This window comes from Heloderma suspectum, chromosome 3 (genome assembly GCF_057233095.1).
Source record: "Heloderma suspectum isolate Gila_16-S chromosome 3, 16-S_ref, whole genome shotgun sequence".
Lineage (NCBI taxonomy): Eukaryota > Metazoa > Chordata > Lepidosauria > Squamata > Helodermatidae > Heloderma > Heloderma suspectum.
The window spans coordinates 26,604,349-26,748,527 of record NC_139460.1 but is presented as its reverse complement, the minus strand read 5'-3'; the positions used below and the strand labels follow the sequence as shown (position 1 = coordinate 26,748,527).

The 144,179-nt window shown below is 43.8% G+C and overlaps 5 protein-coding genes across 6 annotated transcripts; 3 read left to right on the top strand and 2 right to left on the bottom strand.

Annotated features, from left to right (window-relative positions):
* The first annotated feature begins 27,335 nt into the window (after nt 1-27,335).
* Nucleotides 27,336-36,088, top strand: LOC146349454 (stromelysin-1-like). Its single transcript, XM_084842691.1, has 10 exons — nt 27,336-27,507; nt 28,087-28,322; nt 29,291-29,439; nt 29,529-29,648; nt 31,524-31,685; nt 32,245-32,395; nt 32,580-32,713; nt 34,150-34,309; nt 34,919-35,022; nt 35,734-36,088. The coding sequence occupies exons 1-10, from the start codon at nt 27,400-27,402 to the stop codon at nt 35,835-35,837; spliced, it is 1,428 nt and encodes a 475-aa protein (XP_084698817.1). The 5' UTR covers nt 27,336-27,399; the 3' UTR covers nt 35,838-36,088.
* Nucleotides 36,089-43,427: 7,339 nt separating this feature from the next.
* Nucleotides 43,428-48,148, bottom strand: LOC146349453 (stromelysin-1-like). The gene is made up of 6 exons (XM_084841628.1): nt 48,009-48,148; nt 47,111-47,266; nt 46,191-46,318; nt 45,493-45,652; nt 44,254-44,357; nt 43,428-43,771 (listed from the first exon to the last, which is right to left on the bottom strand). Exons 1-6 carry the CDS (start codon nt 48,080-48,082, stop codon nt 43,668-43,670), a joined length of 726 nt encoding a protein of 241 aa, XP_084697754.1. The 5' UTR covers nt 48,083-48,148; the 3' UTR covers nt 43,428-43,667.
* A 6,538-nt stretch (nt 48,149-54,686) lies between these two features.
* On the top strand, nt 54,687-66,932 carry LOC146349452 (stromelysin-1-like). 2 transcript variants are annotated; one of them, XM_084841626.1, is made up of 10 exons: nt 54,687-54,794; nt 56,543-56,787; nt 60,360-60,508; nt 60,597-60,716; nt 61,357-61,518; nt 62,077-62,233; nt 62,334-62,467; nt 65,079-65,238; nt 65,854-65,957; nt 66,479-66,932. In XM_084841626.1, exons 1-10 carry the CDS (start codon nt 54,687-54,689, stop codon nt 66,580-66,582), a joined length of 1,443 nt encoding a protein of 480 aa, XP_084697752.1. In that variant the 3' UTR covers nt 66,583-66,932. The 2 variants fall into 2 exon arrangements, with proteins under 2 accessions (XP_084697752.1, XP_084697753.1); XM_084841627.1 differs by having other exon boundaries at nt 54,705-54,794; nt 62,098-62,233.
* Nucleotides 66,933-74,338: 7,406 nt separating this feature from the next.
* Nucleotides 74,339-83,002, bottom strand: LOC146349451 (stromelysin-2-like). Its single transcript, XM_084841625.1, has 6 exons — nt 82,929-83,002; nt 82,079-82,180; nt 78,598-78,725; nt 76,970-77,129; nt 75,516-75,619; nt 74,339-74,997 (listed from the first exon to the last, which is right to left on the bottom strand). Exons 1-6 carry the CDS (start codon nt 83,000-83,002, stop codon nt 74,894-74,896), a joined length of 672 nt encoding a protein of 223 aa, XP_084697751.1. The 3' UTR covers nt 74,339-74,893.
* Nucleotides 83,003-116,074: 33,072 nt separating this feature from the next.
* On the top strand, nt 116,075-134,620 carry LOC146349450 (stromelysin-1-like). The gene is made up of 10 exons (XM_084841624.1): nt 116,075-116,164; nt 118,145-118,386; nt 118,551-118,699; nt 119,050-119,175; nt 122,369-122,530; nt 124,263-124,419; nt 125,865-125,998; nt 129,595-129,754; nt 132,995-133,095; nt 134,520-134,620. The coding sequence occupies exons 1-10, from the start codon at nt 116,075-116,077 to the stop codon at nt 134,618-134,620; spliced, it is 1,422 nt and encodes a 473-aa protein (XP_084697750.1).
* The last annotated feature ends 9,559 nt before the right edge of the window (nt 134,621-144,179 follow it).

Sequence of the window (144,179 nt, the reverse complement as noted above, 5' to 3'; positions counted from 1 at the left end):
AGTTTTAGCTATGTTCATTATGCAGAACTTCAGTTATCAGCAAAAGAAAAGAAATCCAACTGTTTTGGAATTGACCTCCTCTGATTTGATATTTCAAAAGTCATCCAGTTTCTACATTTATGCTACCCAAGTATGACTGTAAAGTAGGGGTTGGATCCAAATTTAGTCATCATATCCCTTATGAATATAAAGTGGAGGTGATGAATAGATTAGGGATGTACGAAAGTTCCGCCACGGATCTCGGGGAGGCCGAATGCCAGCGCATTCAGCCCCCCAAAATCAGTGGTGGAACGGCCCGCCACCCCCCCGGGACGGGACTTACCTGGGGTGGATCTTCCTGGTGGCGGCGGCTCCGGCGGTGGCTCCGGTGGCGGCTCGGCGGCGGCGGCCAGTCTTCCGACCAGCTGCCGCCACCGCCATTTCCAGGTTTAAAAAAAAAGAAAAAGTGATAGGCTACGTAAAGATTTACGTAGCCTATCACGGCTAGATTTTTAAAAAAACACCATGATAGGCTACGTAAATGTTTACGTAGCCTATCACGACTGACTTAAAAAAAAACCCAAAAAACACATGTACGCAAATGGCGGCGCCCATGGGCGCCGCCATTTGCGTTCCTTATTTTGGCACGTCTTAGTCTACGTAAACATTTACGTAGACTAAGACGGTGAAAATAAGGTGAACGCAAATAGCGTAGACGCTACGCTATTTGCGTTCCCCTTATTTTCGCCGTCTTAGCCTACGTAAATGTTTACGTAGACTACGACTTGCCAAAATAAGGAACGTAAATGGCGGCACCCATGGGCGCCGCCATTTGCGTACGCACGTTTGTTTTTTTTAATCAGCTGTGATAGGCTACATAAACATTTACGTAGCCTATCATGGCTGACTGCAGGGATGCAAACGGCGGCGGCTACGTATATGTATAGGACTACATTGTAAATGTATAACCAAGACTAGATACTGTGAATATGTTCTTGTATATTAGTAGTAGGTGGGGATGGAGGAAAAATTCATTTGCTTTATATTTTAATGCAAATAGATCTTATTTTGCACTTTCAATGCAATATGAGAACCAAAACTCAGCTATCCTTAAAAATTCACATTTCTCCATATTTTGCAATGGAGTTATCCAATCAAAAAACTGCACACAACAAACTGAATATACTAGTGAAACAGAATTCAAAAAATCTTTAGATTAGGGGAAATTGCTTGCAAAAATGTGTATATTAGGCAAAACTGAATCCAAAATTCATGTGTTAGGAGAAATGTACACAAAAATGCATACTAATTTTCATGCAAACTTAAAACAATAATAATCTCAAATTCATGTGGAAATGGGATGGATCGAACTTAGAGAAAACAAAATTGATTAATTCATCAGGGATAGCACGGTGGTGTCCAAGAATTCAGTCCAAGAATCTGGCAGACATGCTCCTGCCCGCATCCCCAAGCCCCACTCACTGAGCCCCTGCCCCTGCTTGCCCCCTGTCTGCACTCGGGAAATGGCCTGCTTCACTCACCCTGGCAGCCTTGTCAAGCTTCACAGTCACCATTTTCTGAGAAATAAAATGGTGATCACAAAAATGCGCAAATATGTGCACATGTGAAAATGTGCATTTTTGCAAATGTGCATATTCACATATGAAAAAATGTGCATTTTGTGAATGCTCATATTTGCATATGTACAAAAATGAGTATTTTACCAAAAATGCATATTTTTGTAGACACACTAATGTGTGCCTTCACAGAAATGTACATTTCACACATGAAAATATGCACATTCGCAAAAACGCGCATTTCAGCACATACAAAAACATGCATTTTTGAGATAGTCTTTTTTAAAAAAAGAAATGGTGACCACAGAGCTTGACAAGGCTGCTGGGGTGAGTGCGGGCTGCTCGCCGAGAGTGGGAGGGGCTCAAGCACAGTCCGAGGACTAGCAAGCGGGGGCAGGGGCTGGGCAGGAGTCCAGAGAACCCAGATGGGGGTGAGTTCGCACATCCCTAGAATTCATCCATCCCTAGTAGGAGGGATAAATTCCCCCAAAGCCAAGATTTTTTGCATGGAATATGTACATCTGAAGCCTTCCAAAGAAGGATCATTTTCAGAAATGAAATATCTGCCTTTCCCTGATGATCTAACTTGCTGATTCAGCAACTGCATTTGAGTTAAGCCTGTCCCTAGCTAGGTTGTGCAACCAGGCAGGAAACTGAGCAATGGATATTTAACAGAGCGTGAAAGTCCCTTTTGGGCAGCTTGTTTAAAAATTACTATGCAAAACAGGCACTGAAATGACTGTAATTTAGCTTTGTTTATTGGAACTTTTGACCAAGCTCGGGTATGTGCTACATTCGGTACAATTCATGGCCAGTGAGAAGACAAGGACTGAGCTGAAAGGCTACCCTCTGTGGGCACTGTCTGCAAGGGAAATGGCAGACACAAGTGGCCAACATCTGTGCTCTGTGAGATTCTTTGTCTGAAGTAGTGACCCTGGAGTTAAATCATAGAGTTAAGCACTCTTGTATCACTGATTTCAGTGGGGTTTCAGCTGCAGTCCTATTCACACTTACTAGGAAATATAGAAATGTAAAAGCCCCCCCCCCGCCCCCACCCACATCAGTCTCCAATGAATTGCTCATCCTGGTGTAGAAGATGTTTGTGTAATTCCTGTAAGGTAACAACAACAAAAAACCCTCAGACAATCTACCTAACCTACAGAACTTAAGAGATCCACTGAGGCATTACTAATTAAACAGGTCTTTGTCATAAACGTCTGAGTAACATGTCAAGGACGTTTTGGAAGAATTGCCAGCTGAGGCCTTTCCAAAATCCTTCCCTAAACAGGCTTCTGGTTTTTGGAGCTGGTCTTGGGGAACCCAGAAGAAGTAAGGAAACAATCATTAAAACAACTCCATGCCTTCTGTTTAGAATGTGGAAATACTCACATATCTCAGATATTGATATGTGTTCTTGTTTCATTCATTCATTCATTCATTCATTCATTCAACTTTTAGTAGCAATGCCCGAGGTTGCTTACTAGATAACAATAGCTAATTTAAACCAAATAACTCATCATCATCATCTTGCCATCCCTCAACAGAGCTTAATCTTCTGTGGTAATTATATGAAAGAAAATAAATACCGGCCACATACATATTTTCAAACACTGTTTAGAAGACTGCAGGGAGGTAGAAGTGTGGATGTTGGGAAGCAGTGAGTTCCCCCCCAAAAAGGGCACTTAGAGACAAAGGACAGAGATGTGAAACAGATAGGGATGGCGGAGAATTCCGCCACGGATTTCAGTGAGGCCGAATGCACTGGCATTTGGCCCCCCGAAATCCATGGCAGAACGGCCTGCCCCCCCCACCCCCCCTGCAGATCCCCCCCAGGACAAGACTTACCTGGGGCAGATGTTCCGGATGGCAGCAGCTCCAGCGGCGGCTTCGGCGGCAGCAGCGGCGGCTGGTCTTCTGACTGGCTGCTGCCGTCTTTTGGAGTCTGCCCTTTCTTTTTTCTTTTTTTTTCTACATAGACGAGATAGGCTACATAAAGACTTACGTAGCCTATCATGTCTGGGTTAAAAAAAAAAAAAAGCGTACGCAAATGGCGGCAGCTACGACGGCCGCCATTTGCATTCCTTATTTTTCACCGTCTTAGTCTACGTAAATATTTATGTAGACTATTACAGCGAAAATAAGGGGGAACGCAAATAGCGTAGTGGGCACTATTTGCGTTCCTTTTTGATTCGCCGTTTTAGCCTACGGAAATATTTACATAGGCTAAAACGGCTAATCAAAAAGGAACGCAAATAGCGTCCACTGCGCTATTTGCGTTCCCCTTTATTTTTGCCATAATAGTCTACGTAAATATTTACGTAGACTAAGACGGCGAAAAATAAGGAACGCAAATGGCGGCCACCGTAGCCACCGCCATTTGCGTACGTGTTTTTGTTTTTTGTTTTAACCCAGATGTGATAGGCTACGTAAGTCTTTATTTGAGATACAGGGACACAAACGGCGGCAGATACGGCAGCCGCCATTTGCATCCCTGCTACCCAGAGGCCGGATGTCCAGCTGCTGGCGGAGCTGGCCGGCGGCTCCGCAGAATCCCCGGGGAGTGGAGCCAGCCGGGCAGGACTCCAAGGGGAGGGATGGAGCACCTCCCCCCTGTCGAGGATTCCAGGGGGAGGGACAGAGCACCTCCCTCCCCACCACGAAGCAGATCCGCGAAACAGTAAGTAACTTTCATACATCCCTAGAAACAGAAGGTTATCTGAAGGATCTCCTCCTCCCATATGTGCCTGCCTGGACCTTAATATCATCCTCAGTGACCCTCCTCTATGAGCCCCTGCCAAAGGAAGTGAGGCGGGGGCTACTAGGAGGAGGGCCTTTTCTGCTGTGGCACCCCGGCTGTGGAATGACCTCCCTAGTGAGGTTCGCCTGGCACCTACATTGTATTCCTTCCGGCACCAAGTGAACACCTTTTTATTTTCCCAGTCATTTTAGCATTTTAGCTTTTTAGACTTTTAGCTTTGTTGTTTTAAATCTGTATTTTAAATCTCTGCATTGCTGCTAGGTTTTACTCTGGTTTTATTCTGGATGTATTGTTATATTGTGGTTTTAATGTTTTTATATTTTATATTGTTTTACTGTGTGCTTTTTGGTTTTAATTTTTGTGAACCACCCAGAGAGCTTCGGCTATTGGGTGGTATAGAAATAAATGAATGAATGAATGAATGAATGAATGAATGATGTAATATGAGGTCTAGCCAACAGGAAAGTACCGGCAGAGCAAAGATGGTGACGAGGCAAATGAAAAGAAAGAAGAGAAGAAGGATAAGACCTGGGCAAAGAGTGAAGAGTTTTAGGGTGCAATCCTGTGAAGTCCTACAACTTCCAGCATTCTCCAGCAAAAGTTGTAGGACATTTTTCTGTCTAAACATGCACAGGAGTGCACCCTTAAAAACCAAAATCAGTAACTTAAACTGGAGCCAATAAAAAAATGGAAACCAATGAAGAGTGTGTAACAGTGGAGAAAGATGGGCAAAACAAGAAATATTAAAGGGCAAAACATAACTATAGATAACAATATGTCAAAGCTGTCAATTACGTTTTAATGTAAAGCACTAGCAGCCGATACAACTAGAAATCTATGAAAGCCTTGTGAGGGCTGGTTCACACGTGTATGTGCAGCATTTGATTGCTCTTCACTTGATAATGGGCAACTGAATGTGGGAATGGACTCCATCGAACAGCATTCCATTCAAGGTGATGGGGAGCAGAATGAAAGTTGTATCTCATATGTAAGGTCGTTGATGACCCATTCACAAGTGCAATTCATGATCTGATATGACATCCACTGAGAGATGAACATGCATGTGTGAAAGCCAAGTCTTAGCAAAAGTGCATTGGATGAAACGAGCTCCAGGCCATAAAAGTTCATGCTGCAATGTTTTCGATAGTCTTTAAAACCAAGGTTCTCAAAATTGTAGAGCAGGTGGATCATGGGACATCTTGAGTGGGAGGGGGCAAAGTTCCAGGGAGAAATGGACTACATTTATATCCTGCCTTTCCTCGAAGGAGCTCAAGGCAACATACGTGATTCCTCCCCTTCCATTTTATCCTCCCAATCAACCTGTGAGGTAGGTTAGCCTGAGAGACAGTGAGTGGCTGGCCCATGACCACCCAGTGAGCTTTGTAACTGAATGGGGATTTGAACTTGAATCTGCCCAGTGCTGCCAAGACATGCTAACCAGTACACCACACTGGCTTAAACTGGAATTGTCCGATTGTCTATAAAGGGTATTTCCTGAGAGCAAGGCAGGTGGGATGGGGCAAGAGGAGTAAAGGTAAAAATGAAAAAGGTGAAATCATAGCAGTGAGAAGAAAAGACAGCGTGCATTCCACTGAAGGATAATGTTTCTAATTTATTAGCATATCTCGCCCGGAAACATTTGACTATGGTGTCAAGTGTGTGCTTGAGTTAATAATTATCTGTGACAGTCAAAAACACAAAGAAATTGAATGGCAAAAATGTTATTTGATGCAGAATTAAGGTACTGTCAGGACAAGTTCAACCCTGAAAAGCGAATTTGCTTCCAGGAATAATTCAACGTGTTGGTGATTACCTTCAAAGCCCTAAACGGCTTGGGTCTAGGCTAACTGAGGGATCACCTCCTCCCATACCTTCCTGCCAGATCCATAAGATCAGAAGGAGAGGCCCTTATCGTTGTTCCACCAAGGGTGTAGGTATGATTGATGGCAATAACAGTGCCTACACCAATATTGTAGAGCCCCTTGCCTCATGAAGCAAGGACAGCCCCTCTCTTTGGCTTTCTTTTGCTGGATGGTAAAAGACAGTTATTCCATCAAGCGTTTGCTTACGAACTATCTGCTGTTTTATGTAAAGGTTATGTTTTATTTGCAGCCTTCCCAGCCCTACAATATCCTTTCTGAGGTGCAGTGACCAGAATTGTACACAGTATTCCAAATGTGGCTCTATCACAGATGTTTACAAGTATTATGGTATTGGCAATTTAATTCCTAATGATCTCCAACATGACACAACATTTCTTTTTCTCACAGCAGCCACACACACTGGGCCAACATTTTCATTGAGCTATTCACCACAACCCCAAGATCCCTTTTGTGGACAGCCACTACCAGCTCAGCCTCCATCAGGTTATGCAAGCTTTTGAGTTTTTATCTCAACGTGCATCACTTTACACTTGGTACACTGAACTGCATTTGCTGAGTCAGTGCAAGTTCACCCAGTTTTTGGAGCTCTTCAAAATCCATTTTTGTTTTCACTACCCCGAACAATTTGCTGTTGTCAGCAAATCTGGCCACTGCACTGCTCACTCCTAATAGAGATGGGTGCAAATTTTCATTATGTTTTTTTTTATAAGAACTTACAAAAATCTGCAAATGTATTTATAAACAGGATGGAAGGAACTTGAGATTTTAAAAAATTGAATGTCGGAGAAAGCAAAATGGACAGATTTGTCCATGCAGGTAGAGGGCTTTGAGTGCTTAGCATTTAACAGTCTCAGTATGAGTCCCTGTGTATTCAATCATGTTTGTAGGATAGGGATGGATGGATGAATCCCCCTTTTCCCGGTTCTCCGGGCACCTACCCAACTGCTGCCCCCAGTTGCATGCCCCTAGACCCGCTTGTATGCCCCTTCCCGTGCTCGCCGAGCTGCCTACACCTACCCTGAGTCATTTGTGAGCACCAGTCATTCCCGCGGTCATCATTTTGTGAAAAAACATGGCTCAGGAACTTCCATAAGTTTAACATTGTGCACATAGCAGCTGTAAAGGACCCATCTACAAAATATTACAGGCGTAAGTGGCCCATTCCTATTGTAGGGTACCTCTTTTTTCTGATAGGCTCCTTATCTTTAGCTACATGGCAGGCAGGTACTCTTTCCATGCTGAAAATAGCTGTACCTCTTGAATTTGGTTGATCCAGAGGGTGGGTGAGAGTTTTGCTTGGTTCTTTGGTAAAAATTTGCCAAAATTTTGAAATGTCTTCATAAACTGGCTGGGAAGAACTTGAGATTAAAAACATTTGAAGGTGGGAAAAAGTGAACCTGACAGATCTGTCCATCCCTAACCCCTAACTCCAGGTCATTTATGAACAAGTTGGAAGGCATTGGTCCTATTAATGATCGTGTGCGTGCGTGTGTGCGTGTGTGCGTGTGTAAATGTTGAGCTCTGCACTAAATTAACCATTAAACTAATAGATTGTCCTCCATCAGATAACAGACATTCCTTGCTGAAACATGATCCTGTTTTTATCCAAAGATCAGTGACCCAGGCAAAGGATAGACGCATGAACAACCTGACAGCAGAAGCAAAATGAGAAAAAGCAGATCACCAGTGTTACTACAGAATGCAAATACACGATAGCACTTCCGCTTCATATTCTTTCCCCTGCAGATAATGTATTGCTGCTGACATATGTGGTGCTGTTCTAAAACACAGAGTGATAGACAATCCTCATAGGAGCATTTCTACTCTAATAATTGGATCCAAAATTATGAGCCCCATTGAGCAACCCCTGGAGTTCCACTTTGTTCTCTTTGATAAGTTTCAGTGTCCTTTGGGTATCCAAGCTCCAATCACATTGAGAAAACACCAACAGTTCGGCCAAAACCGACATTATTTTAAATCCTTATCTAGCATCCATGGTCCCCCCCCCATTTTTACTCTAGATTAGGCATGGGGCTCTTGATCCAGATTGGGACCCCAGTGTCGGGGGTCAGGTTTTTCTTTAGAAAGATCTAGATTGGGCCCCTGGATCTTATTCATTCTTGAGTAAAAATGGATGGGGGAAAGACATAGCTGCCAGATACAGATTTAAGGTTTTGTCTCTTTTGGCCAACCAAATTAATGTATTTGGTTGTATTTCATAGGCAACTCACTTTAACTTGGGAGCTCATGCCATATAACACCAAAACCACAATCCAAAACAACCCTCAGAAAAAACAAAACATTTATTGAAATACTAAAGTATGATGTTAGAAGAAAATCCTGCTTATCCCAGTCCAGACCATTAACATCCAAACCAATAAGAAAGTCCCGTTTCAGACTCTGGTGAGTCTCCACGGGGAGAGAATTTGGCAGTTGTGGGAAAGCCATTTGTATCATTCCAGTGGCAATGTGTGGCAACATATGGGGAGATCTTTTTTGCTCTGCTCTTTATTATTTATTTATTTCATTTCTATACCACCCAATAGCCAAAGCTCTCTGGGTGGTTCACAAAAATTATAACCACAAAGTACAACAAAAAACCAATATAAAATATGAAAGATTAAAACTGCAATATAAAAGTTACAGGAAGCCAGATTCCAGCTGAACATCAGGAAAAACTTCCTTATTGTTAAGGCAATATGACAATGGAACCAATTACCTAGGGAGGTGGTGGGCTCTCCCACGCTGGAGGCATTCAAGATGAGGCTGGACAGCCATCTGTCAGGGATATTCTGACTTGGATTCCTGCACTGAGCAGGGGGTTGGACTCGATGGTCTTATAGACCCCTTCCAACCCTACTATTCTATGATTCTATGAAAGTGTAACCAGAATAAAACCAAGCAGCAATGCAGAAAATTAAAATACAGATTGAAAACAACAGAGGTAAAAGACTAGATCTAGTGCTGAAATGCTGGGAAAATAAGGTCTTCATCTGGTGCCAAAAGGAGTACAACATAGGAACCAGGTGAAGCTCTCTGGGGAGCTCATTCCACAGCCGGGGTGCCACAGCAGAAAAGGCCCTCTTCCTGGTAGCCACTCACCTGGACCCATGAAGATGATTTTACTAATTCCATCCATGATTCCATGATTTTAACACTTTCCCATCAGATCAGAGAAAAAGCAGGCATGGATCCTATATACACTATAAACTTACATCAGTTTGGTACTACTCATGCAGCAGAATGAAATGGTGGAAATCTAAGGAGGCAGAGTGCTAGTCTGTACCATTCAGCCTGCAGGTGGACACGTGCCATTTTTAAATATTATATTCCTCATATTAAATGCAAAAAAAAAAAAAAAATCCCCAACCTGCAAGCGCAAAAGAAGAATCATAGCACATGAGGATTAAAGGTTTTAACAAAGTCCCTTCACTGCTGTGCAACTTTTCTGCTTGCAGAAAGGGTTTTGTTGCTGCTTTTTTTAACTCAGGAGAGCCCTCCAAACACTGCTTCCCTCTCCAGCAGTCAGAGGTAGTACAGGCAATCTTCTGCCTCAGGATCAGGGCTGGCCTGCAATATTTTGCTAGCTCAGGTGGATCTGCAAATGGAGGATGGCCACTTAGGCACAGCCAAAAAGGGGGAAACGCATCACCAAAAAAGAGGACAACAATTTGGATAAAATTTGTATATGCTAATTTATATGTATGAATGCAAATTTATTTATTTGATATTTTGTTGTTTTTCAGTGAATATATTAAGTGTTAAATTTCCTCTTCCTCCCCCATTCCTTCTCATTCTACCCAAAGCAAATAATGAATTGACCCAACCAGAGGAGGCTGGTGGCTCCTATTTCAGTGGGGCAGTGAATGTGCTCTGGATTTCAGTCAGAACTCTAAAGCAACTATCCACAGTGATGAACCCTATCCCCAAAATGGGTTCAGCACCTTGGATAGTGTATTGCCCCTGCAGTAGGCTTCAAACTCTTAATTTAAAGGTGCCAAGATAGAGATGGAATGTATCACAAGGCTAAAAGAGATGACGCCGGAAGATGAGCCCCTCAGGTCGGAAGGTGTCCAATATACTACTGGGGAAGAGCAGAGGGAATTTCCAAGTAGCGCCAGAAAGAGTGAAGTGGCTGGGCCAAAGCCGAAAGGACACTCAGCTGTGGATGTGTCTGGTGGTGAAAAGAAAATCTGATGCTATAAAGAACAATATTGTTTAGGAACCTGGAATGTAATAGCAAACACTCTTTTCCAACAGCACAAGAGGCGACTCTACACATGGACATCACCAGATGGTCAATATCGAAATCAGATTATGTCCTTTGCAGCCAAAGATGGAGAAGCTCTATACAGTCAGTAAAAACAAGACATGGAGCTGACTGTGGCTCAGATCATGAGCTTCTTGTTGCAAAATTTCAGCTTAAATTGAAGAACGTAAGGAAAACCACTAAACCATTCAAGTATGACCTAAATCAAATCCCTTATGAATATACAGTGGAGGTGAGGAATAGATTTAAGGGATTAGACCTGATAGACAGAGTGCCTGAGGAACTATGGACGGAGGTCTGAAACTTTGTTCAGGAGGCAGCCACTCAATCCATCCTCAAGAAAAAGAAATGCAAGAAAGCCAAGTGGCTGTCTGATGAGGCTTTACAAGTAGCTGAGGAAAGAAGGGAAGCAAAAAGCAAGGGAGAAAGGCAAAGATATATCCAACTGAATGCAGAGTTCCAGACAATAGCAAGGAGAGACAAGAAGGCCTTCTTAAATGAACAATGCAAAGAAATCAAAGAAAACAACAGAATGGGAAAGACAGACTAGAGATCTCTTCAAGAAAATCGGAGATCTCAAGGGAACATTTTGTGCAAAGACAGGCATGATAAAGGACAAAGAAGGCAGGGACCTAACAGAAGCAGATGAGATTAAGAAGAGGTGGCAAGAATACACAGAAGAGCTATACAGGAAAGATCTGAATGTCCCTGATAGCCATGATAGTGCGGTCACTGAACTTGAGCCAGACATCCTCGAGAGTGAAGTCAAGTGGGCCTTAGGAAGCATGACTAACAACAAAGTTAGCGGAGATGACAGTATTCGAGCTGAGCTATTTAAAATCCTAAAAGATGATGCTGTTCAAGTGCTGCACTCAATATGCCAACACATTTGGAACACTCAACAGTGGCCACAAGACTGGAAAAGGTCAGTTTACATTCCAATTCCAAAGAAGGGCAACACCAAAGAGTGTTCAAACTACCGCACAATTGCGCTGATTTCACATGCCAGCAAGGTGATGCTCAAAATCCTACAAGCTAGGCTTCAGCAGTATGTGAACCGAGAACTACCGGAAGTACAAGCTGGGTTTCGAAGAGGCAGAGGAACTAGAGATCAAATCGCCAACATTCGCTGGATCATGGAGAAAGCAAGAGAATTCCAGAAAAACATCTATTTCTGCTTCATTGACTACACTAAAGCCTTTGATTGTGTGGACCACAACAAACTCTGGCAAATTCTTAAAGAGATGGGAGTACCAGACCACCTTACCTGTCTCCTGAGAAACCTGTACGAGGGTCAAGAAGCAACAGTAAGAACCAGACATGGAACAACCGATTGATCCAAAATTGGGAAAGGAGTACGACAAGGCTGCATATTGTCGCCCTGCTTATTTAACTTATATGCAGAGTACATCATGAGAAATGCCGGGTTGGATAAATCACAGGTCAGAATTAAGAGTGCCAGGAGAATTATCAACAACCTCAGATACGCAGATGATACCACCCTAATGGCAGAAAGCGAAGAGGATCTAAAGAGCCTCTTGTTGAGGGTGAAAGAGGAGAGTGCAAAAGCTGGTTTGAAACTCAACATTAAAAAATGAAGATCATGGCATCTGGCCCCATCACTTCCTGGCATATAGAAGGGGAAGAAATGGAAGCAGTGACAGATTTTATTTTCTTGGGCTCCAAGATCACCGCAGATGGTGACTGTAGCCATGAAATTAAAAGATGCTTGCTCCTTGGGAGGAAAGCTATGGCACACCTAGACAGCATAGTAAGAAGCAGAGACATCAGCTTGCCAACAAAGATCCGCATAATCAAAGCTATGGTTTTCCCAGTAGTAATGTATGGCTGTGAGAGCCGGAATATAAGGAAGGCTGAGCACTGAAGAATTGATGCTTTCGAACGTGGTGCTGGAGAAGACTCTTATGAGTCCCCTGGACTGCAAGGAGGTCAAATCAGTCAATCCTAAAGGAAATCAACCCTGTGTGCTCATTGGAAGGACAGATACTGAAGCTGAAGCTCAAATATTTTGGCCACCTAATGCGAAGAGAAAACTCTCTGGAAAAGACCCTGATGCTGGGAAAGACTGAAGGCAAAAGGAGAAGTGGACGGTAGAGGATGAGATGGCTAGATAGCATCACCAATGCAATGAATATGGACTTGAGCATGCTCCAGGAGACAGCACAGGACAGGACAGCCTGGCGTGCTATGGTCCATGGGGTCACGAAAAGTTGGACATGACTTAACGACTGAACAACAACAACAACAAGATAGAGATAAATCAGACCCAGGTTTACTTACGAGGAGATACTTTATTGAGTACAAACAGTGCACAGGCATACCCAATGGTTGGATCAAACAGTTTCTCTGAACCCAGAGCCATGGGGTACAATGGGTTTTATACTATAAATGTCAGCAGTGAGGCAGCATGACAACAGCAAGCATTAATTAGCATACATTCCCAGCACAGACTAACAGTGATTGTTTTCAGAAGGAAAACAATCAGAGCTTTCTCAGCACAGACTTCTGCATCTTGGCATAAAAATAGCCTCACTTCCCAGGCACATACTAGGCCCTGAGAAGATACTAGCCTTCGTTAGCATGGAATGTGCTGAGGCTGCTACTATTGACCTTTGACTCATCTCACATGATCAGAGGCCCACTAGCAAGGAAATTGTGCCAATAATGAACTTAAGCAAAGCATTATGGATCTCTAGGCCCCTCTAGAACTACGGGTGACTTGGTTACAGGCCTGGGGCCAATACACATAGCTCCTTTAGAGTTCTGACTGGTTCTGACTGAACCCCAGGGTGGATTCACTGCCCCACTGAAATAGGATCCATGAGCTTCCACTGGTACTAACTGTCAGAAACTTCATTACATTGAACTAAATACACCAATTATAGGAAAGATAAAGAAATAATATATATATATATATATATATATATATATATATATATATATAGTATACATATTGCTTGCAGTGGGGGAGACGGGGCAGCCTGTGCCAATATGCTGCCTCGTTCATGACAACCCACATATGTGTTGTCATGACATGCAAACCAGGCCTTAGAGCAGACCCATCAAATCAATGGGACTTAAGTTAATCATGACTAACTTAATTCCCATTGCTTTCAGTGGGTCTACTCTAAGTATGACTAAGTCTGGTTTCAACACAATGTATATTTTAAAAGGTGGGGGGCAACTACAGAAGGAGTAAAGGAAAGGGAGAGTCAAGAGGAGGAAAGGGGATAGATGTAAGGGCTCAGAAGGCAGAAGATGCTAGGTAAGTGGCCACCAGAAGGCTTTGAGATTGATTTCCCAATTTGGGGAGAAATTCTGACAAGTAGAAGTCTTGGTGCCTACTCATGGAATTTCCAGCATGCCTTCATTTCATTAAATTTCCTTTTCATGTGTCATAAGTGCCCAAATAACACTGAAGCCAATTACTGCGCATTTGTTTTGATTGAAGAGAAAGTCACCAACCCTTTACTTAAGCAAAAAATGAAAAATAAAAAAATCCCCCCTTCCGCTGTTGTACTTAGCTGCTTTCTTCAGATAACTCTTAGGGTGGAACTACACCAGTCCCATATTTCCCCCCAAAGTACTTTGTCAGGATAATCAGGCAGGAAGAGCTAAAATCTTCCCCAGTCACCCCCTGCAAAGGCTGCAACTTTAAACTGTCTCTCCCTCCCCACCCCACCACTACAGCCAGACTCAGAAAATGGAAGTAAGCTTGGCTGAGAAAATATGACCGGCAGTGGGAAGGGGCAGGATTAAAATGGGAGACATGGGAGTTGTTAAGCAAAGCACCTTGGATAGGTCCTTCAGAGTTCTGACTGGCTCTAACTGAAACCTGGAGCAGATTCACTGCCCCACTGACATCGGAGCCACCAGCCTCCACTGCTGGGAGCTTCTGCTCTGTAGATGTATCCTGCGGAAGTAGCCTGTGTATCCCTCTTAGATTACACATCATTTTCTTCTAGTTTAATATGAATCCGGGTTTATCGCTACACATTTGACCCTGTCCTTGTTGAGTTATTCTTTCCGTCTCTTCGAAATTGCTAACTTTTTTGTTTTTTTTTTGCTAGCTACGTTTTTGGCAGGAATTCCAAATGCATCAAATGGGGAAATCACAAAGTTCCTGGCTGGACATGTTTTTTTTTCTCATCAGTGGAGTCATTTTAAGTGACTTCACTGCCTTTGAAGAAGGTTTGGAAACTCCAGCTTGTGCAGAATGCGGCCGCCCGAGTATTGGTGGGGGCGAGGCGATTTGATCATATAATGCCTATACTGCGCCAGCTGCACTGGTTACCAGTGCAGTTACCGGTGCATTTCCAAGCCCAGTTCAAAGTGCTGGTTTTGACCTTTAAAAGCCTTAAACGGTTTGGGACCAAGTTACTTGAAGGACTACCTACACCCATATCAGACCGCACTTTAAGATCAGAAAGAGAGGCCCTTCTCATTTGCCCCCATGAGAGCAGTCAGGTGGGTGAACACACGTGAGAGGGCCTTCTCTGCAGTGGCCCCACACCTTTGGAACAAGCGGCCATCAGAGGTCCACCATTGCAGACTTTTAAGAAGGCCTTGAAAACATATTATTTTACCTTGGCCTTCTATTGATATGACTGAAACTGCCACTGCTGTTAACATCATTGTTGGTTTTTATTGTTCGTTTTTATTGTTGGCTTTTATTGTTTTTATGTTTTTAGCATTTTTAATATTTTAACTTTTTTAATGGATTTTATTGTTGTAAGCTGCCTTGGGAGGGCTTCTGCCCCAAAAGGCGGCCAAGAAATATTTTAAATAAAATAAATAAATAAGTGCTCAAATGATATATGAATTGGACTAGGAATCTGATTACAGGTAGGGATGGGTAATCTAATCAATTTCGGGTTTGCTTAGTTTGCATTTTCCCAATTGTTACAGTTGGTTTCACATCAGTTTGTGAATTGGCATTTTCACAAGCATTACTCTAAAGTTTCCTACTGTGCTCACTTTCTGCCAGTGATTTCTTCCCAGTATAGTTTGTTTTTGTATGTCCTTTCCCCTAATATACACTTTATTATGTGCATGTTTCATTAATATACACATGTTTGTGAAGTTAAACCAAATGAATTTCCCCTCCATCCTTAATTACAGATACAGCAATATAGCTATTTCATGAAAGCAAAGCTTCTACCCTGCTCTTTTGTGTGTGGATTATTGTGCTATTGTCTTTGCACTGAGATTTGCAGGTCTTTTATGCAAGCTAAAATGCAGTTATGGCATGAATTAATTGAACTAGTGGAGGCTGGTGGCTCTGATTTTGGTGGGGCTGTAAATCTATTCTGGGTTTCAGTCAGAAGCAAACAGAACTCCAAAGGAGCTATGCAAGGTGCTGAACCATATCCCCAAAATAGGTTGAGTACCTTGGATAGCTCCTTTAGAGTTCTGTCTGGTTCTGACTGAAACCCAGAATGGATTCACAGCCCTACCGAAATCAGAGCCACCAACCTCCACTGAACTGAACCTCTAGAGAAGCCCTGTATCCATCATTTGGGCTAGATGTCCATAGGATTGCACTTTTAGGGTGCAATCCTATGCATATTCAGAATAAAAAGTCCTACAACTCCCAGCATTCCTGAGCCAGTATGGAGAATGGCTAAGGAATGCTGGGAGTTGTAGGAATTTTTTCTGTCTTAACATGCATAGCATTGCACCCTTAGTCTACTAAAAGATATCCTCATAACATGCTGTGATGACCATGCTGGTCTATTCTGCAAAGTGAAGAGAGTATAATTTCTTTGGAGTTTTGTACAGTTGGAAAATCAAAGGTGCTTGCTTTGTGGCTACTGATGCACCAAGAACCTTTGGTGCAGGCCTTACCCTTCTGTCAGGGTGGGCGTTAAAAGCAGCATGGGGTGTGTCTATGGGAATGGTGGGGGTGGGGGATGAAAGAAATGGCTTTGGAGTTGTTGATCAGACTACAGAAACGGTTTGCCTGAAAGAATGATAAACAGCTATAGGGAGCTATAGGCACAGCGCTTTGTGAGAGAATGATTCTGCATTAAGAATTAAGGCTAGATCTACACTTCCGCTTTTTATTGATATTGAAGCACACGGATAACTTTCGGGGCACATTACGCATTCTGTATACTGCTTTTCTAGAGTTATTTCCCTCTTTTTATTCCGTATTATCCAAAACACTGCTACAGATGCTGTCATGTGTCCTACGAGGCATAAATATGCAAGGGGGATATAGCATCACCCTGATGGGATCGTATCAATATGACATGAGGTTTACATCTGGCCAAACTCACATACATTCATACAAACTTTTATAAAGGTAGAATTTGACACCACAGAAGCTTAATAAAATATGCCAGGTCATCACCTACAGACTCTGGAAATGCGCAGTTCCAAATGCTGGCCTGTACTACGTCTGGAACTGCTGCTCTGTCATTCAAAGTTACTGATCCCAAGTAGTCAGATAATTTTAATGGGGCAAAGAATTGGATTTAATCCTTCAATGCTACTTCTACATTATTGTTAAAGACGGATTGATAACTTGGCAGGCTTTGAAGGTCGTTTTAAATCTGTTGATTGCAGCAAAAATGATACTTCCTTGCATCTGGAAGTCTGTTTTTGGTGCCAACAATGAAAGAGTGGTTATTAAAACCTGTTGAAGTGGCTTGGATAGAATGATGGAGCTGATTAATGACAGAAATGGCCAAATATGATTTAGGGCTGCAATCCTTTGGCTGTAAGCCCTGTTAAATACAGCAGACTAACTTCTGAGTAAACACGCACAGAATTGCACTGTTCATAATTATTTTCAAAAATGGTTTCCATGTGTATCTTTTGGGAACTGCAGTGATAGTTTGGAGAGAATGGATTATGTAATTAAATTTATGTAAATATGTTTTTTTAATATGTTATTTTTTTGTATCAAAAAAGAAGAGCACGGTTTGTCTCTTTGCCTCCTTGCCAGGGCTGGCGCCAACACCTGGAACCTTTGGGCAACTGCCAGGGCCCAGGGCACTGATAGGGCCCACTGCTGATGTCTGCCATGCCCTCCACCTCTTTTTTTCTGACCCAGCGATCCAAGTAGTGTCAGGTGGCCTGATCTAGCAATCCTTTACATTGCCCATAATTCCCCCAATTTAATGTTGCTCTAGGGCATTTTGGGAAATTAAAAGGGTGGATAGAGTGTCAGTTGTTCAGAGTGCTGCCACTGCAGCCAGGTAAATGCACCAGGGACCACTGACAGAGAAGGGATGCCACCAGAGGACAATTTGCCCAGGGCCCCCTCAAATCAGGAGCTGTCCATGCTCTTTGCTCTCTTGTGGGTCAATACATGGCTCTATTAGACAAGTGGGCATTTAACGCATGGATGCAGTGGGCACCAAAACAGGCCTTGCCAGAGGATCGGAGTGAGTTCCTGCATAGTGGGAGCCCCCCCCCCATTAAATTATGCAGGAAAACCTTGCTATTGTTTTGAAAAATGCCCCCAACTCTTCCAAAACTGGGAGAGGCCAAAGGGGGGCTGCCCTTATTCTGCCCCTGGGCATTGGCAGTACAGAGTGGCTTAGAGCTGAGGTTAACGAGGGCTGCTAAAAGCAACAAAAAGGCTTTCTTCAGATATGTGCATAGTAAAAGACAGAGGAAAGAAATGGTGGTTCAGCTATTAAATAAGGATGGCAAAACGATAACAGATGACAAGGAAAAGGGAGAAGTGCTCAATTCTTACTTTGGGTCAGTCTTCTCCCCAAAGAGGGTCTCTGACCCCCCTGGTAAAGGCTGAAGGGGCAGGATTGCAGCTTGAGATCAATAGGCATATGGTCAAGGAACACTGAATTACTTTGAATGAGTTCAAATCTCCAGGTCCAGATGAGCTGCACCCTAGAGTAATAAAGGAACTGGCAGAAGAACTCTCAGAACCACTGTCTGTTATCTTTGAGAAATAATGGAGGACGGGGGAAGTGCCAGATGATTGGACAAGGGCTAATGTTGCCCCTGTCTTCAAAAAGGACAAAAAGGAGGAATCTGGGAACTACAGACCAGTCAGTCTGACAGCAATCCCTGGGAAAATTCTGGAGCAGATGATAAAGCAATCCATCTGTAAGCACCTTGAAAACAATGCAGTGATCACTCAAAGCCAACATGACGAATCTGATCTCATTTTTTGATCAGGTAACCTCCCTTGTGGACTGTGGGAATGCTGAGGACATAATATACCTTAACTTCAGCAAAGCTTTCGACAGTAGGCTAGATGAAAGTGGGCTAGATGAAACAGCAATCAGGTGGATCCACAGTTGGCTACAGAATTGGACAAAAAGAGTGCTTATCAATGGGATCTTCTCAAACTGGGGAGAGGTAACGAGTGAGGTACCGCAGGGCTCAGTCCTGGGCCCATTGCTCTTCAATATTTTTATTAATGACTTGGAGGAGGAGGTGCAGTGAATGCTGATCAGATTTGCAGGTGACACAAAATTGGGTGGGATAGCTAATACCCTGGAAGACAGAAACAGAATTCAAAGTGATCTTGATAGACTGGAGCGCTGGGCAGAAAACAACAGAATGACATTTAATAGGGATAAATGCCAAGTTCTGCACCTAGGAAAAAGAAACCAAATGCACAGTTACAAGATGGGGGATACGTGGCTCAACAACACTCCAAGTGAGAAGGATCTTGGAATTGTTGTCCATCACAAGCTGAATATGAGCCAACAATGTGATGTGGCTGCAAAAAAGGCCAATGCTATTTTGGGCTGCATTAATAGAAGCATAGCTTCATAGGGATGTATGAAAGTCACTTACCTGGTCCGGCAGCTTGCTGGGGGGGAGGCACTTCAGTTCTCCCCCCAAAGTTCAGGCTGGGGGGGGAGGCGCCCCGCCTCACCCCGCCGAAATTCAGGCCGGGGGGGAGGCACCCCGCCTCGCCTGGCCGAAATTCAGGCCGGGAAGAAGTGCCCCGTCTCCCCGGCCACGAAATACAAAGTGAAAAAAAACAAAAAAAACACCCGTGATAGGCTACGTAACAATTTACGCAGCCTATCATGGCTAGATTTCCAAAGTCAGCCATGATAGGCTACGTAAATCGTTACGTAGCCTATCACAGGTGACTTTGGGGGGGGAAAAAGCACATATGCAAATGGCGTCGCCCATGGGCACCGCCATTTGCATTCCTTATTTGGTCCCGGGTAGTCTACGTAAAGATTTACGTAGACTACGGCGAAAATAAGGGCAACGCTATTTGCCAACGCTATTTACCACTTTTTAACGCTATTTACCAACGCTATTTACTGGGACCAAATAAGGAACGCAAATGGCGGCGCCCATGGGCTCCGCCATTTGCGTACGTGCTTTTTTTCTTTTCTTTTCAAAGTGACCCGTGATAGGCTACGTAACGATTAACGTAGTCTATCATGGCTGTCTTTGGAAATCTAGCCGTGATAGGCTACGTTAATCGTTACATAGCCTATCACGGGTGGTTGGTTTTTTTTTTTTTACTTTATTTTGTAATGGCGGCGGTGGCAGCCGGTCGGAAGACCGGCTGCCGCCCCCGCCCCCACCGAAACGCCGCCGAAACGCCGCCGGGACCCGCCGCCAGGAGGGACATTTGCAGGAAGTATGTCCCATCTCGGGGGGGGCGGGGGCGGAGAATTTCACCAACAATTTAGGGGGGCCGAATGCGTCGGCTTTCGGCCTTCTGGAGATTCGGGGAGAAATTCTCCACCATCCCTACCAAATCCCGGGAAGTACTAGTTCCCCTCTACTCAGCATTGGTTAGGCCTCATCTGGAGTACTGTGTCCAGTTTTGGGCACCGCACTTTAAGAAGGATGCAGACAAACTGGAGAGGGTTCAGAGGAGGGCAACAAAGATGATCAGGGGACTGGAAACAAAGCCCTATGAAGAGAGACTGAAAGAACTGGGCATGTTTAGCCTTGAGAAGAGAAGACTGAGGGGAGATATGATAGCACTCTTCAAGTACTTGAAAGGTTGCCACAGAGAGGAAGACCAGCATCTCTTCTTGATCATCCCAGAGTGCAGGACACGGAATAATGGGCTCAAGTTACAGGAAGCCAGATTCCAGCTGAACATCAGGAAAAACATCCTGACTGTTAGAGGAATACAACAATGGAACCAACTCCCTAGGGAGGTAGTGGGCTCTCCCACACTGGAGGCATTCAAGACGAGGCTGGACAGCCACCTGTTGGGGATACTCTGACTTGGATTCCTGCATTGAGCAGGGGGTTGGACTAGATGGCCTTGTAGACCCCTTCCAACCCTACTGTTCTATAATTCTATGATTTAAGCTGAAGGGAAGCAGACCTTGGGGTCTAAATGGGAAGGGAGCTGGACTCAGAGAATGAGTTCTTTCATGAGCTTCTGCCACACATTGAAAACTTGGTTGTTCAGGCAGGCATTTGGGGTGGGTTAGGGTATTTTTAGAAAATGATGTTTTAATGTTTAATTTTACTGTTTTAGACTGTTTGTACGGCTGTACATCGCCCAGAGTGGCTGGGTGACCAGCCAGATGGGCAATTAAGAAATTTAATAAATACATAAATAAAAAATGTCACTTCTCTGTGTAAAGGACATCAGGGGGAGGAACTGGTCTTGGATGCTCCTCTGAATGCATAAGCAACAGAAAGCAATGAAATGGGAATAGACAGCACCCACAGTCAGGTGTGCCATGCACATAAGGACGCACATGTGATTTATGCCCTCTTTTGTGTGCGCTTTCCTTTTTTTACATGTGCTTCCTAAAAAAAAGAAAAAAGCTTTCCTCCATGTATTTTCAGAGTTTAACCTTTTAACATTTAAAGGCACAAACTTTGTTATCATCCATTTTAATTGATAAAAAGCAAAAAAAGTTATTTTTATTATTATTAATAAAGAAAATGAATATCTAATAGAGCAATCATATGGCTTCTAGACATTGTCTGGGAAGTTATAGGATATTGGGGATTTCCCCATCCAAGGCCATAGGCAGAACTATGACCTTGAGGTGGGGGGGTCCCCACTCAGATTTCCCGCCCCCTACCACCTCTCCAATCCCAGGCACCACTGATAGCCCTCTGATAGCTCCCTCCCCCAAGACTGGTGTCACAACCTCAGGAGGGGAAGAAATGGGCATTTGGGGGGAAGAACTGTGGGTAGGGAGGGGAGCGGATGCAACAGCTCTTGGCCTCTGTCTCTGTCCCACGTGTGTTAGCTAGATGGTCTGTCCAGTAGAAACGGAAGGAAAGGAAGATGGAGTGGACAAAAAGCCTCAGACGCTCTTGTCACTTTTCCCACCCTGTACAGGCCAGGGGTGGGCAGGAGGTAGATCTCCAGGTGTTTTGGACTTCAACTCCCAGCATTCCAGACTATTGGCCATGCTGGCAGGGGCTTTTAGGAGCTGAAGTCCAAAATATCTGGAGATCTACCTTCTGCCCTCCCCTGGAATAGATGAGGACCCCAAGATCAGAGTCCTCCATCTATTGAGTGTTAATCCATTAGGATTGCGCTCCAAATGAATAAATGAGTAAATGAATATAAGTTCTTACTCTTTAGCTTTCCTAAAACATAGGGGAACATAGGGAGAGGGGAAGAGCTAAAGGAGCTGTCTTCTTCCCCCTCTTGCAAAAAGTTTTTCTTTTTAACAGATCACGCACAAAAATGCAAACAAAAATTATAGGATCACAATACACACACCTGGAAACCTTCCTTGGACTTTTGTATCCCGCAGTTCCTGGGAATCAGAAAAAAAGATCTTATTTCCATTAATCAAGGCTTATCTCATATAGTTCTTACATTTACGAGATACAGATAAAAGGCTGCCAGCTTGGGGTGTGTGAGAGAGGGAGCGACAAGGCTCTGCTTTTCAGTTCTGCATTCATTGCAGCTGCTCGGAAATGGCTCACCTGCTCCCTCCTTCCCAGCACAGGTGTGCCAGGCAGAGGAGGTGGCAGATTTTCACCCTCAGCCCCATCCCAGCAGACGGAGCAGTCAGAGAGAGCTTTCTTTGAGTCAGTTCCTGCAGGAACAGGCCTGTGTTTACATGCTGCCATATGTGGAATGTTGCATAAAGCCACAGCTATGCCCACAGTAAACAACAAGGCTTGTATATATGTATTTGAATGTGTCTTATCATGCATCTGATTAAACATTACGTTGCATGAATGTTTGAAATGAATGGATAGGATGAGCTGGAAATGTGTAATCTATTGACAGGCAGGTATTGCTGGAGTCCTCTTGATTGCTATTCAAAGACTATGTTATATCATTCATTTATTTGCTACCTTATCTTTGTGCCTAAAAAATGGCACTCCAGGTGGTACAATAAAATCTTAATTAAAACATAGCATAAAACAAATACATTAAAAACACAGAGAAAACAAGAATAAAAGAAATGAACAGCACCAACCAATTAAAAACCCTGTCAGCAACAGACCAGCTAATATGCCAAAAGCTTGCCTGAATAAAAACTTCTTTTCCTGCTGGCAGAAGGACAACAGAAAGGGGGCCATCATAACCTCCTTTGATAGGGAGTTCCAGAGCCTGGGGGCAGCCACTGAGAAGGCCCTCCCTCGTGTCCCCCCCCCAAACATGCCTCTGATGGTGGAAGTACTGAGAGAAGAAGTTCTTCACACATAGTTTAACTATGGAATTCGCTACCACAAGATGTAGTGATGACCACCAATTTGGATGGTGGTTAGACAAGGGGGTTAAACAAATACCTGGTGGAGAAGGCTAGCAAATGGCTACTAGTTTTGGTGGCTATTTGCTACCCCCAGTATCAGAGGCAGTATGACTATGTACACCAGTTGCTGTGGAACACAACCAGGAGGTGCTATTCCACTCATAAGAAGAGCCATGCTGGATCAGACCAAGGGTCCATCTAGTCCAGCATTCTGTTCACACAGTGGCCAACCAACTGTTGACCAGGAACCCATAAGCAAGACACAAGTGCAACAGCACCCTCCCACCCATGTTCCCCAGCAACTGGTGTACATAGACATACCGCCTCTGATACTGGAGGTAGCACATAGCCATAAGGACTAGAAGATATTGATAGCCTTCTCCTCCAGGAATTTATCTAACCCCCTTTTAAAGCTACCCAAATTGGTGGCCATCACTACATGTTGTGGTAGCAAATGCCATAGTTTTAACTTCCTTTTATCTGTCCTGAATCTCCTCAGCTTCATGGAATGACCCTGGGTTCTAGTATTATGACAGATGGAGAAAAAAGTCTCCCCATCCACATTCTCCACACCATGCATAATGTTATACACTTCGATCATGCCTCTCCTTACCCTCCTTTTTCCCAGGGTAAACAATCTTAGCTGTTGTAACCTTCCCTCACACAGGGGAGATGCTGCAGCCCCTTGATCATTTTAGTTGCCCTTTTCTGCACTTTTTCCAGCTCTACAATATCTTTTCTTGGGTGTGGTGACCAGAACTGTACACAGTATTCCAAGTGGGGTCACGCTATAGATTTGTATAAAGGCAGTATGATATTGGCAATTTTATTCTAAATTCCTTTTCTAATTATGTCTACCATGAAGTTTGCCTTTTTTACAGTGACCACACACTGAGTGGACATTTTCATCGAGCTCTCCACCACAACCCCATGATCTCTTTCTTGGTTGGTCACCTCTAGCTCAGATCCCATCAGGCTATACTTGAAGTTGGGATTTTTTGCCCCAACATGCATCAGTTTACACTTGCTTACACTGAACTGGATTTGCCATTTAGATGCCCGTTCTCCCAGTTTGGAGAGATCTTTTTGGAGCTCTTCACAATCTCTTTATGTTTTAACCACCCTAAATAATTTGGTGTCATCCACAAACTTGGCCACTTCACGGCTCGCTCCTAATTCCAGATCATTTATGAACAGGTTGAAAAGCATTGGTCTCAATACAGATCCCTTTGGGACCCCGATATTTACTTCGCTCCATTGGGAGAATTTACCATTTATTCCTACTCTCTGCTTTCTGTTCTTTAACCAGTTACTGATCCATAAGAGGACCTGTCCCCTTATTCCTTGACTGCTAAGCTTGCTCAGGAGTCTTTAGTGAGGGACTTTGTCAAAAGCCTATATGCTACCTCCAGTATCAGAGGCAGTATGCCTATGTACACTAGTTGCTGGGGAACATGGGTGGGAGGGTGCTGTCACACTCATGTCCTGCTTGTGGGTTTCCGTTGGCAGCTGCTCAGCCACCATGTAAACAGAATGCTGGACTAGATGGGCCTTTGGTCTGATCCAACAGGGCTTTTTTAGGTTCTGAAGGACCTCTCCCAAAGGCAGTGTGGCATTGGTGGGGCAAGTGGATCCCAAAAGGGGCCACAGGGGCCATATATTGCCCACCTCTGTTCTGTTTGAAGGACTGTCCAGTCTGTGTTTTATCCACCTTTGCACTGTTTATCCAAAGATAAAGCATCATAAAATAAGGGGGATCAGGACCCTCAAAGTTGCCCATTCTTAGTTAGCACCTGGACAGCAGACTGAGGAGGCACAAAGGTCACCTGGTCACAGTCTTCCCCACTATGGTGAGATGCACTGTATTTCTATTAAGATTAGAGCAATTATTTCTGATTTTGCATCTACAAACATGAATTAGCATGCACATTTTTTTAGGCTAATCAGTGTCTTCTTTTGGATATAATCTCCCCTCTCTACACTACTGCTGTAGCGTAGAAGGCCGGATTCGGTGAGACTGCACATGTGTGTAGCCCAGCACAGCACAGCCCAGAACCCAAGCCAAGGGGCTACATACTGTCATACCCCAGGCCATCGTTCAGCTATCGCCATGCCTCTGGACCACTGTAGGTTGGTTGAGTGTGGACAAAGTAAAAGATAACAAACAAATGCTGTAGCATAAATTGCTGGAGAGACCGGGAAGGAAAACCCCTCTTATCAACAGGCCTGAACAAATTGTGATCCACCAAGCTGAACTCAGCTCTTCAGTCATCTGCTGCAGCCTGGGCAAACCTAAAAAAAATCCCAAAGGCACACCCTTCAACTTTTCAAAGGTGAAAATAGGGGAATGCTTCTACAGCCCTACTCTCATGCGAAGGATCTGTTTGTGTTCCCCCTCGTCGTTCAGCACCTTCGCTTTTATTTTATCTGTGACTGAAAGCTCATTTCTACTTCCTCTGTACGCAGGGGGCCGCATCAAAGGTTGGCATCGTCAGACACCTGCTGAGGGCCCACAGTGAGAAGGGAGCCCACTGACAAGAGCCCCCTGGAGCTGCCCTTCAGCACAGCAACCTGCTTGTTCACCCCCCTCTGACTCTGGCGCAGACAACATTAGTGATGTGAAGGAGGAGCAATAGATGCCACTGCCTGCTTGCTCATGGGCTGTCTGCTTGGCAGCGCTGGCATCAAGGGTAGGCATGGTCAGGCACTTGCTGAGGGCCCACAGCCCAGTAGGGGCCCCCTGACAAGAGCCCCCTGGACTTGCTTCTTCTCTTCACCATCGCGACCTCTTGTTCACCTGCCTCTCACTCTGGCCTAGGCAATGGTGGTGGTAAAAAGAAGAGCAGGAAATGCTGCTGCCTACTTTCTCACTGGCTCTCTGCCTGCCAAGCAAGCAAGGGGTAGTGATGATGAGGAAGAGGATGAAGAGCAACAGCAGCTCGTGACAATGGTGATGAGAAGGTAGACCCACTGAGAGACGGGGGCCATCAAGGGTATCTTGCCCAGGGGTCCTCAAAAACCTGGAGCAGACACTGCTCCCAGGCAAGCAAGCAGGTGGTAGCAATAATGAGAAAGAGGAAGAGGCTCAGCAACAGCCGGCAATGATCCTGATGAGAAGCTAGACTCACTGAGGGAGAGGAGCCCATTGACGGAGTCTTGCCCAGGGGCTTCCAAAACATGGAGCCAGCACTGTCTTCACAGTAGGCATTTGTTCTGCAATGGCCTGTCCTGCATTGATTGAAAAGACAAGGCAGTAACAGCTCTTTTTGGCTCGTGATTGTTGAACCACAGCTCTCAATATTCCTGACCTTTGCCCATGTTGCCTGGGGTTGATGGGAGCTGCAGTCCAAAACATCTAGAGGGCAACCAGGTTGGGGAAGACTGATCTAACATCTACAGTTTGAGGTATTTCTCCAGCCTCTGACATTTAATGCTAAAAGATGGCAATGAAGGAGGAATTCTGAATTGGCTCATTTACTTAAGGGGCCTGGTATTTCTTGACTTGTGCTCGGGAACTGAGAGGCTTATTTTGGAGATTTATAACTGGGATGTCATTGCGTATCAGCAAATGGTAAACAGGAGTAATTGGTTGGCCTCTGAGATTTATTGATAAGTGTCAATACATTATAACAATTTCTGCTGGCCTTCTAATAAAATTATCCATATTTTAGCTTAATAGAAGAATCATTAAAGCTAGCCCTGCTTTGACATATATAGAATTTATTTTTAAATAGTTTATGTTTACATATTAATGTTTCATTCAGATGTTGGTTCAATTCCTATTATGATTCATAACTTATATAGATATTTTCTTTATTTAAGAAAAACCTCAGTCAATCAGTTAACATAAGCCTGTCAAATAAAAACACATTCAATGGCAAACACCCTACAAAAAGGCAAAACTATGTCAGCAGGTAGAAAGAACTGTTTGTTTAGGAGAAAGGGTTATTCCCATACTTTTCAAAAAATTTCTTTGGTGAAAAAGTCCTACTTGATGAATCCCAGCCACCTTATTAGTAATTTTGAAATCAAGGCTTTTAAACTTAGCAGCCAGTATTGCGTGTCACTCTGCTAAAAGGAGCATTTTCTGTGTTTGGCAAGTCAGCGGATGTTATAATGTTGTGAGTCATGATTCTGTTGATTTTATAGAACAAACATGAAGTATATATAGAGGGACACTGGAAGCACAGAGACAGACCCATTGGCAGAGAGGACAGTGTTGTGGAACTCCAAGACGGATACAGAAGCGAAAGCCAAAATGAAAAGCTTCCTACTGATGATCACGCTCTGTGGAGCACTTATTTCTGCTTTGCCTATAGTCCAGGAAACTGAGCAAGTTGTAGAAAAAGACATGGTGCTTGCCAAGGTAATGGCTGAAGGCAGCACATAGATGAAGAAGAGAAGTAGATTGCTGCTAACCAGTGGAGGCTGGTGGCTTCAATTTCAGTGTGGCTGTTAATCCATTCCAAGTTTCAGTCAGAACTCCAAAGGAGCTATTGAAAGTGCTGAACCCATTTTGAGGATAGAGTTCGGCATTTTGAATAGCTTATTTAGAGTTCTGGTTGATTTTGACTGATTCTGGAATGGATTTACAGCCCCAGTGAAACTGGAGCCACCAGCCTTCACTGCTGCTAACAGATTGACAAAAAATAGATAGCCAGCCACTAAGTGCATTGCATAATGTGACACCCGGTGTGATCCTGTGTGTTATTATGGGCTGGGAAAATTTAGATTCAAGCCTCTCCTTCTCGGCAGAACTGCTGCTTGCGGTTGGGTAAGTTGAGGCCCTGTTGGCTTCAGTTCCTGTATCTGTAAAATCGGTGCAATAGATGGATGACCTTCCTCACTGAGAACAAAGGCAGGCAATAGACAGGCCCATTTCGAAATGTGAAAACTGCATGTAAAAATTCTGTAAGCAATCTAACATGTCTGTTCTTCTCATCAGAAATACATGGAAAGCTACTATCCTGAATCAGACTCAACACCTGTCGTAAGAAGCAAAATTATCACTGCTGAAAAGCTACAACAAATGCAGAAATTCTTCGGGCTGGAAGTGACAGGCAAACTAGATTCAAACACTTTGGATGCAATGAAGAAGCCCAGGTGTGGGGTTCCTGACGCAGGGGAATTCAACACCTTTCCCAACTCTCCAAAATGGGGGAAGAATGACCTGACATATAGGTAAGGTTTCAATACACTTCCTTGAGTTTAAGATGCCACTTGAAGATGGTTGTTACTGCAGCCCTCCCTGGCTCCTAGCAGGAACAGGATCCTATAGTAGTAAGTGTGAAGCAAAGATAAAGTGTGAAGCAAAGTGTGAAGCAAGGATTTTCCTCTGCAATGCAGAGCTGCTAGGGTATGCTGTGTGCATTTTAGGGTGCATTCTGAGTTCGTATGAAGCCCAGTGAGCTTGGTCACTGTACTTAGAAGCCTATGTATGAGTATATTATGTGTGTGTGTGGGGGGGAGAACAGTAATCAAAAATTTGCTTTAAGTATAATATTTGCAATCTGAGATATTTACAGCCACTTCATCTATATTAGTAGGCAAAGCAATTGTCCATTGCGAGGGTAGAACATTACCTCAGTAGGTTTATTCCCATGGAGGCTGGTGATTTCAGTTTCAGTGGGACCGTGAATCCATTTTGAGTTTCAGTCAGAACCAGCCAGAACTGTAAAGGAGCTATCAAAGGTGCTGAACCCTATCCCCCAAATAGGTTCAGCACCGTGGAGAGCTCCTTTAGAGTTCTGGCTGGTTCTGACTGAAGCCCAGAATCGATTCACAGCCCCACTGAAACTGGAGCTACCAGTCTCCACTGGTTTATTCAGACTGTGCGTTAGAGATTTGCCACTAACTTATTTTACTGGTTGAGTGTCAAGAAAAATATTTTTCCTTGTGAGTAAAGGAAATATTATGGGAAGCTTTAAATTAAATACAACATGAACAATGATAGCAAAAAGAAGAGGAAGAAGAAGCGTTTGTAGACATGTCTACAAATGCACCTAGAAACACAATGGTCAAGGATTTTGTACAGAGCTCCCATGGCAGTCTAACAGACATAAAATGACACATAGTCTCATGTGGGGAGTAAGCTGTGGGATGTCTTTTATTTCAAACATTCATTTCATCTTCTACTGTGTATTCCACAGTATTCAAAACTACACACCAGACATGCAACGGGCTGATGTAGATGATGCCATTGAGAGAGCTTGGAGAGTGTGGAGTGATGTGACCCCACTGACCTTCACCCGGGTTCATGGGGTCTCTGCAGATATAGAGATCTCTTTTGCTGCTGGATGTAAGTAAATCACGTAAAAATTTACCCCAGGTAGATTTGCCCAAGGTCCTGGCTGGGATATTTATATCTGTGTTCTTTGACTTTTTAAGACCATGGTGACTATATTCCCTTTGACGGACAAGGTGGACAGCTGGCTCATGCCTTTTCTCCTGCCTTCGGTGGAAATGCTCATTTTGATGAGGATGAAAGCTGGGCAAGAGATCTGAGAGGTATTTTCCCCCTTAATACATTCTACTGTGCATGTGTTTGTCATGGCTGTTAAATGGTTCTTAACTACATTTACTGCAATTTTTTGAGAGATAAGGACCACTCAAGTCTCATAGTGTAAAACGCGTTTTTTGTTTTGCTGTTTGTTTTACTTAAACAAAACAGCCCTGAAATTGAGTTCTTGGTCTTAAGGTCCATTGGTGTATCATAGCATAAAGTAATTGCAGGGTCTTCAGTCATTGCGCCAATAAAATCAGTGCTATTGATTATGGGTGCCAAGCTGGAAAACTTATGACCTGCCATGCTGAATGCAGCTCGCCAGCAATGTATTGTGGCATGCTGAGAGCTTGGCAAATCCCCCCCCACACACACACACACACATTTTGTAACCCTTACTGAGGTCTGAGTGGCCTGCCATAACTGCGAGTTGTGGAGGTCTGTGTTCAGCTTGGTGGGTCACAAACACTAGGCTATCCACACAGCTAGAATAAAGCCTTCCTTCCAAATCTAGCTTTTAGCCATTTCAAATTCATAACTTGAATATTTTCATAAAGAAAATAAAAGTTCTGAAAGACACCTTTTCATTGGTGCAAAACCCTAGTATGTGTTGGCACTTCCTACAGACTGTACCGTGAAGTATATTTCATAAGTCTGCCCGTGGCTTGTGTATCAGTTCGATTTGTGTATCATTCCTCATAGTATGACTTATTTGTAAGACTACATGACCATGTTCCTGGCAAAAAAGGAGTGTGCTCTTTTGGGAATAGGATGAGGTGGAGATTCAGGGCCAGCTTATCCATCATCCTGGTGGAGTAGCTGCTTTGAGGCAGCTGAACTGAGTGGGTCACCAGCCATGCAGCCAGCTGTTTTTAAGGAGGCCTGCCATTGTAGCTTGGGGTGATGCGTAATCAGGAGGTTGCTTGATGCAGTTACTCTGGGCCTAACCCATGTGAAAATGGGTCCTTAACATGAACTGCTAAGCATTATGCTGATTGCCCACATAATTTATTTCCTGGCAAGAACCAGGCCACTGGGATGGGTCCTCCAAGACATCTCCCTAGAGTTCGGCAGGGAATCAAGTGTGACAAATATAATGCACTGTAGTTCCCAATACCTGTTCTCTTGAACATGGCTGCCCAATTCTTGTGGGGCTTTATGAAGGAAAATAACTGAGCTTCAGGAATTGAGAGCTAGTTATATACTTTTATGCATTAGATGTATAATTCTGATGGCTGGAAGCAGAATAAGCATATTCCACAGCCTTACAGTAACCATGTCCAATAACAGCTTTTTTTATACAGTAGCCTAATATGTAAGGACAAACAAATAAGTCTGTTTCTAGTTGGAGTCGCTTTCACATTGCTTCATTCATAATGATGTTCTATCCTGTTTTTGTCATTAATCTTCTATTCAAACAAATACACACAAAAATTTGCATTTCAATATGCAGTAAATATGTATTTTCTCTCAAAATTTGCATCTCTGAATATATTCTGTCTCAAAATACACATTTTGAATTGCATTTTGATATGGTTTAGGGTTGGGGGTTTTTTAGGTAACAACATTAGGACAATTTCCAGAGGGTAGCCATGTTATTCTATTGCAGAAAAACTTAAAGGGTCTTGCGGGATCTTAAAGACTAACCAACATAAAATTGGTTCATCTTTAAGGAGCCATAATATTTGAGTAAGCACAAAATATGATGGACAGTGATATTCTGATCTGCACATTAGTTCAGGGGTTGCAGACTGGGTCACTTCATTGGAATTCGTAAAGATATAATTCCGTAAGCATTCAAACCAGCATGTGATTTCTCACTATCTTAAGCATGCAAAAGTAATTTCATAAGTGCTCATGTTCTCTTGGTTTCTTTCTAGGAACCAACCTTTTTCTTGTTGCTGCCCACGAGTTTGGCCACTCTCTGGGTCTTGGGCATTCCAATGTTTGGGGGGCTCTGATGTTTCCAGTCTACCAACCTTGGGACCCCCAAAATTTCAGGCTTCATACAGATGACATTGATGGCATCCAGTACCTTTATGGTAAGTGCAGAATCCCAGCTGAATATGTGGATTGACTCCATGTAAAAGCATTGGGTTGGATCCAGATTTAGTCATATACAACTGAGCTGGTAGAAGCAGATTTTTCCATCCCCTTTCACAGAAGGTGACTTTGCCTGATTTTCATGGATCCTACCCCCTCCAAAAGCAGCCTACTCCATTCAGCAGGGAACCCTAATCTTCTGTGTAGCATTGGAGGTGCGGCAGGATAAACTCATTGCTAAGTAAGAAAGTTTTTGAAAACAGAAGTTGCCAACCCTAGGAATGTGTCTACTCATTTCATTCTACGATTTAGTGTTTGAGCTGTGGGTTTCTTGCCTATTCATAATGTGGGTTCAGGGTCCTCCTAGACCAGGGCAAATGTTTATTAACTGTATGAGGGTGGGTTTTTTTAAGCATAATGCTGCATTAGGCAGAGCTTCATTGAGTTTGTTGCGTATCTCACTTCACCACCTTAGAACAAAGTCTCTCACAATGTCTCTGATCTGCATCTTTCCAAATGCTGGTTGTCATTCAGCTCTTCTCTTTACCTCTTTTCAAGGACCCCCTGAAGATGATGAAGGTTCATCAGGAAACCCCACACCACCACCACATATTCCAACAGAAGCACCATCAACAGATTTATGTGACCCTCATCTGGCTTTTGATGCTGTCACTACTCTCCGAAGGGAAACTGTATTCTTTAAAGACAGGTAAATTAGGCCCAAACCACTGAACCCATTCACTTGTACCCAACCCTGTACCTGCAGTTGAACTTGGGATCTTCCACTGACCAAAAGTCCTTTCTCAGAGCAAACATGGGCTCTATCACTGACCAACTGTGTCTTTTATCAGTGAATATTCAAGTTGTCCCTCTCCTCCTCTCCTTCCCTCCAGCTTCTTCTGGCGAAAGAATCCCTTGAGAAGAGAGATTGAAAAAACTCCTATTTCTGCTTTCTGGCCAGCTTTGAGCAGTGGCGTAGATGCTGCCTATGAAGCTGAAGCTGATGATACAGTATTTCTTTTTAAAGGTAAATATTCTGAGTGTCATATATTCCAGTTTAATGTGAATGAGCTGGAAGTTATGAATCTAAGGAGGCTGTAAAGAATGGAAAATGTCCTGTTATTAAAAACAGAATGGGCCATAGGCAGGGGTTATGAAATATTACTCAACAAAGCCTAGCGGTTCAATTTCAGTACATAGAACCATTACAGAAGAGCAAATATCTCTTCTTGGCTGCTCTTAGTGGCTCTCCTACACACATCTAGGAAAATCAATTTCACAAATGGAAAATGAGAAGGATACAAGAAATATCATTGTACTGTGCAAAATATAGATAAAACTGGGTAAACAGGGGCTCAATATTATTAGGGATGGACAAATCTCTCCATTTTGGTTTTGCCCAGTGCCTCATTTTTCTGACCTTACATTTGTTCTGAACCATTTTTCTTTTCTGTAAAGTCCACATGCAATTGCATCCACAGTTTAGTGTGTATTTCTGCATTTTTATTGGAAAACTGCATCGTAAAATTCAGAAAAATGCAACTGTAAATATAACTGTTTTGATTTGCATAATGGTTTAGGAAGTGCAAGTTAGGTACATTTGCAGTAAAATGCGAACCATACCAATTTCTTCCCCATCCATAAATATCACGCCTGGGAATTCTCTTCTGGGCCCCATCATAACCCCAAACTTAAAGCCCCCTTTAATATGTGCATTACCAGCTTCCTTCTGCACAAGCTGACTGACAAAAGGCCCTTTTTGTTTAGTGCGAACATCAACTGCGCAGTAAGCTTCCCCCTTATTGTGTGGTTCTGCTCCTCAATCGAAAAGACAGACAATGGCATGTTTAACCTCCTTCTTCCCAGTGTTATCAACAACAGAGGCCCTGGTCAGATCTCTCTCCTTATACACCTCAATGTCTTTCATTAGCAATGAAATACACAAGTAGAAAGAAGCAGCTAAGGTGCCTTAAGGTAGAAATTCACACTGGCAAGCGTGAGGGTAGGGAAAGGGTTAAAGAGCCCTTTGCTGGTGCTAAAGCTTGTGCAGAAGTGACTCAGTGTTGCTAGGCCTTCAGTTGTTGCTCAGCTCAAAATATGCCCCAGCTAAAAACCAGCTGAGACCAGAGACATCAATTTTTATTTAGTATATTCCACCTTTCTTTCATCATAGAATTCAAGACTTCGCATGTGGGGTTCCCAGTTAGTCTCCCATCCAGGCAATGACCAGCCCCAGACCTGTTTAGCTTCACAAAAGTGGTGACATCATGTGCTTTCAATGTGCGACCTGTCCAATGCCTAATTTCCCATTGCCTTACCAGAAACAGGTTCCTCCTTTTGCAGGAACTCATGCCCGCTTTCCATAATGCTCTCTGTAGGGAATGTAGAATATGGAGAACTCACTGTATCTAATTAGCATTTGGTTCATCTTCATGCAAGACTTTTCTATCTTTGCTTTAACAGGACATAAATATTGGGCTACCAAGGGAAATGTTATACAACCCGGTTTCCCAAAGAACATCCACCACTTGGGCTTCCCAAAAACGGTTAAGAAGGTTGATGCAGCTGCTTATGACAAAAGCTCAAAGAAAACATACTTCTTTTCAGGCAACAAGTACTGGAGGTAAGGGGAAATGATCTAGCTCACAGTGGAAAATCCTGAAAGCAGATTGGTCAAGTCTTTTAATCCTTGCAACCAAAATATAAAGAACGTATCACATCCTTCTTGCTCGGTTACCATCCATCCCCAAATGGGTTTTGTCATAAACTATGGGATTTGTCTTGATCACACCTATTTTTCATTGTCCTCAGTCTCCAGAAACCTGTGTTTCTCCCCCTGTTTACATCCAGTAGTATAACTGCCACTGAGAAAAGCCCTGTTGTATCACTTTCAGCTCAGACCTTTGCCCTGAGTTTCATGCTGCAGTCCTGTACAAAGTGCCTTTGGAGCAAGCCCCACTGACCACTCAAAAGGCCTTATTTCAGAGCGAACACATTTAGAATTAGGCTGTGGGTAAAAAAGAAACCCCATCCCCTTTACACAACACCAGTACGACTTAGTTGCCTATACGTGTCAGAAGTCATGATTTTCTATGCATAGCACTCCCTACACACATTTCACCTGTAAAAGGATAAGATGGAGTTATTTCTGGGGGTGCAAACAGCAATGGTTCCCATGCCAGTCAATACAGCTCTTCAGCTGCATAAATTCTCAACTCATTACTTCCTTTAGATATGATGAAACCAAGAATTCCATGGAGAAAGGCTATCCAAGAAAGATAACAGCTGACTTCCATGAAATTGGCCCCAAAGTGGATGCTGCTTTTCTGCATAATGGTAAGCAGAAGATCTTAATAGTATTGGCATTCATATTTCATCAGTATGGTTGTAATTGTTCGGTAGATGAAGAATTTGACAACATCTAGAAAAGATATGTGATTCATTAACATCGGCATCTCAGGATTATGTCCATGTGAGGATTTAGAAAGAATTAAAAATTATGCATGAAATCCAGTCTGTGAGATGGGAGAAGATGTTACAAGTTCAAGGACGATGCTGTATGTAGAGTTTTGGAAGCCTTGATAAGTTGCCCTGAATCTGATAAGCTAGCTGGGGGGAAACAGATTCCTGCAAGCCTAGTTTCAGTGTCCTTCATTATCAGGGGGAGAAGTTGTTCTGTATCCAAAGCAGTTTGCATGTCCCAAGTTCCCAGATAACTCTATCTCTGCATCATTTGTTGAAACCCAGGCGTACAAACAATCTCCAAGAACCATTCTGGTATTTAATTGCTCCTTTTAATTGACCTGTGTGTCTATTTATAAATTTTACCCAAAGTGCACCAGTTCCATTCATTTCACTGGTTTTGCAGCAGGGCATCACAATTAATATATTTTATAAATTTCCTGTTTTAAATATAATGTGCCTGCATGATACAGGCAAGGTTATATTAAAAATGAAAAGAAGAAAGATGAAAACTTCATTACAGGATTTGAGAATTACCTGCACTTGTTAGATTCACAATCTTTACACTTCTCATTATTCTTTTAGGACGTTTCTCGCTGTTCAGTGGCTCACAGCAATATGAGTTTGACAGCAAAACCAAAAGATTTCTGGGCATAAAGAAGAGCAATAGCTGGTTTGGCTGCCAGTGATATGGAACTAAGAAAGAGCGAAGTAGCCAAGGACAACAGAATCCCTGCAACAAGCACCAACTATTGAGTTAGTTGCTGGCATTACTTGGTCTATCCTGTGTTTTTGAGCCACAGAAAATACTGCAATTATTGATCATTCTTTGTAAGAGGAAAAGTTCAGATTTGAATATATATTTAATATAAATTATTGCATTAAACTATTTGTTAATATGTATGTTGCTCAGCAATAAAGTGACTTATCTTTCTATATAAGGTGGTATTGGTTTATTTCTTTGTATGCAAGCATAGGCTTTTATTGCATGCTTATGATTGGTCACTCACAGACGTTTGAAGGTCCATGTTGTCAACCTCCAATGCATCTCCCACACTTTCTGATTTTTATCCTGCTTTTTAAAAGATCGGAGATAACCCAATATGGGACATTAATCCGATATATCGGCTGCGTGTAATGTAGGGATGTCAGAGAATTCCGCCATGAATCTTGGGGAGGCCGAATGCCAGCGCATTCAGCCCCCCGAAATCGGTGGCAGAACGGTCTGCCCCCCCTGCCTCCCCGGGATGGGACTTACCTTGGGCGGATCTTCCTGGCGGCAGCGGCTCCGGCAGCGGTCCGGCTTCTGACCGGCTGCCGCCGCCGCCATTTCCAGTTAAAAAAAACACACACACAAAAACATGATAGGCTACGTAAAGATTTACGTAGCCTATCACGGCTAGATTTTAAAAAAACACCGTTCCCCTTATTTTCGCTGTCTTAGTCTACGTAAATGTTTACGTAGACTAAGACGTGCCAAAATAAGGAACGCCGCCATTTGCGTATGCACGTTTTTTTTCTTTTAAATCAGCCGTGATAGGCTACGTAAACATTTACATAGCCTATCACGGCTGACTGCAGGGACGCAAACGGTGGTGGCTATGGCCGCCGCCATTTGTGGAGCTGGCCGGCCAGGATTCGGGGGGGGAATGGAGCGCCTCCCCCCCCAGCCAGAATTTCAGGGAGGGGGGATGGAGCACCTCCCCCCCCGGCCAGAATTTCAGGGGGGGGAGGGACGGAGCGCCTCCCCCTCCAGCCAGAATTTCGGGGGGAGGGACGGAGCGCTTCCCCCCCCACGAATGTCACCCTTCGAAAAGGTAAGTGACTTTCGTACATCCCTAGTCTTGCACTGTAACCACAGCACCATCTAGTGGCTGTAAAATGAAACATGTAGAATTTGCCAAGAAAGGGAATCCTCAATTCAGACCACATGTCTGCCCATATAAAGAAACCAATCTTAATCCCGCAAAGAATCCGGAAGCAAAAAGCCCCAGTAAGGATGTGGGATTTCAGCCTTCTGTGATGAACCCCATAAACTCACAGCATCCTACAGGAGAAAAGAGAAAAAGACTAGCTAGTCAAGTCCCAAAAAGCCACATCCCCCTCAATATCACACTGGTCAGCCTAAGCCAGTAATTATTAATCTGTCCTCCATACCACATCATGAGAACTTGCTCTTCAAAATCCCTGTAATCCAGCATTCTGTTTTATTTTATTTAGTTATTAAAAATATTTTTATATTTTTATACCGGCTTTCACCCAACAGGCCCGCAGTGTGCAATACAAAACTATAAAAACAATTTTAAATGTCTTTTAAAAAAGAAGAACAGAAAAATACAGAGAGTGGGACCAGGTGTTAGTTCCCCATTAACAACCATTAAATGCTAAGCAAAATAAATACGTTCTCACTGTCCATCGAAAAGCAAGCAATGAAGTGGCGAGTCTAAGTTTCCAGTGGTAAACTGCCTCTGTCCATGCAAGTTTCATTAATCTATTATGGCTTATCAGACCTGTCCTCCACAGAGTAGACCTTTTCCAACCTTGGGTCCACAGATATTATTGCACTACAACTCCCACCATCTATGACCATTGGCTACATAGGCTGGAGATGATGGGGATTATAGTCCAACAGCATTTGGCAACCCTAAGTTGGTAAAGCTGGACTCCAACCCTTTTAAATGGCATCCACACTAGTGGGCATGACTATATCTTGTAGTTGTGAATTCTACAAGTGAATCGCTCATCTTATTTGTCGGCTCTTCTGAGCCTACTATCAAGATATTTCATTCAATGAACCTGAATTCTAGTTTTATGGGGGAAGGGATATTCTCCTCTCTATGCAATTTATAATGTACCAGTTGGTTACCCATGAACACAGTTTGTGGAGAAAAATCAAATCTAACGAAAGGTTTAACTTAACTAACGCCGTGTTTATGGAAACATTCAAAGTGTTACATCTTTTATCTTCACAAAACTTCCTTAAATACAAAGTTCTTGGCGTAAACTCCAGGGTGGCTACTGTAATGACCTTGTTCTAGTACACTGACAACTTGAATATTGAGGTTTGCCAATGAGCGCATAGGACTCATGGCAACATAGATCCCTTCATGATTTGTTTACAGACCGTATGTTACTGGCATATCATTGTACTTTGGCCTGCACCTGTGTTTATAAAGGTGTACAGAGCCTTTTTTGTGTTCATATTTCATCTTGCTCCAATTTGCAATTAATTGTGTTAGTTTAATTGTACTTAACATTTTTGATATTAAAAATAAAACTTTATATTACATTGTTACAGAAGATAGCCTAAGTGTTATGGACATCAATAAACTCCCAACTTTGACTTATAGTGAAAACTGTTGTATTGGTGGAGTCTGCGTGTCGAGAGCTTTCCAATGAAGTGTGTTTCATGAGAATTGGTCAACGGGAAGGCAGTCAAAAAGGGATGACCAACTAACTCCCGACTTTGAATTATGTGTATAAGGGACTTTCTCCTACAATAGTCCCCTTCCGCCACACTCTAAATCAAAAGGCCATCTCTGATTGTACCCATGTTGTATAACACATAGTATGTTCTGGCACGTGCACATAAACTAATAATGAACAATGTGGGCCAGTGTGATGTACTGTTGAGACGATCACAATATCAGACTGGGACTGATGAGACCCAGGTTCAAATCTGTGCTCATCTAGGAAGATCACTGGATCATCTTGGACCAATTGTCACATATCAGAGCATAACCCACCTCACAGGATTGTTGTCAGGATAAAAGGGGGAACCATATATGCCACTCTGAACTCTTTGAGGAAGGGCAAGATAAAAGCGGAAGAAATGTGACGCGCGCTTGTGTGTGCATGTGTGTGTGGGAGGCAGGGCAGCTGCCGCAAAATAATGTGGAGAATATTTGGAGAAAATTCTGCAAAATGGCTTTCTTGGCTGGGGAAGGGGTGATTTGTGAGAGAAAGAAAAATCTCAGAATCTATTTTTGTTTCTTTACTAGTCACCTGCGATCAACCAACCAGAGCCAGGTGCAAAATCGTGGCTCAGGAAGAGGGAACGTTTTCTTTGAATAAAGGAGCAAGAGTGCCTCTGAGCACATGCTGAGCTCTGGAATTTGTTTTTAATGCCAGAGTACTCTGTTTTCTGGGGTGGCTGCCTCCAGTTTACATTGGGCAGGAGATTTAATAATAGGCCTTTACTCCCGTGTCCTTTCTGTGACGAGTGAGAGACCAGCAGAGACTTCCAGCGGTGCAATTCTTTATGTGTGAAGAACTGTGATTTCCTTGGAATATACAGTCAGGGCCAGAAATATTGGAACAAGGATAACTGTTTTGGCAGTTGGCCTCTGTACACCACCACATTGAAGTTGAAAGGAAACACACCCAGATGGGAGCGAAGTCAGGACTTTCAGCTGTAATTCAAGGGGTTTGACAAAAGTGGGGCAGTAACCATTCAGGAAGTACAGCCAGTGGCATACACACACACCCATCGTTGGTGGCTTGTAAGTAATGGAACAAACCAACATCATTTCAAACTTAAGGATCGCCTTTAATACCTGGATGAAAATCCTTTGCAGTCAATGACTGCCTGAAGTCTGGAACCCGTGGACATGACCCAATGCTGAGCTTCCTCCCTCAAGATGCTTTGCCAGGCCTTTACTGCAGGCAGCTGCCTTCAGCTGCTGCTTGTTTGTGGGTCTTTCTGCCTTCAGTCTTGTCTTCAGTAGTGAAAAGCATGCTCTATTGGGTTGAGATCAGGTGACTGACTTGGCTATTGAAGAACATCCCACTTCTTTGCCTTGAGAAACTCTTCGGTAGCTTTTGGTATATGTTTTGGGTCATTATCCATCTGCAATATGAAGTGGCATCCTATCAATTTGGCAGCATTTGGCTGAATCTGAGCAGAAAGTATAGCCCTATACACTTCAGAATTCATCCTGCTGCTTTTATCAGCAGTCAGGTCATCAAGAAACACCAGTGATCTGGTTCCATTGGCAGCCATACATGCCCATGCCATAACACTGCCTCCACCATGTTTGACAGATGATGTGGTATGCTTTGGATCATGAGCTGTTTCTTTCCTTCTCCATACTTTTCTCTTCCCATCATTCTGGTACAAGTTCATCTTGGTTTTATCAGTCTGAAGAATCTTATTCCAGAACTGGGCAGGCTTTTTTAGGTGTTTGCTGGCAAAGGCTAATCTGGCCTTTCGGTTCTTGAGCGTTACCAGTGGTTTGCACCTTGTTGTGAAGCCTCTGTATTTACATTCATAAAGCCATCTCTTGTCTGTAGATGTTGACAATGACATGCCTACCTCCGCAAGAGCTTTTTGACCTGGCTAGATGTTGTGAAAGGGTTCCTTTTCACTATCAGCAGAATTCTGCGGTCATCCACTTTAGTTGTCTTCCATGGTCTTCCAGGCCTTTTGCTGTTGCTGAGCTTGCCAGTTCATTCCTTCTTTTTCAGAATGTTCCAAACTGTTGTATTGGCCACTCCCACTGTTTTTGCTATCCCTTTGATGGGTTTATGTTGTTTCCTCAGCCTAATGATGGCCTCCTTCTCTGGCATGGACACCTCTTTGGACCTCATGTTGGGAGTTCCAGTGAACAGCTACCAAATGCAAATGGAAAACTCAGAACCACCTCCAGGCCTTTTATCTGCTTGACTGGTCATAGGGCACCCAGGAAACAGGCCACACCTGGCCATGCAGCTGCTTGTCAGCCATTCATTCCATTACTTATGAGCCACCAACGATGGTGTGTGTGTATGCCACTGGCTGTAGTTCCTGAATGGTTAGTGCCCCATTTTTGTCAAGCCCCTTGAATTACAGCTGAAAGTCCTGACTTTGCTCCCATCTGGGTGTGTTTCCTTTCACCTTCAATGTGGTGGTATACAGAGGCCAACTGCCAAAACAATTATCCTTGTTCCAATATTTCTGGCCCTGACTGTAACTAAGTTTGGACACTATTGCTGAAAATATTACTGGCCCAGCCATCCAAGATGGCTGTAGAACTATTTGACAAGAGTATGAAATAATTGGAATGTTCTAGAATTGAGAGGGGAAATTCTTGCTTAGGTAGGGGAGGAAAGATACTTGGGAGAGTGGCAGTTGTAATATCTGATGATTTGGGGAGGCTGGTAAACATCTCCCACCCCCCATCCCATGTCTCTTGCAACTGTCTCCAGCACCCAGAATGTGTAAGAGACGTCTCTGGCAATCTGAGTGAAGATGTTTTTGCCTCATGAAGGACTCTACTGCTTTGACAACCATTGTTAGGGCAGAGGTATTTCCCCTGAGGCCTGCTATGGCCCAGAGCAGAAATACAAATATTTGAGGAATGAGGGGAGGCTTCCCCTTTCCCTCCCTGCCTTCTTGCTAGTGTTTGCTGATGAGCGCAAAGGCTGCCAAGAGACATGTTTGGCAGCCGGAGTGAGGCAGCCCCACACCATCACAGGACCCCAACTGTTCCCAGGGTCAATTCTTCTTTTCTGGTCCCAGTAAATCCTGGGAATGAGTGGTTCCATGATCTCTTTATTGCATTTTTCAGTTCTTCTAGCACTGTATTAACCCTTCTTCATCAGTACATTGAGCCCTGTTTACATGAGGGACATCCTTGCTGCTGCCTCAGTGGTTGCCGTTACAACTTTCTGTGGAGTGTATGAAAACATCTGCTCACGTACTTGGCCTTTCCTGCATATTTATATGGCTTTGTGTTTGTGTGTGTGTGAGTGAGTGTGTGTGAGTGTGTGTGCACGCACGCGCGCAGCAGTGCAGGCGGAAATTGTGAGGAGAGAAAAGGAATGAGATTGTGAAGAAAAGTTCTGAGGAAACTATAAAGAGGGATAGACAGAGACAGCTTCGAAACTTCAAAGATCATGCCTGAATTAGGGGGAAAAAATTGCAGAGAAGCCCTGATTCTGTGAGGATAACGCCTTAATTTTTTTAAAAAAAAACAGGAACGGGGGATAGGAGGGGGGAAAACTTAATTTCATTTGAAGGGATAGAATAACCCCCTGCTCAGTGCAGGAAGCCTGATTCCCAGGCAGTCTCCCATCCAACTACTTGACCGGGGCCAACCTCGCTTAGCTTCCAAGATCAGACAAGTGTGTGCACATCCAGCCCTTTGCTTGTTGCTGAGGAAATGGGGGCTGCTGAGGAAACTATGCAATCAGTAGCCAGAAGAAGACATGGGGCCATCGAGAGCTGTGATTGGACAGGAGGGAAATACAAACTCTGCCGCATATGGACAGGCAGAGGAGGGGACTACGACCGGATATGGTCGCGAAGGCGGAAAATCAGAGCACGTTAAGGGGAAATACCGGGATATCAGGGTATTGAAAGTGGGAGCACGGAAGTGGGAAATTCCGGTTCCAATTCGAGGCGGGTACTGCGTAGTGTGAAAAGCAGGCGGTGAAATCTCATTGGAAGCAAAACAAGGCGGTAAGTGTAGATCCAGCCCAGGAAAGAGAGCAGCAGCAACAGCAGCATTTTGTCCTCCCCCGCAAGATAATTTAAGTAGATGGTTGACAAACAAGTATCAATAACTGAGGTCTGCAGTTACTTCTGAGTCGGACTGCACAGCTAGAGAGAGGTTTTAAGAAATAACCTGCCATATATCTATTGGCCCCCCTTCTTCCATTGTTTAGAGACTTACTTTAAAGTATTTATTCATTTGAACAGGTGTTTGCTGCCCCCCCCCCTTTTCCACTTCCTTGTTAAATACATCTTAGTTCTTGTTTCATAAGTTGCTCCCTGGTTTTTCATCCACCCCTTTTCAGGCAACAGGGTTCCTGGAGGGCCGAAGGCACTGCACGGTAGTTTGGGTTCAGCATCTTTCCCCCTTACCAAGTCCCATGGTTTCCAACACACCACTGGGTTACTTGTAGGGAAAGTGGGGCTATGTATATATGAAATACACACAAACACACACACTGAGGATAATGCTTCATGCATTTGAAGGAGTGGGCTCTGCTCCATGACAGTTTATGCCACAATAAATTTTGTTAGCCTTTTAAGTGCCATAGGACTCTTTGTGATTTTTCATAGCAAACTTTATGTGCAAAGATTTGCTGAGGGCCATGTTTCAAGGCATAAAAATAGACATTTCCAGTGTATGATAGGGATATTTTCCTGGTAAAGTGACCAGTATGCTAATAAGTTGTACCACTGGAAGTTTGTGCCTCCTTCTGAAGCACCTAGGAAACAATGTCATAGTCACTGAAACAACAGCAGAATACAAATGTGTGTTGTTGTTTTTAACTTTTTAACTTTTTGTTTTGTACACAGGAAAATTGACATTTCAGATCCAAAAGAAAAACAACTTCGAATTCAGAAGGTTGCATATAATTTATGAATTATCATAAATGAATAATAACCCATAGAAGGCCATTTCTCTTATGGCTCAAGAACACAGCTGGGAAACAGTAATGCTGACAGAGAACAAGGCAGCCAATGCTTGATACATGGTGGAGCAGAGATTCTGTTGCTCTTGACTATTTCACTCTTTGACCACTTCAGATCAGATGCAGCCAAACCAGCTGTTGTTCTTCATTTTCTTAGTAACTCTCTTATGCTTGATATCAAACTCATAACTCTCTGAGCCACTAAAAAAGTAAACTTTTCCTGAAAGAATAAAGACAAAATGGCTGAAGATCTTTGCATCTAATAATGGATTATTCATCAACAGAGTACTTCCCCAAAGACCAGCCTTCCTGAACCAGCCCTCTAGATGTTTGGGACTACAACTCCCAGGATTCCTGACTATTGGTCATGCTGACCTGGGCTGATGGCCGTTGAGGACCAAAACATCTGGAGGCACCAGGTTTGGGAAGGCTGGTCTTTTATCAAGTGATGTTTGATTGCTTACACTCTCTCATCTCATCCCACAGACTGGGTCCTAATACAATGTTCAGTGCTGTCCCATGTCCCAACATGGGCTCAGGCCCCGACTGTAGGACCCTCAAATTGCAAAGCCCCATGTCCCAAGCAATACTGTTTAATGTTTTATCTCCCTGGCTCTTGTGTCTGGATAGGCAGCACTACAAAATAAAGTCATTATAAACTATCTTTTAATATTCTACAGTGGAAGATCATCTTCTGCTTACCTAAATCCTGAACAGCAGCATCCAACTGAGACCCAATTCCAGGGAAGTCAGCCTGTATCTGTTTCGGATAACCCTTCTCCATTGATTTCTTAGCTTCATCATATCTGAAGAAGGAGATGGGTGGAAGATTAAACTAAATTGCAAGGATGTTTTTGCTGGCATGGTACATGCAGATGAAAGCACCAGCAGAAATCAATACTTCTGCCCCATTCACATTCAGCTGTGTGAATTCACCCATTCACCTGTGTGGTGGAGAGCATCATCCACTGAAAAAAATATTGTTGCATCCAGTGAGTAATGTAACTCCCAACATCAAACTTGGATTGGACAGCCCTTCAAACAGATGCAGTCCTTCCAACAGAGGATTGTCTTCTGTAAAGTAGGACCCTGCCTCCTCTAGTCCTTACAGTGGGAAGAGGTTGGGATAGGAACCTAGGAAGCTGCCTTATACTGAGTGAGACCGCTGGTCCATGTAGCCCAGTACAGTCAACACTGACTGGCTCTCCAGGGTTTCAGGCACCGTTTTTTCCTGCCCTACCTTGAGATGCCAGGGATCAAACCTGGAACCTTCTGCATGCAAAGCAGTGATCTACCACTGAGCCACGGCCCCTCCCCTATAGCCACACCTCTCCACATTTACAACATTGTACATTTTTACATAGTGCTTTGGTGATATCTTGTGCCTTAGCAACGTTGGCACTGGCATTGTGTGCATGTCCTGACTTTTTTAGACTGTCTTTTTTGGAACTGTGCGTCTTCCTGATACAGATCAGATCAACCTTATCTTGCAACAGATAAGCACGCACTTAAAAAGAGAGAGGGAAATTTCTGTTTCCACTGTCGCGCATGCAGCTCTAAGCAGCCTCCTCTTCAAAGTGCAGAAAATGGAAATCTAATGGAGTCTGGGATGCGTAGCAAAACCATGATACATTTCACTCTGTTACAGGAGAGGAGCAGTAGATGCCACTGCCTACTTGCTCACTGGCACCTCTGCCTTTCAAAGAAGCACTTGCTAGGAAAGATGAGAAAGAGGATATGGAGCAACAGCAGCTGGTAGTAATAGCAATGACAAGGTAGACTCACTGAGGGAGGGGGCCCAGTGAGGGGTCTTGCCCAAGAGCTCTCAAAAACATGGTGCTGTTGCTGCTACCGGGTCATATATATGTCTCGGTTTTAGCTGGAAAGGATTAAAGGGACTTATCAATGGACACTCAGGATTGTCTGACAATTTCCTCTTACCTCCAGTATTTGTTGCCTGAAAAGAAGTATATTTTCTCTGAGTTTTCATCATAAACAGCGGCATCAATTTTTTTAATGTCTTCTGGGAAGCCCAAGCTGTGGATGCTTTGGGGGTAACCTGGCTCCTCAACATTGGCATAGAACGCCCAGTACTGCTCTCCTGTTGAGCAAAATGAGAGAGGTAAGACCTGCATGGTGGCCATAAAAGGACCTTTCATTACAAGTGCTGGGACCTCCCAGTTCCACACTCCCCTGTATACAGAATATATGAGGGTGGACCTGTGTAAAAGGCCCTCCTTCCCTTTAAGAACTATGGAAATTTGGGGGAGAAATCAGGACTAATGACTGTTCTATAAGATGTTGCTTCTTAATTAAAGAAATGAAGTTTGTGTCTCCTTTACATTGGAATTCTTAAGGCATTTTCACGCACAAGGCATAAAGAAATTCCTGTGTAATTCAGGTGTGTGAAACCTCTATTGGCAAGGATGTTCATACAGATTACAAATGCCTCTCTTCTCTACTATGTTTGTGCATAAAAATTCCCTTAGCAGTGTTTCTTGAACCCTCACCTTTCTTTTCCATACTCATCTTCCATACCTTAAGATATGCAGAGAAAAACCACTAGTGGAAAGTTCTTCCTTCTATTTGTCCAAATTTGTTCAGGATAAAAAGACATGTATAGGAACTTGAATTCTTACCTTTAATAAAATATACGAGGTCTCCAACTTCGTAAGCGGCATCTATTCCAGACCGCAAAGCTGGCCAAAAGGTGGAAATAGGCACATTTCGAATTTCACTGGTAAAAGGAGCCTTCCGCAGGTACAAGCTGAGGGGAAGAATGAAATTACAGTTTGTTTGTGTACAGCTGGGATTCAATGACTTGGTATCCTACACACACTGAGGCTGGGCCACAAAATCTTCACACAGTGCTGTTAGTACTACTAAGTGCCTGATGTTGTGAGTATATGGTGCTAATGGGGTCACCATGGAAGCTGTGGGTGAATCTGTCAGAGTTGCTATGATCTCACCGCTGTTTCTTTAGCTGTTATTTAGCTTTCCACTTTGCAATTGCCACTACATACATACCTTCAATGTACGCAGCTTCATACATCCTTCAGGAAGCATGGGCACTCAACCTTGTGGTTACTGAGTAATACCAACGTGGGTGAATTTTCTGAGAATTTTCAGAGGAGATACAGCAGACAGGATGACATACTGGGCCCACTTTGATTCTTCCATCTTTCTCCCACAAGCTCTCCCCCTGGCTATTTTGACCTCTTATTTCCCATCACTAGGCTCCCACACTGGAAATATGCCCAATGTGTGCATGGAAGAATATTTGGGGAAAGGGATGCATGGAGAAAAGCAGTGGGGGCAGGAAGAGTTAAGTAGGAAGGCAGGAAAAGTTAATTCCTTCCCCTGCCACGTTCACTTTATTCAAGAAGTACAGTATAGAGAATCCCTGTGCGCTCAGGGATACTCCACAGGATTACATCACAGGGATTCTGCACAAGATTGCATCAATGGAAAGAATTTATGTGGAGAAAACAAATGCAGCACACTACAGTGAGAAGAACTGGTTCTCACTTCTCACACTTCTCTCAAAGAACGAATTTACCTGTCTTTAAAGAAGAATTTTTCCCCTCGGAGACTGGTGACAGCATCAAAGGTCAAGTGAGCATTACACAGTTCTTTTGATGGCTTCTCTGGTGGGACGTCTGGTGGTGACAGGGGAGTTGATGATTCATCATCATCATACTCATCACCATAATCTCTGGAATTAGTATTTAAAATAAAAAGAAATACAACTTGAGGTAGAGCCGTAACAGGTTTCTAATCTGGAATCTCTAGCCAATCCACTACCCTCAATTTTCATGTTATTATTCATTGGATAAGATGGCCTTTCCCAAGAAAATCCCATGTGTTTGTATTGAGGGGTGCACTGACAGAGGTTTAAAAGTCAAAGAATGACATCTTGGAACCATAATTGACACTGTATACAAATCCTGAAAATGGGAAGTCCCTTAAAAGCCTCTTACAGTCTCGTAAAATGAGAGGATTATCCACTCATGTGGAAAGGTTCCAACAAGCACTGGTCACTATTACAAACATACTTTACAATCCATTCCCACTTTTGCACAGCGTGCTTACATTAGGCAGCTACTTATACAGATCCCCAAAATTTTGTTCTGCAGTTGCCAGTGCCTGCAGGTTCTGATCTTCCTTCTTGCATCCGTAAGCTATAAAGGAGTCCTCAGCTGTGACTTCCTGTGCACATTTAAATCGGAGAAAGTCCCATTGAAATAAGGGCTTACTTCTGAGTAAATGTACAGTCAGGGAGCAGAGCAATAATTACAGCAGTAATTTTTGTGAACCACCCAGAGAGCTTCGGCTATTGGGCGATATAGAAATGAAATAATTATTATTATTATTATTATTAATAATAATAATAATAATAGCAGTGAAATTGAGTGGAATCTTAAATTCTAGAGAAACCCCCTCCAGTAAAACCTTACCTGTCTCTCAGAACGTTCAACAGTGCACATGGAAATGCTCCATAGAGCAGGAACATGACAAGGAAGCTCTTCATTTTTCGCTTCGCTTTGGTGCTGCAACGTTATAGTCACAGAACTCCTCAGTCTCTCTCAATGGATCTGTCTGTGGCCTTGGATCGTGCTGGTATATATATGGTCCTTCTCGGTTGCAAAGAATTGACAGGGGCCTGACTCACACAACTTGCAACATCCTCAGGTTTGTTTATTTATTTATTACAATAATTCATATCCTGCCTTCCAGGATATAAATCCTTATAAGGGGGTTCATAAGTGACACCAACAATTGTTAATCAAATCACAATATACAAAGTTTTTAAAAATACCTGTTTAGATGTGGGGTGGTATAGAAATGCTGAAAATAAAATAAAATAAAATAAAATAAAAATGTGCAATCCTATTGATTGCACCCTTGATGGTCACAAGCCTCTGAACTTGCCTCCCGCTCTGCATTTTAGCAAGATGGGCTTTTTCTCCCATCTAGCTGGGGTGCTGTGGAGGGGGAGTGAAGGAGGCTGGAGAGGCCTGGGATACAGCATAATCCAGCCCTCCCCTCACTGACCATAGAAACGCCCCCTTGACCCCCCTCTCCAAAGTCACATCTGAGACTTTGGAGAGGCGGCTGGCATGGTTTTTGTGGTGCCAGCTGCAAGGAGGAGAGGGAAGGGGCTGAAAGCAAGGATTCCCAGCCCCAAGGTAGGAGTGCTGTCTCTGATCTCAGATCCAGTAATCAGAAATATTCTAGATGCTGTCTGGGGCCATGCTCCCCCCGTGGCTTGGATTTGCCAAGCAGTTTACTGAAAATGCCCCTTTCAGTGGAAAGAATGGCACACAACACAGGTAGCTAAGTGATGAATTTGTGGGGGTTTCATTAATCCAGTAAGATTTGGTTTCTATTTTTCTACATGGAAAGCACAACCACACACACACACACACACACACACACACACGCTAAGTCATATCATATATTTTTATTGTCCCCTGAATTACAAAAGTGGTTCACTATCTGGCCCTATGGCATGTGAGATAGTCCACCACTTTTGAAGTCAAGGCATAGATAGTTGTTGTCTAAGAAATACAAGTCTGCAGTGTGCAGAATTAGGCACAGCCCTTTGGATCTCAGCTTCAGTATGTAGAAAACAAAACACCCATAGAGTTAAGGGGGGGAAACAGACCATTAAAATGTTTCATTCTTTTGAGTGCTAACCTGCACCTCAGCATGTTTTGCCTATTCATCCCTGTAAGTAAATGCACAATATTTGGTTTACTGTCACCAGGCAAAAACGTGTGGGGATGACTCCCACCTTGAAAACTAAAATAATGTGAGGTATATACTAGCAAATCTTTCTGTCCCTAGACATTATTTGGCCTTTCAATAAGCATTTGGTCATTTTACTAAAAAAAGAAAAAAAAAGTTTAAATGAATGAAAAGAACAATGTAAATGATAAATAACCATGTTTGTTTATTTATTTATATGCTGCCTTTCTGGGCAAAAGCCTCTTAAGGCAGTTTACAAATATAATTTAAAACAATAAATATTAAACAAAGATACATACAACACAGTCCAATTTCAAAAGTCAAAACAGCAGCCATCTAACAACACAGCACTTTTTAGTAAAATGGAGGCTGGCATACACAAAACAGGTTTTTAGGCTTCAATAATATACATACTTACTTGAGTAGTAAGTATGTTACTGAACACAGTGGTGCTTACTTCTGAGTAAACATGCACGGGATTGCACTGTTAGACAATTATCAATAGAAAAAATATCTGAATAATATATGATTAATTAACCAAAAGTAGGTATTGAAGGCATTCAGAACAGTACAATTGTGTGTATACTTATGGTTAATGGTACAAATGTAGTGAATGGCTTAATTACCAGTACTAATTTGTAACATTTTTGGAGGCTAATGGGAATGTCAGAAAAATCCTCATATTTACCAGTAAGTCTCAAGGCCAACTAAGTGCTCTTATCATAGGATCATAATTCATCCTCACTGACCATTTACTGACAAAGTTCAACCTTTACCATGGCTGTATTGCAACTGTCCCAGTTAAATATCTGATGTTTATTATGCAGTCTGGAACCAGATCCATTCCATATGCATTTAGTAAATATCCAGTTTCTCCTTCATTTCTATTATTTACTGGTAAGTGTCAGCATTTACTGGGAAATGTCCAGAATAAAGAATTATGTTCTTTCCCAGACCTATTTTCTTTAAAAGCAATAAAGAATTAGTGACTGACTGTAGCGTAATGTGAGCAGTTATTTGTCTGAAATAGGCTGATGGTAGTAATAGCCTGATTTCAAGTCCATTTACACTTGTTGGTTTAAGCAGATTTTACTTCCATATCAGTTGCTCAGGATTGCAGCCTACAGAGCTTGCTGATATGTAGAAACTGAAGCTGGAGGCACATCGATGAGCTCAGTTCAAGATTTCATGAATAAGAAGGATATATTTGGTTAAAATGAGTTTTCTGCCCAATCTGGGTAACAACAAACAATCTGAAAGTTTCCATGATCTTACCATCAATGATGGATGCAAATGATGTCACACAGCTCATCATAGCCTTATAGTTCCTCTATTGAAGCTCTGGGAACAAAACATAACAGGAAGCACTGATATCACTAAGATGTGCAGACTTAGACTGTGTAAGACAACTGAGAAGAGGGACAAACCATAGGGAAGGAAATGGCTGGAGCAATCAATATAGAGCCATAGGTGTCTGAAAATAATTATTGAACATAGAATCATAGAATAGTAGGGTTGGAAGGGGCCTATAAGACCACTGAGTCCAACCCCCTGCTCAATGCGGGAATCCAAGTCAGAGCATCCCTGACAGATGGCTGTCCAGCCTCATCTTGAAGGCCTCCAGTGTGAGAGAGCCCCCCACCTCCCTAGGTCACTGGTTCCATTGTTGTATTGCTCTAACAGTCAGGAAGTTTTTTCTGATGTAACATCTGCGTGCACCTCCTCACCTGGGGAGGTTGTACAGCTGTTCCGATTTGGGGGGGTTTAAGTCACCTGGGTGGGTAAATTAGCAATTCATAACTTATCAAGGAATTCCAGTGGAAGAGCAGGATGGAAGAAACCTTCATTTCAATATTTTCATGTTAAGCACTAACATGTAATGGGAAAGATATGTCAGAATGGGCTCAGTGACTTGAAAATATTTAAACAACAGACAATATTTAAACAACAATATTCAGCCTTTTTAAGGTTTGTAAACTGCTGTATAGCTGTAGTTGGGCAGTAGCATATTTACCCCAAAACAATAGGTTGCAGCAAAGAAATGAGTTCATGCATGAAGAAAGGAGTTCAGGCCATATTTCATGCCTCGAAAGAAGATTTTTTTCCCTTGAGTTTGCAATTTTTTAAACAAAATACCCCACTGACAAATATAAAGTCCACCATTAGTCTACCCACAGTATAGCACAGGCTTCCCCAACCTTATGGCCTCCAAATGTGTTGGACTACAACTCCCATCATCCCTTGCATGACCATGCTGGCTGGGGATGTTGGGAACTGTAGTGCAGCACACCCAGTGGGCACCAGGTTGGGGGAGGCAGATGTAGGGGATGTGTGCTGGGGCTGAAAAACTATGGATTATGTCAGCCTCAGCCCAGTATTGTTATAGCCATATTCTGGGGAGGGGAGGGCTGAGAGAAAGCAGTGTATGACATCCCTACCGTGCAGCCCAGTGCCCTGTTGCTTTGTTGCTGGTGGGGGTTGTTTTGTTGCAGGAGGGGGGATGCAGTCGGGTGGGCATGTAGAGCTGATAGGAGCAGCAGCACTAGGGTGGTGTGGGAGGAAAGAGGTGTTTCGTTGATGTCACACCCATACCGGCCAAATAAGAGGGCCATGAGGGGTGATTTTGATTGCAGAAACAGCCGAAAGGGAAAGTGGCAGTCATCCCCCCGGGTGCTGCTTCTTCAGTCAACCCTGCAGCCCTGCAAACTGCATTTCCTTAAGACAAAAGCAAAACATTCCCCACCCCTGAAACAGCCACGTGCAGGTTGGAGCCTCGGTGTTGCTAGGTGGTGCCTCAAAACGCTGCACTAGATGTTGTTATGCTATTTCTGTCACAGAGCATTAGGCATGTGACAGGTGAAGTTGTAGAAACTGCACACAGTCTTCAAGTCTACATCGGACCTTTGCTGCACACATACCACCTTCTACCTTCCTGGGGGTAAATGTGAACGGTACTTTTAAAATTAAATCACCTCTGCTTAACCCCTAGCCTCAAGTCCTAAAGCAAAGTCCTTTGCCTTTCCATGAGGGTCTTCCATTGGAGTCGGAAGAAGCGAGGCTTCCTTTCTGGAGCCTGCACTGCGTCTTCTGCGTAGAGATCTCGGAGACATCCCCTGTTGTGTCTCCAAATTAGTTCATGCTTTCAGATCCCTGAGGTAAGGTTACAGTTGCCAGCCCCACACATTCCACCTCCCTCAAATCCCATCCTCCCACACCTCATGGTAATCCCTAGCCTGCTCTTTTCCTCCTAATCCCAGGCAGGGCTGCCCCAAACCATTTTGCTGTCTGAGGCAGAGAGGCAAAGCCCCCTGCCTGCCCCCTCCTCAAAGTCAAGGTGCAAAGTACTCAAGGCTAGGTCAAGTGAATTAGGAACATGAGTGCAGAAAGTCTCACAAGTGCCTCTTGCCTTCCTGATAGTGGAAATACAATAACACTAAATTAAATAGCTAAGAAATTGCTGGCCTTTCATGATGACATTTAAAATCAGCAGCCTCACTCTGCCTAACGACAGAGCCAGCTCTGATCTGAGATCTTGCTCCCAACACCCACGTGCAGCTCCTAACACCCAACTCTGAAGTACAAGGAAGAAAGTTTGTTCTAAAAGGGTTGGTGAAAGTTTGCATAATGTTTACTAACAGCACAATCCTATGCGTTTATTCAGTAATCTACACAGATGTCATATAGGATTGCTGACAAACACTGGGGCTAGGAGTAAGTTACCTAGGAGTAAGCTCTATGGAAATCATGGGACTTATTGCACAGACATGTAAAGATTGTGCTGTTATTTTTGGTTTTTGGTTCACAGTGGCATTTATAGCAGTATTGGCGTCAAGCTTTTAAAAAGTGTTAACACTGGCAAAAAGAAAGAAAGAAGGAAGAAAGAAAGGAAGAAAATGTACAGAGAGGAATGTAGTCATGAATTTCCATGCATAGGAAAGGGAGGGACAAATTATGAAGGGTACTACAATCTTTGCCTAACAAACTATACATGCTGAAATCTCTCCTCTATACAATCAGGGTCAAGTCTGTCCTCTTTTGCACCTCACCATCGTAACTGAGGGTTACTTTGGAATGGGAAATCAGCAAGGTGGTTTCCCTACCCACAACATGATTTGCCTAATATGCAAATTAGGCCACCTGGATTTGGGGGAGTGAAATATGGCAATACGAACCTTTTAACAATACATCTGCCTCTGGACCATTCCTAGGCAGGTGGGATGAGGATGAGATGATGATATTATCCATTCAGTTGTGTCCGACTTTGAGATACCATACCCCATAGTTCTAAAATTTACAATTATGAAATATAGCTTTGAAATTTGCCCAGCTTTAACAGAGGCCAGATCTGCACCTCATGTCATATCAGTATGATCCCATCATGGGGACACTATATCCCTCTTGCACATTTATACCTCATAGGACACACAATGACATCGATTGCCATATTTTGGATAATGCAGAATAAAAAGTGGGACATAATGCTAGAAAAGTGGTATATGGAATGTGTAATGTGACCCAACAGTTATCAATGCACTTCAATACTGATAAAAAGCACTAATGTAAACCTAGCCAGAAAATGGTATTTCTTTACAAATATTTTCATCTATTAATTTGTCAATCAGATACTGTTAGATTCGGCTCCAGATATAGCCATGGTTAGAGTAGACCCATTGAAATCAATGGTACAAGTTGGTCATGAATGACATAAGTCCCATTAATTTCAATAGGTCTATGCTAAGGGTGACTAAGGATGACGAAGGCTGGATCTAACCCACAGTCTGTTCTTTTAAAATGGTCAGTGTATAAATTAACATAAGCAAGTCAAATTATAAAAAATGTAATGAACAGATCTCTACTGGAGGCCAAAACAATGTCTGGGGGTTAATTCACACTGTCTAATTGGGAGGAAGGGTCATATGTTTGTCAGGGAAGAATTTTATTCTCTTTTGTGAAATATTCCCATTTAGTGAATCCGCATTTGGTGAATCCCAGCCATACTGAGTCAGGGAAATGCCACAGTTCAAAGGTACCGCACACCAAATGTCCCAGGTTCAATCCCAGGTGTCTCCAGATAAGACAGGACAGATTCACATCTGAAATTCTGGTGAGCCCCTGCCAGTCACTGTAAATACCCGTGAGCTAGATGGAACAAAGGTCTGACTCCATAGAAGGCAGTTTCCTATGTTCTTCCTGTTAAATGGGGATTTTTCAGAAAATGTCATGGGAAAGTGAGTATGTGTTTTGAGTCAGGGTTCTGTTGGTGTTATAGAACAAAGCTGCACTATATATATAGAGGGACTTGAGACACATGGACAGATCCATTGGCAGAGGCCCAGACAGAGTTCTGGGGACTCCACGACTGGGACACAGAAGGAAAAGCCAAAATGAAGAGGTTCCTACTGATGGTTGTGCTCTGTGGAGCACTTTCCTGTGCTTTGCCCATAGTTCAAGAAACGGAACACATTGCAGAAGAGGACATGGAGTTTGCCAAGGTAATGATTGAAGGTAGTGCAAGGGAGAAATAGAATGCAGCCAGCAAATTGACCCAATAGCCAATAACTCAACACACTGGGGAAACTGACACCCAGAGTGACCCTCTGTGTGGTCATGGGGTAGAGAAATTTAAGTCCAAGCCCAGGGATGGATGAGTCTGAATTTCATGTTCTCCCAGATTCAACTTTTTTTTAAATCTCAGGGTTTTTTCTATCCTGTTTATGAAGAAATTGTCCAATTTTGGCATGTTCTTATAAAAAAAGAAAAGAACAAAATTCTCATTCACCCTATTTAATTCTCAGATCGACCACAGGGTTGCTGGTTGGCTTAGGACAACTTTCCCCAAGCTGGTGCCCTCCAGATATGTTGGACTACAACTCCTATCATCCCTAACTAACACTGATATAATGGGAGTTGCACCAGGTGGGGGAAGTCTTGCTTAGGGTGAGTTCATAGAATCATAGAATAGTAGGGTTGGAAGGGGCCTACAAGGCCATCGAGTCCAACCCCCTGCGCAATGCAGGAATCCAAGTCAGGGCATCCCTGACAGATGGCTGACCAGCCTCATCTTGAATGCCTCCAGTGTGGGAGAGCCCACCACCTCCCTAGGTCATTGGTTCCATTGTTGTATTGCTCTAACAGTCAGGAAGTTTTTCCTGATGTTCAGCCGGAATCTGGCTTCCTGTAACTTGAGCCCATTATTCCGTGTCCTGCACTCTGGGATGATGGAGAAGAGCTCTTGGCCTTCCTCTCTGTGACAACCTTTCAAGTACTTGAAGAATGCTATCGTATCTCCCCTCAGGCTTCTCTTCTGAAGGCTAAACATGCCCAGTTCTTTCAGTCTCTCTTCATAGGGCTTTGTTTCCAGTCCCCTGATCATCTTTGTTGCCCTCCTCTAAACCCTCTCCAGTTTGTCTGCATCCTTCTTCAAGTGTGGTGCCCAGAACTGGACACAGTACTCCAGATGAGGCCTAACCAGTGCTGAGTAGAGGGGAACTAGTACTTCCCGGGATTTGGAAGCTATGCTTCTGTTAATGCAGCCCAAAATGGCATAGGCCTTTTTTGTAGCCACATCACATTGTTGGCTCATATTCAGCTTGTGATCGACAACAATTCCAAGATCCTTCTCGCTTGTAGTGTTGCTGAACCACGTATCCCCCATCTTATAACTGTGCATTTGGTTTCTTTTCCTAGGTGCAAAACTTGGCATTTATCCCTATTAAATGTCATTCTGTTGTTGTCTGCCCAGCGCTCCAGTCTATCCAGATCACTTTGAATTTTGTTTCTGTCTCCCAAAGTATTAGCTATCCTGCCCAATTTTGTGTCATCTGCAAATTTGATCAGCATTCCCTGCACCTCCTCCTCCAAGTCATTAATAAAAATGTTGAAGAGCACTGGGCCCAGGACTGAGCCCTGCGGTACCCCACTCGTTACCTCTCCCCAGTTTGAGAAGGTCCCATTGATAAGCCTCTTTGAGTCCGATTCTGTAGCCAACTGTGGATCCACCGGATCGAGTTAATAGGTAGAATTGGAGCCTGTCCCTCCTGAAGGAGTTGTATTGATTACTGATGTTACTGTTGGCTACTGTGGTTTTTATAATAGTGCTGTATGATATTGCTTGTCTTTGTATAATGAGCCAGCTTGAATGTACCTTATGGGCCACAGAAATATTTTAAATAAATATTTTCAAATGTGAAGACTGCACGTAAAATTAATTCTAATCTAATGTGTCTGATCTTCTCATTAGAAATACATGGAAAAATATTATCCCGCATCAGAGTCAACACCCGCCGTAAGAAGTAGAGGCAGAAATAGTGACCCTAGTGACAAACTACGACAAATGCAAGAATTCTTTGGGCTGAAAGTAACGGGCAAAGTAGATCCAAGCACTTTGGATGTAATGAAGAAATCCAGGTGTGGGGTTCCTGATATAGGGGAATTTAGCACTTTTCCCAGGTCTCCTAAATGGGGAAAGAAAGACCTAACATACAGGTAAGATTTCAATACAGTCTCTTGAATTTAAGATTTCATTTGGATATTTATTACTACAACTCCCCTGGCTCCAAACAAGAGCAGGATATTCGGCTGGCCTTCCCTAACCCGATACTCGCCTCCAGACATTTTGGACTACAATTCCCAGCATTCCTGACCATTGACTGGGGGTGTCATGGATGCCCACCTGAGTCTGGGAGTCTGTCAGGCCACCCCTGCCCTGCCTGCAACCCCCAGACCGTGCTTGCTGAGCCCCTGCCTTCACTCACCCCTGCTCGCGCCCTCTCGGACGCACCCCGACCCATCTGGTGAGCGCCCGCCATTTCGCCATTTTTTTTTACGAAAAAAGGAGCTAAAAATGTGCATATTTTAATACATGCAGTTTGGGCTGGGAAAACTGAATATGCACAATATTAGAAGCGTAATGCCTCTAATGCTGCACATATTAAGCTTTCCCTGCTCCATACTGTGCATATTTAAATATATGCATTTTTAAGCTCCCTTTTTTTATAAAACAAAAAAAAAGGCAGCAAAATGGCAGGCGCTCACTGGATGTGCCTGGGGTGAGTGCGGGTAACTCGCCAAGCTCATGGGGGCTCGAGCACGGGTCCAGGGATGCAGCGGGGGTGGCACTTCAGCAGGCACCTCCTGGACAACCTGGGCTGGGGTGGGTTTGCACATCCCTACCATTGGCCATGTTGTCTGGCACTGATGGGAGCTGAAGTCCAAAACATCTGGAGGGGACAAGGTTGAGGAAGGTTGCTATAGCAGAAACTCCCTCCCCCCCACACACATGAAAAAAGGAGGAAAGAAATAGGGATGTCAGAGAATTTCGCCACGAATCTCGGGGAGGCTGAATGCCAGTGCATTCCGCCCCCCGAAATCGGTGGTGAAACTGTCTGCCCCCCCACGCCCCCCCCGGGACGGGACTTACCTTGGGCGAATCTCCCTGGCGGCGGCGGGGTGGCGGCGGCGGCCAGTCTTCCGACCGGCTGCCGCTGCCACCATTCCCAGTAAAAAAAATAATAAAAAATACAGTGATAGGCTACGTAAATGTTTACATAGCCTATCACGGCTGAGTAAAACAAAAACAAAAAAACCCGCGTACGCAAATGGCCGCGCCCATGGGCGCGGCCATTTGCGTTCCTCATTTTGGCACATCTAGTCTACGTAAACATTTACGTAGACTACGGCGAAAATAAGGGGAACACAAATAGCGTAGCGTCTACGCTATTTGCGTTCCCCTTATTTTCGCTGTAGTCTACGTAAATGTTTACGTAGACTAGACATGCCAAAATAAGGAACGCAAATGGCAGCGCCCATGGGTGCCGCCATTTGCGTACATGCGGTTGTTGTTGTTTTTTTTACTTAGCCGTGATAGGCTACGTAAACATTTACGTAGCCTATCACGGCTGACTGCAGGGACACAAACGGCGGCGGCTATGGCCGCCGCCATTTGCAGACCCGGCTGGCCAGGATTCGAGGCGGGAGGGACGGGGTGCCTCCCCCCCACCTCGAATCACATTTCGTCAAAAGGTAAGTGACTTTCGTACATCCCTAGAAAGAAAGGAGAAGCAGGGGAACAGATGAACCCCACTGTGGTATACCCAGAACTTGGATCAGGCAGCAGCTAGGGATGGCGGAGAATTCCACCACGAATTTCAGTGAGGCCGAATGCACTGGCATTCGCCCCCCCAAAATCCGTGGCGGAATGGCCCGCCCCCCGCCCCCCCCCACAGATTCCCCCCGGGATGAGGCTTACCTGGGGCGGATGTTCCGGATGGTGGCGGCTCCAGCGGCAGCGGCGGCGGTGGCGGTGCCTGGTCTTTCGACTGGCTGCTGCGGCCGCCATTTGCATTCTGGTCTTTGCCATGATAGGCTACGTAAGTATTTATGTAGCCTATCACAGCAAGCCAAGAAAAAAAAAAGGCGTACGCAAATGGTGGCAGCTACGGCAGCTGCCATTTGCGTTCCCTATTTTTTGCCGTTTTATCCTACGTAAATAGTTATGTAGGCTTTTACGGTGAAAAAAAGAAAGAAACACAAATAGCGCCCACTACACTCTTTGCGGTTCCCTTTTTCCCCCGCCATAATTGCCTACGTAAATATTTACGTAGGATGAAACTGCGAAAAATAGGGAATGCAAATGGCGGCCGCCGTAGCCGCCGCCATTTGCGTACGCCGTTTGTTTGTTTTTTGTTTTGGGGGGGCATGCCGTGATAGGCTACGTAAATACTTATGTAGCCTATTACAGCAGCCTGGAAGGACATAAATGGCGGCCACTACAGTGGCCGCCATTTGCGTCCGCAGCAGTCGGTCCGTGGCCGGAAGTCCAGCTGCAGCTGCTCCGCGGAGCCACCATGGAGCAGAGCCAGCTGGGCAGGATTCTGGGGGGGAGGACCAGATCACCTCCCCCCCATCGAGGATTCCGGGGAGAGGGATGGAGCGCCTCCCCCCCCCCAGCGGATGCCCCGACCAGAACCAGGTAAGGGATTCGTACTTCCCTAGCAGCAACCCCCTTTTTTCATTTCATAAAAGTGCTAGAAGAAGTGTTAAGAAACTTGGGTATTCTTGTGCACGCATCATGGGAAGGGGAAGTTGCAGTAAAAACGTTCACATTCAGGCCAATGCAAACTGTGGATCGAAGATCTATCATGTTTGGGAGTCACTGGAGAGTAGCAGCTGGGTTTCTAATAGGGTGGCATTTCTTAGTTCACATGTGCATACCCTAAAGGAAGGGAGGGCCCAAAATACAAAAGACATACCAAGCCCTGAGCATCCTGGACATTGTTTCTTGGGCCCTTTCTGAACTGCTTTGGAAGCTCTTCCTTTTTCATAGAGCTCATCATCTTGAGCAAGAGGTCTTAAGTACATCTTGAACTATCTCAAGAGACTGTAGCTGAAGCCAAGGCTTATCGCACTTTCTCCCAAACCTGAAAATTGGCAAACATCTGACATCTGCCTTCACAGATTCAAAATATGGAATTTGCTTCTGCCGTTTATGTGCATAGTTGAACTGCACCCGAAAATGCTGTGCCCCCAAATCAATATTCAGGAGTTTGGGAGGTTGGCACCATAGCATCAGGTTTTCCTAGTATATAATTTCAATTTTGGCTCTAGAATGTCACGCTTTGACACCAAAACTTTAGTTTTAGTACTATTGAATCTAAAACTAGGGCATTGCTGGGCAAAACCAAGTCTCCAAAACAATAATACTAATATCTAAGTTAGTGGCTTTTACTTATAGCCACATTTGACCTTGACTATTCTTCCAAGCAGCTCAAGACAACACACATAAGATTTCACCCCTCATACCCTCATGATAATGCTAAGAGGTAGCTTAGGCCAAGCAATAGTGGCTTGTCAAAGACCACCAGTGAGCTTCATGACTGAGCAGGATCTAATCACATATCTTCCTGGATGAAGGCCAACACTTTATCCAATAACTGCAGTGCTTAAAAGTTTACCTGTGGATAACAAGTTGGGCATCTGTTCCTGTTTTATCCAAACCTGCATGTTAATCTTTACTTGAAACATTGATTTCATTTTATTTATGACTGTATCTTCCTCAGTATTCAGAACTACACACCAGACATGTATCGTTCTGATGTAGATGATGCAATTGAGAGAGCTTGGAAAGTGTGGAGTGACGTGACCCCGCTGACCTTCACCAGAGTCTATGGGGTCTATGCAGATATAGAGATTTCTTTTGCTGCTGGAAGTAAGTACATCACATAAAATTAAGCCTAGGTAGATTCACCCAAGGTCCTGGCTGGGAGATTGATATCTATGTTCTTTGACTTTTTAAGGTCATGGTGATGGTATTCCATTTGACGGCCCTGGGCAACAGCTGGCTCATGCCTTTTCTCCTGCCTATGGTGGAAATGCCCATTTTGATGAGGCTGAATTTTGGACAACAGATTTGAAAGGTATTTCTTCCTTAATACATTCATCTTTGCATGTATTTGTTATGGCTGCTAAATGATTCTTAACTACATTTACTGCAACTTATTGAGACACAAGGACCATTCAGGTCCCATAGTATACTTTTTTTCTTTTTGCTTCGACAATAGCAACCCTGAAATTAATTTCTTGGTGTTATGGCCCATTTGGGTATCATAACATAAAGTAATTGCAAGGACTTCAGTCATTGCTCCAATAAAATCAGTGATATTGATAATGGATGCCAGGCTGGACAACATATGACCTGCCATGCTGAATGTAACTCACCCTTCATCCAGGGACAGCCCATCCCTCACTACAGTGGGGTGGCTGCTACCAGGCAGCTGAACTGAATGGGTGACTGAGTGGGCAAACACAACAAAGAGTTTTGTGTCATCTTAAAGTCTAGTTCATACAAACATGGGTTTGTCTTTAAGGTGATACAATATTCAGAGAAGTGCAAAATCTGCTGGACAGCAATGTTGCAATCTGCACATTAGTTCAGGAGGTGTGGGTTGGGTCAGTTCCTATCAGAATTCCTCAAGCATCCCTACTGATATGTGCTTTCTCACTATATTACAGCAAAAGTAATTTCAAAGGGCTCATGTTCTCTCGGTTTCCTTTTAGGAATCAACCTTTTCCTTGTTGCTGCCCACGAATTTGGCCATTCACTGGGTCTTGGGCATTCCAATGTTTGGGGGGCTCTGATGTTTGCAGTGTACCACCCTTGGGACCCCAAAGACTTCAGGCTTCATAAGGATGACATTGAAGGCATCCAGTACCTTTATGGTAAGTGCAGATGCTCAGCTGAATGTGTGGATTGGTTCCATGGAAAAGCATTGGGTTGAATCCAGGGTTAAGCATATGCAAGTTGGCTGGCGAAAACAGATATCCCACACCCTCTTCCCCATGGCAAATCTGTCCGCACTATCACTCTTCTGCCTGATTTTTAGGGTTCTCCCATTCCCCCACACCACAGACTACCCCATTCTGCAGGGAACCCCAATCCTCTGTGTAGCATTGAGGGGCAGGATGAACTCATTGCTAAGTAAGAGATTTCTTGAAAACAGAAGTTGCCAACCATAGGAATTTGTCTACTTATTTGATTCTATGAGGTCAAGTTATTTTCGTGTATGCGGAGGAACTTAGTAAATCTAATGTTTGACCATAGGGATGTCCGCTGTGGGACTGTTTATTAACTGTATGAGGTTTAAAGTTGTATAATGTCAGGCAGAGCTTCATTGAGTATCTTGCTGTACCTCACTTCACCACCTTAGAACAAAGTCTCTTGCAATGTCTCTGACCTCCATCTTTTCAAATGCTGATTGTCCTTTACCTCTTCTCAAGGACCCCCTGAAGACAACAAAGGTCCATCAGGAAACCCTGCACCACCACTACCACCAAATATCCCAACAGAAGCACCAACCACAGACCTGTGTGACCCTCATCTGGCTTTTGATGCTGTCACTACTCTCCGAGGGGAAACCTTGTTCTTTAAAGACAGGTAAATTAGGCCCAGGCCCTTGAACCTGTTCACTTCCAGCCACCCCCTACCTGCAGTTGAACCTGGGATCATCTCCCTCTCATCTTCTCCTTGCCCCCAGGTATTTCTGGAGAAAAGCTTCCTCAAGAAGAGAGCCTGAAAAACCCCCAATTTCTGCTTTCTGGCCTGCTTTAAGCAGTGGCGTAGATGCTGCCTATGAAGCTGAAGGTGATGACACACTATTTCTTTTCAAAGGTAAATATTCTGAATCTCATATATTCCTGTTTAATGTGAGCAAACTAAATATTATGAATCTACAGAGGCTGGAAAGAAGGGAGGATGTCCTGTTATTGAACAGAATGGGTCATTGGCAGGGGTTATGAATTATTACTCAACAAAGCCTAGCCATTTAACTTCAGTACATAGTGCTGCTACACTGGAGCAAATTTCTGGGCTACTTTTAGTGGCTGCCCTATACACATTTTAAGAAATCATTTTCAGAAGAGGAGTATCAGAAGCATTTCTAAGTATCATAATATTGTGCAAATATATACATAAAATTGGCTAAATAGGGGCTCAGTATCCTAGGCATGGATGAATCTGTCAATCTTGGTTTCATTCAGTTTCTCATTTCTCAAATCCTGTGTTCATTTTGTCCTGTTTCTGCATCAGTTTGCAAGTTTCTTAGAAGTCCACACAAAAATATGTACACAGCTTAGTGCTAATTTCTCCTAATACATGCCTTTTTGTACATATGTCTCCTTAATGCACAGATTCTACCAAGCAATTTACCCTAATATAATGCATTTTTGTATGTTATTTTCACTAAAGTAGGCATTGGATGCCATTTTCTCTAATATACACATTTTTGTCTGCATTTTTAAAATTGAAGAACTGCATCTCAAAATTCAGAGAAGTGTGGATTAGGAAGTATAACTGTGTTTTGATTTGCATATTAGTTTGGAAAATGTGAATTGTGTACATTTGTATTAAAATGAGGACTGAACATATTTCTTCCCCATCCATAAATATCACCCCTGGGGCTTCTCAGGATAGAGGTGTAAAAATTATGCATGGTGTGTGGAGAATGTGGATAGGGAGACATTTTTCTCCCTCTCTCAAAATACTAGAACCCAGTGGGGTCATCCCATGAAGTTGAGTGGTGGGAGATTCAGGATAGATAAAAGGCAGGACTGCTTCACACAGCACATAGTTAAACTACGGAATTTTCTACCTCAAGGTAGCCACCAATATGGATGGCTTTAAAAAGGGGTTAGACTTCAATAAATCCCTGGAGGAGAAGGCTATCAATGGCTACTAGTCCTGATGGCTATGTGCTACCTCCAGTACCAGAGGTAGTGAGCCTATGTACACCAGTTGCTGGGGAACATGGGTGGGAGGATGCTGTTACACTCATGTCCTGCTTGTGGGTTCCTGGTCGACAGCTGGTTGGTTGGCCACTGTGTGAACAGAATGCTGGACTAGATGGTTCCTTGGTCTTATCCAGCATGGCTCTTCTTATGTTTTTATGTTCTCTTCTGGCCCTCAGCATAGCCCCAAATTCCCTCTTAATATGTGCATTACCACCTTTCTTCTGCACAAGCTGACTGACAAACGGCTCTTTTACTTCAGTGTGGACATCAATTGCACAATTGTCAGGGTGGAAACTGAGCCGATAGAACCCCAGAGCAGTTCTGATTCTGAGGAGGATCAGCAATCTGTGGGAGAGGAGCAGGCACAGCAGCTGGCAGAGATTCCTCCTGCTGGCATTCCTGAGATAGATAGTGATCCTAGCAGTGAGAAAATGTGGGAGGAGGGCTTGCTAGACGCTCGACACAGACTCAGGGAGCGATGAGCAATGGAGGGCGGGGAAAGGAGGCATAGCGCCTGCTTGGCGTGCAAGCAATGGCCACATCCCATGGACCCAAGGGAAAGAGAGAGGATCTCTCCCTAGCCCAAAAGTTCAGGGTCTTCAAGTGATTCTCCTTCAAACGGGGATCAACTGCCTACCCGGAGCATAGGCTTCTCTGCTGTTCATTGCTTAGTCGCTGGTGATTAGCATCTGAAAGAGTCATTAAGTTGTAAAAGGATTAAAGCCTTGAAAAGAATCCTTTCATCTGTGTCTTGAGTTGGCTATTGGAGTCTACTGAAAGAGGCTGCTAGGGCGCTCCTGACAACAATAAGCTCTCGCCTTATTGTATGGTTCTGACCCTCAGTCCAAAAGACAGACAATGACATGTTTAACCCCCTTCTCAGTGGAATCAGCAATAGAGGCCCTGGTCAGATCCCTCTCCTTATGACTTAGGTCAGCCAAGAAAAGACAAGCGGAAAGAAGCAGCTATGGTGCATTATGGTAGAAATTCACACTGGCAAGCGTGAGGGTGGGGAAAGGGTTAAAGAGCCCTTTGCTGGTGGTAAGGCTTGTGAAGAAGTGACTCAGTGCTCCTAAGTTGACAGTTGTTTTTCAGTTCAAAATATGCTCCAGCTAAAAGCCAGTTGAGACCGGAGACATCAGTTTTTATTTATTACATTCATATTTCACCTTTCTTTCATCATGACTTTGTATATGGGGTTCCCAGTTAGTCTTCCATCCAGGCAATGACCAGACCCAGACCTGCTTAGCTTCGCCAAAGTGGTGGGAGCATGTGCTTTCAATGTGCATCATTGTATACACAATGTGCAACCTGATAACATCTCCAAGTTCCTATTGCCTTAACATAAGCATGATCTGCCTTTTTCAGGAACTCACACCTGCTTTCTGTAATGCTCTCTGTAGGGAATGTAGATATGGAGAACCCAGTGTATCTAATTAGCATTTGGTTTATCTCCATGCAAGGCTCAGCCTTTTCTATCTTTGCTTTAACAGGACGTAAGTATTGGGCTACCAAGGGAAATATTATACAGCCTGGTTTCCCGAAGAGCATCGACCACTTGGGCTTCCCAAGAAAAGTGAACAAAGTTGATGCAGCCGCTTATGACGGATACTCAAAGAAAACATACTTCTTTTCCGGCAACAAATACTGGAGGTAAGGGGAAATGATCTAGCTCACAGTGGAAAATCCAGAAAGCAGATTGGTCTATTCTTTTAATCCCTTGCAACTGAAATATAAAGAATGTACCACATTCTTCTTGCTGGCTGACTGTGCATCTCCAAATCAACTACGGGATTTATCCTGATCACATCTAATTTTCATTGTGCTTCTCCCCCTTGAAATGAAGGCCTGTTTATATCCATTGGTAAAGTGCTGCTCATAACTGCTGGTGAGCTGAGATAATCAGCCCTACCAAAACCCTTATCATATCATTTTCATCTCAGACCTTTGCCCTGAGCTTCTTGCTGCAGTTCTGTACAAACTGCCTTTATAGTAAGCCCCACTGAACACTCAAGAGGACTTACTTGAGAGCAAACATGTTTAGGATTAGGCTGCAGGTGAACAAGAAACCCCACCACCTTTACACAGCGGCAGTATGACCTGGAGTTGCCTATTCATGATTTTGTATGCATAGCACTTCCCACACACATGTTTCACATGTAAACGGATTAGATGCAGTTATTTCTGGGGGTACAAACAGCAACAGTTCCCATGCCAGCCCATACAGCCTTTCAGACGCATACATTTTCAACCCATTAATTTCTTTAGATACGATGAAGCCAAGAATTCCATGGAGAAAGGCTATCCAAGGAAGATAACTGCTGACTTTCATGAAATTGGCCCCAAAGTGGATGCTGCTTTTCTAGATTATGGTAAGGAGAAGGTCTTAATAGTACTGGCATTCCTATTTCATCAGTATGGCTGCATGATTGTAATTGCTGGGTAAATGAAGTATTTGACAACATCCATGGAAGGTATGTGGCTCATTAACCTGGGCGTCAGGTAGAGAAAAAGCTATTGCAGCGGCTTGCATGCCCCAAACTCCTAGATAACTGTCTGTACCATTTGCTGAACCTTGGGCTTTGCAGATGTACAACAAATCACCAAGAACCATTGAGATATTTGATGGCTCCTTTTAACAAACCGCTGTGTCAATTTTATACAAGCTATTGCCCTAGTGCAAGTTCCATTCATTTCACTGGTTTTGCAGTAGTGTATCACTTGAGAAGAATGGCCAGTTAGTATATTTTATACATTTCCGTTTTTAATTATGATGTGCCCTGGAGATACAGGCAAGGCTACAAGAGAGAAAGATGAAAACTTTATAACAGAGTCTGAGAGTTTCTTGCACCTGTTAGATTCACAATGTTTACTATTCTCATTATTCTTTTAGGTCGTTTCTATCTGTTCAGTGGCTCAAATCAGTATGAGTTTGACTACAGAACCAAAAGATTTCTTTTAGTGAAGAAGACCAACAGCTGGTTTGGCTGCCAGTGATATGGAAGTAAGAAAGAGTGAAGTGGCAAGAATGACAGAATCCCTGCTTCGCTATGCATCAAGCACCAACAATTGTACTGATTATTGGTATTACTCCATCTATCCTATGTTTTTGAGCCACAGACAATACTGCAGTCATTTATCATTGTTAGTAAGAGGGAAAGTTCAAATTTGGATATAATTAATAATATTAATATAAATTAGTGCATTAAATTATTTGTTAATATGTAAGTTGTTAAGCAATATTGGATAGTGATTGTTTTAGCCTAATTTATTTTTGCATTTTAATTTTATTAGCGTAAACTGGTATCAAAATATTTGTAAATAAATAAATAAATATTTATCTTTCCATATAAGGTGGTCGTGGTTTATTTCTTTGTATGCAAGCATACACTCACAGCACCCTATAGAAGAAAGAAAAAGACCATATATATAGTCAATTCCTTGTCCAAAAGCTACATTTCCCTCATTACCATACTGGACAACCTAAGCCAGTAATTCTTAATCTGTGGTCCATGTGTCTCTCTGAGAACTTGCTGCATGGACCACAGGCTTGTCCTACAAGCTCCCTGTACTCCAGCATTCTGTTTGGAATACTGGCTGTGTCCATGGAGTTTCCTTTTAGCTACCATAGCTAATCACCATTGATAGACCTTCTCCCCAAGAATTTGGGCAGAATCCAATTGTATCCTTGCATGGACAGCCAGGTCCACCAGCCCTGGTGCATGTGCATGCCCGGCCCCTACCTCTGGCTGCCGACATGTAGCATGTCCAGAGGCAAGCCCCAAAATGAGCAGAAATGCTCTTTTCTAAAAGGGACAGATTGCACCACTTCCAGAAATGAGCGTTTCTACTTGTTTGGGGGCTTGCTCCCGGAAGCGCTACATTGCAGCCACCAATAGTAGGGGCCGCGCACATGCCAGGGCCAGCACAGCAGAGCCTGCCACACGTACACCAGGATGATTGGCCCGAAGTCTCTAATCCCTTAAAAAAATCATCTAAGCTAGTGGCGGCCGCCACTGGATCCCATAGCAGTATACTCTATCGGTGAACTACATGTTGCATTTGTCAGCAGTTCTGAACCTAGTACCAATAATTTCATTGAGTTCTAGTTTTATAAGAGCGGGAGACAAATTTTCTTCTCTCCTTCGTTTTCATAGTTTTATAAACCTGTTATCATGTCCCCATATAGTTGCTTTCCACCTCACCACTAAATCAAAAAGCCTGATATGCTTAAGCTAACTTCCCACCGTCAGGTTGTTTTCATTACCTTTTTTTTTTTTTATGCTCCCTAGTGCTATTATATTTTTTCTGAGATGGTCAGGTTGAATCATATAAGCCTTCCAGTTGTGGGGTGGATGAGCTTGCAAGGTGGCCTCAAGACTCTGTCAAAATGAATAGAGCCCATACCAGAGGGTCTTCCCAGAGCAACTGGTGGTGAATAGGCCATGAGACAAACCAACCGTCAGGGCTAAAGGGCAAACCAGGAGCCAGAGTCAAAAAGCAAACTGGAAATCAGAACCAAAGAATAACCAACGATATAGGAACACACCAGAGCTCAAATAGATCTTCTTGCTCAAGCACAACTTCACTTGAACAGGAAGCCCTTTATATTCCTTCCTGCCCAGAAAGATGCAATGGCCAGGGGTGGGCAGAGTCCAGTCAGGGCTTGAAAGAACTTTGTAGTTCAGTCCAGGGCCTCCTGTCACCTGCCCTTCAGTGGTTCAGCAGACACACAAATCCAGTGGCTCCTGACACATTGAGGTCACTCAAAAAGGGAGTTTACATACCTGCTGAACATAAAGTATGCCATCAGGACCCAAGACACCACAGGGATATGACATTATGTTTAACAACACCCACAACCAGAAGAATCTCTGGTTGTCAGTGAATGTAAACACTGGGGCTACTCGGTGTAAATCATTTCATGCTGCCAATTCTCTTTCTCAAGTTCTGCTTTGTGCATTTATGCATCATCATAGGCTAGATCTACACTAAAAAGGTAAAGGTGTCCCCAACCAGTCGTGTCCGACTCTAGGGTGCGGTGCTTATTCCCGTTTCTAAGCCGAAGAGCCAGCGCTGTCCGAAGACGCTTCCGTGGTCATGTGGCCAGCATGACTGAACACCGAGGTGCACGGAACGCTGTTACCTTTCCCGCCGAAGCGGTACCTATTTATCTACTTGCAATTTCTTGCTTTCGAACTGCTAGGTTAGCAGGAGCTGGGACTGAAGACGGGAGCTCACTCCGTCACGCAGCACTCGGATCTCGAACTGCTGACCTGTCGACCTTCCAGTCTGCAGTTCAGCATCTTAACCACTAAGCCACCGCGGCCCTTAAGATCTACACTAGTGTATTTTATTGGTATTGAAGTGGGCTGATAACTGTTGGGCACATTACGCATTCTGTATACCACTTTTCCAGTCTTATTTCCTGCTTTTTATTACGTGTCATCCAAAATACTGCACAGAGGCCACAGTGTGAGCTACGGGGTATAAATGAACAAGAGTGATATAGCATGATGGGATTGTATTGATATGACATGAGGTGTAGATCTGGCCATAAATGCTTCATAACTTTCCAGGCCAATCATCTCTCTCGCTTTTTGTAAATCAAGTTACTAGCTTACGGCACAATCCTATGCATATTTAGGCAGAAAAATGTGCTACAACTCCCAGTGCCCCAGCCCCCAGCCTGCCCTGCTGGTTGGGGGATGCTGAGAGTTGTAGGACTTTTTTTCTGTCCAGATATGCATAGGATTGCACTCTTAGTGGATTGTGCAAATGCTGTGTGTGCAATTTATCTGGATTTCAGGAAAGCAAAGTTCCCTCACGATGTTTCGGTGAGCAAAATGGTTAAACACTGGCTAGATGATAATACTGTCTGAAGGATTCACAGCTAGTTGGAAAACTCAAAGAAGTGATATCAATGTTTCATAGAATCATAGAATAGTAGGGTTGGAAGGGGCCCACAAGGCCATCAAGTCCAACCCCCTGCTCAATGCAGGAATCCAAATCAGGGCATCCCTGACAGATGGCTGTCCAGCCTCGTCTTGAATGCCTCCAGTGTGGGAGAGCCCATTACCTCCCTAGGTCATTGGTTCCATTGTCGTATTGCTCTAACAGTCAGGAAGTTTTTCCTGACATTCAGCCGGAATCTGGCTTCCTGTCACTTGAGCCCATTATTCCATGTCTTGCATTCCAGGATGATCGAGAAGTGATCCTGGCCTTCCTCTCTGTGACAACCTTTCAAGTACTTGAAGAGTGCTATCATATCTCTCCTCAGTCTTCTCTTCTCAAGGCTAAACATGCCCAGTTCTTTCAGTCTCTCTTCATAGGGCTTTGTTTCCAGTCCCCTGATCATCTTTGTTGCCGTCCTCTGAACCCTCTCCAGTTTGTCTGCATCCTTCTTCAAGTGTGGTGCCCAAAACTGGACACAGTACTCCAGATGAGGCCTAACCAGTGCTGAGTAGAGGGGAACTAGTACTTCCCAGGATTTGGAAGCTATGCTTCTGTTAATGCAGCCCAAAAGAGCATTGGCCTTGTTTGCAGCCACATCACATTGTTGGCTCATATTCAGCTTGTGATCGACAACAATTCCAAGATCTTTCTCGCTTGTAGTGTTGTTGAGCCACGTATCCCCCATCTTGTAACTGTGCATTTGGTTTCTTTTTCCTGGGTGCAGAACTTGGCATTTATCCCTATTAAATGTCATTCTGTTGTTTTCTGCCCAGCGCTCCAGTCTATCCAGATCACTTTGAATTTTGTTTCTGTCTTCCAAAGTATTAGCTATCCCGCCCAATTTTGTGTCATCTGCAAATCTGATCAGCACTCCCTGCACCTCCTCCTCCAAGTCGTTAATAAAAATGTTGAAGAGCACTGGGCCCAGGGCTGCCCAGTATGTTCCAACATTTTTATCAGTGGCTTAGAACAGGGATGGGGACCATGTGATGAGGGATGATAGGAGCTGCAGTCCAACAACATCTGGAGAGCCACATGTTCTCCATCTCTGGCTTAGATGAATGAAACCTTATCACATTTGCAGATGACTAGACACAGGGAGAGACTGCTAGCAGCTCAGAAAACAGGAATAACATTGAAACGTCCTTGATAGAATGGAAAGTTGGTCTGAAACTAACAAAATGGAATTCAGTGGGGGGAAATGCAAAGTTCTGCATTTAGGCAATAAAATAAAATGTGCAGGTATAGCTAGCTTGGCAGCAAGTACCGGTGAAAAGGATTTGGGGACTGCAGTTGATCATAAAATGACCGTCAATCAGCACTGTGACACTGCTGCAGAAAAGACCAAGGGGTTTTCCTGCACAGAGCCCTTCTTCTGCAGTTACGCAGTATCTGTACCGGGTTTTGTTGCCTGCAGTTTTGCATCCCACGATCCACACCGAGTCCCTTTTTCTTGGTGGGCGTAGTGGGAGGGGCATGACAGCATGTGCCCAGGTGTCGTTTACCCCTTGGCCCTCCCACTATTCTGTACCCCTCCCACAGTACCTTTCCTCCATTCTGGGCATGCATGTTGGTGAACATAACTTGCCTGCACCTGCTGCTTTTCTAAATAAAATAAAAGAATAAAAGAAATGAAAAATTTCCTGGAAGTGCGGCATTTCAGAATTCCTTAATTTGGAACGGGGAGAGCAATCTGGCGGCCCTAAGACAGCATCTGGGGGCCATAGAATAGTTTGGATTCCTGGATCCAAAGTTGGAGTCAGTGCTCCTTGGACCCAGCAGTCCGAGCTCTTTGCCCCCTCCCCCTTGCGGCCAGCGTGGAGAGAACTGCTCCGGCTGCCTCTCTGAGGTCGCAAAAGCAACCTTGGAGAGGAGGGAAAGGGGGAGGTCCTGTAGGTAGGGAGGGGAGGGGATTGGGGAGACCGGCTTATGAGGAATCCTCCAGCCTGCTCAGCCTTCTTCTTTCCCGTGCCACAAAACCCCAGCTAGATGGGCAAAAAAGCCCATCTAGCCAAAATGCAGAGTGGGAGGAACATGGGGGCAAAGATCGCCTCCGCTGCTTCTCCCACTCAGCATTGGATGGCCGTAAGCTTTCAGGTTCAGGGGCTTATGGTTATCCCCATAGGACTGAGCCTTTAGTTCCTTCATAAGCTCTCCTGCATCTGCTAACTTCTCACAACAAACATGGCTGCTAGAAATGGGGTCTATTGGCAGGCAGCTGAGAGCAGACTGAGCCGATTCCCCTCTCCCTGCACTGTAAAAAGAAAGCCTCCGTGCTCCCGCCTCCACCCTATCCCCACCACCACCACAAAATTGTTTCATACAATCTCAGTGGAAGCTGGTGGCTCTGATGTCAGTGGGGCTGTGAATCCACTCTGGGTTTCTGTCAGAACCAGCCAGAACTCCAAAGGAGCTATCCAAGGTGCTGAACCCAGGGCTGACCCCTATCCCCAAAATAGGTGCAGCAGCTTGGATAACCCCCTTAGAGTTCTGACTGAAACCCAGAGTGGAGTCACAGCTCCACTGACATTGGAACCACCAGCCTCCACTGCACAATCTTAAATTTATTTTTGTTTGTAGTTATTGCTCAAGTCTGTTCTGGAATACTGATAATCTGTCTGTCTGTCTGTCTGTCTGTCTGTCTATCATCTATGTATGTATGTATGTATGTATGTATGTATCTATCTATCTATCTATCTTCTATCTCACTGCTATAACATTAAGCAGGTGATCTCAGTACTGCATTCCAGCTGTAAAGCAGCAAAGGAAACAAATCATTAAGTGGCTGTTAATACTGTTTTGAAGAGCTCAAAGGAGATCACACCAGTTTCCTTTTTAATGGACTGAACAGATTCTCCCCCACCCTCCTCTGGCTTGGCAGCACATCGCTGCTTTGTAAAAAGAAAGCCTCCCCACCCCACCCATGCACACACTCGATCACCACCATCGCAAAGCTGTCTCACACAATGTAAATGCTTTTTATTTATTGGCCTTGCACAAGTCTGTTCTTCTGGGATACATCTAACATAAGTTTTAAAAAGGAAGACGCACCAAAGCAACCTACAAAGTAAAGCAGGCGATTCTCTGTAGCGGTGCTAAACACACTGCATTCTGGGAGTAAAGCAGTGAAAGAAGGAATTTTGAAGAGCTGAAAGGAGCCACAGGACATGGTTCTACTACAGGAAATACACGGCAGGAAATCAGCAAAGGAGGGGCAACTAGTTAAGCTTGCTCAGTACTGTTTAAACTGACTAACAGCAGCTCTCCCGGGTTTCAGTCAGGATTCTTTCCAAGCCCTACGTGGAGATGCCAGAAATTGGACCCGGCAACTTCGGCATGCAAAACACTGAACTGTGTCCTCCAGTCCTGGGCACCACATTTTAGGATGGGTATAAACCAGCAACACGTGGCCTTCAGGCTGCATGAAGTCCCCATCCCCACTGCCACTGCTGCCACACCACCGAAATTCATGGTGGTGGTGAAAAAACAGCCGTTTGCCACCAAATGTTGGGGCCAAACCACTACGGAAGGCTAAAACAGCCAAATTTACCATTTTTTCAAGCTCCCTTGGCCATTTTAGCTTTCTGTAGCAGTTTGTTGCCAAAAAATCAGCAGCAAATCCCTGGTGGGTTTGTTTGTTTTTTGCTGCCACCAAATTCAGGTGGTGACAGCGTCAGGAGGGCAGGGGGATGGGGGGTTGAAAATGGTCCCCAAACCCCCCTTCCAATTGCCCACCCCTAAGACAAATTGGAAGAAGTTCAGAGGAGGGCAACAAAGATGGTCAGGGGTATGGAGAATGAGTCTAATGAGGAAAGGTTGACGGAGCAGAGTGTGCTTAGCCTGGAGAAGAGAAGAGTGGGAGACATAGTAGTACTCTTCAAATAGTTGACGCGCTGTCATATAGAAAGGGCAAATACTTGTTCTCTGCTGCCCCAAAGGGCAGAACTAAATCTAATGGATTTAGGTTACAGGAGGGTAGATTTTGATTCAGATTCTGGAAAAAACTCATAATGATACGAGCAGTTCAACAATTAAACTAATTATCGGGGGGGGGGCTCTCCCTGTCTGGCAGCCATTTGTTGGGGATGCTTTAGTTCTGGATTTCCTGCATCGAGTACAATATTGGGTCAGATGGCCTAAATGGCCCCCTGCACCTCTTTGATTCTGTGAGTCATTGACAAAGGCCCTCTTTATATGTACCTGGTGTGATGGAATTGCTACTGCTTCAGCAGTGGCTCCTACAGAATAGCTAGGAGAATGATGTGAGCTCTGGCACAAGAAAGTTTATGCCATTACAGATTTGTTAATCTTTAATGTGTCTCCTTGAGATGTTTTTAAAATATGAAAGATCATGAGCTAGGCATCTGGCAAAGCAATCAAACCAAAGGTAAGGTACACACCCAAGTCAACATCAAGTATATCTTTGGTACCAACCAACTCATAGGAATGTGGCTGAAGTGTTTAATGAAAAGCAGCCTCGAAGATTTCTGATTTACTTAAAGTCAATAGTACCCTTGGACTACTGAGATCATGTTGTGTTATGCCAACTTCCTCTTATTTTGCAATTGCTCTGTGGTTGCACCCGTGTCTCTGTTTACTTGGGGTAAAGACTGAAGGGTCACACTTCAAGGCATAGAGTAGTCATTTTCTCATGTAAGATCAGGATGTCATCCTGGTAAAGGGCACAGCACACTAATGAGTTGTGCTACTGGGAGTTTATGCCTCTGAGTTTATGCCTCTGAGGTTTATGCCTCTGAGGCACCTATGCTTGGCGCAGTAAAAAAATGAATCAGCATTCAGGAGGTTGGATGTAATTTATGAACAATTTAATCATACTCTAACAGCCATAAAGAAGAGATAATGTCAAAGGACACCACAATTAAGTAGGTCAATAAATGGCAAAGGGTTGCCGAAGGTTGCCGAAGGTTGCATAACATCAGAGTCATTCCCCCCCCCAAAGGAATTCCACTTTGCATGGTCCAGCCAATTTCCCCGAGAGCTTAATGTGATGCTCAAGTTACAAGCTGCTGTGTTTGGATGTCTTTCAGTTTTCTGGTGCTGGAAAACGACGGAGCAGAACACAGCACTAAGCAAAGAAATAACACACTGCTAATAAATGCTGGAGAAAATGTAAAGGCCTGTATTAAAATGTGTTACGTGTGTGTGTGTGTGTGTGTGTGTGTGGCTATGTGTGACTGTGTTTACTTTGAACATTCCTATTATTAAAGTGTATTAATGACTGCAGCCATTAAACCCAAATGGCCACAAGGACAAGAATATGGCTACTGTTTAGTGCACATTGAGGCAGAAATTCTGTCATTCCTGACTATTTCATTCTTTTCCTCCTCTGACATCACTGGCAGCCAAGCCAGCTGTTGTTCTTCATTTTCTTAGTAACCGTTTTGCGTATGATGTCAAACTCATACTGTTCCTGGCCACTAAAAAAATAGAACTTTCCTGAAAGAATAAGAAGATGGGTAATGATTTTCATGTAAAACAGCCTTTTAATCGGCATAGTACATTCTCAACATTATAACATTTCCACATTTTTTTTCCTGCAGTCCACACACTGAAATATTTCTCACATAATATGGCTTGAAGAGACTTTTACAGCCAACAACCCAGAGAGCTTCAACTGTTGGATGGTATAGAAATCTAATAAGTAAGTAAGTAAATAAACCAACCAACCAGCTATCTTAGCACAGACACTCAATAACCTACATAATTCTCAAGGACTGTATAGGTAGCATTCTCTTAGACCTTGTTTTGCCCCATCTCACGAACTGGATCCCTGGTGTAATTTTTAACATCCACCTATGTTCTAGCATGGGTTGTGGCGATGGTACCAGCTGTAGGACTTACTGATCCCCATGGTCTGCAAGGATATTAACTAATACTTTATCCACCTGGCTGTTATTATGACCCGATAGCCATCTTCCTTCAATTCACTGCACCTGAAGATCAATTCTGCTTACCATTATGCTGAAGGGCAGCATCTACTTTAGGGCCAATTCCAGGGAAATCTGCTGCTATCTTCCTTGGATAGCCCTTCTCCATGGAACTTTTGGTTTCATCGTACCTAAAGAAAAAAACATATTGAAGATTAATTCTTCTGCCATCTTATCTATGATCTTACAGAGGGAATTACTCCCTCTAACCCTTCCACACGTGTACATGTGTGTTGGAGAGCATCATGCATGGGGTGGGGGTGGAAGAAGGATTTTTCTCCATCCATTGTATATGAATCCACCATTGAGCTGGTTTCTATGAAAAAATAGTGGCTTAGTGTGGCTGTAGATGAGGCTTCAAAGAGAGTACAGTGAATCTGTTCTTCTATGTGTTCTTGGCAGAGATGACTCACTGTTCTCAAGAGTAGCCTTCCTCAACCCGATGCCCTCCAGATATGTTGGACTGCAATTCCCATCATTCCCAGCCAACACAGTCAATGACCATGCTGGCTGGGAAGTACTTGCACGTTGCAAAGGACTTGCATGTTCCTGTTGAGCAGCCTTTCCTAACCTGGTGCCCTCCAGGTGTGTTGGACTACAACCCCCATCATTCCCAGACACCATGGTCATTGGCACCAGGTTGGGGAAAGCGGATCAACAGGAACATGAAAGTCCTTGCCATACTGAGGAAGAGGTTGGAATAGCCTTCCTGAAAGTGTCAGTGATTCTGTGACATCATTCCATTGCCACAACACCCTTTTGAGGTTAGTCCATCTCTTTTGGAACACTGCTATGACTTCTCACTGCTCTAACGACTCATAGACTCAGAATCATAGGGTTGGAAGGGGCCTACAAGGCCATCCAGTCCAACCCCCTGCTCAATGCAGGAAGCCTGATTCCCAGGTGGTCTCCCATCCAAATACTAACCAGGGCTGAGGGAGAACATTATTAAAGGAGGAGGAGGTGCAGTTTGAATTCAACTCGGGTTCTCTGGCCACTGATCTGGGCTACTAATAATAGATCAAGGAGGTTTCTGGTCTGGGCAATTTCCTCAGCTCCAGTTTCAGACAATTATTAGCAATGCAGCACTAGCAGCTAATGGTGGACATTTGATGTGGGGCTGTGCAGCAAAAAAAGAATGAAAGAAAAGTAATTCACTTTAGCAGATGAATGAAATACAATGATTAAAAAGGATTCCATGATGGGGGGGGGAGGATTCCATGAAAGAGGCAGGGGGGGAGAGAGAGAGAGAGAGAGAGAGAGAAAGAGAGAGGCAGGTGAAAAAGACATAATGGAGACTAGACTCTCTCCTTCCCTACCAGGAACTGCCCTGTGGTTTTTAAAGAATATATACATTGATGTTACTTGTAAGCTACCTTTGTATCCTGAAAGGTGGAATATACATAATAGTAATAAATAAGTAACTAATTAATAAGCTTTCAGTAACTGTCAAAAATAATAATCCCCCCGCCCCGCATTACCTCCAATACTTGTTGCCTGAAAAGAAGTATGTTTTCATGGTGTTTCTGTCATGAAGTGCAGCATCAATTTTCTTCACTTTTTTAGGGAAACCCAAGCTGTGAATATCCTTTGGGAAACCCGGCTGATCAATACTTGCACTGAAAGCCCAGTATTGCTTTTCTGTTAAGCAAAGTGAGAGAGAAAATGCTGAGTGGCTTCTTTGCGGGAAATAAACTGTCATTGCTTAAAAGCTAACGCCTGTTGTAGAATACCTCACAGGTGAACGTTCAGGAACACAGGAAGCTGCCTTATACTGACTCAGACCCTTGGTCCATCTAGGCCAGTATTGTCAACGCTGTTGGGCAGTGGCCTTCTGGGGTTTCAGGCAGGAGTTTTTCCTGCTCTACCTGGAGAGGTCGGGTATTGAACCCAGGACCTTTGGCATGTAACGCATGTGCTCTACCACTGAGCTATGGACCCTTAAGCCTGAGATGTGAAAATATCTTGACAGTGCAATGCTCACTGAGTTCAATAAGACTTACTCTCACGTAAGTGTGTACAGGAGTGCAGCCTTAGAAGTGTTTCTGCCCTCATTCTTTTCCATATCCATCTTCAACCTGCTCATATGTAAAGATCTTCTATGGAGGCCCTATTCTGGGTTCTTCCTGCCACTAGGTGGCAACAAGACAGGTCTTCTTAGCGGTGGTGTCATGGCTATGGAATGCTCTCCCCAGGGAAGTTTGCCTGGACCTTACTTTGCTATCTTTTCAGCACCAGGCAACCCCCTTTTTATTTTCCCAGGACTTTAACAATTTTGGTTAAATTGGTTTCCTGCAGCTTTTAAAATTATTTTTGATATTGGTGTACTTTAATTGATTTTTTTTTATGTGTAGTAAGACCACATTCGAATAATCTTTTGGAAGGGTGAGACATAAGTCCTTCTAATTAGGGAAGTAAATAAAGTGAAATGTGCATAGGAATGTTCCTCCTTTCATTTCTTTTCATTTGTTCAAACTAAAAATAAATGTATTGGTTCCTGACACACCAATCTGATGGTCATCGGGCGGGTGTCCCAGGGGGCCTAGGATGTTTCAGAACTCCCCCTCTGAGGATGGAGGGAGAGGTCTGACTTCATAATCACCCTCCCAGCCACTGTGAAAACTTCAGTAGCTCTTGCCTCTCTGGCAGAGGTCTGATGTCAGTAGAGACAAAAGGGGGGGCATTCCATAGGTGCATTGGAGGAGGATTGGGGCAAGGCTTGCAACTGCAAGAGTGCCATAATTTTTTTTTGGCAGAAAGTATGGCTATAATTAATTAATTAATTTAATTAAGCCAATGAAAGTAAACAAATGAAATAAATAAAGGAGTAATTTTCCCTGACACATCCCTGGAACTGGCAAAAATGTATATCAGCCCTGGAGTTGTCACACGTCATTTCCTTCCACAACAACCAATTGTGTGTGTTTGGGGTGGGGGGAGGAATTGTACAAGAAATGGACCCCCTCCCCACAAAAAAGAGATAAGAAAACAACAACAACAACAACAACAACAACAACTATTCTGTTCCTTTTGCCCTGCTGGATAAGGTGGTTCCTCCGTCTTCAGTTCTCCCCCGACCCACTGGCATGATTGCTCCATGAAAAATTACCTTTAATAAAAAATACTAGGTTTCCAACTTCATAAGCAGCATTGATCTGGTACCTCACAGTTGGCCAAAATGCAGAAATGGAAATATTCATAATTTCTGGATTGCTAAGATTCCTCCGAATGAACCATCTGAGGGAGGGAAATAAAGAAAAGAGTTCATATTCACCTCATTGCAGCATTTATTCTAAGAACAACAACACAGAAAAGGCCAAGAAAGCGATCCTCAATTTTTTGTCAGGCAGTGCGTGTGTGTGTGTGTGTGTGTGTGTGTGTGTGTACAGTTTGGATGCTTTGGCACCCTGCACAGATCAAGACTGACCCACAGAACAACACACAGTCTTCAGCACACCATTAGGACTAAATATAACTACATCCCAGGGTATGTATGTAACGATACATATTTATTTATTATTTTATTTTATTGTTTACAATATTTATATACTGCTCCTCATCAGAAGATTTCGGAGCGGTGAACAACATAAGAATAAAACAATGGTTAAAAGAGTTAAAAAAGTTAAAACATTTTTAAAAAGACAAATCCCAACCAAGTGGAATTCAACAACCCACGGCTGGTTATGCAAGGAAGGCCTCTTGAAAGACAACGTCTTCAGGAGGCGCCAAAAAGAACACAATGTTGGCGCTTGCCTGACCTCTAAAGGCAGGGAATTCCATAGGAAGGGGGCCACCACACTGAAGGCTCTTCTCCTGGTGGACTCCAACCGGGCCATAGGTCCATGTGGAACCACCAGGAAAATGTCCTCTGATGACCTCAGTGACCAGGCAGGTTGGTAGGGAAGGAGGAGCTCTCTCAGGTATCCTGGTCCCAAGTTGTTTAGGGCTTTGTACACTAGTACTAATACCTTAAACCTGACCCGGCAGTGAATAGGCAGCCAGTGCAGTTCCCTCAGCAAAGGAGTTACACGCTGAAAAGGGGCAGCTCCCGACAACAGCCAAGCTGCTGCATTCTGCACTAGCTCCAGCTTCCGGACCAGCCTTATGGGCAGCCCCACATACAGCGCATTGCAGTAATCCAGTCTTGAGGTTACTAATGCCTGTACCACCGTGGTCAAGCTATCCCTGTCCAGGAGAGGCCATAGCTGGCGAACCAGCTAAGCTAGTAAAAGGCACTCCAAGCTGCCGCGACCACTTGGGCCTCCAGCGACAATGATGGATCTAGGAGTACCCCCAGACTACGGACCTGATCTTTCAGAGGGAGTGCAACCCCATCCAGAACAGGCAATGAGCCTACCTCCTGGACCCAGGAACCACTCACCCACAGGGCTTCCGTCTTGCCAGGATTCACCTTCAGTTTATTGGCCCTCATCCAGCCCATCACTGAGTCTAGGCACTGATTCAGGACTTGCAGAGCCTCTCCTGATTCAGATGTCACAGGGAGACAGAGCTGTATGTCATCAGCATACTGATGGCATTTAGCTCCAAATCCCCTAATGACCGGTCCCAGCGGCTTCATATAGATGTTAAACAACACTGGGGACAGGATGGTACCCTGCGGCACCCTATAGCTCAATTGTCAAGGGGCCGAGGAATAGTCACCCAATGTTACTTTCTGAAATCGGCCCCGTAGGTAGGACCGGAACCACTGTAGCAGAGTGCCTCCAATACCCATCCCACAGAGTCAATCCAGGATGATATCATGGTCAATGGTATCAAAAGCCGATGGGAGATGGAGCAGAATTAACAGGGTTGCACTCCCCCTGTCCCTCTCTCGATGAAGGTCATCCATCAGGGTGACCAAGGCTGATTCAGCCCCATAACCAGAACGAAAAGCAGACTGAAATGGGTCTAGATAATCAGTATCCTCCAAGAGTGCCTGCAATTGGTTCACCACAACCCTCTCAAGTACCTTCCTAGAAAAGGGGTATTTGCGACTGGGCGGTAGTTGTCTAATACCGTCAAAAATATGTCATGTTCATTTAATACGTATTAAATCTAACATTGTTGATGTCTCATGTCTGGTGGGGAAATTAACAGATTGATCTTAACCACAATTTACACATGCTTTGTGAGACGAGATTGTACTTTGGTGCTGAGCGTGCACAGGACCTCAATTACATTATCCTGGCATTTGTTCTGGCATAGTGCCCATCAAGAAGAGCAGTAGGATTCAGTCAACCCCTCTGTGAATGCCTTGTAGCTACACTGCACTTCCAGATCATGCTAACTCATTTAGAGAGAGTTCACACCGTCATTGTTACCCCTAGTAGTACATGGGTAGAGTCAGATGTGATTCTCATGATCAGAGCTGCACTTTTGGGTGTTGCCAATGCTAGGGCAGAGATATTCATTTCTTCAGCAGGTGTAGCATCTCAGTGGTAGTTGGGTAATGGTACCAAATGCTTCTCTTGCCTGCCACTTTTGTCCTGAAACCTTGCCAGGGGTTTCTCCCAGCCAGACCCAGAGGGCTGGATCCAGGAATCTTCCCACCTGCACCACAGCTTGCCCCATTCAGCAGGGTTCCCTGATCTGCTGTGTGGGGCTGGGAAGAGGGGTGCCATGGGAAGGAGTGGGGAGGGAAGTCCCCTTCTGTCACTGCAGTTACATGGATAAATCTGGATACAGCCCCAAGAATGGGGAAAAGGCTACTTGGGGTGAGGAAGGCCCTAGAGAAAAAGTTTCAGGAGGAAAACCAGCGGCTGAGAGAAAGATAACACATACTCCATCTTCCTCACCACCACTGCTTCTCCCTTGAAAATTCCTTCTGTCCCATTATTAGGGGTGTCAATTTGCCCTGTCTGAGTTTTGTGGATTGCCACCAGGCGACTTTTGTTCCACTGTGCTCATTGATGGAACTGGATGGGGGCGGGGGAATGTACAAGAATTTCATTCTGCTTGTGCTAATATGCATTAACACTAATTCACACTTGAGCTAATGTGCATCAACAAAAGTGCAGATTAGCAGTAATGCACATTAGCCCAAGTGCAAATTCACATAAATCCCTTCCCCCCAAGTAAAAAAATAACAACACCACTCCACAAGTGTGAGGAATCTATGCGACTCGGAAAAAGCTGGTTTGCTACAGAATCCATAAGGTCAGATTAATAGAAATACAAACTTATTTGAATCATTTGAGGATTTGCCCAACATCTCTACCTGATATTCATGATTTAGTAAGCACTTAATTGGGAACAACTGTCTTAGTCTGAAGGCACATGAAGCAGCCACCTTGCTGAAGCTAAGCAGGTCTGGGTCTGGTCCGTGCTGGGAGGGGAGACCACCTGGGAGCCACATGCAGCCACCTTGAGTTCCATGATGGAAGAAAGGTGGGGTATAAATGTAATGAATAAATAAAATAAATAAATAAAACGGTTTGCTGAAGTGACGCCAAGAGCCACCCTATGCTTATCCATGTAATACTGGCTTCATACAACAAGTTTCTCCATGGACAGTTTGTGTAGAGAAACAAAGGCAGCACCCTACTGTGAGACCTGGTCCTTCATGTTCTCTCCAAGAACTCATTTACCTGTCTTTAAAGAACAGGATTTCACCTCGGAGGCTGGTGACAGAATCAAAAGTCAGGCGAGCAGCACACAATTCTCTTGACGGTGCATCGGTATCAGCATCTCTGAAATGAATATTTGACGTAAAAAGGAACACAGCTTGAGAGAGAGACAGAACAGATTTCCAACCTCGAATCACCAGACAGTCCACTAGTCCTGATCTTCATTTTTGTTCATTGGACAGATGACCTTTTCCAACAAAAGCCTATCTGGTTGATGGTTGCTGTTGTTTTATTAAGGGGTGTTAAGGTTTTGGATTCAAAACGTCATATTTTGGATCCTCAGTTGAAATTGTGAGCAGATCTTGGAGTTATGTAGCCAAATTGTTTGGAGTTCATGCATTTCTCCTGTTAACTTTTAACACCGGCACTAAATTCTATAATTCGAATCTCTGAAAACAGTTATCAGATTTCAGAGAATGTATGGTTTTGCCCTAGTATCAGTCTCTTGCCCTCCCAGGAAAAGAGAAGCTTCATGTTTGGAATGGCTCCAAGAAACACTAGTCACTGTTATGAATCTATATGACCAAGCACTCCTCTTTTACCCAAAATGCTTACTATAGGCAGCTACTTTATACAGCCCACACAAAAATTGTTAGGCAGGTGACAATGCCTGCAGGTTGGAAGCAAATTCCTCTGTTCATCCCTCTTCCATCACAAATATAAGGTGATGCATCCCTATGTACACCAACCTACTTGGGAGAAAGCTCCCTCTGAATTAGTGGGAATTGTTTTTCTCAGTAAACAGGCAGCTGGGTAGCAAAAAAGCAATAATAAGGAAAGGTGTAAATTAATTAAATAAATAAAACCTTACCTATCTTGCAGAATGTTCAACAGTGCACACGGAACGGCTCCACAGAGCACGATCATGAGGAGGAGTGTCTTCATCTTTGCCTTTGCTTCAGTGCTGCAGCGTTCGAGTTGTTGAACTCCTCAGTCGCTCTCAATGGATCTGTCCATGCACTTGGTTTGTGCTTGTATATATATGGTGCTTCTCAGTTCCAAAGTATGGACAGGAGCTTGACCCACAACTTGTAACATCCTCTGATTTGCCAAGCAATTTAGGGGGGGGGGATGTCCCTTTCAATGGAAAGAGTGGCATACAACACAGGTAGCTGAGTGTAAAAGTTATGAGGGTTGCATTCATCCAGTGAGATTTTGTTTCTGTGGGCTTTTCTTTGTATGCCAGAGGAATGGACATTGCTGGTGGAATGTATGATCTCCCCTCTCCCATGCAGCAAGTATTATGTCTGATTCGGTTTTTGTATAAGAAAGAACTTACCAAAACTCGCAAATTTCTTCAGAAATGGGATGGAAAGAACTGGAGATTTAAAAGCAGCAAATTTAAGAGAAAGCAAAACTGACAAATTTGTCCATCCAGGTAGAAGGCCCTGAGTGCTCAGCTCTTAAAAGTTTAGGCTTGAATCCCTGTGTGTTCAACCATGTTTGTGGAGCTGAATTAGGATTGCTACCTCTTTTTTTGGAGAGACTCCCGCTACGTGGCAGGAAGGTATGATGTGAGCCTTTCCATGCTGAGAATAGCTGTACATATTGAATTTGGCTGCTGCAGATAGGTGAGAATGTTGTTTGCTTCTTTCTTTAAAATAAGGACTTGGCAAAAATCACAAATTACTTCAGAAACAGGATGGAATGAGCTTGAGATTTTGTTTTGTTTTTTTAAAACTGAATGTGGGAGAAAGTGAAACGGCCGCATTTCTCTACCCTTCTTGCAGCTCCCTCCAGCCCCCTCCCCCAATCAGCTCCAGTGGGTTGAGGGAACGGGAGGATTTCTGCTTGTGCAATGTTGGATGAAGCCCTATTTTTCTTGGTGAAAAGTGGATCCACATCTCAAGGCCATCCTACAAGCTCATTTTCAAAAATAGTTTACTATGTGGCATGAGGGTTTCTGTTCAACAAACAAGAAACCCATCTTGGATGTTCAGAACTAGATGCTCCAAAAGAACAGGATTTGGGATTAGTGGATATTTCCATATGCTACTGTCAATCATATTTTTTGGTTCAACTGGTTTCTGGGGGCAGTAATGTTCAATGGCGACAGAGGGAACAACTTTTTTTTAGCATTTTAATTTATGTGTTATGTATGGTCTAAGGAGAATAATAAGAAATTTGAACAAGAAACTAACATTCCAGTCAGTGACTTATTAAAGAATCAGTTTAGGCATGCTCTTAGCCCATATAGATCTCCCCCCTGCTGAGGTTTTATTTATGAAAGTTTTGAGTCATGAGTTCTTTGGGGCAACATTGATAATTGGATAAAGCTAACTCGGTTCCAGTTTCGGTGGGGCTATGACTCCATTCTGGGTTTCAGTCAGAACCACCCAGAACTTTAAAGGAGCTATCCAAGGTGCTGGACCCATGTTGGGTCTAGGGTTCAGCACCTTGGATAGTCCCTTTAAAGTTCTGGCTGGTTCTGACTGAAACCCAGAATGGAGTCACAGCCCCACCAAAATCAGAACCACCAGCTTCCACTGCTCTATAAAATGCAAGGGAGTACCTTAAAGATTATCAAGTGATTCCAGAGAAAAAAACAGAGTCAAAAATTACCTCTGTTTCAGTATTTTCAAGTTAGGCGCTATGGGTTGTATCCAATGGGTTCTATCAAATGTTAGTCTTACTTAACTCCCATTCATTGCAATTGATCTATTCTAACTAAGACCAATATTAGATACAACCCAATATTAGATCCATCAGAAAGGCTGCCTATATTTAAACAAAAGGTCTGGTTTAATAGGGAACATATTGAGGATATATAGAACAATAGTGAATTTTAATGGTTAAGGAAATTAATTCTATCAAACTGTGGGAAGAAGACATAGGTAATGTTGAAGAGCATTTATGGCAATATGTATGGAAGCCAGAAGTTACGTTTTACATATGTTTAACACTAAGTGAACACCTACTGATAAAGTGATGTCTAGGTGATGGGCTGGATCCAGAGTTACACCACAATCCTACAGCCAGCACACTACCTTGGAGTAAGCTCCATTAACACTACGGGACTTACTACTGAGTAAACATACACAGGACTGTGCTGTACTGTAACTTGGTTCCCACTGCAACCAATGACTAACTTATCCCATTGATTTCTATCAAGTGGGTTCAACAAGCAGGGTCTGGATCCAAACCAGTATCTCACACCATGCAGTCTGAAAGAAGTTACAGGAACTGGCACATGTTAGAAAGGTGTGGTGTAAAGAACACTTCTTTATACATGTGGTGGACAAGTACACAAATGAAGAAGAATTCGATTGAGGTCTTTCAGATAATATATGTTATTACTGGTTATACAAACTGGGGAGAGGTAACGACAGGGGTATCGCAGGGCTTAGTCTTGGGCCCAGTGCTCTTCAACATTTTTATTAATGACTTGGAGGAGGAGGTGCAGGGAATGCTGATCAAATTTGCAGATGACACAAAATTGGGTGGGATAGCTAATACCCTGGAAGACAGAAACAGAATTCAAAGTGACCTTGATAGGCTGGAGCACTGAGCAGAAAACAACAGAATGAAATTTAATAGGGATAAATGCCATGTTCTGCACCTAGGAAAAAGAAACTAAATGCACAGTTATGCGATGGGCGATACTTGGCTCAACAATATTACAAGCGAGAAGGATCTTGGAATTGTTATAGACCACAAGCTGAATATGAGCCAACAATAGCAAAAAAGCACTATTTGGGGCTGTGCTTCATCTGGAGTACTGCGTCCAGTTCTGGGCACCACACTTTAAGAAGGATGCGGGCAAACTGGAGAGGGTTCAGAGGAGGGCAGCGAAGATGATCAGGGGACTGGAAACAAAGCCCTCTGAGGAGAGACTGAAAGAATTGGGCATGTTTAGCCTTGAGAAGAGAAGACTGAGGGGAGATAGGATAGTGCTGTTCAAGTACTTGAAAGGTTGACACAGAGAGGAAGGCCAGGATCTCTTCTCCATCATCCCAGAGTGCAGTACAGAGAATAATGGGCTCAAGTTACAGGAACCCAGATTCCAGCTGAACATCAAGAAAAACGTCCTGGCTGTTAGAGCACTACAACAATGGAACCAATTCCCTAGGGAGGTGGTGGGCTCTCCCACACTGGAGGCATTCAAGATGAAGCTGGACAGCCACCTGTCAGAGATGCTTTGACTTGGATTCCTGCTTTGAGCAGGGGGTTGGACTAGATGGTCTTATAGGACCCTTCCAACCCTACTATTCTATGATTCTATGAAAATTGATCTGTCTGTCTGTCTGTATATCTATCTATCTATCTATCTATCTATCTGCTAAACTTACATGGCATTCATGTAATCCTTCGGATGGGTGGCTGGAATTATGGTCAGATTTATGGGTTTGAAGAGTGGAATGATTTTGTTTCTTTGTTTGCTTATTACATTTATATCCCACCTTTCTTCCATCATGGAACTCAAGGTGACTACATTTGGTTCCCAGGTGGTCTCCCCTCCAAGCACTGACGAGACACAAACCTGCTTAGCTTCAGCAAGGTGGCTGCCTCATGTGCCTTTGGAAAATGCCCTGGGCTGTACAAGGATGTACAAGGCAGAACAAGTATGAGGGAAAGAGCATCTATGCGGGAGAAACAGTGTCTGAGACAGCAGAACCTTCTGGAAAGCCCCGATAAGGAGTGAGGTTTTGCAATGCTGATCTGCTCATCACACCACATTTTCTTCAAAAACATGAACAGGCTGCGGAAGTTAAAGAATGAAAAGGAAGAGGAAGTGGATATGGTTTCCTGACATTCAGTAATGGCTGTACATGAGTTTGATATTTATCCAAATATGAGCATCATTTTAAAAAAGAAGAATATAGACAAAAAGTGACTCAGATTTCATCCATCACTCAACAATCTTCCAGTTCTTCAGTTCCCTCCCCACTTGTGAAATAACTTAAAATCATGGGGCTGAAAAAAAATTTTCCTGAATACAAAAGTCAAAACTCCAACATGTCCTACACAGTGTCTCCTTCTTCTAGAACAACAACAACAGTTATACTGGCTGGGGGATTCTGGGAGTTGTAGTCCAACACATCTGAAGGGCACCAGGTTGTGGAAGGCTGCTGTAGCAGATGCTAAGGCTGATCTTACATGATCAAAACTCTAGGAAGCACAAGTTGGCTCCATTCACAGATTGAAATTATAGATTTTCTTCTTGATATTTATGATGGTAGGAGGAAGACAAGAACCCCAATCAATTTGTGTTTTATTGGATGCATAATGGCAAGGTTTGTATGGCATTTCATTTCATTGGCTCCAAAATATCATGTTTGACTTCAATATTTCTGCTTTCGTCTTTGTAACCTTGGGTACAAAGACACAGGCGTTTGTTGGGAAAGGCTTTCCGAGCCAATAAATAATCCCAAATTTATATATTTATGATGTTAATTTAAACAAAGAAAAGCTGTTCTTTAAATACAGGTGAATTAGTCCTGAGAGAAGACTGAGGATCACTTCTCACAATAGTGTACAGCCTAGGTTTTCTCCATACATTGTAATGGAGAATGTCTGTAGTAATAAGTGATTTTCAAGGAAGAAGTGGTGACCGTGGGCAGGATGGAAGGGTGTTTAACCCTTTGTTCCCACTTTGCTTCCCCCCCCTTCAAGCCTCAGTTCAGCCCCCCCCCCCCGACTTATTTCCATTCTCAGAAATAAGGAAGGGCAGGAAGAGGAAAAACTGCAAGGGGGTGTTGTGGGGAAAAAGCACTGAAAGGGAGAAGGGTTTGACATCTCTGTCCAGCTCTTGCTTCTCCCCTAAAAATGCCCTCCTCCAGCCCACATTCACATTATTCTGAACACACAGGATTGAGAGCCTACAGATGCTGAAGTCACATTGTACGTATTTCTGCACAAAGCAATTTCCACTTTTCCACCAACTGGCCCAGGGCCGACACCTTCCAGCCTGCCTCAGAAAAAGGAGGTGTCATCCACAACATGGCATCCACCTTCCTCAGGGCCAACTCCTCCCACCCTGCCTCAGTTACACAGTTTCCTGTCCACACTTGCTGAAAAATTGCACTGCTGTTCTGCTTCCCCCCCTCTTTACTAGATTTTTTGCTGTTAGAAAAGAGACAGATGCAACAGTGGGAAAACATGGGCCAATTACAAATAGCAGCATGATTTGCAGTACCAGATGCTGGGGAACAAGAGCGGGAGGGTGCTGTTGCCTTCATGTCTTGCTTGTGGCTTTTCCACAGGCATCTGGTTGGTCACTGGGGAAACAAAATCCTGGACTAGATAGGCCTTTAGTCTGCTTCAGCATGGCTCTTCTTAAATTCTTATGTTCTCCATTAAATGAGGCAGGGTGAATGAGGCAGGATGGTTGCACAGTAAAAGTCTCATCTAGAACACCCTAAAACAAATACGGTCTCTTTTCTTTATTTTTCACCTCAGGTAGCTCATATGGAAGAAGCCTCAACTGTTATGATATTATGAATGTGTCTGTATCTGCATTTTGGGCAGCTTTGACGCTTCATAGATGCTGCTTATGAAGTTGGACACTTAATTTCTCTTATTAAAGGTAATTGTTCAAATTAGCATTTATTTCTTTTCTATGCTGAACAAATTAAAACAGAAGGAGGAGCTTTTTTGTCTGTTTCTGGTGGCATTCCTCCACATATCTTGCAGTGAGGAAGATTTGATATGGAAGTACGTGAGAAATAGCTCACAGGGCATTTTCACACACCCTGTCCCAATCACCTGTCTGCATGGAAGAGAGGCATTTATAATATGAACACAGGTTCTACAAATCATATTGATGGAGGATCAGGAGCTGATTTAAGCCTCATGTCTTAAAAATACTATTAGAATTTCAGCATGCCGCAGACAGTGAAACAAATTCCATTTATATTAATTAATGCACAGTCAGTGGAGGCTGTTGGTTCTTAATCCAGTGGGGTAGTAAATCCACACTGGATTTCAGTCAGAACCAGTCAGAACTCTAAAGGAGGTATCCAAAGTGCTGAACCTTACCCGCAAAATATGTTCAAAAACTTGGATAGCTTCTTTAGAGTTCTGGCTGGTTCTGACTGAAGCCCAGAGGGGATTCACCGCCTCACTGAAACAGGAGCCATCATCAGCCTCCACTGTGGACAGTTACTATAGGACAGTCACACATTGATTTTTCCCCTCCTCTAAATGTCCATAGCTCTGAAGGGACTGAAGACCTTTTTCACAGTAACTCATTGATATCTCTTGGAATATTGTGGAATGAGGAAATGGGAGGCCTCAGCCCTTGTAGACAAATGTTGTTTAATGACCACACAGGTCCTATTCAGTCTTTCCGTGCTTATTTTGATTAACAGGACCGAAGTACTGGGCTTTCAGTGGAATACTGTAGTGCCAGGTTACCCAAAGAGCATCCACATCTTGGGCTTCCCAAAAAATCTTAAGAAAATTGATGCAGCTGTTTATGACGAAAACTTAGAGCAAACATACTTCTTTTCTGGCAACAAGTACTGGAGGTAAGGGGAAGTTCATAGAATCATAGAATATTAGGGTTGGAAGGGGCCTACAAGGCTGTGTCCAACCCCCTGCGCAATGCAGGAATCCAAGTCAGAGCATCCCTGACAGATGGCTGTCCAGCCTTGACTTGAATGCCTCCAGTGTGGGAGAGCCCACCACCTCCCTAGGGAATTGGTTCCATTGTCATATTGCTCTAACAGGCAGGAGTTTTTCCTGATGTTCAGCTGGAATCTGGCTTCCTGCAACTTGAGCCCATTATTCTGTGTCCTGCAATCTGGGATGATCGAGAAGAGATCCTGGCCTTCTTCTCTGTGACAACCTTTCAAGTACTTGAAGAGTGCTATCATATCTCCCCTCAGTCTTCTCTTCTCAAGGCTAAACATGCCCAGTTCTTTCAGTCTCTCCTCATAGGGCTTTGTTTCCAGTCCCCTGATCATCTTAGTTGCCCTCCTTTGAACCCTCTCCAGCTTGTCTGCATCCTTCTTCAAGTGTGGTGCCCAGAACTGGACATAGTACTCCAGATGAGGCTTAACTAGTGCTGAGTAGAGGGGAACTAGTACCTCCTGGGATTTGGAAGCTATGCTTCTATTAATGCAGCCCAAAAGAGCATTGGCCTTTTTTTGCAGCCACATCACATTGTTGGCTCATATTCAGTTTGTGATCAACAACAATTCCAAGATCTTTCTCGCTTGTAGTGTTGTTGAGCCACGTATCCCCCATCTTGTAACTGTGCATTTGGATTCTTTTTCCTAGGTGCAGAACTTGGCAGTTATCCCTATGAAATGTCATTCTGTTGTTTTCTGCCCAGTGCTCCAGTCTATCAAGATCACTTTGAATTTTGTTTCTGTCTTCCAAAGTATTTGCTATCCTGCCCAATTTTGTGTCATCTGCAAATTTGATCAGCATTCCCTGCACCTCCTCCTCCTCCAAGTCATTAATAAAAATGTTGAAGAGCACTGGGCCCAGGACTGAGCCCTGCGGTACCCCACTTGTTACCTCTCCCCAGTTTGAGAAGGTCCCATTGATAAGCACTCTTTGAGTCCGATTCTGTAGCCAACTGTGGGTCCACCGGATCGTTGTTTCATCTAGCCCACTTTGAGCTAGTTTGCTCATCAGGATATCATGGGGCACTTTGTCAAAAGCTTTGCTGAAGTCAAGGTAGTGTAGTGAGAGCCAGTGTAGTGTAGTGGTGAGAGTGACGGACTGGGAGCCGGGAGATCCGGGTTCTAGTCCCCACTTGGCCATGGAAGCTCACTGGGTGACTTTGGGCCAGTCACAGACTCTCAGCCCAACCTACCTCACAGGGTTGTTGTTGTGAGGATACGACGGTGAGGAGGAGGATAATGTAAGCCGCCTTGAGTTCCTTGCGAGAGGGAGAAAGGCGGGGTATAAATGCAATAAATAAATAAATAAATAAATAAATAAGGTATATGATGTCTACAGCATTCCCACGGTCTACAAGAGAGGTTACTTGATCAAAAAATGAGATCAGATTCGTCTGGCAGGACTTGTTTTTGACAAATCCATGTTGGCTTCAAATAATCACGGCATTGTTTTCAAGGTGCTTGCAGATGGATTGCTCTATCATCTGCTCCAGAATTTTCCCAGGGATTGATGACAGACTGACTGGTCTGTAGTTCCCAGGTTCCTCCTTTTTACCCTTTTTGAAGATAGGGACAACATTAGCCCTCCTCCAGTCATCTGGCACTTCCCCCGTCCTCCATGATTTCTCAAAGAGAATAGACAGCGGTACTGAGAGTTCTTCTGCCAGTTCCTTTATTACTCTAGGATGCAGTTCATCTGGCCCTGGAGATTTGAACTCATTCAAAGTAATTCAGTGTTCCTTGACCATATGCCTATCGATCTCAAGCTGCAATCCTGCCCCTTCAGCCTGTACTTCGCCTTTGCCAGGGGGGTCACAGACCCTCTTTTGGGAGAAGACTGAGCCAAAGTAGGAATTGAACACCTCTGCGTTTTCTTTGTTGTCTGTTATCATTTTGCCATCCTTATTTAATAGCTGAACAACCATTTCTTTCCTCTGCCTTTTACTATGCACGTAGCTGAAGAAAGCCTTTTTGTTGTTTTTAGCATCCCTCCCTAACCTCAGCTCTTTCTCAGCTTTAGCCTTCTTGACGCCATCCCTGCAATTCTGTGCTACCTGCCTGTACTCTTCCTTTGTTACTTGGCCTTCTTTCCACTTCTTATATGTGTCCTTTTTTGTTTTCAGGTCATCCCTAAGCTTTTTGTAAAGCCACATTGGCTTCTTCTGTTGTCTTCCACCTTTTCTTCTTGTTGGAATTGTTTGTAATTGTGCCTTGAGAATTTCCTTTTTTAAAAACTCCCACCCATCTTGGACTTCTTTTCTCGCTAGCATCGCTTGCCATGGGACCTTACTGATCATTGTTCTGAGTTTATGAAAATCAGCTTTCCTAAAATCCAGGGTACGCGTTTGACTACACTCGGCTTTTGCTTCCCTTAGAACCAAGAACTCAAGTACAACGTGGTCGCTTCCCCCAGAGTTCCTGTAACTGCTACTTTATCCACTAAGTCATCTCTGTTGGTCAGGATCAAGTCAAGGATAGCTGATCCTCTCATTCCTTCCTCTACTTTCTGTAGGAGGAAGTTATCCACCACACAAGTCAGGAATTTCCTGGAGGGGCCATGTTTTGCAGAATTTGTCTCCCAACAAATATCGGGGAAATTGAAGTCCCCCATTACTACTACATCATGCTTCCTTGAAACATTGGCTATTTGCTTTTCAAAAGTTTCATCCTCGTCTTCTCCTTGGTTGGGTGGCCGGTAGTAGGCTCTGACCACCAGGTTCCTTTTATTCTTTGCTCCATTTATTTTGATCCAGATGCTCTCGATGGGGCTACCAAGCTCATCTTCCTGTATTTCTGTGCAGAGATATGTATTTTTCACATACAGTGCAACCCCACCTCCCTTTCTGTTCCTCCTGTTCTTTTTAACAAGTTCTATCCTTCAATTGCTGTATGCCAGTCATGAGAGTCATCCCACCAAGTCTCAGTTATACCTATCAAGTCATGATTTCCCTCCTGTATTAAGAGTTCAAGTTCGATCTGTTTGTTTCCCATACTCTGGGCATTAGTATATAGACATCGAAGACCATGTGCTTCATAGTCTGGCTTTCTTCCTACATGTGTCTGACGCCTATTATTGGGCACTATCAGAGCTGTTCTCTCCGTTGCAATGCATGCGCCTACGTCCATTGTTACCCCCAACTTTACATCTCCCTTCCCCATAGGATTCAGTTTAAAGCCCTCCTGATGAAGTTCTTCATGCTGTGGCCAAACACATTCTTCCCATCCTTTGTGAGGTGCAACCCATCCCTTGCCAACAGCCCATCTTCCAGGAAGTATAGCCCATGGTCCCAGAATCCAAATCTCTCTCATCGGCACCACCTTCCTAGCCAGTTGTTCACCCGGAGTATTTTTCGTTCCCTTTCTATCCCTCTTCTAACTACTGGAAGGATGGATGAGAAAACTATCTGGGCCCCAAAGTTCTTGAGTTTCCTTTCCAGAGCTTCAAAGTCTGACATGATTTCTTCGTAGCTCCGCTTGGCGGTATCATTTGTTCCCACATGGATGAGAAGAAAGGGATACCTGTCAGTGGGCTTTATGAGTGCAGGCAACCTTTCAGTCACGTCTCTAATTCGTCCTCCTGGGAGACAGCATACCTGGCGAGTCCACGGGTCTTCGCGACATACTTGGGTCTCCATCCCACGCAGCAAGGAGTCTCCCACTACTACCACTCTTCTCTTCTTGTTGTTGTAGGCCTAGGTTTCATCGCCTCTGTTTGACTGACCTTCAGCCTCTTGCTCACTCTCATGTAGGTTCCCCTGTGATTCTTCCTGATTGTTGTCAGACAATCCTGAAGGTTCATATATATGCCCCTGATTCAGATGTTTATATTTCATCTACAAGAACGAAAGATATTACTGGTGTGCTGCACATTGTGGATGTCCATCTGATGTCACTTAGAGCTGCCAGCAATAAATTGACAGTAAATGGAGCTGAGAACATTGCTCCTCCCATTTTAACGTTGTCTTTACCCTCTTTACACAGCAGCAGCAGCTACTAACAGTGTTCTGTACAGTGTTCCAAAAGAGTCAGGGAAAGGTCACTGAAACTTTCAGTAAGTCCATCCAGCACCTTCTGCACTATGACAATTAATGCAGTGGAGCCTGGTGGCTCCGATTTCAGTAGGGCTGTGAATCTGCTCTGTGTTTCAGTCAGAACCAGTCAGACCTCTAAAAGAGCTATCCAAGGTACTGAACTGAATCCCCAAAATGTGTTCAGCACCACAGATAGCTCCTTTAGGGTTCTGACTAGTTCTGATCAAAATCCGGAGCAGGTCGCAGCCCCACTGAAATTGGAGCCACCAGCCTCCACTGAATGTATGTGGTCATTTAAAAGGTTTATAGGCCACCTTTTAGAGTAAATTCTCCCAAGGTGAAGTACAACAGAACAGAACTTCAAACTGTAAAACATAATAAATCAATGCTGAAAACCAATGATGAAAACAATGATGAAACCTAAATTAGCAACAAAACTAGGTAGCACCATATGCACAATGGCCCCAGTAGAGTTCTAACTCAGTTATAGGACAAGGTCTAGCCTCATGTGGTGCAGAGTGGTAGGTGGCAGTATTGCAGCTGAAACTCTCCCCAGTCCCCACAACCTGAGTTCGATCCCAGCAGCAGCTGGGTCCCAGGTAGCCGGCTCAGGTTGACTCAGCCTTCCTTCCTTCCGAGGTCGGTAAAATGAGTGCCCAGCTTGCTGGGGGAAAGGTAGTCACGACTGGGGAAGGCAATGGCAAACCACTCCACTACAGTCTGCCATGAAAACGCCAGCGAAAGCGGCGTCCCTCTAGGAGTCAGCAATGACTCGGTGCTTGCACAGGAGGAACCTTTCCTTGCATATTCCTCTTCAGAGAAATGAGACTTCTCTGTCCCAAGCACAGAGTAGAATAGATGAGATGTACCCTACAAATCCTCATCCAAAACCAAGTTTAGCAGTATTGCTTGGGCAAAAGCGAATATGATAGATTGGCATCATTCCCTGGATGTGGCAAAATGCCGGGGGGTTTTGCTATGTACGATGCTCCATCCTCACCATACAGGCGCACATGTGAAAATGTTAAGTGCAGTATTTTCTAGTGTTGTTGTCACCTACAGCTGCAGTCCTAGCAAGAATATATTTGCAGCTGTTTCCAACCCGTTTCTATCTTTACGTATGATGAAACCAAGAATGCCATGGAGAAGGGTTATCCAAAGAAGCTAACAGCTCACTTTCCTGGAATAGGCCTTAAAGTAGACACTACCATTTAGCACAACGGTAAGCAGGAGATGTTCGTCACATGCAACATACAAAACAATCCTTAACAATGACTCGTTTTTAGAATGATGGTGGTGCAGTCATAGAAGGGAGATAGATAAAGTATGACAAAAAAAAGGCTTGCAGGGCAAGGAACTTCATAACCAAAAAGAGCTACATTTGGTGCATGAGACCGTGTATGCAGTGCCAGCTCCAGGTTTTGGAGGGCCCTTGGGCAGGACACCCTCAATGAGCCCCCTCCCTCAATGAGTCTACCTTCTTGCCACCATTGTCACCACCTGCATTTATTACATAACGATTCTGTATTGGATTTGGTTTCAGAAGAATGGCGAGGAATCAGGTGTGAACTAACACAGCATCCTATATGCTGTTTATAGTGCGCAGAGACCTGTATAGCCCTGTATATTGGGCATTTTACTGTGGCCATGCTAGAAATAGTTTTCTTCTTGCACTCAGCATAATTAGGGAGGCCAAGAGTGAGATCTCACACCTGCATTATCTCATTCTCTGAGATAATGATGTTGTTTCTACTCGCCCATGAGAAACTGAAGGACACCCCCCCCCCTTTCTCTTGTGGGGTGTAATTTGTTTCCCAGCCTGTGTTTCTCCTGACAGTTTCTGGATCTGAGGAGAGACACCTATAAAATCCAGCAGGATGGTTTGCTCTTTGTTCTCACTTTGGGAGGAGGAAGGGCCTCTGCTGCCTGCTCAGAGACTATAGGGCCTTGAGACAACAAGTTGCATCCAGGGAACCAATGCAACAACAATTGAAGGGATTGTGATCTGCCAATGGATGGGGTGTGTGTAAGCTTCCATGGCATTTATCGTTTATATTCTGCATCCATATTACAACTGTGTATTCAATAAACTGTATGTATTCTTTTACACAAGTGGTCTTGTTTTGTCTTGGTAATTCCAGAATCTGTTTTGACTGGGCCCTGAGAGGATCAGGTCTCCGGACTTATCCATATGCCATTATTTCTTTGTTCACTAAAGCATAAGTACTTCACAGGGCTAGAAATGGCCTTCTCTGATTGGAGGAGGGATGTCCTGCTCAGCCAATCCTTGGATGGCCATGATGGGCAAGGCTTATGGCCACCTGCATGGTTCAGTGGTGGGCATCTGAGTGACACAGGGGCCATAAATCATTCATCAGGGTGAGACTTCTGACAATTTGATGTAAGGCCTATATGATCTGCTATTGACAGTGTCTCTCTTTATGGTTTTCTGTATATGAATACATATTGTTTATAAGTTATATTCATCCATCTGTATTTGGCATTGTTTTCCTTTTCTCTTTCCCTCAGCCCATTGTTTGGGGGATGTGAAACCTCACTTTTATTATTTATAAAAATAAAAAACAAGTAAAAAAAAACCCTGTAGACATTTATTCTGGTTTCTTGTCTGTAATGTGAGCCAAGGATAGATACATCAGAGAAAGGCACACATGGGCAGTGGTGCAAGTCATTAATACATTGCTCCCTTTACCTGGATGCAATTCTTACTTTTATATTTTATTTATTTATGGTACTTTTACCTCTGTCTTCAGCCAAAAAAGGCTGCTAGAGCATCTTTCAAAGTTTAATAATTTTAAGCCAGTGTAGTGTAGTGGTGAGAGTGACGGACTGGGAGCCGGGAGATCTGGGTTCTAGTCCCCACTTGGCCATGGAAGCTCACTGGGTGACTTTGGGCCAGTCACAGACTCTCAGCCCAACCTACCTCACAGGGTTGTTGTTGTGAGGATACAACGGTGAGGAGGAGGATAATGTAAGCCGCCTTGAGTTCCTTGCGAGAGGGAGAAAGGCGGGGTATAAATGCAATAAATAAATAAATAAATAAATAATGAGACAGTCCCTGCCCTAAGGCTTGCAATGTAAAAGACATGACAAGCAAGAAAAAGGGATTGGGAGGAAGGAGGAAAAGATGCAAAACTCAGGCACTAGTGTTTAGTTTCAAAGTTCTTATAGGGGTTCTTTCTGGCAGGGGAGGGTGAAACAACAAACAAGCTCCCTGCCTCTGTTCCTTCTCTGGCCAATGTGTGGGGCTCGGTTGGTCTCCCTCTTGCCATGATGTTCTTTCTGGGAGACAGGTGGTGCTGCCTCTTAGTGCCCCTTCGTTCTCTGGCCAATGAATGAGAAAATAGAAATATATGAGAAAATGAGTATTCTATGTCTTGAAGCCTCAACTTTTAGTCTTTATCCCAAGATCAGTAAATGAGTCAAAGAAGATATGCAAATGCAACCTAAAGGCAATTGCAAAATGAAAGGAAGCAGTTATGAAACAACCTAGGTTCAGTAGCCCCAAGGATTATCTTAATGTTAATTAAATCAGAGATCCTTGAGCTGTTTTCTTAGAACCTTTGAGTCATGTCCCAGTGTTTTGGTTTGTTCTGCCAGTGTATTTGATGCTCACCTGCATGCGTAAATGGCCATGTGTAGAGTCTGCTTTGCCATGTGCATACCTCATGATTTCTACTATGAAAAGTGGGTCAATCATTTCATTTCATTTCGAATTCCATCCATATCTACCCAACCCATGTTTTCAAAGTCCTAATTTGGTCGTTCTTATCAGCCCTAAATCAAATAACAGCTGAACAAAAATGACATATCTTATAAAAACCCGAGGCAGAATCCTGTCAAAATCAAAACAAACTTAAATACCATTGACTTCAATAGGAGAATGTGCTATTTCAGAGGATTTATATCCCACCTTCCTTCTGTTAAATTAGCACTCAATGTGGCTCATAACGAGAACATCAATAAAAAAGAGACAATCATAGCAGATAAAAAAACCTACTAAAAGCCAAGATGGGCAACCTTTTTTCTGTTGAGGGCCGTATGTAAGTGGTGACTGGGGCCAAATCCAGGGGTAGTCAGGGACAGAGCCGAAAGTGGGCTGGTCACCCCTTTTCATTTTCTGCCACTTTTCTCTCTCTCTCCCTCTTCTTTCCCATGTATTAGCTGCCTGGGAAAGGACTGATCACTCTTGCCAGAAGTCTAAACTGTTTGCACGCAGAGGGATTTTGAAATTAGGCCAAGGGCTGCATGAGGTTGCTCACCCCTGACTAAAAGCAGCAATATCAGCATTAATATTTCTAAACAGGTAAAATAAAAGCTCATCTGAATAAAAAAGGCAGTAGCAAGGTAGCAGAAAACAGGAAGAGAGGAGGAAAAGTGAGCCTATAATGGGAGAAAATTCCACAATTTAGGTAGGGGTGTGTCATGAGCAGGTACACAATTGTTGCAATTTCCCTAACTTGCATTCAAATTTGAAAGTGTGCACTTGTGCAAGTGTGCATTTCTTCCCCAAATCCCCAATTTCATGCTTTAGCATACGGAGGGGAATGCAAATAAGTCAAACCAAGCTTCAAGGAGGAATTTGGTGAACATCAACGAGCTTGAACATCACATGTTCACCCACCCCTAAATTTAGGTGCGGCCACTGAGGAAAGTGGTCCTTTAGGTAACCTGGACCAAAACCATTTGAGGCTTTAAAAGTAAGCCCTGAAATATTATTATTATTATTATTAAGTTTATTAATCGCCCATCTGGCTGGTCACCCAGCCACTCTGGGCGATGTGCAACATACAATAAAACAGTTTAAAACAATATAATTCTACAGTAAAAACATTTTCTAAAATACCCTAACCCACCCCAAATGCCTGCCTGAACAACCACGTTTTTAATGCACGACGGAAGCTCATTAAAGAGGGGGCATGGCGGAGTTCCCTAGGGAGGGAGTTCCACAGAGTGGGGGCCACCACAGAAAAGGCACACAGAAAATATCCAGCAGTCTCATTCCTCACAGAGGAGGAGTGCCTGTCTGGCAGAAGCATCTGGCAGAAACATCTGGAATCTTTCCAGTGATGGATCTGGAGCTCCTAGCACTTGTTATTCAGGGTTGTTTGACCACGACCCATCTATCTTCTCTTGTGTTAAAAAGGAAACTTTATCAAATGGCTCACATTTCTGTGTTTATTTCCAGCAGTTGCAGTTATGAAGTGTGACTAGCATTGAGCTGGAAGCTGCTACTAGCCAGTGAATGGAATTATTGTATGCTCATGTTTGCCAAGGGACAACTACTCCCTGGGGCTTCCCACACATGATGTGGCTGTCTATGATTTCAGCATTGATGAAGGCCATCTTCTATTCATGCGACAGTTAAAAGGATAAAAATCAAATTCCCACTTTGACATCATCAAATCCTAAATGTTTCTCCTTATGCTCCTTTCATATCATTTATTGCATTACTATACCATCCAATAGGCAAAGCTCTATGAGTGGTTTACAAAGATTAAAAACCTGAAAAATACAGTATTAAGCATTATATAAAAACAGTTTATATTAACACACTCCGGGAGAGAGCGCAGGACAGGAAGGCCTGGCGTGCTATGGTCCATGGGGTCATGAAGAGTCGGACACGACTTAACGACTGAACAACAACAACAACAACAACAAACAGTTTAGCTACAAACATATAAACAGAGCAGATACACATATCAAAACAATATCCCATGACCTGATTAAAACATATCATATGCTACCAAGTGTCTGGGAGTACAGGAAGGTCTTAACCTGGTGCTGAAAAGATAACAATGTCAGCGCCAGGCATGGCTCACTGGGGAGTTCATTCCAAAATTGAGGGGACACCACCGAGAAGGCTCTGTCCCTTGTTGCTGCCTTCTGAGCCTCCCTCAGAGGAGGCACCTGGAGAACGACCTTAGACGATGAGCGTAGTGTATGGGTAGTTTCCTTTAATCCTTTACAGCTGAAAGAGAGACACATATCTGGCCTCCTAGAAGGATACCTCCTGGCTGCTAAACCACACCCTCCCACATCCAGTATATACTGGTGAAAGAAGGACAGCCCATGATCTTTTAACATCTGTGTTCTAGCACCGCAGCACTGCTTGAGTCCCCCCCCACACACACACACACAGAGGGAGAAACTACATTGCTGAAAGCTTCTTCTCACCTGCTGTGGTGTGAGTGTAACCTGAAGAAGAGGTTATGGAGGGCAGGTGGAAAAGAAGAAAAGCAGCAGCGTTTTGTATTCAGGCAGGATACTGCTTTTAGCCACCACCTAGTTTTGGGGGAAAACTTGGATCTGAGGCTCATACCCTCTTTAAAGAACAGAGATCCCTGTCAATCAGAAATGAGGCCGAGAGGTCATTGTGTTTGTTCCGTATTTATCTCCTAACTCAGAGGTGGGCAATTTCCCTGGGTCCTGAGACCAATTTTGACCTCACCTGCCTAAACCCCAACCACTGAAATAATCAGTGGGCATGGGTGGGGAAAAAACTGTATTTCGACCCTTATTTAAATGCAAAATCATGCTCCCAGAAGCCCTCAGGGAGCATGATTTTGCATTAAAACAAGGCATGCTCTCCCTGTGTACATGCTTTGTTTTAATGTAAAATTGCTTTTTTGATTGTTTTGCAGGGAAAATTGCCATGTTGACGAAATTTAGTGGTACGGTGGTGGCACTTTTTGGGTGACAGGGACACAACAAAGGACGGTGGCGTGTGCAGGCTGTGGGCTCTGTGTTGCCCACCTGTGTCCTAACTCATGCCCTGTGGACTGGCTAACAACATCATTATAATAAAACAAATAAAACCCCATCTCTTATAAAAAAACCCCAACAACCTCTGTGCTTGTCAGAAGAAGCGAGGGAGAGGATCTGCGGTGACTAGGCAGAATGACTGCCTAGTAAACTGAGCCAACATTTGTAGATCAGTGGTCCACCCTGCTTCCCCTTTCCTCTTCACAAAAATCCTGTGAGACAGATTAGGCCGCGAGAAAGTGGCTGTCCTGAGGTCTCCTAGGGCTGAATCTACATATAGCAGTTTTACCGTTATCATGCTGAAATGATAACTATTGGGCTGGATCTACATTTACCGCCTTTTTTGGGTTCCAATGAGGTTTCACCGCCTGCCTTTCACACTACGCAGTAGCCGCCTCGAATTAGAACCAGAATTTCCCACTTCTGTGCTCCCGTTTTCAATACCCTAATATCCCAGTATTTTCCCTTAATGTGCTCCGATTTTCCACCTTCACTACCGTATCTGGTCGTAGTCCTCTCCCCCGCCTGTCCATATGCGGCGGTGTTTGTATTTCCCTCCTGTCCAATCACAGCTCTCAATGGCCCCATGTCTTCTTCCGGCTACCGATCACATAGCTTCCTCAGCAGCCCCCATTTCCTCAGCAACAAGCAAAGGGCTGGATGTGTGCGTGCTTGTCTGATCTTGGAAGCTAAGCAGGGTCGGTCCCGGTCAGTGCTTGGTGCTTGTCTGATCTTGGAAGCTAAGCAAGGTCGGTCCCAGTCAGTGCTTGGATGGGAGACCGCCTGGGAATCAGGCTTCCTGCACTGAGCAGGGGGTTGTTCTATCCCTTCAAATGAGATTAAGTTTTACCCCCTCCTATCCCCCGCTCTGGATGTTGTTGTTGTTTTTTAATTCAGGTGTTATCCTCGCAGAATCGGGGCTTCTCCACAATTTTTTTTTTTCTAATTGAGGGATGATCTTCGAAGCTTCAAATTTGCTGGGGAACATGGGTGGGAGGGTGCTGTTGCACTCATGTCCTGCTTGTGGGCTTCCTGTGGGCAGCTGGTTGGCCACTGTGGGAACAGAATGCTGGACTAGATGGACCCTTTGTCTGATCCAGCAGGGCTCTTATGTTCTTATGATTACAACAGCCTTCTGAAACCAGATGCCCTCCAGATGTTTTAGACTACAGTTCCCAGAATTCCTGACTACTAGCCATGCTGGCTGGGGCTGTTAGGAGTTGAAACTCAATAATCTGGAAGGCACCATCTTGGAGGATGGATTAAATCAAAAAGGGACAGCAAAGAGCTTCAAAAGAATCTCTACAAACTGAGGTAATGGGTATTAAAATGGCAGATGCAGTTCAGTGTAAACAAGTGTAAAGGGATGCATATTGGGGCAAAATAATAACAACCCTAATTCCACATATACACTGATGGGGGCTGCACTCATGGTGACTCACGGAGGAAATGGAGGTTGGGGTTGTGGTGAATAAATTGATGAAAACATCAACCCAGTGTGTGGCTGCTGAGAAAAGGCAAAACTGATTCTACATTCCTTTATGTTAGAAAGTTTGTGGGCTTATAGCCAGGGGCAGGCTAGGTAGGGCCTGCCCCCCCATAAATTTTCTCTGCCCCCCTATTTTTTAAAAAGAACAAAAGTTTACAATTTTGTCTTTAAAAGGCCTGCAAACCAGATGAATTGCCGCCCCCTACTTTTTTGGCACCCTCTCCCTGAACTTTTATGTTGGCCTGAATGTTTGCCAACCCTCATAAAAGAAAAAATCTGAGCTTCTGCAGTTGTATATTTTAAGCTCACTTCTATCATAGCACCATCATGAGTACAGGAATAAAATAGAGCTTGCTTCTGTTGTTCTATTGCCCTTGTCACCTGTTGCTGCTATGAAGTATCCCTAAATTCTGCTGTTTGAGGAAGATAGGGCTCGTATCTGGAAGGGGACTAGGGGTTTTTTTGTTCTTGGAGAAGAGCAAGAAAGCAAGTTCCATAGGATATTGAGGCCTTGCATATCCCAAGTGGAGCTACAGACTTCTTGTATTAGGACGAATACTTTTCAACCTGTTCATAAATGATCTGGAATTAGGAGTGAGCGGTGCAGTGGCCAAGTTTGCTGAGGACACCAAATTATTTAGGGTGGTTAAAACAAAAAGGGACTGTGAAGAGCTCCAAAAGGATCTCTCCAAACTGGGAGAATGGGCATCTAAATGGCAAATGTGGCTCAGTGTAAGCAAATGTAAAGTGATGCACACTGGGGCAAAAAATCCCATCGACAAATATAACCTGATGGGATATGAGCTAGCAGTGACTGGCCAAGAAAGAGATCTGGGGGACAGCTCAATGAAGATGACAACCCAGTGTGTGGCCACTGTAAAAAAGGAAAACTCCATGTTCTTAATTTTCAGGTCAGCCATGATTGCCTTATTCCTTGGGGTTAACACTTGCAAATTTCAGATCTTGCCTCAGGAGCCCCACCATGAAATATTTTATGCTGATTTCTAACCTTCTCATTTAAGCCATATAGAAAGAAAAATAAAGAAATCAACATCTTTTCTGTAAGCCTCTGAAAACCCACTACTGTGTAAGCAGGCATGCCTACCTGACTCCTTTATCACCCTTGTTTAAGACAATCACCAAAATCCCCCTGGCTATCTTGCTCACCTGGAGATATGCACCCATCAACCCCCACCCTTTCTTCACATCAGGAAGGAAAAAGGACTCCATTGTCGTCATTCTTTCCTTAACGTCTGACACATAAATATCAATTTTCCAGCATCCATGAGCAATGAGAAGAACTTGCTTTGTTTTAATTTGATTAACAAATCCTGAGAAGATGGATAAAAAGAGCAACCCAGATTCATAGATTATACAGAGAGGGAGAGAAGGAAAGAAGATTCCTTCCATTCTTTCTGCTCAGAAGAGCTCCCTTTTCTTCCTCTCTGGCTCCCATTCTTTTCCAGAGGGGTGTCTCCATGACCATGGAAGGAGAAGGGAATGGTGGCTTACCCAGATTTTCCTGGGAATCAGCTTTGGTCCATGCAGGGCTCCACGAACTAGTGCACCGTACCAGTATAAGTCGTTTCACAGAACATACTTCCGGGTGGGGTGTGGACTGGATGGACATCATCTGACTGACAGGGGCTGCTCAACCAATCCCCCCCTCCAGGCTCTCGCCCCCTTTCTCCTTCAGTAAAATCCTGAGAGGTTTCCTCTTGTGTCTCAACAAAAATCTCTCTCTCTCCCCCCACACACACTCATTAATTACTTCCTTAGAGCAACAGTCATTAAAGGAACACAGTGTTCTCCCTTCCCTGAAGCTGCAAACAATCCAATTTTTGAAGCTTCGTATTAATTTAACACATTATTTCAGTGCATGGGAATCTCAGTAACTGTCAGGAGCGCCCTTGCTGCCTCTTACAGTCCCCTTCAATAGCCAACTCGAGACACAGACAAAAAGGATTCTTCCCAAGGCTTTATTCCTTTTACAACTTAATGACTCTTTCAGATGCTAATCACCAGCGACTAAGCAAGGAACTGCACTGGGGTAATTAGCAGAGTAGCCTAAGCTCCAGGTAAGGCAGTTGGTCCCCATTTGAAGGAGAACAGCAGGAAGACTCTGAACTTATGGGCTATGGAGAGGTCCTCCCTCTTACCCTTGGGTCCTCGGGACGCGACCACTGTTTTAGCGCCAAGCGGGCAGAGCGCCTCCTCTCAGTGCCCTCCATCTGGCACTGCTCCCTGCATCTGCGCCAAGTGTCCAGCAAGGCCCCATCCCCTGCTCTCTCACTGCCAGGGTCACTCTCTCTCTCAGGAATGCAGGCAGGAGGAATCTCTCCCTGCCACTGCGCCTGTGAGAGATGAGTGAGCTCCTCTCCCATGGGTTGTTGCTCTTCCTCAGAATCAGAACTGCTCTGGGGCTCTATGGGCTCAGTTTCCACCCTGACAGTAACTTCGGGAGTGCACCTTTTGGGAACAAGCCTAACTGACCACAATGGGAGTTACTTCTGAGCAGACACACATATGTTTGTGCTTGGAAAGACAGGGACAAGAAACACAGGGACAGGAAACCAGCCCCCTTTCTAACCTGATGCTGTGCAGGTGCAAATTAGTTACTTCTGAATGGCAATAAACCAAACAATGGAGAATTGCAGCTTCGCTATACAGCCTTTAGGGAATTAGTGCTTTAAGATGTGCTATTTCAATTGCGGAGGATCTCTGTAAATTCTTAAATTTGCATTCAGGGGACAAGCCTCATTGACCACAATGGAAATTGCTTCTGAGTAGACACTAATTGGTTTGTGCTGGGAAACACAGGGATGGGAAACACAGGGACAGGAAACACTCCTTGAGTGGGCTCACGGTGAAAGGCACACCCCTGGGCAGGGTTAGCATACCTGAGTTAAATGCAGGGGCTGGGGCACACAACAACTATACCATGGAGAACCCGACTTAAGGAAAAGAATCGGGCTTAAAGTAGTCTCAGGAAATCCATTTTTTCTGTGAAAAGCTCCAGGGTGGCTGCAGGATGACCTCCTCCAGGATGACCTCCTCCAGGGTGCCCCAAATGACCTCCAAACGGAGCTCACAGCATATTAGGAACTCAACAGAGCTTCCCAGCACTACACACGCCAGCAGATATAGAGATAAATCTTTGCATTATCTTCTGCTTTCCTTCTTAGTAGTCCATACTCCAATTATTCTCTTTTCCTCCCTTTTTCCAAATATTCCATCCCATTCCAAACTCCAAAACTCTCTCACAAGCCCCCCAAACAGTCTGTTTCTCCCCCATTCAAATTATCCCAAGCTGAAACTTCTTTCTTCCCCACCACCACTTTCTCCTCCTTCCTGCATTATCAGCAACACACACACACACCTTGCTAGGAGTTAAAACTGCTCTTTGAGGTGCTGCACTTCTATCAAACCTCTTTCAAGCACACACACATGCTCAGCCCATACTAGAAATTAAAACTGTTCTCTTTTGAACACATACACATAATTTTCTATGCATCCCAGTACACCTAGCTTCACTATTGATTTTACATTTTATCTTTAACCTGCTCAGTGTTAATCTATGATTCTAGTTCCCTTGATGTGTGATTTTAATTCATTTTAAATTCTTCTTTAATAAAACAAGAAATTGCTTTCAAAGAACTTGTTGTGATCTCTGGCTCTCTCAGCTTGGGGGGGGGGGGAATCAGGTTTTCCTAAGTGTCCAGAATTCAACTTCAAAGAATCCCTCATGTACGCGTTTGTTTACATGTAAATAATATATGCACCCATGTAAATTAAAGCATACTTTGTAACACCACTCTCTGGGTGGCCCTGGACTTTGGCCTGAACCACCAGTGTTAGATGCACCATTGGTTATGATGGCTGTAAAACCAAAACGGAGCTACTGAGAAATAAGAAGGGGGTATTAGCATGGTTGGCAGAAGAAGAAAAAATCCTGAAGAGGCGAAGAAAACCCACCCCAAACAGCAAAATGAGGACTGAACATGCTCAGTGGCCATAGAATGTGGACAGTGTGTGTATGTGTGTGTGCGTGCGTGTGTGTGCGGGGGGGGGGGGAGGGAGCTGGAGAAAACCGGGGGGGATGGAAGCAGTGAAGGCTGGTGGCTCCAATGTCACTGGGGTGGTAAATCCGCTCAGGGTTTCAGTCAGAACTCTAAAGGACCTGTTCAAGGTGCAGAGAGCTGCTTTAGAGTTCTGACTAGTGCTAACTGAAACCCAGAGCAGATTTACCACCCCACTGACAAGAACCTCTACTGTATGGAATGGAGTATCCTAAAAGAAGTTGTCACAACTGGCTGAAACACTGAAAAGGAGCATTCCACGCATCAACATTTGCTGTGTTGCAGACCTATTTGTTTATGCTATTTACCACCATAGGCAGCCTTCATCAACAGCATCATTCCATATCAGCTGATAAAGTTGCATAAATCCTGAGCATCAGCTCCTGATCTCTTTCTGCACAAGGCAAGGCAGTATTGCAGTGACTCCCATCCTGCCATGGTTGCATCAGCACCTGTTGCTTGTTTAAATTCTAAGGAGCTAGACATGGCTTCCATGCAAAAGTAATCAAAACAGGAGGGAATGGAAACTGTTATCACTGCTGGTTCTGTAAGCAACTCAACTCCACTAAATCTTCTCATCTTATTATTATTATCATTCCTTCCATCAGCAAACATGGGTGGTGCAGTGCCTATCATTTGGGAAGGGAAATGGGGCCACCCAAAAATAAGTTGGGAATTCCCTAGGTATGCAGAAGTACATAAGTTCATAAATTAAAAGAAAAAGAGTATGGAAAAAAAACACACCCAAAAGGACCTGCCTGTCAGCTTTTAGGACTTAATTAATGTTGAGGGCAACTGAATCTATAGAAATTAGTAATACTAAGGTAACACAACACATTGTCTGGAGATGGATTTTCAGGAACTCCTGTCTTTGCTGTTATGTTTTGCTGTGTATGGGGGAAGGCCTGCTGCTGCCCAATCACAGCTGTGCTAAAATCCTGGATTTCTTTATTCCCCCCCCCCATGGGCAGCTTTCACTCCTGAGGGGAAAAAACACCTCATCACCAAAATGGAGGTAACCAGAAAGTTTTTATTTATTTATTTTTTAAAAACACGTGCTATAGTGCTGTAGCCCTCTTCCATTTAAGCAGGATTTTGCTAATGTTTTAAATGATATAACCAGAAAATTATTTTAGCACTAATTAAAATATTGATTTAAAAATAATAATAACAACAGGGTAATAAAAATGGCACCCACCACAAAAGTTATACTGAATGTGTACTGAGCTGTGAAAGGTTACTGATGTGTTACTTCCCATGTTAAAACCACATGGAAGCACCTAAGGCATCTACACCTGTGGAAATTTCACTACTCTTCCATCCTTTTGCAAAAGTTGGTATGTCTGTGGTAAGAAAAAAGAACAGAAGAAGCACTGGGAAAACATGGGAGGATCATAAATGGATGATGATGCTGTGACTAGGCAGTGTAAGTGAATAAGGCATGATGACACTATATTCCTAGTGTGTAAGCAGCCTGAGTGTTTCATTTACTTATAGCTTCCATTATAGACTCAAGGCAGTGTGCACATTGTTCTCAAATAGTCTCCCAGCCAGGCGCTGACCAGACCCCAACCTGCTTAGCTTCAACAAGGTGGTTGGATCATGAGTCTTCATACCATACCAGTGATGAAGCGAACAGTATGCCTTTGCATGTTAAACGCATGCACGCACACACGCGCACGCACACAGAGAGAGAGAGAGAGAGACCATCAAAATGGAACAGTGAGTTTGGATCATTTTTCCCCATGAAATTTTATTTTGAAATAAAGGTAACAAAATAAACGCAACAAAAAGAACGCACATAATATAACTAGTTCTCTAAAGAAACAAAGAAATTTGCTAATTACAATTCTTTGAGCTTTTCTAGATGAGGCTATTTAACCCACTGTTTCTACTTTTGGTTTTGTTGCAGAATTAAGATTGCAGCTCTGCATGAAGTTATTTTTCTCTCCTGCCTTTCTGTACTTGCTGCCACATAACCTCTAGGTTGCACTGTGATATAGCAGAACAATGCATCTACACTGATGTGAACTTGTTCTTCATTTCGTGATGCCAAAAAATACTGGATTTCTCTTTTTGTTATTGTGGTGTCCTCATCAGAATATTGCATTGTTGGGAAATTGAAGCATTGATGAGGTTGTTGGTAATTTTGGTACTGTTTATTTCATTCATATAAAATTAAAAAAATATATATATTTAAAAAAACAGAAGTGAAACTGGATGATGACAACAATATCTAAGGGCACAATCCTATGCATATTTAGACAGAGAAAAGGCCTACAACTCCCAGCATACCCCAGCCAGCACTGCTGGCTAGGGCATGCTGGGAGTCATAGGCCTTTTCTCTGTCTAAACATGCATAGGATTGCACCCTAAAGCACCCATACAAAAATGTGGATTAGGAATGGTTGAATTCACAATGAAAGCCTAGTCCAGAAAAGATTGAAGAAAAAAAAAGTTGTGTCAAATACATAATGAACTTTGACATATGCAGTTTGATACATGTTTTTTGTAGTTCAGCCAAGCCTATTATCCTGTAGAACAGTCTATGCCAGTTTAATTCATGCATAAATGTGTGTTTTTTAAATTTATTGTTTAAAAAGAGATGTAGGTGGGAATTACCCCACGCACATACACCTCCCTCCCCCCCCCCACCCAACTAAGCAATGTGTAAAGATTATAGCGGGTCCCCACTTGTTAGTAATGATTAGGCATGTGCCGTATAAAGCCATCATTTTTGGTTCTGTTGCAACCTTGGTATGTTGGCATATATTTCTGGCACAAAGGATCAATGAGTAAGAGATGCACTTGGGAATTTCCACAACTCCAAGAGCTGCATTGGTAGCAACTCAATCTCATCAAGCATAGTAAACTATCGCACCTGGATTAGTTGCAGGCTTTGAGTCCTTTTGAAAAGTTGGTCCCATGGTATAGGGTTCAACACCACCTAGAAATCTGGGAATGCCTCACAATTCAAAGCACATCCCTTCCCCTCCGATATTCCCAGACATTGCAACAAACTAGCCTAATTTTGCAGCTTTACTTTAAAACTTTAGTTACTAGTTCTCATTAGGCCAAACTGAAAAGCCCATCTAGTGAAAAAGTCAAAGAGTAAAGGCTGGGAAAGCAAAGAGCGGAGGCTGGGAAAGCAAAGATAAAATGTAAAGTCAATAGCCCACCAGAATGCCCCCCTTTCACCCCTCTCCCTGTCAATTTTCCAACCTCGGGGAGGCAGCTGGTGCGGTTCTCTCTGCACCAGATGCGAGGGGGCTTGGGTGGGGTGAGGGGGCAGATCTCCGATTCTTTGTCAGTCAGAGTCCTGTCTCTGACCACAGAAGTGGGTAATCTGAGCCATCTTATGGTCCCTAGAATGCTTGCCCAGGGACCATAGGTTTGCTCTCTCAATCACTGAAGATTCATGTTCCACATCTTGTAATCCCTACCCATTCATCCCATGACAATCCACTGTAGATTTTCTATTGTTTTATATGATGAAACCTGATCCAGCGTTAGGTTATGCATCTTTCACTCCACAAATAGGCTGGCCATGTGTCCTACATCAAAGAGGGCAGCCCTGTAATTGAAGGGCTGCCTTGCCCAACTCCAGTTTAAAGATAAAGAACCCAAAGAATGGAGAGCAGCAGGGGCCCTGAAGTTGCCCATCAGTGGTACCTGCCCAGCAGATTGAGTAGGCACACAGGTCTTCCCCACTTTGGTGAGATTTATTCTGTTTCTATTTGAATTATAGTCATTATTTCTAAATTTGCATCTATACTTATAAATCAGTGTATACAAATTTTATGCAAATTGGTATCACCTTTTGTCCTACTTTTTGGTGATGCATTTCCCCTTTTTTGGGTGATGTGTAAGTGGCCACTCTACCCCAAGCTATCACCATACGAAAGCAAAACTTGCTATTCTCTAAAGAGAGTGAGAAATAGAAGTTCCTGCCCAATGCCAGGGTTCTCATTTCCTACCAAGAATAGTTTGGGCGAGAGGCTAAGGAAGTGGATTTCACCAACCAGAATGAAGAACATGCCAGAGACTTTAAGCAGCTGGTAAGGATCAAGAAAAAGAAATGCAAGAAAGCCAAGTGGCTGTCTGATGAGGCTTTACAAGTAGCTCAGGAAAGAAGGGAAGCGAAAAGCAAGGGAGAAAGGGGAAGATATACCCAACTGAATGCAGAGTTCCAGAGAATAGCAAGGAGAGACAAGAAGGCCTTCTTAAATGAACAATGCAAAGAAATCGAGGAAAACAACAGAATGGGAAAGACTAGAGATCTCTTCAAGAAAATTGGAGATCTCAAGGAAACGTTTTGTGCAAAGATGGGCATGATAAAGGACAAAGAAGGCAGGGACCTCACAGAAGCAGATGAGATTAAGAAGAGGTGGAAAGAATACACAGAAGAACTATACAAGAAAGATCTGAATGTCCCTGATAGCCATGATAGTGCGGTCACTGAACTTGAGCCGGACATCCTCGAGAGTGAAGTCAAGTGGGCCTTAGGAAGCATTACTAACAACAAAGCTAGCGGAGATGACAGTATCTCAGCCGAGTTATTTAAAATCCTAAAAGATGATGCTGTTAAAGTGCTGCACTCAATATGCCAACAAATTTGGAACACTCAACAGTGGCCACAAGACTGGAAAAGGTCAGTTTACATTCCAATTCCAAAGAAGGGCAACGCCAAAGAGTGTTCAAACTACCGCACCATTGCGCTCATTTCACATGCCAGCAAGGTGATGCTCAAAATCCTACAAGCTAGGCTTCAGCAGTATGCGAACCGAGAACTACCGGAAGTACAAGCTGGGTTTCGAAGAGGCAGAGGAACTAGAGATCAAATCGCCAACATTCGCTGGATCATGGAGAAAGCAAGAGAATTCCAGAAAAACGTCTATTTCTGCTTCATTGACTACGCTAAAGCCTTTGATTGTGTGGATCACAAAAAACTGTGGCAAATTCTTAAAGTGATGGGAGCACCAGACCACCTTACCTGTCTCCTGAGAAACCTGTACGAGGGTCAAGAAGCAACAGTAAGAACCAGACATGGAACAACCGATTGGTTCAAAATTGGGAAAGGAGTACGACAAGGCTGCATATTGTCACCCTGCTTATTTAACTTATATGCAGAGTACATCATGAGAAATGCCGGGTTGGATGAATCAGAGGTCGGAATTAAGATTGCTGGGAGAATTATCAACAACCTCCGATATGCAGACGATACCACCCTAATGGCAGAAAGCGAAGAGGATCTCAAGAGCCTCTTGTTGAGGGTGAAAGAGGAGAGTGCAAAAGCTGGTTTGAAACTCAACATTAAAAAAACGAAGATCATGGCATCCGGCCCCATCACTTCCTGGCATATAGAAGGGGAAGAAATGGAAGCAGTGACAGATTTTACTTTCTTGGGCTCCAAGATCACCGCAGACGGTGACTGTAGCCATGAAATTAAAAGACACTTGCTCCTTGGGAGGAAAGCTATGGCCAACCTAGACAGCATAGTAAGAAGCAGAGACATCACCTTGCCGACAAAGGTCCGTCTAATCAAAGCTATGGTTTTCCCAGTAGTAATGTATGGCTGTGAGAGCTGGACTATAAGGAAGGCTGAGCGCCGAAGAATTGATGCTTTCGAACTGTGGTGCTGGAGAAGACTCTTACGAGTCCCCTGGACTGCAAGGAGGTCAAATCAGTCCATCCTAAAGGAAATCAACCCTGAGTGCTCATTGGAAGGACAGATAATGAAGCTGAAGTTCCAATATTTTGGCCACCTAATGCGAAGAGAAAACTCCCTGGAAAAGACCCTGATGCTGGGAAAGACTGAAGGCAAAAGGAGAAGGGGACGGCAGAGGATGAGATGGCTAGATAGCATCACGGATGCAATGAATATGAACTTGAGCACGCTCCGGGAGAGAGCGGAGGACAGGAAGGCCTGGCGTGCTATGGTCCATGGGGTCACGAAGAGTCGGACACGACTGAATGACTGAACAACAACTACAAAGGATCACTCCTCTGTTCATCTTGTCTCCATCCTGTGGAGACATGACAGAGGTGTACAAAATTATGCATGCTGCAGGCAAAGTGGACAGGGAGGCCTTTTTCTCTCTCTCTCATAATACTAGAACCCAGTGGCGTAATCTCATGAAGCTGATTGGTGGGAAGTTCAGCACAGATAAAAGGAAGTACTTCTTCCCATAGCGCGTAGTCAAACTATGAAATTCACTACCACAAGATGTAGTGATAGCCACCAATTTGGATGGCTTTAAAAGGGGGTTAGACAAATTTCTGGAGGTGAAGTCTTTCAGTGGCGACTAGTCCTGAAGGCTATATGCTACCTCCAGTATCAGAGGCGGTATACCTATGTGACCAGTTGCTGGGGAACATGGGCGGTACGGTGCTGATGCACTCATGTCCTGCTTGGGGGTTTCCCACGGGCAGCTGGTTGGCCACAGTATGAACAGAATGCTGGAGTAGAGGGACACTTGGTCTGATCCAGCAGGGCTCATTTTACATTCTGACATTCTTATTCTGCTCCCCCAAATAATGGTGCGAATGGAGATCTGCAGGAAGAATCAACATTTTCTAGGACTTTGAATAGTAGTCAGAACCAACATAATCTCAGACGGCCTGACTTTCCTTTCCACATTATTTGGGACTGGGCAAATAATAGTGGAAAGTAATAGGAACATAGGGAGAGTGCCAGGCAGCAATTTATTTATTTATTTATTTATTTATTTATTTCTATACCGCCCAATCGCCAAAGCTCTCTGGGCAGTTCACAAAAATTAAAACCAAACAACACACAATAAAACAATTTAAAATATATAGAACATTAAAACCACAATATAACAATACAACCACAATAAAACCTAGCAGCAGTGCAAGAGTTTAAAATACAGATTTAAAACAGCAAAGATAAAAATTTAGAAAGCTAAAATGCTAAAATGCCTGGGAAAATAAAAAGGTCTTCACCTGGCGCCGAAAGGAGTACAATGTAGGCGCCAGGCGAACCTCACTAGGGAGCTCATTCCACAGCCGGGGTGCCACAGCAGAATTTATTTATTTATTTATTTATTTATTTCTATACCGCCCAATAGCCGAAGCTCTCTGGGCGGTTCACAAAAACTAAAACCAAACAACACACAATAAAACAATTTAAAATATATAGAACATTAAAACCACAATATAACAATATAACCGCAATAAAACCTAGCAGCAGTACAGGAGTTTAAAATACAGATTTAAAACAGCAAAGATAAAAATTTAGAAAGCTAAAATGCCTGGGAAAATAAAAAGGACTTCACCTGGCGCCAAAAGGAGTACAATGTAGGCGCCAGGCGAACCTCACTAGGGACCTCACAGAAAAAGCCCTCCTCCTAGTAGCCACCCGCCTTACTTCCTTTGGCAGGGGCTCACGGAGAAGGGCCGCTGAGGATGATCTTAAGGTCCGGGCAGGCACATATGGGAGGAGGCGATCCTTCAAGTAACCTGGCCCCAAGCCGTTAAGGGCTTTGAATGTTAACACCAGCACTTTGAATCGGGCCCGGAAATGGACTGGCAGCCAGTGCAGCTGGAAAAGTACTGGCGTAATATGAGCTCGCAGGCCAGTCCCTGTTAACAATCTTGCTGCCCTATTTTGAACCAGCTGAAGTTTCCGGACCGTTTTCAAAGGCAGCCCCACATATAACACATTGCAGTAATCCAGACAAGAAGTTATCAGAGCATGGATAACTGTAGCTAGGCTATCTCTGTCCAGATAAGGGTGTAGTTGGTATACCAGCCTAAGCTGATAAAAAGTGCTCCGTGCCATTGAGTTCACCTGTGCCTCAAGTGACAGTTCTGGATCCAAGAGCACCCCCAAACTACGAACCTGATCCTTTAGGGGAAGTGCAACCCCTTCCAGAACAGGTTGAATATCACCTAGCCGGGCAGACGAACCACCCATTAACAGTACCTCCGTCTTGTCTGGATTGAGTTTCAGTTTATTAGCCCTCATCCAGTCCATTACCGTGCCCAGGCACTGATTCAGAACAGCCACTGCCTCACCTGGTTTTGATGAGAAAGAGAGGTAGAGCTGGGTGTCATCTGCATATTGATGGCACCTCAGCCCACACCTCCGGATAACCTCCCCCAGCGGTTTCATGTAGATGTTAAACAGCATGGGGGATAAAATAGAGCCCTGTGGAACCCCATGGCATAATTGCCATGGCACAGAGCAATAATCCCCCAGCACCACCTTGTGGAATCGGCCATCCAAGTAGGAGCGGAACCACTGTAGTGCACTGCCTCCAACTCCTAACCCAGACAACCTATCCAGAAGGATACCATGGTCGATGGTATCGACAGCCGCTGAGAGGTCCAGGAGAATCAACAGGGTCGCACTCCCCCTGTCCTTCTCCCGGCAGAGGTCATCCCACAGGGTGACCAAGGCAGTTTCCGTTCCAAAACCAGGCCTGAAGCCCGATTGAAATGGATCTAGATAATCCGTTTCATTCAAGAGTGCCTGGAGCTGTCCTACAACCACCCGCTCAAGCACCTTGCCCAGGAAGGGGATGTTGGCCACTGGCCTATAATTGTTAACATCCTCTGGGTCCAGGTTAGGCTTTTTCAGGAGTGGTCTAATTACTGCCTCTTTTAAAGTGGCAGGCACCACTCCCTCTCTCAAGGAGGAATTTACAACCTCCTGGACCCAGCCGGACAACCCCTCCTTGTTTGATTTAATAAGCCATGAAGGGCAAGGGTCAAGCACACAAGTGGTCGATTGGACTTGGCCAAGCACCTTGTCCGCATCCTCAGCAACATCAGTTTACCTTCCTTCGGATCAGAGACTCAAAGTATCGTTTTAATATTTGCTTTGTTTGCAAATATGTAAGCAAAGCATAAGTGAAAGAGAACAGGTGTTCCTACTGCAGGAGGAAAATTCCCCAGATAGTAAGAGATGCTCTATCCCACAAGGCTGCACCCCACATTTAATCTCTCTCATCTTTCTCTTGCTCACTCTGCCCATTTCAGCTGCAAAGTCTGCTGTTTCTTACACACACTTCTGCAGAGCATCCACCCAAACCCCAGAATCTGGTAGGTTGATTGACCTTTCAGAGCAGGGGAGGAGAACCTGCATCCCTCCAGATGTTGTTGGACTCCAACTCCTATCAGCCCCAGTCAGAATGCCCAATGGGTAAGGATGATGGGATTTGTAGTCCAACAACATCTGGAGGACCACAAGTTCTCCATCCCCAATTTAGGGGAACCATCCACAGTAACTAGAGCTACAGTCATAGGCATACTTACTTGGGAATAAGTCCCACTGAAAATAAGTGAGTAAACATGTTATTTTGTCAAATCAGGCATCACTTTAAGGCAAAAACACAGTGACCCATTCATAGTAGCAGCAACCTCATAAAACTAATCCACCACCACCACCACCCCCGTCTGACTGTGTCTGATTATATGTTGGTGTCATGTTGAGCTAGAAATATTTTCCTCCCGGGTTTTATTCATGTGCTTATGTGTTCCATGTCATTTAAAAAATGTTAGTCATTTCATGCTAGGAATGAATCAAATTAAATAAATTTGTAAGCATATCTTTGGATTACAGATTGTGTGACATACGGAGTTGAATCTTGCTGTGCATATGTGCCCACCCTGTACCCCATAATTTGTAAAATGAATCAAGTTGGGGGGGGGGAGGAATAAAAGTGAAAGATGAATCACCCTGAATCATATCGTCAGCATCATTACAGCTAATTGATGGAAGAACATAGATGGTAATTGTTTCCTAGACTTGAAACATGTAAGATTGCAACATCTGCCAAGGTGGAGAGCGAAGAAACTATGTCAAGTTCTTCAGGCCAAAACATACTGTTTTTTCCATGTGTCCTCAGGCTGATTGGGTAATATTCTGAATTGAGTCAAGCTACGGCTTATTTTATGAAGCACAGAAATGCTATATAAGCAGGGGCACATAGCAAACAGAGGCTAGGATCTGGCTTTGGAAACTAAGATTCAGAATGAAGAGCACCTACTTCCTGCTGTTGTGTGTGGCCGTCTCTTATGCTTTGCCGATAAGAAGCGAAGAAGAAAAGTTGGAGCTTATTCAGGTAATGGTGCTTATGTGATTGGATGTAAATCATTTAACTCACTTATAAATTAAAAGGACCTTAATGAAGATGAATCAGTGGTTCTGGTGTTTATAGGTTCAATATGTGGGGTCTTAGAAAATGCAGCTCGTCCTGCAATCCTATGTACATTTATTCATTGAACTCAATAGGACTTACTTTGGAGAAGACATGATTAAGATTGTGCTGTTACACTGAAATCTTAAACGTGTTTAGCCAGAAGCAAAGTGCAATGTGTTCAATAGGGCTTACTCTTTAGTAAGTGGGCTAGAGCCAGACTAAGGTAGTCACACTTTAGTCCTATTGAAATCAGTGTGATTAACATATCCTGGATCGAACCCAAGGTGTTTCAGGTCGCAGCCTTAATTTACCATCTAGAAATATTTGGAAACCTCTGATTTGCTAACATTTTTTTCTGTGACTGCATCATCTATCTGGGTTTCATCCAGACTTAGCTACACTTAGAGTAGACCCATTGAAATCAAAGGTACTTAAGTTGATTTCAATGGGTCTACTTCAACTTTAAAGTATGACTAAGGGCGCAATCGTATGCATGTTTAGTCAGAAAAAAGTCCTACAAATCCGAGAGAATTCTGGGAGCTGTAGGGCTTTTTTCTGTCTAAACATGCATAGGATTGTGCCCTAAGTCTGTATCCAACCTATACTGAGATTTCTTTTTTCCTGATCATTATTGTATAGTATTACTGTGTTGTAAACATGATATGGATCTTCTTTACAGCATGGACAGGCAATGCCATATGTGATATAAGTTGCAGTGAGAATGGGACATGTGATTGGGACCATGGAGAATGTCATAACTATATAACACAGTAAAGGGCCCCTGATTTCACATGTTTTAACCCTCACCTGTTGAAATCAGTAGGACTTGAAATGAACTTGGAATTAGGACGGGAACATGAACAATAAGCTTTGGAAGGATTGGTACTAGGGAAAGGGGTTCTCTTTATTGTATGAGATAGGAATCCAATTTGAGAGGAACGTGTGCCTAGAATCTCAAAAAATGATACAGGAAAATGAGTGTTTGGAGTGTTTGCCAGTATGACATGAAGCTGTAGCTGGTTCATTGTGATGAAATGTAATGATGCAAAAAGGAAATTTACTAAAGAACTCTGTGAAACAGGAATGTACGAGCTTTTTTTTGCTCATAACTTTTTATATCTGTGTCAAATCTAGTTTTTATTTATTTATTATTACATTTATATCCCACCTTTCTTCCATTGTGCAACTTGAGGTGGTTACATTGGATTCTCAGGTGGTCTCCCCTCCAAGCACTGACCAAACCCAGACCCACTTAGCTTCAGCAAGGCAGCTGCCTCATGTGCCATCAGGCCATGCCCTGGGACCAATGCAGTCTTCATTCCATCGAAGTCAGCAACAAAACTGTCGTTTCTCTGAAAAGCTCCCAGCAGGAACAATGTGAAACTTTTTTAAAATGATTGGCTACAGTTGGTATGCATTATAGCAGCCTCCCCAAACTTGATGCCCTCCAGACGTGTTGGACTACAACTCCCAGCATTCCCGACCATTGGCCATGCTGGCTGGGGCTGATGGGAGTTGAAATCCAAAACATCTGGACAGTGCCAGGCTGGGGAAGGCTGCATTAAAAAGTTTTTGTCACAGTGGTGGTGATGAAACCTCTGGCAATGACTGGCTGTGCTGCTCTGTTGTCACCGAAGGAGAGGGAATGGGACTAGCTATATCTGCTGTGGCTGCTATTAGCTGACCTCCCATGATCCTATAGGGAGTAGTGCAGAGAGAAGAGCTTAGGAAAGGAAGAGGGGTAGAAGTAAGAAAAGGAGGGGGTTGAGAAAGGTGGTGTTCCCACACTGATTGGAAATAATGAGCCCAGTCTTTGGCTGGAGGCCTCTCATAATTCTAGAATGTCAACAAGTAAGATAATTAACTCAAGTGTATATATGCATCTTTTTCTCCTTTTATCAGAAGTACTTAGAGAAATATTACAACTTTACAACAGATGGGGAAACCATCTTCAAACAGAAAAGCGACCCTATAGTAAAAAAAATCAGAGAAATGCAAAGATTTATCGGGCTAGAGGTGACAGGCAATCTGGATTCTAATACACTGGAGGCGATTCAGAAACCAAGGTGTGGAAACCCAGATGTTGGGCAATTTGCCTTCTTCGCAGGACAACCCAAATGGGAAAAGAAAGACCTGACCTACAGGTAATTTTTTTCTCCACAGGTTCTTAAAGGTGACATTCTCACAATTTTAGGGACATCGAGAGCCTGAAATAATAACCTCTGTTATTACTTGTTGTGTCAATCAGTTCTATTAAGAAGTTCTGTTAATAAGTTCTGTGTTAATTTGTTCTGCATTCTTTTCAAAGGATACTGAATTATACACCAGACATGAAAAAAACTGATGTGAACAAAGACATTGAGAAAGCTTTTAAAGTTTGGAGCCGAGTTTCACCTTTGACATTCACCAGGGTTTTGGAAGGCAATGCAGATATACTCATCTCTTTTGGTTCTAGAGGTAAAAAACCTGTTACGTATATAATTCCACATCGTGAGGAGAGCTTCCACAGATAGAGTTGATTCTCCCTTTCAGAAAGTCGCCTTTCACGCGTGGGGAGCGATGGAATGGCGACAATGCTAGCGTACTCCCCTTCCCCCTGTGTTTACAGTACACAGATTGCTAACACCTGACTAGGGCTACAGCGTTGGGTGAGATCAGCACACACCCCAGAATAAGGACAAGTTTAACAAAGAATACACAATGACCAAGTAAGAATTCAGCTCAGTGGCTAAAATTCAGCTCACTGGCTAAAGCACACATCTGGGAATAGGCGACAAAATATTTATTGTATTGTCTTGTGTGTTTAGAGCATGGAGATTTCAATCCTTTTGATGGGCCTGGTGGCACTGTCGCCCATGCCTACGCTCCAAGCACGGGCATTGGAGGAGATGCCCATTTTGATGAGGATGAAGACTGGACCAATGGCTTAGAAGGTACTTAAAAACAAAACAAAATGGAAAACGTAATAACAGCTTTGGCCATATTGAAGCACTATTGTTAAGTATACCTGTATCAAAGAGCTGGAACACTTACGTATTAATAAGAATCTTTATTTATGCTATTATTACATTTCTATCCTGTCTTCCCCCCGCCCTTTGCAAGGAACCCAAGGCAGCTCACGTGGCCCTCCTCTTCTCCATTTTATCCTCACAGCAACCCTGTGAGGTAGGTTAGGCTGAAAGTTAGTGAATGGCCCAAAGTCACACAGTGAGCTTCACATCTGAGTGGGGACTTGAACCCAGACCTTACAGGTCTCAGACCAGTACTCTAGCCACTACACCACACTAGCTCTCAGTTGATTTTCCACTCTCAGGTTTACAGTAACATTTGGCCAAAGCTACCACCACATGATGATAGCTCTTATCACAATCCGTTATTATGACCTATGACTGTAAGTGGCCTGTAGCTATAAGTGGCCTATGACTATAAGCAACAATATGTTTATGGGTATAGATATGGGCAATTTTATCACAGCCTACATTTAACTGTTTAAAGAACTGTAAAGTTACTATATTAGGCAATATTCTAATCTGGGGTAGACAACCTAGTGACCTCCAGATGTTTTGGACTACAATCCCATAAGCCCCAGCCAGTATGGCCATTCTGGCTGAGGCATATGGGAGGTGTAGTCCAAAACATCTGGAGGACACCACATTGCCTACCTTTGGGCCAAATCCATATGTTCCTGAGATCTGCAGAGTTGTTATAATCTCCTGAGCAACATTGGGCCAATCTACATTGCACCTGCCATCACAACGAAGTCGGGGTCCTGTCAGGTTAAACGCACTCGCATTAAAACGTGATTATCCACACTCATCCATTTTCCCCATTGCAGTTCTTGATCGAATACGTGAGCTTGGTTCACACTCGAGAGCTGTGCTGTTTTCCTGCTCTTAAAGACAGCGGCTCTCATTGGAGGAGCAGAAACTCTCCCTGTTTCTGCTGATTCCCTGCCCACCACCCCTCTATTCCTCTATCCCTCTGTGTGTGTGTGTGTGTGTGTGTGTATATGTGTGTGTGTAGGGATGGTGCGAGCATCCTGTTGGGGCTCAAAGCCCAGTGAGAGCTTGTCCCTTGCTGCCACCACTGTAGCATGTGGGGGTGGAGGGAAGAAGGAGGCACCTATCCTCTTCTCTCCCCCACCACCTGCTGGAGGCCAGGGTGAGAGGCTGGGGGGTGTCTGCTGATGCTTTTTTCCCCATGCCAGCTCTTTGCAGCCAGCGCGAGGAAGAGGGGCAGCGGCAACGACACTCAGTGCTCAGCTTTGGGGAGGGTGCCTGCTAGCATCTTCGAAGCTTCAAAGCTGCACAGCTTCAAAGTCCCTGAGATGACATTGCATAGGTTCCTCAGCACTCAAGCTTTATCACCAGCAAGGAAATGGCTGGAGGCGCATGCTCTTGTCTGATCTTGGAAGGTCAGCCCTGGTCAGAATTTTGGATGGGCGACCACCTGGGAAGCAGGCTTCCTGCACAGAGCAGGGGGTTGTTCTCTCCCTTGAAATGACACTAACTTTTACCTCCTTCTATCCCCTGCTTTGGCTTTAAAAAAAAAAATAAGGATCACAACTGAGTGCCTTTACACATGCTGCCTTCCCCCACCCATTCTCCCAGTAGCTTAACTGGTGGTGTAATGTTTTCTCATAGCCCCAATCCTGGGCACTCACTCAGGAGTAAGCCACATTTAACTCAATGGAACTTACTACTGAGTAGACATAAGATCACCCTGTAAGCCTGCAGACCTCAAGTAAGCCCCATTGAGACCCACAGGGTGCTCTGGAACAAAAGAGGGCATTGCTTCTGAGCTTGGTGGGGTGGGGGTCAGAGGTGTCTCCCTTCATTGCAGGGAGGCATTTTACCCTCTGCTCCCACCGATTGAGAAATGCAGAGTCAGGAGACACTCAGGTTGGGGAGGGGGGCTGCTTGCATCTTCAAAGACTGCCCAGTGAAGAAATTTATGCTTGTGCGCAGGGAAATCAGGCTGGAGAAGCCTTATTCTTCAAAGATTTGAAGATCTGAAGATTTGAAGATAATGCCTTAATTAAAAAAAAAAAAAAAGATCACTTACAGGGCAATCTTATGTCTACTCAGTAGTAATTTCCATTGAGTGCAATATGGCTTACTCTTAAGTAAGTGAGTGCCCAGGATTGGGGCCGCGAGAAACCATTACAGCACCAGTTAAGCTAGAATGTGGGGGAAGGGTGGGGAAGGCAGCATGTGCAAAGGCACTCAGTTGTGATCCTTAATTTTTTAAAAAAAAAAAGCCAAAGCAGGGGATAGAAGGAGGTAAAAGTTAGTGTCATTTCAAGGGAGAGAACAACCCCCTGAAGCCTGATTCCCTGACGGTGGCCCATCCAAAATTCTGACCAAGGCTGACCCGGCTGAGCTTCCCAGATCAGACAAGAGCTGGCACCTCCAGCCTTCTGCTGGGTGGTGATAAAACTTCCAGTGCTAAGGAAGCTAGGCTATCAGTAGCTGGAAGACCAGATGGGGGCATCTAGAGCTGTGATTGGACAGGAGGAAAATACAAACACTGCCGTACATGGACAGGCATGGGAGGGGACTACGACTTTATAAGGTAATGAACATGGAAGAGCAGAGCACGTGAATGGGAAATACGGGGATATCAGGGTATTGAAAGCGGCAGCACAGAAGTGGGAAATTCTGGTCCCAATTCAAGGCAGGTCCTGCGTAGTGTGAAAGACGAGCAGTGAAACCTTATTAGAAACAGAAAAAGATATAAGTGTAGATTGGCCCATACAATGGTTAGACAGACCATACCTATTTTTATTTAAAAGAAATTCATGGGCAGTATCCAACAGCGTCATTCTGCAAACTCAGATAGCACTAGCAGTGCTCTGCCAAATCTTTACATTGTGCAACTGCTTGTGCAGACATATCTTTAGTTGGATTCTGCTCTTGTATGTGATCCGGAATCTAGTTTCCACTAGTGCAATGTCATGTGTGCTAGTGGAATGGCACAGTTGGATACTGCTTCTAATTTTGTGGGAGGAGCATGGAAGCAACACGTTAAACTACCAAGCAGTCTTGACACCTTAAACTACTATGCAATATGAAAGATTTGGATATAGAAATCCATAGCATGATGCATTTCTTCTCTTCCTTTTAGGTTCTAACTTGTTTTTTGTTGCTGCTCATGAATTTGGCCACTCACTTGGACTCTACCATTCCCAAGATCCTAATGCTGTGATGTTCCCAGTGTATAACTATCCTGAACACAGTCAAAACATCCTCTCTCAGGATGATATTCAAGGCATTCAGCACCTCTATGGTAATTTAAACAATATTAATAATCTAAAATATTGTAGTCTATCAATGTTTGTGAAATGGAAGTTTACTGATATGTTTTCATGGATGGGTCCTCACATATATTCAGATCTTTATATTTTGCTCTTCTAAGGAATCTCTGAACATCTCTGTCTCTCTGTGTCTCTGTCTCTCCCTCCTAGTATACATTCCATATCATAGAATAGTAGGGTTGGAAGGGGCCTATAAGACCATATATACTGGAAGACTTTCCTGCACTCCGAAGTATTTGCTGGACTTCGTCAAATCTTTATGATGGGATGGGTTTTTATGCTGCTGCTCCTATGTTTTTAATGTTCTGCTTTATGTTCTCTTTGTTCACTGCAATCCTAAACATGAAGTCAAATCCCATGAGCTTATTCCCTAATATGTGTGCTTAGAACTGCAGCCTCATCCATGTTCTGACTATTGTTATACTCTTTATATACATTGCAAAGAGTGTTCCTTTTTCAGTAGGAAAGGCAACACGTAAGCCTTACAATTAAATAAATAATCAAACATGCAAGAAAGTAGCTTTGAAAGACTAAGGGTGCAATCCTGTGCTGGTTTAGACAGGAAAAAGTCCTACAGTTCCCAGCATTCTCCAGCCAGCATGGCTGGCTGAGGAATGCTGGGAATTGTAGGGCTTTTTCCTGTCTAAACACGCATAGGATTGTGCTCTAAGGGAAGTGGGCTTTTAATGAAGGATTCATTTTCTCCTGGAGCCCATGGTTACCAGGTTCAGGTTTTCTGCATCCACTTCTCTCATCACTACAGTGTTATCCTTGCTGCTCACCTGGATGCCAGGCTCCCTGAGCCTGCCTTACCTTCCTCAGTAGAAGCCATATTCCTTTTCATCTTGCATCCTCCATGAACCCTATACTGGTTTCTTGAACCTACATATCATGCCACACTCTGGCTAGTTCCTGGACATTTGCTGAATCTAACCCATGTCTGCCAGGTGTCTCTAAAACTTTAAGATCTGCCATGGCCTTATGATCCATTGGACTAAATTCTTGTGTGTTGTTATAGCCATCAATGAGACCAATCGTTACATTTTTAAAAAACGTGTTCTAATTGTGCATTCCAAAGAGTGCATTTTTCTTAGTCCTGGAATCTTAGGGATGGACGAATCTGATAATTGTGGTTTCTCCCAGTTTCTCATTTTTCAGTCTTAAATTCTGATTACATCTGTTTGCACACCAGTTTGAGATTTATTATTTATTTATTTTTTTAAAAGCTTGCACAAAAATCCATACACATTTTTGGTGAATGTTTCTCCAAATTCCTGCATTTTGTATGCAATTTTGCCTAATATAATGCATTTTGAACATTATTTTACCTAATATATGCATTTATAAGTGCACTTTCCCTAATATACGCTTTTTGTGTAGACATTTTTGGGTTGGAGAATTCCATGGCAGAATTCGGAAGAGTGCAAATTTTAAAGGACAATTGAGTTTCTGTTTGCATATAAGGTTGAAAGTGAGCAATTAGATAAGTTCATATTCAAATGTGAACTGAACTAATTTCTCTCCCATCCCTAGTCCTAAAAATCCTGCATCCTTCATCCAATTTCATGTCAAAATATAGTTAAGGAAATAGGCACTCCTTTCTATCTAAATGTTTATGTATGTAAATGTTTGAGCATGCTTATATGGCTATTCAGATGAAGAAGGTTGTTCTGTCCTAATGTCATGCTTCTCAATTTCTTTTAGGACCATCATCTAACCCATCTCATGACCCAGTGGAAGATGACAAGCCAAAGGAACCTGTCAGGCCAACCCGATCTGCATTACCTTCAGCTTGTGATCCTCGTTTGACATTTGATGCTGTCACCCCTTTTCGGGGAGAAATACTGTTCTTTAAAAACAAGTAGGCTAATAATCTTTATCGCTATCGTACAAGTATCTCAGCACCTATCCATCCCCATCCCACAAATAGTTAAAGGATGGTTCATTAACCACTGGGCAGTGTTGTGATTCGGTAGGTAGTGAGTTGGCCTTGGATCTGGACAGTATAAACTTCAAGTTCTAACCCTATTTGAGGATTCACAAATAAGACCTAATTCTCACTGGAGGTGGCAAAACTGTGTTTGGGCTGTACCATTTTAGACTGCAGTTGGGGGCTCACATGACTGAATACTCCTCCATACAAATAAATAAATGACACTTTTTGGACAAAAAACCAAAGCCTATATCTGGTCTAATTTTCATCCTGATACGCTAGTTTTCTGTTTTTGTACAGAAGAGTGTTCAGTCATGTGTGCTTCCATCTACTGCCTAAAGTGGTACAGACCAAACATCCATTTAGTGCTTCAGTGAGAACTAAGCCTGAACAACCATGAGCAGCATCCCTATAGGGAAATAATAGCCTCCCCCCAACACACACACCCTTGGAACTGAGAAATACACAGTAAGTGTCCCTTAGAATACTGATTCAAAATAAGACTCTAAGGGCACAATCCTAAGCATGTTTAGACAGAAAAAAGTCTTACTGTTCCCAATTGTTGGCTGAGAAATGCTGGGAGTTTTAGGGTTTTTTTCTGTCTAAACATGCATAGGATTGCACCCTAAAATGGTTAAAAACAAAAACAAACCACTAGCATGAGAAATCTTGGTATGCTTGCAACTTGACAAGCTTTATGCCCATAAAGGAGAATGAATAATAACTAATAATTAAAACATATTAACAAGCTAAAAGCATCAGCAAACACAGAACCCCGCAAACCAAAATTAACAGTCAATAAATAAAATTAAGCAACAATCCAAAGTTAGCTGTACTAAAGTCCCATTGAAATTAATGGGACTTCAGGCAGGCACAACTAACTTGCCCCATTGGTTTCAATAGGATTTAAACATAGATGACTTACTCTATGATTGAACTCTTAGATGTCTGGAGTAAAATCTCCCATGATCGAGCCACATCCTACTCTCCCAATTGCACTCACTGACAGCATTGTCAGCCATCAGCATGGTTATATATAACCAGTATACCTCTGTATATCAATTGCTGGGGAACATGGATGCTGTTGCTCTCGTGTCCTGCTTATGGGCTTCCCATAGGCATCTGTTGGCCACTGTGGGAACAGAATGTTGGACTAGATAAGCCTTTGGTCTTATCCAGTATGCCTCTTCTTAGGTTCATTCTGGTACTTCTGTCACACCTCCCCTGTCTTTTCCTTTCTCCTATTTTAAATCCTCCCCTCTCCATCTAATGGGAAAATTGCCACTGTTATGCCTTCTATCTCAGATGCTGCAAGGTGAAAGAAATATTTTTGTGGACACATAAAATGAAATAAATGTATATGTTTGTTTCAGGCATTTCTGGCGGAAGCACCCCCGATATCCAAATATTGGCTTAAGTTTAATTTCGGAATTCTGGTCATTTTTACCCTCTGGTGTTGATGCAGTTTCTGAAAATAATGATAAAGATGAGGCACTTCTTTTTAAAGGTAAGTGTGCAAAAATGTAATACTATTATGTATTTATTCATTTTTACTTTAAGCTTACCATCTTGAAGCGTTGTTGTTGTTGTTCAGAAGTTAAGTCGTGTCCGACTCTTCGTGACCCCATGGACCAGAGCACGCCAGGCCTTCCTGTCCTGCGCTCTCCCCTGGAGCGTGCTCAAGTTCATATTCATTGCATCCGTGATGCTATCTAGCCATCTCATCCTCTGCCGTCCCCTTCTCCTTTTGCCTTCAGTCTTTCCCAGCATCAGGGTCTTTTCCAGTTACTTTTCTCTTCGCACTAGGTGGCCAAAATATTTGAGCTTCAGTTTCAGTATCTGTCCTTCCAATGAGCAGTCAGCGTTGATTTCCTTTAGGATTGACTGATTTGACCTCCTTGCAGTCCAGGAGACTTGTAAGAGTCTTCTCCAACACCACAGTTTGAAAGCATCAATTCTTCAGTGCTCGGCCTTCCTTATAGTCCAGCTCTCACAGCCATACATTACTACTGGGAAAACCATAGCTTTGATTACATGGACCTTTGTCGGCAAGGTGATGTCTCTGCTTCTTACAATGCTGTCTAGGTTTGCCATAGCTTTCCTCCCAGGAGCAAGCGTCTTTTAATTTCATGGCTATAGTCACCGTCTGCGGTGATCTTGGAGCCCAAGAAAATAAAAACTGTCACTGCTTCCATTTCTTCCTCTTCCATATGCCAGGAAGTGATGGGGCCAGATGCCATGATCTTCGTTTTTTTAATGTTGAGTTTCAAACCAGCTTTGCACTCTCCTCTTTCACCCTCAACAAGAGGCTCTTTAGATCCTCTTCGCTTTCTGCCATTAGGGTGGTATCGTCTGCGTATCTGAGGTTGTTGATAATTCTCCCAGCAATCTTAATTCCGACCTGTGATTCATCCAGCCCAGCATTTCTCATGATGTACTCTGCATATGATGTTAAATAAGCAGGGTGACAATATGCAGCCTTGTCGTACTCCTTTCACAATTTTGAACCAATCGGTTGTTCCATGTCTGGTTCCTACTATTGCTTCTTGACCCTCATACAGGTTTCTCAGGAGACAGGTAAGGTGGTCTGGTACTCCCATCTCTTTAAGAATTTGCCACAGTTTGTTGTGATCCACACAATCAAAGGGTTTAGCGTAGTCAATGAAGCAGAAATAGACGTTTTTCTGGAATTCTCTTGCTTTCTCCATGATCCAGCGAATGTTGGCGATGTGATCTCTAGTTCCTCTGCCTCTTCAGAACCCAGCTTGTACTTCCGGTAGTTCTCGGTTCACATACTGCTGAAGCCTAGCTTGTAGGATTTTGAGCATAACCTTGCTGGCATGTGAAATCAGCGCAATTGTATGGTAGTTTGAACGCTCTTTGGCGTTGCCCTTCTTTGGAATTGGAATGTAAACTGACTTTTTCCAGTCTTGTGGCCACTGCTGAGTGTTCCAAATTTGTTGGCATATTGAGTGCAGCACTTTAACAGCATCATCTTTTAGGATTTTAAATAGCTCAGCTGGAATACTGTCATCTCCACTAGCTTTGTTGTTAGTAATGCTTCCTAAGGCCCACTTGACTTCACTCTCGAGGATGTCCAGCTCAAGTTCAGTGACCGCACTATCATGGCTATCAGGGACATCAAGATCTTTCCTGTATAGTTCTTCTGTGTATTCTTTCCACCTCTTCTTAATCTCATCTGCTTCTGTTAGGTCCATGCCTTCTTTGTCCTCTATCATGCCCGTCTTTGCACAAAACGTTCCCTTGATATCTCTGATTTTCTTGAAGAGATCTCTAGTCTTTCCCATTCTGTTGTTTTCCTTGATTTCTTTGCATTGTTCATTTAAGAAGGCCTTCTTGTCTCTCCTTGCTATTCTCTAGAACTCTGCATTCAGTTGGATATATCTTCCCCTTTCTCCCTTGCTTTTCGCTTCCCTTCTTTCCTCAGCTACTTGTAAAGCCTCCTCAGACAGTCACTTTGCTTTCTTGCATTTCTTTTTCTTTGGGATGGATTCAGTTGCTGCCTCCTGAACAATGTTACGGACCTCCGTCCATAGTTCCTCAGGCACTCTGTCTATCAGGTCTAATCCCTGAAATGTATTCCTCACCTCCACTGTATATTCATAAGGGATATGATTTAGGTCATACCTGAATGGTTTAGTGGTTTTCCCGATGTTCTTCAATTTAAGCTGAAATTTTGCAAGAAGCAGCTCATGATCTGAGCCACAGTCAGCTCCAGGTCTTGTTTTTACTGACTGTATAGAGCTTCTCCATCTTTGGCTGCAAAGTACATAATCAATCTGATTTCAGTATTGACCATCTGGTGATGTCCATGTGTAGAGTCACCTCTTGTGCTGTTGGAAAAGAGTGTTTGCTATGATCAGGGTGTTCTCTTTGCAAAACTCTTGACTTCCTACTTTAGCATTCCAATCCCCTATGATGAACAGGACATCTTTTTTTGGTGTTAGTTCTAGAACGTGTTGTAGGTCTTCATAGAACTGATCAACCTCAGTTTCTTCGGCCTCAATGGTTGGGGCATAGACTTGAATTACTGTGATGTTGAATGGTTTGCCTTGGATTCGTACTGAGATCATTCTATCGTTTTTGAGATTGTACCCCAGTACTGCTTTTCCCACCCTTTTGTTGACTATGAGTGCTACTCCATTTCTTCTAAGGGATTCTTGCCCACAGTAGTAGATATGATGGTCACCTGAATTAAATTCGCCCATGCTTGTCCATTTTAGTTCGCTGATTCCCAAGATGTCGATGTTCAATCTTGCCATCTCATGTTTGACCACCTCCAGCTTACCTTGATTCATTGATCTGACATTCCAGGTTCCTAAACAATATTGTTCTTTCCAGCATCAGATTTTCTTTTCACCACCAGACACATCCACAGCTGAGTGTCCTTTCGGGTTTGGCCCAGCCGCTTCACTCTTTCTGGTGCTACTTGGAAATACCTTCTGCTCTTCCCCAGTAGTATACTAGACACCTTCCGACCTGAGGGGCTCATCTTCCGGCGTCATCTCTTTTAGCCTTGTGATACGTTCCATGGGGTTTTCTTGGCAAGAATACTGGAGTAGGTTGATAAAACAAAGAATAAGAAAGCAAATGCGATGCATTGAGAAATAACAACATACTATAGTTAAAAGACTGAGGCCTACTTTCAAGGCATCCTCCATTTGAGGGCTGTCGTGTCCCATTTCATTTTAAAGATAAAGAATCGTAAGAACTGTTGCCCATCAACTGTTAGCACCTGGACAGCAGACTGAACAGGCAGGGACACGGGTCCCATCACATAGTCTGACTATGGTGAGATTTATTGTATTTCTGCTCAAATTATAATAATAATTTCTAAATTTGTATCTATACATAAAAATTAGCATATGCACATTTTACGCATGCCTGTGTCCTATTTTTATAGTCTCTTTTGGTGATACATTTCCTCTTTTGGTGGGGGGGTGATTCATAAGTTGCCACCATATATGCTCCCTCCTCCTGAAATACACTTCACACTTTCCATGCCCTCCCAAATATATATATTTTGGTGTCAACATTGATAAGTGGTAGCTAAAATATGTTCCATTGCCTGTTTCATTACAGGCAACCAGTACTGGGTTGTGAAAGGAGATTCTAGGCTTCCCGGATATCCCAAGCGTATCCACAGCTTGGGCTTCCCAAAAGATGTCAAGAAAATTGATGCAGCATTTTTCAATGCAAATGAGAAAAAGACATACTACTTTTCTTCTGACAGATACTGGAGGTATGAAATAATATCAAATGCAGCTTGAAAAGACTTGTATCTGGTATAGATAGATAGATAGATAGATAGATAGATAGATAGATAGATAGATAGATACTGTTTAGAAACAAGAGGAACAATTTAGTTGTATTGTTCAAGTCCCATTTCAGGAGAGTTTGCAGAGTAGAATGTTTCTGATGGGTTGCCTAGTGGATGAAGTTAGATACACATATATGGGCCTGTTCAGATGCCTGGAGCTCCTTCATGCAGCGTGGCCTGTGGGTGTAATTATGTGGAGGAAGTAATGGCTGCTCTCCAGCAATGATCTGCGTGAGTGTGGCAGGCTGGTTCAGCCTCAGGGGATTGGTGCCTGTAGTTGTGAATATGTTACATCTGAGGTTACTGCTTCGACATGGCTGTACCAAAGACTTCCTAACTCTGTGCATAATTCTATGCATGGCTTGATTGCAGAGTTGCCAAGTATCCAGGTCAAGCCAGTATTTGCATTGGAAGAAACCCCCCGCCATGCTCCCCCCCCCTCACCCAGCTGATGCTAGCTGCATGTGTAAAAAAACCTGCATGTTAAATGCAAAGATGCTTTTAGCATCATGTGTCCTTTGACCCCCTAGACCTCTGAAGATGCCTGCATCTTCCTTGGAGGCAGACCTGCCTGAACCCTTGGCAGAAGGCCATTTTCTAAGCTGGTGTAGGGTATTTATAATTGTTTATATTTTGAAGTGCTGTGAGATAGTAATAGCATGTTGCATCGCATTATGTACTTTGAATAGCACAGAACAATTTCATCTCTACATTTACCACTGCCCTCCAATGGTGGCAACTGGCATTGCTTGACAAAAAGTAAATGGATCTGGGTTTCTGAAACAAATATAATTTGAACAACGGTGAAAGCGTCCAAAGAAGCTAAGCACAGAATCCCAAAGCACTAACATTTCATCAGTTATGTCTGATGTACAGTGACAGGGAACTGAAGTTGGAAAGTCATAGGATCAGAGAGTTGGAAGGGACTTCACAGCCTCCTGCTCTGTGCAGGATCTGAAATGCACAATGTAGCTGCAGCATCCCTGACGGATGACAGTCCATCCTCTGCTTAAAGTCCTAAGCGGCTTGGGACCTCAATATTTGCGGGAGCACCTCTCCCTATATATTCCTGCCTGAGAACTGAGATCTCTTGGAGGGGCCCTCGTCTGCGTCCCACCAGTACGAGGCATACACGAGAGGGCCTTCTCTGCTGTGGCACCCTGGTTGTGGAATGCCCTCCCTGTGGAGGCCCGTTTGGCACAGACATTGGTCTTGTTTCAGCACCAAGTAAAAATGTGGCTTTTTACCAAAGGCTTTGAGGCCTAATGCATTCCCTAGCACATTGTTTTAACTGTTTTATTGTTTTAGATTTTGACTGGTATTAGCTTGTTCAATTGTTTAATATGTTTTTAAGTGTTTAAATTATTTATTGTTTTATACTGTTTAAATTGATTTCATCTGTACGCTGCCCTAAGACCTTAATGATATAGGGCGGGATAGAAATGTTTTAATAAATAACTAAAATAAATATCTCCAGTGGAGATCCCACCACTTCCTGAGGCAGCCTGTTCCACTGCTGAATATGTTGTGCTGACTCTTAGGAAGTCACCAGGTCATAGCTTGCCTCATCCACACACCCACTGAGCAGCCTTAGGAAGATAGGGAGCTGCCTTATTACTAAATCAGACCATTTGTATATCTAGCCCAGAACTGTCAACACTGACTGGCAATGGCTGTCCTGGGTTTCAGGCAGGACATTTTTTGCAGCCAGTGGAGGCTGGTGGCTCTGTTTTTGGTGGGGCTGTGAATCCATTGTGTTTCACCCAGAACTCTAAAGGAGCTATCCAAGGTGCCGAACCCATTTTGGAGGATAGGGCCCAGTACTATGGATAGCAACTTTAGCATTCTGGCTGGTTCTGACTGAAATCCAGAATGGATTCACAGCCCCACCGAAATCAGAGACACCAGCCTCCACTGTTTCGAGCTGTACTTGGAGATGCTGGGGGTTGGACCTGGCACCGTCTGCATGTAAGCAGGTGTTCTCCCACTGAGCCACGACCCTTTCAGCTTTGCTGGAAGGAGAGCTATATTTTGCCTCAGGGCTCCTTGATACTCCCTACAGCTGAGTTGGGCAACACGTAATCCTGGGCACTCCCCTCGTGCCTTATCTTAAAGCTAAATTGGCCCTTTTCACCTGCTGCCCTGCCATGAAATTTCAGTGGCAAATTGTTGCTTTGTTTTGCCACCGCTGCCAAATCTCGGCAGTATGGTGAGGGGCAGAGATGTTGTCCCTGGGGGTTTCTGGGGGTTGGGGGGAGGGGAATTGGCCCCCAGCCATTACCCACCCTGGACTATAGGAACTCAGTTGTATAGAATAGGTAGAACGCTGGGATCCCTCCGTCATTTCCATGACCTGTGGATGGAGCCATGTGGGCTAACTGAGCATCCTCCACAAATTATTATTATCATTATTTATTACATTTCTATACTGCCCCACAGCTCTTGGCAGTTCACAAAGATTAAAAACCATTAAAATACATTATATAATGTGTAAAACCATTTACATAAAACATATCAACAGACAGCACACACACAGGCAACATATATCTAAAAACAAATTTAGATAAATTTAGACAAATTTAAACATGTGAGGAAGTGGGTACCCCTGTTTGTGCATAGAATTACTGGACACAGATTTCACTGCAGCTGTTTGCACTTTGGGGCTGTCCTGAAAGCCTATGTCTGACAGTCCGTCTTCATAAAACAACTATGCTAATAAAACGGAACAATTTAAAAAACAAAACAAAACCCAAGAATGGGTCTGTTTGTTACTTAGATGCATTTCAAGAACCAAATATCTGCCCCCTTTTTTGCACATTATCAGAGCAGTGTTAAGAGGAAATCACATCTTTTGATCTGGTCCCCTCTTGCTGCAGTAGTGACCATGGACCAGGGGAATATGTGGCTTCTTCCTTCACGGGACAGCCCTGGCTAGGAAAGGAATGGCGTCCTTTGGCGGTGCCACCTAGGTCTTTCTTGCATACATTACTGAAGCAATGTGGGACTGGCCCATAGGGAGGTGCTCCAACAGAGTGAGGAAATAGGCACAGGAGGCACAGGGGTTCACAAGTTTTATTTCCGAAGTAGCAGATTCTGGACAAAAGCCATTGCTGACTCAAGCATTGGTTGGTTTATGTACCAATGCCTCCCCTCTTTCCTCAGTTATGATGAAAGCCACCAAACGATGGAAAAGAAGCCCCAGAAGATAAGAGATGGCTTCCCGGGTATTGAAGGGAGGATTGATGCTGTGTTCCACCATAATGGTAAGTAACATCATAAGGACACATGAAGGATTCCAGTCTGAGGGGAATCTTGAGATGTGCACAAGGATTTGAATCAGGAAATTTGTTCTGATTGTGGTCTGGTTCAGACTACCCAATGGTCTGTTGTTTCAGTGGACTCATTTGTGAAAGGGAAACTGAAATTCCATCAAGGGGTATATAAAATGAATTCAGGTGTCCTTTATACATTATGGCAGGCTGTTTCCATAACTAGGGTGTTTACTGGTTAACCAGGCCTGTAGCTGTTGGGAAGATCTTGTCATGACCCACGGAAGTGAAAGCTCAACTATTCTGTTCACAGCCTTTCTCCCTTTCCTCTAGCCCTGTTAAGGTATTGAACAGGGAATTCCAGTCATGTACAGGGCACAGGGTTTTGCACACTGGTTCCGCCCATAATATCCTTGTCCCTGCCCACTTCACCCACAACCTTCCTGCACTAAATGGGAAGGTCTGAAGGGAGCTTTTACGTGCAATTGGCTGGCATGTGCAGGGATGATGGGGCTTGCCCAGCACACAAGCCCCTGCACCTCTTACATGAGTTGGTATTTACTTTCCAGGCATAACACCCCAATAGGGCTTCTCTGTATCCAAATTCAGAACTGTCAACCTGCTTCTACCTGTCTGTCTGTCCCTTCCCCTAATTCTAATGGGAGTCTCATTCCCAAGCCTGGAGAGCAAATTCAGGACATTAAAAAACCATTAATGATTGACAATCAGGTTTTCCAGGCAAAACTGTAGGTTGGGCCTAGTGATGCTAATACGGCCAGTATAAAGATCACCGTAATAACGACTAATTCCTGAGCCTGGATTTTCAAAATAAACGAAATGGATCTTGATCATGATTTGAACAGTGGCGATTGGCTCTGATGTCAGTGGGATGGTGAATCCACTTCGGGTTTCAATCAGAACCAGTCAGAACTCTAAAGGAGCTATCCAAGGTGCATGAGCTATCCAAGGTGCTGGATTTGAAGTGTGCACTGCATATTAGTTCCAGGTCCAAGGATATTATTATGTTCTATTATCATAACATGAGCAGACAAATCTCGAAAGTTTGGGCCAACACTACTTATCTGTGAGTGGAAACATGACATGAGCTGTTGTCTTCCAGAAGAGTTCTCTCTGCCATAATTCGGTGCTATGTAGAAGTAGCAATTAGCTTGACAGCGAACACCATCAATGGCAAATACCATATCTCTTTCCTGTTCCCTCCTCTCTCTACCCTTGCAGCTAGAATAATACAGAAGAAATATGCCCCCTAAAATACTCCCCACATGGCCAACATCAAGGACATCACATTTTGCACTAGCTAAAGTTTCCAAACACTTCTGAATTTGTAGCCATGCTATCGCTTTGATGTCCCCATAATATGTACATTATAATAATTCAGCTTTTTTTCCCCTTTACAGGCTTACTGTATTTCTTCAAGGGAACAAATCAATATGAGTTTGACCCTAACACCAGGAGAGTTATTCAGATCATAAAGGCCAATAGCTGGTTTTCATGCTGAGAGAATTAAATCACTGAAGATATAGAAAACACTATATTGAAAAATACTCAGGATACCTTATCCAGATTGTCTAATACTAGCACTGATCCTCTATAAATATCCCCCTGTTAAGTAGTGATGTCTAATATGGATTGTTTAAAAATATCATGCATGTATATGACAAGCTATTCTTAATAATGACTAAGGTTGCAATCCTCTACTCATATACCTGAGATAAGCTCCATTTGTACTCAGTGGGACTTACTTCTGAGTAAACATGCATAGGATTGCAGTGACAGCCACTCACATAGTTGAATAGGCAAGCCAGGAAATTGGCTTTCCTATTCAGCCACAACAGCAGCTGCAGTCGAAACTTCAAGAACAACTCTTGCAGGGCCGGCCCTACCATTAGGCAGAGTGAGGTAGACATCTCAGGCAGCAGATGCTGAGGGACAGGGAGCATATAGAGCTGTGTGTGCAATATGGCCTGCCCTGTGACCACTAGGCTGCCCAGCTACTTTCAGATATGGCGGAGGTTGCTGTTCTGTCATCCATGTTGATGTAAGATTGAACCGCCAGTCTAGTCTGCTTTTGTACATGGAACAGGAGGAGGCACCATCTTGTCTTCATCTCAGGCAGCAAAATGTCTTGGCCAGCCCTGCACTCCGATCACATGTGTGGGGTCTCTACTGTGCATAGCTTTATAAGATTACAGGCTGGTTTTGTAATCCTAACTGAACAGTTATCTCATAGGATAGGTAACTGTCATATGATAGGTTTTTAATCAGGTCATGGGATATTGTTTGGATATGTGTGTGTTTATGTGTGTCTGCCTTGTTTACATGTTTGTAGCTAAGAAAGCAATCCTATGGCCCCTGGAGAGCATCGGGGTGGGGGGAATAGGATACTTTGGATTCCTGGATCCAAGGGTGGAGACAGCACTCCGACCTCTGACCCAGGTCTGAGCTCCCTGCCCCCTTGCAGCCAGCATGGAGAGAACCATGCTGGCGACCTCTCCAAGGTCACAAAGGTGACCTCAGAGGAAAGGGAAAGGGGGGTGGTTCTGTGCATGGGGAGGGGAAGGGACAGGACTGGGGAAGAGGAGATATGAGCCATCCACAGCCTCCTTCCCTCCCCCTCTCTGATGCTTCAGTTAGATGGGCAGACCCACCCACCCACCCCACCCCACTTTGTATTTCTTTCTGAAATACAAAGCAGGAAGAGTGCGGAGATGAAGATCACCTCTGAGCTCCCCCCACTCTGCATAGGGTGCCCATCAGCCTTCAAGTTCAGAGGTTGACAGGTATGCAGATAGGATTGCACCCTAAACTGTTTTATATTATGCATAAAACTATACTTTTAAGGTTTTTAATCTTTGTAAACTGCCCAAAGCGCTTTGGCTATTGGGAAGTATAGAAATGTAATAAATGAAATGAAATGAAATAATTTCTAAAGATAATCAGGCAGGGTCCAAAATGCTTCATATAAAATTTTTCATTGTTGAACCAAACATGGCAGGTTTTCAAGATGAATAAAACCATTGCTCAGCCAGTGATTTTTTTTAAAAAAAATTGTGGCACAACAGGTTCCTGTTTTTGTAACATAATTTGTCTTACAAAAACATCCAACAAGCTATCTGGGCAATGTTTGCCCAACTGAACTGTGATTTCAATGGAATTCCACCAGTGTTGGGTACAACGTTTTAGGAACTTCACCATGAATTTTCAGCCTGTGAACTTTTTTTTTAGTTTGGGTATAAAACTTTTATTATATCCTGATCATCTTTATTCCATATGTTGACCACTGGTAATTTATTATATATTAAGCAGTCCATCAATGGCAGTGTTGGATTTAGCACAGATGTTCATTTTTATGTATGTGTTTCTCATTTTTATGTTTGATAATTCATGAATAAAGTAGATTTGCTTTGACAGATCATTTGTTTTCTTGAGTTTTCTCTGTGATGACTGGTGTCCTAAAGTGTTTTGAACTGAATACCTAGAGAGCAATAAATAGACCTTACCACTACTCTCCTCAGTCCTCACCACCATCTGTGGCATGGAAAGGATCACATTTAGCTTAGAGAAGAGAAGACCAAAGGAGGATATAAGAGCATCCTTCAAATATCTAAAGGCCTGATATATAAGAGGGAAAAGACTTATTTTCTGCTGCCCCAGAAGGCAGTACTATTTCTAATGGGCATTAGTTTCAGGAGGTTAGATCTCAGTTGAACATTAGGAGAAACTTATTGACAGTAAGGGCAGTTGAACAATGGAACCAATTACTGGATGTGGGGCTCTCTCTCACCGGAAGTCTTCCAACAGAGGCTGGACACCCATCTGTTAGGATGCTCTAGCTCCAGATTTGCTGCATTGAGCAGGGGTTGAAATAGATCATCTACAAAGCCCCCTCCAATGCTTGGATTCTATCATCATTCTTTAGCACATACATCACTTACACCAAGGTAGATGCAGTGAGGAAGGAAAGCTTCCCAGGTAACATTTAAAAGACCCCTTATACAGATCAGTGTGAGATGGCCATAGGTTAGTGGTAGCATATTTATTCATTACATTTACATTCCACCTTTCTTCCAGCCTGAAATGTAAGGTGGCATACACTGCATTCCCAAGCAGTCTCCCATCCTGGAACCGACCACAGCCAGACCTGCATAGCTTCAGCAAGGTGGCCTTATTTTGTGACTTCAGACCATACCCTGAGACCAAAATTTACTTTCCATATCTACATCCCATTCAAAGGCTGCTGCAAATAATCCTTGGTAGTTCTAGCTGCTAATATTTAGTAGTAGTAGTAGTATTTGTGTTACTAGTAGTGGTACTAGTAACACAAAGAATGGCCATAGCTCAGTGTGACAGAGCACATGCTTGGCATGTAGATGGACCCAGGTTCGACCCCCGGCTTCTCTATATAGGGCAAAGAAAGACTCCCGCCTGAAACCCTGGAGAGCTGCTGCCAGTCAGTGTTGACAATACTGGGCTAGATGGGCCAATGGTCTGACTCTGTATAAGGCAGCTTCCTATGTTCCTATGTTCATATACGCGGTACTTTACTGAGTTTGATAGTAAAAAGAATGACAGGGAACTTGCAGCACGGGAGACAAGATAAGAAGAGAAGGGGGGAGTGAGTATACAGTATGTGTGAGTAAATCAGAAATAGTGTTGCTTACGAACAAAGATGGACTAAAAAAATTTTCTCGTCTCTAAGATGATCCTCTTTGCATATTCTCATGACCCATAATTGAATAGGTGCTTTATCCCCCCAAAAGCTAGAGCCTCACAGGATGTTGAACTTTCATTCCGCAGAAGTATTTTAAAAAGGTGGGGGGAGAAGTTTGCAGACACATAGATTGTGAAACCAGAAGAAACTACCAAGGTCATCTGGTGCATGATGTCCTTCACACACTGTGTTAATTGTAGTAAATAGAAATGATATTTTCTTACTTTGGAAACAGATGCATTCAAACCCAACTTGGGTAAAAGGCTACAGATGTTCTAGAATGATGTCTTATTTTCAGCTGACATTTTCAAGTGATAATGAATTGGCCACTTGCACACTAGAAGTGATCCAGGAGAGAATTCTCTCTCCCTAGCAATATACAACACTAATGTACTGCCAGAGTCACTCATGCAGAGTGGAACTTTCTATTCATCTGTTGTGTTTGCGCTGACAATTAAATGCATGTGTTGGAGTTGGCTTTGTTGACTTTAATTTCAGATACAGGGAAAATGCATATTAGAAAATGACCTCAATAGCTGTGTTTTTGTACATTATCACTTAATGACACATTTGTTGTTCAGTTGTTCAGTCGTGTCCGACTCTTCGTGACCCCATGGACCATAGCACACCAGGCCTTCCTGTCCTCCGCTCTCTCCCGGAGCGTGCTCAAGTCCATATTCATTGCATCAGTGAAGCTATCTAGCCATCTTATCCTCTGCCATCCCCTTCTCCTTTTGCCTTCAGTCTTTCCCAGCATCAGGGCCTTTTCCAGGGAGTTTTCTCTTCGCATTAGGTGGCCAAAATATTGGAGCTTCAGCTTCAGTATCTGTCCTTCCAATGAGCACTCAGGGTTGATTTCCTTTAGGATTGACTGATTTGACCTCCTTGCAGGAGGTGCAAACCTTGCACCACAGTTCAAAAGCATCAATTCTTCGGCGCTCAGCCTTCCTTATAGTTGAGCTCTCACAGCCATACATTACTACTGGGAAAACCATAGCTTTGATTATGCGGACCTTTGTCAGCAAGGTGATATCTCTGCTTCTTACTATGCTGCCTAGGTTTGCCATAGCTTTCTTCCCAAGGAGCAAGCGCCTTTTAATTTCATGGCTACAGTCACTGTCTGCGGTGATCTTGGAGCCCAAGAAAATAAAATCTATCACTGCTTCCATTTCTTCCCCTTCCATATGCCAGGAAGTGATGGGGCCAGATGCCATGATGTTCATTTTTTTAATGTTGAGTTTCAAACCAGCTTTGCACTCTCCTCTTTCACCCTCAACAAGAGGCTCTTTAGATCCTCTTCGCTTTCTGCCATTAGGGTGGTATCATTTGCATATCTGAGGTTGTTGATAATTCTCCTGGCACTCTTAATTCCAACCTGTGATTCATCCAACCCGGCATTTCTCATGATGTACTCTGCATATACATTAAATAAGCAGGGTGACAATACACAGCCTTGTCATACTCCTTTCCCAGTTTTGAACCAATCGGTTGTTCCATGTCTGGTTCTTACTGTTGCTTCTTGACCCTCGTACAGGTTTCTCAGGAGACAGGTAAGGTGGTCTGGTACTCCCATCTCTTTCAGAATTTGCCACAGTTTGTTGTGATCCACACAATCAAAGGCTTTAGCATAGTCCATGAAGCAGAAATAGACATTTTTCTGGAATTCTCTTGCTTTCTCCATGATCCAGCGAATGTTGGCAATTTGATCTCTAGTTCCTCTGCCTCTTAGAAACCCAGCTTGTACTTCCGGTAGTTCTTGGTTCGCATACCGCTGAAGCCTAGCTTGTAGGATTTTGAGCATAACCTTGCTGGCTTGTGAAATGAGCACAATTGTATGGTAGTTTGAACACTCTTTGGCATTGCCGTTCTTTGGAATTGGAATGTAAACTGACCTTTTCCAGTCTTGTGGCCACTGTTGAGTGTTACAAATTTGTTGGCATATTGAGTGCAGCACTTTAACAGCATCATCTTTTAGGATTTTAAATAGCTCAGCTGGAATACTGTCATCTCCACTAGCTTTGTTGTTAGTAATGCTTCCTAAGGCCCACTTGACTTCACTCTCGAGGATGTCCGGCTCAAGTTCAGTGACCGCACTATCATGGCTATCGGGGACATTAAGATCTTTCCTGTATAGTTCTTCTGTGTATTCTTTCCACCTCTTCTTAATCTCATCTGCTTCTGTGAGGTCCCTGCCTTCTTTGTCCTTTATCATGCCCATCTTTGCACAAAACGTTCCCTTGAGATCTCCGATTTTCTTGAAGAGATCTCTAGTCTTTCCTATTATCTTATTTTCCTTGATTTCTTTGCATTGTTCATTTAAGAAGGCCTTCTTGTCTCCCCTTGCTATTCTCTGGAACTCTGCATTCAGTTGGATATATCTTCCCCTTTCTCCCTTGCTTTTCGCTTCCCTTCTTTCCTCAGCTAGTTGTAAAGCCTCCTCAGACAGCCACTTGGCTTTCTTGCATTTCTTTTTCTTGGGGATGGATTTAGTTTCTGCCTCCTGAACAATGTTATGGACCTCCGTCCATAGTTCCTCAGGCACTCTGTCTATCAGGTCTAATCCCTGAAATGTATTCCTCACCTCCACTGTATATTCATAAGGGATATGATTTAGGTCATAGCTGAATGGTTTAGTGGTTTTCCCTACGTTCTTCAATTTAAGCCGAAGTTTAAGTTTAATGACACATACAGGCACCTTATCTGTTTCTTTTTTAAAAAAGAGCAAAAGTGTGGCTCTGGGCTCCTTCACATGGGTTTTTCTTTGGGTGTGTTGGTTGTTGTTCATTCACAGTCTTTCCCATGTGCAATACACAACATCATTATCCTACAGCAGCTTTCCCCTGTTTTCCCCATGATATTTCTGTATGCAGAAAATGCAGTATTATTTGCAGTCGTGCAGTGGATCCACATCACCTGCCTGTGTATTGCTGACATTGTGCTATGACATGCTTTGTGTAAGCAGATGTTGGGCGGTGCAGCATTGACGCCACCTAGCAATGACGATTGGGTGGGAGTGTCACCCTCCCTTGACCACCAGCCCCTTCACTATTCCACGCCTGGGAACCACACTGGGAACTTCGGAAGTGCAGTATACCGGCGTTTCACTAGTACAGAGTGGCAGACACCGCTGCTGCTCTGAACGCCCACAATGTTGCAACCCTTTTCCACTCAATCCCTTCTCCCAATGTATACTCAAATGAGAAAAGTGTTACTGCTTGCTTTCACAAGGACAACACTGACTTGTATATGTGGGGGAGGGGGGCAGGAGAGCAGACTTCTGAAGTTTATTTATTTTTTTTATTTTTTTATTTTATTTATTTATTTCTATACCGCCCAATAGCCGAAGCTCTCTGGGCGGTTCACAAAAATTAAAACCAAACAACACACAATAAAACAATTTAAAATATATAGAACATTAAAACCACAATATAACAATACAACCACAATAAAACCTAGCAGCAGTGCAGGAGTTTAAAATACAGATTTAAAACAGCAAAGATAAAAATTTAGAAAGCTAAAATGCGTGGGAAAATAAAGAGGTCTTCACCTGGCGCCGAAAGGAGTACAATGTAGGCGCCAGGCGAACCTCACTAGGGAGCTCATTCCAGAGTAAGTTGTGAACATACTGTGGATTGTATATAGAAGTTGCCAAGGTAGGAATTGGAGGCAGCAGAAGTAACAAGAGGAGGCAAGGAAGTTGAAATGGAAAAGTTAATGCTGAGAGGGGAAAGGGGCTACCCCAGAGGGGTTGACAGCAGAGTGTACAATGCTGCTGACATCCAATAACAGTCCACCAGGCTCCACCCACCAGTGCAAATGTCAGGTAGCATTATGCAGTAAAAGAAAAACCAGCTGTGTAAAGAACTGATTTCAATCCCGCAAAGAATCCAGAAGCAGAAGCCCAGGTAAATAAAAAGCCTGGTGTGGTGAAGACCTCTGTCTGGCATCAGGCAAATATATCTCCAGTGGCTTTTGGGTAACTTAAATGAGAAGTCCAATGTGGAAGGAAAGGGAGTGGCTACCAGTATTTGGTGACATCCAATCAGCCCACCTCCATTCTGGAAATCCACAGACAGATTTTAAAAGAGCAGGATCAATTCTTGTGTACTTTTTCAATCCACTTGAAAAACATTGACTGTAGAGCTGAGCTGAAATTTCTCAGAAAACTTTTTTCCCTGAAAACTATGGAGAGATTTTTCTTTTTCTCATCCTTCCCCCCCCCCCAAAGAAGGACACTTTGCAGACTTTTCTACAAATATTCTCCAACATTTTTGGGTGGTGAGCACCATTCTGTCTTTCCCCACCCCGCACACACACAGTGCCCTGTAGTGGCACTATGTCCTGGGAGGGTGCAAAACACAGTTGCACTGTGGTGGGTGCAAAATAATGGTCAAGGTGCCAACACAGTTGCTGCTTGCACACTGGCTGCAGCGGCAGCAAACACCAATATGCGCGCACACGCGCGCACACACACACACACTCCTTAAGAGAAAAGAATGAAGCTGTGCTACTGCCACCGCTATTGGTGAGCCCCATCCCTGATAAACTGTGGGAAATTTCTCCTCCACCTGGAGAAAGGTGGCGAAACATAGCAGACAATTTTAATTTTATTTTTTATTTATTTTATTTATTAAATTTCTTAATTGCCCATCTGGCTGGTCACCTGGCCACTCTAGGCGATGTACAACAACAATCAAAAACAACAATTAAAAAATGCAACAATCAAAGATAGTAAAATGAAGCATTAAAACATCCTGTTCCAAAAATACCCTAACCCACCCCAAATGCCTGCCTGAACAACCATGTTTTCAATGTGTGGCAGAAGCTCATTAAAGAGGTGGCATGGCAGAGTTCTCTAGGGAGGGAGTTCCACAGAGTCGGGGCCACCACAGAGAAGGCCCTCTCCCTCGTCCTCACCAGCCTGCTGTCAAGGGCTCCTTGGAGGTCTCTCAGTCTAATCCAGTAGCCAAGTCCAGACACAGACAAAGGGATTCTTTTCAAAGCTTTATTCTTCTTTTACAACTTAACATCTCTACAGGTAGCAACTAGATCTGAGCAGCAGCATCCCTATGCCCTAAGTTAGAACAGTTGGTCCCCGTTTGAAGGGCAATTACTGGCAGACCCCTGAATATAAGGACTAGGGAGAATCCCTCCCCTTTTCCCTTGGATCCTCTGGGCGCAACCGTTCTTTGAGCGCGAACCATTTGGCGCCGCTCTCTGCGTCTGCGCCGCGCATCCCCCCAGTCTGCTATCTGTGCTGAGTCTAGGGACGTACGAAAGTCACTTACCTGGTCTCGCAGCTTGCTTCGCGGTGGGGGGGAGGCACTTCGCTGCTCCCCCCGAAGTTCAGGCCGGGGGGGGAGGCTTCCCGCCTCGCCCAGCCGAAATTCAGGCCGGGGGGGAGGCTTCCTACCTCGCCCAGCCGAAATTCAGGCCGGGGAGAAGCATCCCGTCTCCCCGGCCGCGAACTTCAAAAGAAAAGTAAAAAAAAAAGCCCCTGTGATAAGCTACGTAACGATTTACGTAGCCTGTCATGGCTAGATCTGCAAAGTCAGCCATGATAGGCTACGTTAATCGTCACGTAGCCTATCACGGGTGACTTTGAAAAAAAAAAAGCGCTTACGCAAATGGCGGCCCCCATACGGAGCCGCCATTCGCGTTCCTTATTTGGTCCCTGTAGTCTACGTAAAGATTTACGCAGACTACGGCGAAAATAAGGGCAACGCTATTTTGTTTTTTTTTTACTTTTCTTGTAATGGTGGCGGCGGCAGCCGGTCCCCGCCCCTGACGAAGACCTGCCGAACCGCCGCCGGGACCCGCCGCCAGGAGGGACATTCGTGAAAGGTAAGTCCCATCCCGGGGGGGCGGGCGGAGAATTTCTCCCTGAACAACCTTCGGAGGACCGAATGCGTTGGCACTCGGCCCCCCGAAGTTTCGGGGGGAAATTCTCCCCCATCCCTAGCTGAGTCACTCCCTGGACTGCTTTCTAAACTAGGAATGTGGGTGGGAGGAATCTCCGTCAGCTGTTGGTCCTGGGAAAAAAGGAGCGCTCTCCTCTCCCGAAGGAGCGACTGCTCTTCCTCAGCATCAGAACTACTCTGGGATTCTATGGGCTCAGTGTCCACCCTGACACCTAGCTGTCCTGGCTGATGGGACAGACAGAAGGCCATCTGAGGCTGATCTTGTTGAGCGGTCTGTCTGGTGTTGCTGGAGGCGCTCCTTGAGATAGGCTGGGCCGGAACTGTATAGGGTTTTAAAGGTCAAAGCCAACACCTTGAATTTGCCCCGGAAAACAACTGGTAGCCAGCGCAACTCCTTCAGCACTGGAGTGATGTGCTGAAAATGA

Bases quoted from the DNA above. Each gene is read 5' to 3' on its own strand.
- LOC146349453 (XM_084841628.1), bottom strand. From the start codon at position 48,082: ATGAAGAGCTTCCTTGTCATGTTCCTGCTCTATGGAGCATTTCCATGT. The intron at 47,267-48,008 runs GTAAGGTTTTAC...TACTAATTCCAG, and splicing joins TTGAACGTTCTGAGAGACAG to AGATTATGGTGATGAGTATG. The intron at 44,358-45,492 runs GTAAGAGGAAAT...CTCCTTCTTCAG, and splicing joins TCAGGCAACAAATACTGGAG to ATATGATGAAGCTAAGAAAT.
- LOC146349450 (XM_084841624.1), top strand. From the start codon at position 116,075: ATGAAGAGCACCTACTTCCTGCTGTTGTGTGTGGCCGTCTCTTATGCT. The intron at 124,420-125,864 runs GTAGGCTAATAA...TGTTTGTTTCAG, and splicing joins ATACTGTTCTTTAAAAACAA to GCATTTCTGGCGGAAGCACC. The intron at 125,999-129,594 runs GTAAGTGTGCAA...GTTTCATTACAG, and splicing joins TGAGGCACTTCTTTTTAAAG to GCAACCAGTACTGGGTTGTG.
- LOC146349452 (XM_084841626.1), top strand. From the start codon at position 54,687: ATGAAGAGGTTCCTACTGATGGTTGTGCTCTGTGGAGCACTTTCCTGT. The intron at 60,509-60,596 runs GTAAGTACATCA...TGACTTTTTAAG, and splicing joins GATTTCTTTTGCTGCTGGAA to GTCATGGTGATGGTATTCCA. The intron at 62,234-62,333 runs GTAAATTAGGCC...CCTTGCCCCCAG, and splicing joins ACCTTGTTCTTTAAAGACAG to GTATTTCTGGAGAAAAGCTT.
- LOC146349454 (XM_084842691.1), top strand. From the start codon at position 27,400: ATGAAAAGCTTCCTACTGATGATCACGCTCTGTGGAGCACTTATTTCT. The intron at 28,323-29,290 runs GTAAGGTTTCAA...TGTATTCCACAG, and splicing joins AAGAATGACCTGACATATAG to TATTCAAAACTACACACCAG. The intron at 35,023-35,733 runs GTAAGCAGAAGA...TTATTCTTTTAG, and splicing joins TGCTGCTTTTCTGCATAATG to GACGTTTCTCGCTGTTCAGT.
- LOC146349451 (XM_084841625.1), bottom strand. From the start codon at position 83,002: ATGAAGACACTCCTCCTCATGATCGTGCTCTGTGGAGCCGTTCCGTGT. The intron at 78,726-82,078 runs GTAAATGAGTTC...TCCCTCCCTCAG, and splicing joins ATCCTGTTCTTTAAAGACAG to ATGGTTCATTCGGAGGAATC. The intron at 75,620-76,969 runs GTAATGCGGGGC...TTTTTTCTTTAG, and splicing joins TCAGGCAACAAGTATTGGAG to GTACGATGAAACCAAAAGTT.